Source organism: Biomphalaria glabrata, chromosome 11 (assembly GCF_947242115.1).
Source record: "Biomphalaria glabrata chromosome 11, xgBioGlab47.1, whole genome shotgun sequence".
In the NCBI taxonomy this organism is placed as follows: Eukaryota; Metazoa; Mollusca; class Gastropoda; family Planorbidae; genus Biomphalaria; species Biomphalaria glabrata.
In genome coordinates, this window is record NC_074721.1 from 20,770,191 (window position 1) to 20,894,045 (window position 123,855).

Consider the following 123,855-nt stretch of genomic DNA (forward strand, 5'->3'; position numbering starts at 1 on the left):
GTTGGTACCCAAGGAATATTCCTGCCTAGTTTTATCAAGATTGGTCAAGCGGTTTTAATGTCTATAAGTAACATACATACATACATACCCCTCACATTCTACTTTATAATATAGATATATATATATATATATATATATATATATATATATATATATATATATATATATATATATATATATATATATATATATATATATATATGTAGTGTATGCGTTTATGCATAGGGTTAGGGTTTAGTGGGCGTTAGGGTTAAGGTTTGGAAAAAAATTCCCCCCCCCCCACACGCACACATTCTAAAGTTCTGGATCCGCTAGCATTGAAGATAGCAGGAAGATCTCCTACTTTGTCTAGGCGTTCAATCAATCCAACATTAGTGATGACGAGAGAAGACATCGCTCTTACAAAACGTTATCAACTTGATAAATGAGGAGCTGTGTTTAAAAAAAAAACTTGTTTTTTAGGTTACTTGTTTTGAAGCATAAGATGATTTATAAGAAGCAAAGACCGAGGTAGAGTTGGGAAATGCAACAAAAACGCGTAGAAAACTATCTAGTTGACGATACCTTTTTGTCTTTGCAGATTTTATATTAGGCTAGCTCATTATAGAAATGTTAGTTCCCTCTGACTACGCAAAGGATTCTGTAATTTATAAGTTCTCAACTAGGCCGTATATATTTGGTCTTAATAACAAAACTGTCCATACAATGGCTATATAACAAGACTGTCCATATGTGAGCTTGCGCTCCCAGAGCTAGTTTTATATGCCATTTTAGCTATTTTTTAAATGTATTTTTATTGTATAGGTTAGAGCTATTTTTATATATTTTATTTTTATAGGTTAGTGTCAGATTTTATAATTGTACTTCCGCATATTTATATAGGTTAGTGCGGGATAGTATAAAAGTGATGTACTACATGCTGTCTTAAAACAGTTGAGTGTACATTTGACCAGTGGTCAGTACCATATCTGTCTGTGTGACAGCTGAAGATCTTTGTGGTCTGTCGTCTAATTATATTTTTATTCTGTACCTGGGACGGCCTGTAAGTTTGTAACTATTTATTTTTTTACTAGATCTATGTCACACTATGTGTAAGGTAGTTATATTTTTTTCTACTTGGACTATTTGTCATAATAGTTGGCAACATGCTGTATTAAAGATGGCGGCGTCCATCAGTCCTAATAGAATATAATATAGTTTTACATTTTTGTATTGCAGGCTATTGTTACTGCTTTTAGCTGCTGAATATTACTGCTTTTAGCTGCTGAATATTACTGCTTTTAGCTGCTGCAATTACTCTGCTGAAATAGCTGCTGCTTATAACTGCTATTGTAGATCTATTCTAATTCTAGGGAATCTAGTGTTATTTTGTTTCTGCTATTGATAGTTTTGTTATTGTTTCTGTAGATCTATTCAGACTATTCTAAATCTAATTCTAGGGAAGCTAGTGTTATTTTGTTTCTGTAGTGTTGCCTTATTAGTGGTTTAGTTATAAGTTATATTCTTAGTGAATACTATTAGTAAGAGTACTAAGGCTAATATGTTCTTGTTTTAGTTATGGGTTGGTTGTAGTAGTAGGATATTGTAGATCTAGACTAGTTTATTGTAGTTTGTTTGTCGATCTAGGTCTAGGGTAGTAGTTGTAGTGATTTAGTTAGATAGTTGGTTTGGTTAGTTTGTTAGTGTTTGTAGTGGTGTAGATTTAGAGGGTTTTAGTTAGTTGATGGGTTCAGTAGTAGTGATTAGTCAAGTTAGTGTATATATTATACTTTATTATTGATTTATTTTTGTATGTAAATAAAGTTTCTTTTTGTTTTATTTATCGTAAACTAAAGTTTGTTATCTTGTTTTCATTTAGTTAAGTTAGTATAGTTAGTTGTCTGGTTACTTAGGTGACTCTAGCCCCTTGGTCACCATACCGAGGTGCACAGATTGAGCCCACCCAGTAGCGCAAACATCTGCCTACTGTTGGTAAATTTTAATGTTTAGCAGAGAATAGGTCCTCCCACTCGCGCCTGCCTGACCTGCTCACACATACAATGGCTTTATAACAAGACTGTCTATACAATGGCTTTAATAAGACTGTCCATACAATGGTCTTACAACTACAATGCCTTATAATACATAAAAATACATAAGTTAAGTTTTTAAAAGGGAAAGAAGCACTCACTTACTTCCATTTCACCATACACAGCAATAGTTATTTCCCCGTGAAGATATAACAAAATTAATTAATGAATGACTACTATTCAATTAACTAATTGGTAATTTTTTTGATTGATTCATTTTTTGTGTGTTAGTAGCAATGAATGATTGTGCAAAGTTTCAACTTGATCCAAGAATGGGAAGTGTGTCAAAAACTTCTAAAGAATCCTGACAGGTAGATATATTTAATATAAGCATGTAAAAACAACACTTGTTGAAAGGAAATTACATGTACTTAATTAAAGAAACAAAAGAGAGAGAGAGAGTGAGTACAATTAGGCTATCTTAAAATAAAAAACTTGGATTCATCAAAAGATTGACTATGTAAATGTAATGATCACCTCGGATAACAATACAACAATGTTGATGTATGGAATCTAAGACAGAGGAAACAACAGAAGATCTATACGGCCCTAATAATAGTGAAAACTAATAAATAAACTACATCACTATTCTCGGCACTAGGAGACAAATCTATCATTTCTAGCTTTCTATTAAGTGGGAAACACAGAAGAAATTTAAAAAAAAAAAGAAAATTTTTAGAAAATTGAAAGCGTTCTAGAGCATGTATGTATTATGTGATGTATTATGTGATGTTTGATGTAGCAGCATAATACATCACGTTCATCAGTGCTAGATTTACGACAGGACCTCACCATTAAAGAATGACTCCTCATTTCAAAAGTGTGTTTTTTAACAAACTAGGAATATATATGGCTTCTTCTGTCTCGGAAGACAATGGATGCACCCAGATGAGTCACTGGTTTTGGTTTCATCTTGAGACGGGGCAGAATCTGGTGTTACTAATCAAGCCAATTCTGGAACGGCAGATTTTGCCACAGTTTCTGCATTTGTAGGCATCTATTTTAGGGCTAACTGATAGGACAGCTTTCTTTTTCTTTCTCTTGACTAAGGCCACTTCATTTCTTTTGCTCTCGGTGAAGATCGCACCAGCATGCACAGTCTGTCTCCATGCACTCCGGTCTGATATCTGTGGTTCTCATGTCTCGCTTGCAGACATCTATATAGGTTAATTTTGGGCGGCCCTTTGGATGACTCCCTCCACAAGGCACAAGCCCAGCATATATCTTTCGGGATTCTACCATACGGCATGTGGGTGACTTGTCGGCGTAGTCTTCTCTGTGTCAGGAGAGCTTCCTGATTGGAGACATGATCCCTCCAGGAGATGCACATTATGTGTCTAAGGCAGCCTAAGTGTAAGGCTTTTCTTGAATGAATGTGGTTCTTTGTATTATTACAATAATACCTCTTCTGGTATTATAAGAATATACATGGTGTATTAATTAAATGCCCTTCTTCACGGCGTACTTGTTGTTGCGTATGTCTACTAGATCTACTGAGTAATATGACCACAACATATAGACTCAAATAAACTACACACTAAGTAGCAGACGATATTTTAATTATGATAAATAAACGTTTCACACTATATTGGCCACTTCAACCATCACTAAATCACATAGTATATCTCATCACATGTAATCCAAATGAAATTCATCGAGTACATATCTAGCAATACTTTCAACTTAAAACATTACACCTTACACGTCTGTATTCTTCAATATCTCTAGGGTCTACTACTTGACCATGTGATTGACACCCCACAATTCAACTGTGGATTCTTGTCTCTCACGTGAAACACAAATACAGTGTTGACTTCGTGCTTCTCAACTAATGCATGTCACAATATCAAAACAGTGATGTGACACTAAGTGGAAACTATCTAATTGTGCTCTTGGTACATGTAGCCTATGTTGACCAGCTCTCACTACCATAAAAAAGAAAGCCCAGATACTTGCCCAGTGATCAGCGCCTACTGCCCAGCGTAAACTGCCCAGTTCCAGGCTCCAGCTGTCCGCTGCCCAATATCTATTGCCCACTACTTACGGCGCTGAGAATACCCTTCCCACCTCTCGCTACAGACGTACTCCTCTTCGACTCAAGCCTCATCCCTCTACAACAAGATTCAGCTCCGAGTCATTCCTGTATCTACCAGACGAGTCCAGCGGCCAACTGACCAGCAAAGAAAGATAAGAAATAAAAATAGAAACACTTATCCACTCCTTCATATGCAATCAATGATGAAATTAATCCATCAAAATCATTGTTAACCCACTACCCAAGCTAGTAGTTATATTGTTGTGCTTGTTAAATTAAATTGTTTTTATATTCAACGTAAAATCTGTTCATTTGTTCTAATTGTTGCTCGTATTGTGCCTGTTCAAAGTCTACTTATGTGAGCGGGGAAAACTCAAAATTACTTTCCCTAGAGCAGTGATGCCCAAACTACGGCCCGCGGGCCATATCCGGCCCGCGACGTGGTTCCGACTGGCCCTCCAAAAACATTGGTAAAAATGTAGAAAATAAATAAAAAAATATTTAATTATCTCTATGTTAGAACTCTCACTTTTTCGTTGATGGATTACATTGTAATCTATTGTCTTGTAATATTCATATATTTTTTTTTCGGCGACAAGAATTGACAGTTGTTTTAGAATCTTGGACGCTTCCGCGGCTGTCTTGATCTAGACGTGTCCTTGACATCTCATGCGTGTAACGCAGCGCATGTTTTCTGTACCATTTTGGTTCATGTTCTTCTGACATCAACATGATTGGTGCCGTACAATGCAACATTTCTACGTTAATGAAATAGAGTCAAATAAATGAAAATTGGATCTTGAAACTTCCAGGAAAAGTGCACAGATCTTTTTTTTTCTGGAATAAGCCAACATGTTTGATCTGTACAGAGAGTGTCTGTTGTAAAGAACATAACATAAAAAGGCATTCTCAAACAAACCATTACAAAAATATGGAGGCATTGTTGGTTTGAGCCGCTAAAATTAGAGTCGCTAAGTTACGTCTAGAGTTGAGCGATTTGAGAAAATATTTACCAAGAAAAATAATGAGTCGACTGCAATGGAGGCTACAGAGTTGCTCACATTTTAAGAAGAGAAATGAAGCACAAAAAAGTGCTTGATAGAAGTGATGAAATAAAATCGGCCTGAAAAAAATGCAGTTGAAGCTGTCAGCCTTTTCTGGCATAACAACTGCAAAACGAGTGGACGATATTTGTGAAAATCTCCATTCAAAACTAATTGAAGAGCAGCTGATTTCGAAATCATTTTTTCCCCGCTTCCCGCTTTCCCGCTGAGGAGTGACGTCATCTGGAATTGATTGACTTACAAAGGCAGACTTCCATGCTTGAGAAATTTCCAGCAATGCAGACAATAGATTTCGAGCAATGCAATCAATAGATTTCTAGCAAATGAGAGATAAGAATGGAGAAAAAGGGTTAACAGATCTTGTGTAGTGCCCCAACGGTCCCGCAGATCAAAGGATAGGTGAAAGTGAATGTACAGTTAGATGTGAACCTGGCCTAACTAGTTCCCCTTTCAGACCTCGTGGTCTATAGGGCAGATGATGTAAAGTTCATCTGTTTTTGTGGCCTACGGTTAACGGGGGTGTCATGTAGCCAGCACAACGACCAACCACCTTTACTTTTCCCCAACTAATGTCAGAGCTGAGTGTACTCAGAGGCGCCCAAAGTTCAAAATCCCAGTCTTCACCAGGATTCGAACCCGGGACCCCCGGTTCGGAAGCCAAGCGCTTTACCGCTCAGCCACCGCGCCTCCCCTGGCCTAACTGATTTCTTGAAATTAAAATTGATCTAATTGTTTTGAAAAGGCTCAATCTCTTATTCGAATCCTTAAAAAAAAAAAAAAAAAAAATATATTCTGGAAGTAGAGCAAAAGTTCAGGATAGTGAAGTTTATAAGGTTTTAAATTAGGTCCAACTAATTGCATACTAATTAGCTTTTTCTCTTTAAAAAACTGCTTGCATAACTGATTTTAAAAATTAGATTTTTCGCTTTCAGAAAAAAAAAGTAGCCGTTGCATCAGAACTTTGAATGGTCTAAAATATTGTGATGTCGGATTTTCAATACCTTTTGTAGTTTACGAGATCTAAACGGGACGGACGGACAGACGGACAGTTATTTCGCACAAAACTAATAGCGTCTTTTCCCCTTTCAGGGGCCGCTAAAAAACAACTCTTTTGTGTATTAAACACATTGGAATTGATGAATTACTTCCCTTGTATTATGACTTTCATTTGGGGAGGAAGGGGGACACAAAATAAATACAGATCGATTATTGGTGTAATAGAAGAAAGAACTAATCACACTACAGCTACTGTATTATATTGGCTCGTTATATTTTTTTTTTCAAGATATGAAATTAAATATTGGACAGTTTACTTCGTTTCTCTCTTCATATGTAGATCAAATCTAGATTTGATTGTCAATGTTATTCCATGGTTATTCAACAACCACCTTGTAGCTTGTACTTGTAAGCATGAAAGTAGATCTAGAATTTGCGACATTGAACTGACTAAGGGGCGGGTCCTTTTTGTATTTTAAACATTCGATTAAGAAATATGTTAACTTCCTCCACTTTTACAGTTGCAAATGCTTAAACAAGATAAACAAACAAGAGTAATTCTAGTGTTAAATTTAGGTAGTGCTTAAAAGTAGGCCAAAACAGTTGGTTGGCATCTCTTATCAAGCAGCTTTCATGTCATTATGTCTTTAAAGAGAGCATAATCTGACGTCATAAATTTGAAATTCAACATGGCGGAATACTATGATGCGATCGTAAGTACACAAAGTATTATTAATAATAATTGAAACTTAAAGGATAATTGCATTACCAAATGCATAATTTAACTCTAGATCTAGGTTTATCGATAATAGTCTAGCTAAAAAAACAGAATATTCTAGATCTAGATTTTAGACTGATTAGATTATCATTTATCAACTTCAAGATTGAAGATTAGTAGACCATTACTAATACTATTACTATTAGATTAGTGACTTAGTCTCATTACTTCATTATAAATACAAATGAAATAGTATTAGATCTAGATCTAGAGTTTAGACTCATTAATGACATTATCATTAGTCTTAGATTACTGAGTCAGTGACTGAGTGAGGCGTCTGATTGAGCCTCAATTGAGAATTGAGGATAATATAAATAATAATTTATAGAGTCTAGATTCTAGATCTAAATAATAATACTATAATTTGAGTATAATACTTTACTTGACTACTGTCTTCTACTCTTACTCTAGACTAGAATCATACTCAATTATCATAGTTAATAGTAGAATCTTCTCTACTCTCTAGACTTAGATGGTAGAGTCTACCTACTCTAGATTCTAGAGATATGCTAGATCTAGAATCTATTATAGATCTATCTATAAATAGATAGATCTATATTCTAGATCTACTCTAGCATCTAGAATCTAGATCTAGAGTAGTAAATCTAGATCTAATTCTTTATTCTAAGTCTAAGTTTCTCGTCTACTGTGACTACTGCCTGATCCTGATTGACTCACGACTGGTCTGATTCCGACTTCAAACTTAAATCAAAATGATACTAATGGTCTAATCTTAGACTTAGACTGTCACTTTAACTTTAACACTACTACCAGTACAAATACTATTACTAGGTTTGATCTAGATTTGTACTTTTACTCACTACTGAGCACTCTGTCAGTCCACTGTTTCTGACTCTCAAGTCTCACTACACTAGTGAGAGTAACAGAGCCATAATAATAAAATACCATAATTTAAAATGCCATATATATATAATTATAATCTACGTTACTTCTAACTAGAAGATGATTAGAAGTAACTAGAAGATGATTACAAGATGATTACACGTACGTCCTAAGCTTCATTCATCTCTAGAGATCTAGTTTCTAGTCATGCATGTTAACCAATGACTATGACTAGATGCCAGGATGATAGGATTAGAATTAGATCTATTCCAGATCTAGATCTAGTAGATGATCATCTATATAGATCTAGTCTAGATTATCTATTGATCTATCATCTACAATTAGATCTAGTTTTATAATCTAGTTTGTAGATTTACTATCATCTAAATCTAGATTCTAGATCTAGAAAATTTAGAGATTTTAGATTTAGATCTAGAAGTAAGAAAAATCTCTATCTAGATAAGTATAGATCATATTATTTCATTTATATTATAATTCTTTTCTTCGCTCAAGAGTTTGGACGAGAAGAAGAAGTATCACTCTTTTATTTCTGCGGATAGAACTATCCCACGAAATTTACGAGCCTTGCGTTTAGCGAAGTCATACAGTATGATATATATATCATATAAAAATTCTATATTTCATACATAGATCACGCTCAATAACAAGAATTAACAAATGTTTCAATCTATCTATGAGAGTTGTTTAACTAAAGTAATTCTTCATTAGCTTGAGGCGTGAGAAGCTTCTTTCACCAGATTTCAAAATTACGGGATAATGCTGTTTTTTTTTTATCGCGTGTAGGATTGGCATTTTCCTTATTGAATGGCACCCCAAAATGACAATTTTTGTCTATAAATTTCAGGCGATTCCTATGGGTTTTCTAATGATTTTAATAATTTCTGGATATTTCCAGAACTTTTTCGTATATTTTGCAATTTCATGAGATTATCAGGAGCTCCTGATAAATTGACAGGAGGCCACGGGAAATCTGTTAAAAGTTATACAATGGTTTAATTTAAAAATTTATACACCTAGAATTAGCGCGGGTCCTATGAAAGTGGGGGGCCAAATGCGATCGTATAAGTGCGGAGCCCACTGCGGTCACCTAAGGCGTCCCTTAAAAATAATGGCGTATGCTACGCCACCGGTCGACTAGTATAAAAATTTTAGAATTACCATGATCTAGACTAGCACTAGAGAAAGTGACTAGTAGATACTACGATTCTAGATCTAGCTAGATGTACTATCTAAATCTAGATATTGAGTCTAGATTATCTAGAATAATCTATGGTTAGATTTAGATCTCCTCGACATATACTAATATATATCTATATAGGATATTAATTATATAATCTATATTTTATATATCTTCTACATTATAGTTTACTTTATAAAACTATTAAATTTTATATATAATATATAGACTTAGACTTAGGTCCCCCAACACTATCAGGCTTAGGTTCTGAGTCAGAGCTAGAGAGAAAGTGTTTTCATTTATTCAATGTATTCTGAGTCTGGGTGTAGATGTCTTAATGCTCCCTTATTTATTTAGAAAACGCATGTAAAATTAGATTGATATAAAGTTTAAAAAAGAAGTAGGATGAGCTGAAGATTGCAAAAGAATTAGAAATTTGATGGTTCTGATACATGTAAGAAAGACATAAATATGGAAACACTTCTTCACAAGAACATTTTGAATCAATATTGTTGCTTCTTGCAAAAACCAAATAATGAAAGATCCTACTTAGTAGATTAGATGAAACACTGTCACTTAATATTTTAAACATTTGTTAAAATGAAGTATTTTTTTCCTTAATCAATACACATAGATTTATATTTTATAATTAAAATAATAATTAAAATCAAATCTCTACAAACAGAATATGTACATAAAACTGATGTTTTCACTACTTGAATATTTACATAAATGATGTTTTCATCCTTGAAAAAAAAAATTAACTAGGAAGTAGATTATCTTCAGCTCTGAAAGACATAGATTTGTTAAAAAACATTTTATTAACATTTTTCACAAACAAAGCTTCACCATGTAACCACCTGTTTCATTAACAAAACACCATTATTATATATTTATTTATATATATATATAGCACAGCACCTCTAGAATAAAAGTCAAGGGACAGATGATTATGACGATTCATATACATCTTCATTTTGATGGTTATGCAGATTTAATATTGTACACATACATGTCTTTTTTTTTTTTCACATTTCTCACATACTTAGGCTTGTTTTTCTCAATAGCCCACAATTCTACTTAAGGTCAAAGTGGACTAGTATTTTTGTTTAAGAGTTGAAGGAGGGTAGATAGAAGTGTGGTTTTTAATCCCTATGTGGCTTCATCTAAGCTAGACCCATTTAATAGTCTTGCTCCTGATCAATGTTGTTTTTATTTACATTGTAATTTTCATTTCTTTTTTTCTCTCCATTTCATACAAATGCAGAAATATTTGTTTTTGTGTGCACAAGTAACTTACTTGTCATTAGTTCAAATTGAAATAATTAAATTTCAGCCCTAGTTACAAGAAAAGAGCTTTCATTAAAGAACAAGATTTAACATATTTATTAATGACTAGACAATTGTACTCATTCAATTTCTCAATAGAAATAGGTACATATATCTAGGCCTAAGTTTGTTCACTACAGGTACATAGACAGTTCATTCCCCACAAACACATTAAAAAATGATCTATATATACATATGTACACAGAGCCTCCTCAGCTGTGGCTGGTCTTGTGTAGGATGTTATGTGCCCAAACTAGAGGAGCTAGCTGCATCTCTCCCTCTTTCCCTCTCTCAATTCACTTTCTCTGTGCTCTGGAGTGTTGATATAGATAGTTACAATGTCAATATTGTTAGCACTTCATTCAATAAGAAGTGCTGAAAAGGAAAAAAAATAAGGGATCATTTGTAAATGGGCATTTTTTTAAATTGTAATTTGTTTCCAAGGATAAAAAAACATTCTTCAATGGGATCTTTTTGTTATTAAATTCAATTTCTTGCTCTGTGCTTCATAAATGAACATTGTATGTTTTTGTGTGTACACAAGTAACTTATCTGTGACAAGAGGTAACAAATGTTTTTATAAGATTTACTTTAAGTGTAATCTTGTTTTATGATTAATGCTTATATTAGCTTTTGTACATTTCTTTATTATTATTTTTAATGCTGGGTGAGCTAGAACTAGAACTAAATGAATACTATTTGCATCTAGTGCATTACATTCCTTAAACACTGTCTAGCTGTAAATAGTTCACATGATGAAAACACATTTTTTTTTGGACAATTTCCAGAATTTGAAATTGAAGAAAGATTTATTATATATATCCAATATGCTAAAAAAAAAACAACAACTAATTAAGCATATATGTATTTATTCACAGCAGCCATTGTTGAAGTCAAATAATTATTTTGTGTGACTTTTTTTGAGAGAATGCTAAATAATAAAAAACTTCTGACTCTTGTCTTTGCTGTGCATATTTACATGTTAGTTTACTATTTGACTGGTGCATGTCTAGGCACTGTAGTTAACACATTAATATACTAATTACTGTAACATCCTAATAGCAACATAAAGTTTTACTTGCTGATTTAGGTCATCAAAACAAACAGTTGCTAAATACTTAGTCTATTTCTGTCTATACTATTTATTGTATATTTTCTTTTCTTTCAGAAAACCATAAAATGTTGGTCCTGAATGGGTTCATGAACAATTATTCCAATGTACTCATGAGTAGACTGAAGTTCTGCTAGGCTGAATGTGTTAGATAAAAAAACAAAACACATTATATTGGACATTATTCACTTAAAGAAATTTTTTTGTTCACTTGCATCCTGTTCTTGAGTTGGCAACAATTATAATGTCGAGTCTTGATGACTTCATTGATGGAGTGACATCTCAGGACACCAAGAAACGCCTCCAGACTCATGCTGACCTGATTCCCTTCCTTAGTGACCCACACAGCTCCCTAGAATGTCAGGATTTTAATGTTGACCAGCTGATAGAGGGACTAGCTGGCTGGGTCAAGAGCAGCAACTTTAAGGTGAGTCCTAACGTTTGTTTATTTGAAACCTTAGGCTGATAAGCTTCTATCCTGCTTCTTTCTTATAAGTCTCTTAGTTGCCAAGGTATACATTCATAGGTGATGATGAATAGAATTTGAAATACCCAAATCAAATTTAAAAATAAAATAAAATAATAATTGATATTAATCCATCATTTCAAAGTGTCATGACATGCTTCATCCATTGGTTCCCTGGAAATGGGGCTGTGTTTTCTGATGTGGAAGGTATATATGAGTGTGTAAGAAGTTTCTGTCAAGTGCTCATCCTATAGAACAACATGGGCACATGTATTGTTTGTGCACTATGCAGTAGAGTTTGCTAAGGAAAAGCTAGAGTTGATTATAGATTACTACTATTATATATATTTTTGTCCTGTCATAAGACATGCCATATATATATTAAAACAGCGATGCCCAACTCAATTCGATCTGCGGGCCATTTTAATTTCCAACTCTAGTGTCGCGGGCCACATGATAGAAAAGATACAAAAAAAGTAAAGAAATTAACTTGAAACTCCTTTATTTGAGATCCGAGGAACTAGTACTCACACTGAATTATTGGGATATATTTGAATTTTCTTTGTACGCTTCAGAAAATCGCATTAAGTTCTGTTTATGTTTTGTTGTTATTGGTCTTTAATACAGCCACACTTTATAAAACAAACATGTTGGCTAGCATGGTATGATGTTCTTCAAAGAGGTAAAGATCCGTTCACTTTTCCTAGTAGATTCTATATTCTGAGTCCTATTTCATGAACACACTAATGTTAAATACAGTTTCAACATTTTTTAGGGTGGGAAGGGGGGATTTTCTATATTTTGTGCCGACATTTCGGCGGGCCCGAAGGAAGCACGTCACGGGCCGGATCTGGCCCGCGGGCCGTATTTTGGGCATCACCGTAATTATAAGGTTAGAAAATGCAAATTTTTATTGACCCTTCAATTTATCTTTATATATGATGTAGTCTTCTGGGTCTAAATCTGAATTAAATCCTAATGTTTGTTTTAAAGTCAAAGTGTTTCTAAAAAAACATCAATTCAATGCATTGTGAGTCATGCAGAGGAGGCTGTAACCTCATTACAAAAAGAATGCTGTGACTAGAAGAGTGATCTCACAAGCCATTGTTGACATTGGGCTACTTGCATCCTTCTACTTCTTCCAAAGTGTGCCTGCGTGTAATGAAGGGGGCGGCTGTGGTGTCCCTCTTCGCCGTTCATCTGCCTTCACACAGGGAGATCAAACTAATCAATACATTGCTCTAGTGCGATGTGGTGAGGCCTGCTGAGTCCAGTCCTCCCTTCTGGCTATCGGGACTGTCCTCTCACCGGGGAAAGAAATGTGTTGGTTGTTTTCGTGTTCCTATGAACGGGATAAGACCGTGTGTGTGTGTGTTTCTTTGTGAGTTTAGCCTTCTCCTCTGTGTGTGTACGCTGTAAGGCTCAGGCAGTGAACATTGGAGGGGATTGTAGTGTTATGGCTGGGATGACTTTAGAAACCATTGATGCCAGTGTTACGTTTTGAATCATTAGTTTGTGCTTTTGAACATTCCAAGAGCTAGGTTTCTGAATGTTCACCTGAACCAAAAGGTCTATGAACCTGCTCTTGTACGTTTTGTAAGGGAAGACTGCCAATGTTTAGACTGTTTTTTTGTTTTTCTATTCATCGCTGATAGAATTGTTAATAAATGACTGAGTCGAATTTGTACATAATTTGTGTATCAACTCAACATTGTTTAACACGAGTTCAGTGCGACAGGGCGTATTTAATGTAGGCTGTGTGCAACTGTTCTTACTGCTGTGTAATATGTCGATTTTTTTATGGTCTTATTTCTCTCCTAGTAAACCTCACATCCCCCCTCCCTTGTATCTCTCTGTGATATAGATTTTATGACCGCTAAAACTGTGATAAGATAAAAATCCATCTGTGTTACACAGGTTTAAATGATGTGATCTATGACCCTGTTTATGTGTGTAATTGTTTCACGTGTTCTTTATAATAGTCTGAGTTGGATAGGATCTACAGCAGACATCTGGAATAGTTACTTGGGAATTCTGGAACAAATATATACTTGGCACGGGGACTTACGTTGATTCTAAATACAGCTTTGCATTTTTTTGGAATATCATTTCTTCAAATGTGTGAAGTCAGCGATTTATGTGTTTTTAAAATATATTCGTTTAAAATTTAGATGGAGATTTGTTCATGGTAGGTCTCTATTTGACTCGTTGGACTTCATTTTTATTATTGTATATATAATACAGTTTTTGGTAGGACGGGGCTGACTTCTAGAATTGTTTGTAATAAGTTTTGATTATTGTGTGTTGTAAGCTCACCAGTGTCTAGCTATATTGCTTTGAGCTAAATGATTTTGTCGACTTAGGTCTTTTTTAAAAATATTTTTATCTGAGCTTAAAAGCATCACTTTGTCAGATTGTACATTGTAGAACTTGTTAAATCTTAGCATTAGTTTGTGATAACGTCAGTATTGATCGCGTCCTTGGTTGGCGAGAGTTGTCGCCCATCGATGACCGATTTTACCATGGCTAACGTTAAGGCATCACACACTAAAACACAGGCTCTGTTCACAGGTGGTGTACGATTGTGGAAGACCTTCACATTATTTCTTGCTGAGCTAAGTTTGCACCAGTTGTACATCGCTAAGTAGTTTTTGGAAGCATTATTTTTAGTTACTTGACTCGCATGTTGTAAGCTCATCTTAGAACACTGATCTCTTGCTATTGGTGATTCCATGATTGCAGGTTTAGGTTCGATCATTAGGGCTCTACTCTGTGTCCTACTGGAAGTAAGCTAGAGCCAGAGTATTGCTGAGTTAGAGAATTGCTGAGACACTCTTGGTAACAATGACGTGCTTCTAAAACTCTCCCCTCCCGTCTTTTTTCCCCCTTTCAACTCATTTTGATGTCTTTTAAGGCTTTTAGGTCACAAACACTGTTAGAACCTCTATTTACAACTAGTGCAAGTACCTCTGTCAACATTGACAGAACTGGGTTAGAGTCATGACATCACTTCTGTTCAGGACAGTTTGACTGCTACATGGTCGACTTCATGTTTGGTTTTTACTTCACATGGCATTCTGTTCAGGACAGTTTGACTGCTTCATGGTCGACTTCATGTTTGGTTTTTACTTCACATGGCATTCTTGTTAGCTCACCTTGCTGACCTCATTTGTACAGTGTGGCTTTAATTAGATGTACCAGTACTACAGTGTAGGTCTACCATGCTATGCGCTTGAAGAACTCCCAGTTACATCTATTTTTTAACACTGCTCTGTCCAGTTACTTTAAACTACTAAATCGTTCATCACTTATAACGTTTTTCTTGTATGGTTCATAACCCATCAATCTCATTTTGCATAATGCTACGTACTCTGGCGCTATTCTGTTTGACAAAATTGTTTCAGCAGCTCATATGGCAGCAAATCACTTGGCAGCCGGAGTTTCGACCTGGATCTTATTAGGCTCGTCTTCTGCGTAAGTGGGGTTCTCTAAGTTTGTAATAATGGGGCCTCTGGCCATATACAAAAGTCTTTAACGTCCAAAAGTCCTTGTTTGCTTACATAATTACTCTTTCCAAAAATTAAAGTCCATTTAGTTTATCTTTTTCCATTTCTTACAGTATTATCACTACTAATATACGTGATATGGATAAGGTGCTTGAAAAGTTGACATTGCTTGGCTCTTTTCATCTGAAGATAACATTCTATTCATAGGTTGTTGTTGCTCAATAGATGAAATGCAACAATTCAACATAATTGTCTTACAAAAACACTGCAACTTTTACCAGACCTCACCCCTTTTTTTCTATACACACTTTATACAACTCTGCAACGCAAACACAATTGTTCTAACACACTTAATAAAAGAGGAAAGCGTTATTAATAATGCTGTACCCAAACCCAATTGATAACTATTTATTTCTGCTTAGGTATTCTTTTTAAAGTAGCAAGCTTCTAGAATAGTCTCTATGTAGTGAGTTTAAAAGCGTGTAAATATGAAATGAAGAGGCCCTCCCAAATGTCTTAGTACTTACCTTCTCCCCATGTCTTAGTACTTACCTTCTCCCCATGTCTTAGTACTTACCTTCTCCCCATGTCTTAGTACTTACCTTCTCCCCTGTTTGGGTCATCAAGGGCCGTTGAGTTTGTTTGTGGTTATCAGCAGAACACGCACTTGTCGAAGACTGCACTCTAGGAGAAACAGCCATCTAGACACTTTTGAAGAGTGTGCGGTGCTTCTCTGATTGCACCTTTCTGTTTTGTGTATATGAAAGTCTAGTGTCATTCAGAATGTCTCTAGAGAAGGCAGTTCTATGTCATTCACCGGAAAATGTGTGTGTGTTTACATACTTAGGCATACAACTGTATTCATCGCCGCTTGTACGAATCTAATCTAGTCATCAGCTTATGACTTGCTGTGGCCTCTGGTATTACATGTTCTATTATTGAATTCAATGTCTGTGTGTGTTTGCTAGTGGAAAAAAAAAGGATTACCGCCCCCGGTGACACTTTTTATTGAATGATTTTCGTAAAGATCTTGATTGTGTGTGTGGAGAGCTTATTCAATGTATATGGGGAAAGGTGTGTGTGTTGGCTTCTCTAGATTTACTAAGCTTGTCTATGCAGGGCGTGTTGTGGCAGTGTGTTATTCAAGATTTGCCATTCATTCACGTAGAACCGCCCTCTTTACATTCTGGATGAGTGAATGCTAATTGTGTGTTTTAGTGTTGTTCAGTGCTAATGACATTAAGTGAAGCTCAAACTAGAATAATCACACAGTAGTGGATAGATTTCATTCTCAACTATAAGCAGTTAAATACCGATGACCGCTTGATCAGTTCACTATTTCCGGAGTTCGATAGTTTGTGTCCATCTTTCTCTAGTTGTCTTGTGTTGAGTTGGGAGTAGGGGAATAGCTTGATTATACTACCAAGGTAACACTTTTTATACTGGACATTTTAGGAACTTACATTTATAAATGAACTTCTTTTAATTCGTTAATTTTTTCTTTGAAACTGGAGGTCACCAAGTAATGGCTGATCCTTTGATCTCCTCCTGTCGTGATGAAAACAAAAAAACAGCAGAAAAGAAGGTATGGCCTGAGGGGGAAGGTCGTTGATGTTTATAATCAAGTGTGACAGAATCAGGGTGACCTAGTAGTGGGCAGACTGCGTTCAAGGTACAATACCACTGCTACGTGTGCTCTTGTTTTAGTGACCAAGTGCAGCTCATGGGAGGACATGTTTCTATGTGCTCTAGTTAGTTTTTGCTGAGGTTCTGTGTTGTAAACAAACACCTTCGACAGACATTGTGTATGTGTCATGGTTTCTTTTAATAGACCGGAACTGATACGCATGACTTGCGTGTTGGATAGACTTGTAGCTCGTAGATTCGATCTCCGTGTAGCACTCGTGCGTGTACTTCAGTGACGGCTTTAGGGCTAGTTTTTAGCTGTGCGCTTTCAGTTGGTCTTCTAGTCTAGCAGGCATTCAGAACTACTCAAGTCATGCGCTTTCAGTTGGTCTTCTAGTCTAGCAGGCATTCAGAACTACTCAAGTCATGCGCTTTCACTCAGCTACGGTCAACAAACTTAATCGAATTTTTTGTGTGTATCTCAACAAAATGTCAAACACGCAGCAGACATGTATTTTTTTTTTTTGTACTGACGTCTTTTACCTGTTTCAATTTACACCGTCATTTCAAATAGTTTTGTTTTTTTAAACTGACTAATGACTTGCACTTATTTTTTTATTCGATAGAAGTGGGTGTGTTAACGCGATTGACTAATAAGATTATATAAAACACCTAGAGTTACAGCGTGTTAATGCCTTAAGCGAACCAGACTTGGTCAATAGGTGCTTGTCGTCTTCGCCATTTCTTGGTGTCCTCTCCACTAACAAGTCCTTCTGCTGTGTATTTACTGTTTCTCTTCCCCATCTGTTGGGATGGTCACGTGTATTGTTCATGCACGATCATCCAGAGAACCCCCCCCCCCCCCCCCAACTAGCGCAATCTTTGCTGAAGAATGAATTTGAAATCTGCTGTCTCTCCATTGATAGATGCAGCTGCTATTGGCTATGCTTTTCTATGGTATTGACTATCTTATACTTAGTAGTAACTGATCACTTCATTGATCTGATTAGTAGATAAGCACGACTTAACACAATTAGCGCCAATGTACCAAATGTGTAAAGCTGTCTTTTAATGCAAGATAAAAGTAAGGAGTCCCCCCCCCCCCCCCCCCAATATTTATCGTAAAACTTAGTTTTGAAGTGATTGTCCTAGTTTTTAGTGTTGCTTGATCACATACTTTAAAGATACTTTAAAACAACTAAATTGGCCAAGTTTTATGGTAATGCACTTTGGGCATACAACTATTTCCATCGCTGCCTGTGACTGATCAGGCACTCATAATGTTTATTTTTTTAAATAATAATAATCTTTATTATCCATGAGGAAATTTGTCTTACAATTTGTGCATTAAAATACATTATAACTATAGAAACCAAATCTACATTGACACTAGTTTCACTCCAATATAACATGTGATGGTTAGTTAACTAAGGGACAGGACGTTATTTCATTGTTAGTGTTTTTATCAACAAAAGGTCAAATGTTTAAAAACATATTTCTTTTACTAGATATTCGTCAATATATGTAACCTATTATAACCTCTTAGTAAGTGCTTTTTTACATTTGCGCCCCCCACCCCCGGCCCTTTTTTTTTCCATTTGGTTTGGTACTTTTAAAAGAATTGCATCTGAATCTGGGTCTTTTTTTTTTTTTTTTAAACTATTTGGTTTGAATCGCTAAGCCAGCTACTGTATGTGTATTTAAACAGCTTGAAGAGAATTGTTAAGAGTCTACTTCAAATATTGCCATCTGTCTTAACCAGGTTCATTTCTCTTCTCAGTATTGGCATTCCATTAGCACACATCTATATATAGATACATATTTGAACCCATTGTCTTAGAAAGTAAGAAGGTATCTCCACCACATGATGAGCGTGGGCGTTGTGACGTCACTACTGTTTCTTATGTTCACCGATCTCATTGTTTGAGTCTATGGAAGTGGTGCTATGCATTGACTCGTAGAGCGGTGAAGACATGTCAGAAAGTGGTGCTATGCATTGACTCGTAGAGCGGTGAAGACATGTCAGAAAGTGGTGCTATGCATTGACTCGTAGAGCGATGAAGACATGTCAGAAAGTGGTGCTATGCATTGACTCGTAGAGCGGTGAAGACATGTCAGAAAGTGGTGCTATGCATTGACTCGTAGAGCGGTGAAGACCTGTCAGAAAGAGAATGAAAATAAATGATGGAAAGTTAAATGATGCATAAAGAGATCTGCAGAGTAAAATGATGGATAAAGATCTTGCAAAGTAGAATGATGTGTAAAGAAGTAGCAAAGCAAAATGATGTGTAAAGATATTGCAAAGTAAAATGATGTGTAAAAATCTTGGAAAATTATGCAATGATCTTGCAATGTAAAAGGATGTCTAAAGATATTGCAAAGTAAAATGATACGTAAAGATCTTGCAGAGTAAAAAGATGTCTTAAGATCTTGCAAAGTAAAATGATGCATAAAGATCTTACAAAGTAAAAGGATGTGTAAAGAGCTTGCAAAGTAAAATGATGTGTAAAGATCTTACAAAGTAAAATTCTGTATTAAAAAAAAAAAAAAAAAAAAAAAAACTTACATCTTAGTGTGTAGTAACGTGTGCTCATGTTCTGGTATGGCTGAGTGGTGCACTGCGAGTCATGTGTGCTAAAAATAACGTAACTCGTCATTACCTTGCAGTATTATCTGTATTGACATGATGAGCCTTAAGGGAGATTATTACTAATGACAGGAATCGACTGGGGGGGGGGGCGATTTTTTGTGTGTAAATTTGTTACATAAAAATAATTAATTCAAATATAATTTTCCCTAATGTGGATGCATATTTTTTATATATAAAACAAGGGGACCTAGGATCATAGAAATTGTTTTCTATTGGCAAGTGTAGTCAGCACAACTATCAACAAACATCACATCACTTAAGACATCTTAGAATAGAATTTTCGGTGTAGTAGATTCCGCTTACTAAAAATACCTACTATATCTCAGGTGTACTATAGGCTCTTCAGAAGTGGTACATTTTTAAATTGAACTTGGGGAGAGGGGATGCCGTTTTGTTCAAATAGGGCATTGACTTGTTCATTCATCCATTATATTGGTATAAAGTGTTGCTTTTCATTCCGTGTTGCTCGTAGTTGTCCACCTAATTCTCTTCCATTGATAGTAATGGATGAGCAGAGCACGTCTCGGCCCGATGAACTACATGTGTGCGAGTGACCTGGGGGATATAGTCCCTTGACCTGCCCACATTGACCTACATTGATGCATCCTCACGTGTATGTTGTCTGCTGGTTGTAAACATGTGTAATTAGGTCACTGGGTAAATTCTTGGGCATCTTTCCTTAGAAATAAAGTAGAGGCTGCATTCTAGTCCGCCTGGACTTCTGTCTGTTGATGGTAGACTAACAGGAACACTGGTCACTAATATAGGAGTCTATATCTGTTCTCCTCGTAACTTTTGATCATTCTATTAGAGCCTAGTTCTAGTGTGTACTGTTTATTGTCTAACACTAAGCTAATGAAGTTGTGAATAACTCCAGAGGAAACAGCTGTTTACTTAGATCTATCATGTAACACTACTAGCATTAGATATGTGGCTAGTTCAAATAAACCTTCATGGTTTTGGAGATATGTTAGCATTCAAATGGGATGAATATAAATGATTGACATTGTGAACAGTGATACAATTGAGTCATTCTGGAATGTGTAATTCTACTATCAGTTAGTGCCATTGGTTGAGTTTGGGAACTACTACTGAGCTCTGTAGTGATGGCAGGTGGTTGGCCAAGTGTACATTACTGGTAACATTTAGCTGTTGTTAGTACTAAGGATAAAGTCAGCACATCCTAAATGATGGATACTATAAGAGAAGAGCTATACAAACAAACTACAGAGGTGCCTCTCACTCCTAAAGTACTGCAACACCTGACGGTAAGTCATTTACCAACAGTCATGAAATAATGGGATTTATTAAAGTACCTGTTCCCAATGTATTGATTCTAAACAAGTGCCAATGTCAAACACTTGACAAACATCTTAAGTAGATCTAAATCAATGAACATTTTATTCTAAGCATGTTTTTTTTAGTTTTCTACATATGACTTGTTTACATGTCTTCGTTAAGGAAACCTTGAGTTTAGATTCTGAAATATTTGGTCAAAAATTCATACACAATGAAAAACTTACCCACCGTAACCTTTAAATAGTTTTGCACATAGTAAAGAATAGATAATGGGGTTTCTTGGCAATGAAGTCTAACCTGTAATTTTTTGTTTTTAAATATTATTTTATGTAGATTGAGTAATTTTAGTTTTAATATGACTTATTGGTTACTTCCCTATGTTGCTTTAAATATGAATTTTGAAAATATTTTATAATTTACTAAGCGTATCTATATAGTGTTAACTTCAATTCTAGTTCAAAGTAGACAATTGACATATCTTTGAGTATTTCTTAAATAGCTTATTAATAAATGTGAGATACACTACTAGTTTCTATTGCAACATCAGTGCTGGCTAAAGTAAGTTGAAAAACCTTGATCAAATCATTGCAGTGACTAAGATTTTTTACTTAAATTATAAAAAACATTTTTTAGGATGTGCCTGTGTTCAACAAATGTGTACCTGACATTAGTTGGGTAAAGTAAAGACAGTTGGTCATTGTGATGGACACGTGACACCCTCATTAACCATCAACCATAGAAATAGATGGGCTTTACATAATTTGCCCCTTTCACTGTAAAGTGTAAAAAGGGATTTTTATTTTTAAAAATCCATGACTTCATTAGTGTCAGAGATGCATAAAAATAGACCTGATTGAGGAAAGTTCTTGAACTGGCTGCAGAAAATGATCATAAACTGTTGGTAAAGTGCACTTCACCTGCACCATATGACACTAGGTTTTGAAGGAAATCTTAACTCACACACAGAGAGTCAGGCATAGTTCTCTATTAAGATACAATGTCATGTTTTATTTGCAGGTGTCTCTCAATGGCCTTGAGGTGCTGTGTCTTATGGTGGATAGAATGGGTGAGAACTTCAAACCACATGTGACCACTGTCCTGCCTGCAGTCATAGACAGACTGGGGGACTCTAAGGACCAAGTCCGGGACATGGCTCAGCAGTTATTATTGAAACTAATGATGCCAGCCTCAACACCTCAGGTATTGAACTGCTTATCTTGTCATACAATGTTGGAAGTGAGAAGTCAAATAGTGTTTATAATGTGGCGCTTTTGATTGCATGGTGTAAAACTTGTATAAATTTAAATATCATTGCATTATTAAATCTACATACATGCATATATTCATTTTTGCTTACATAATCACAAATTCACATATATCACTCTTAAAATGTGTGTACACAAATTAAATACACCTTTTTATTATCAATTGAACAATTGTTTGTCTTTTCCCAGTATGTCTTTGATAGACTTGGGCCTGCATTTTCTCATAAATTATGGCATGTTAAAGAAGGAATATTACTTACACTACAGAATACTATCAACAGGTAAGTTGGAAAACTGACTACTGAACAATTTATTACACTTTTTTTACTATTCCTCTTATTAGCTTCCAAAATCTTCATGGGTTTAAAAAAAAACAAAAACCTGGGTGGGTAGACAGGGTTCGACAGTTATAATTTTTCAAATTATAAGCACTTTAAATTAAATTGTATTTTGAACAAGTACGTCCCAGTGGGTATTCCTACATGTATTTATCAAAGAGTTTTTTTTTTTTAAATAAATGTTCTGGAAAACTTTTCACACCATCTAATAGTATTCATTAGATGGAATGTTTGAATTAATTTATGACAGTAAGCTTATATTTAAAATACTTAACACAATTTATTAATACACATTATCAATACTATATCACTAACTAAATCCAGTATTCTAGTCTAGAAAATAGGTAGGCAAACTATGTACTACAGAACTATGTACTAAAGTGTTCAAACTACACTGAAATCTGGGAGCTTACGTTTTAATTCTTCATAATTGAATCTTTGAAAAGTACTTTTGGCCTCATGGTTTTGCTTAAAACCAAAAGGCAGCAAAAATTCTGGGTATGTCGACATAGCCCAGGATAGATCAGAATTTAGAAATGTTGTAAAGCAGGTCAGGGCCCTCCATGGGCTGGAGCGCCACTGGGATGCATGAATGGTTTTGCTTTTTGGTGGCTATAAATTTCATATTATTCATTTGGGTGGTGAGGAAAAGTTTGAGAATGAGTCTATTATTGACTGTGACATCATACTTCAAGTTACTATTTGTTTGATGTGCCCATAGTACACTTGGTTTGAAATTACTTGATAGTTTTGACATGCTTGCCATAATAACATTTCTGTTCTCTTTGACTTAAAATACTTTTCTAGATATGGTGCTAGATGTTTACTGTTGTCCAAGATTGTACCAGACATATGTAAATTATTGGATGATCCAAGCCCACAGGTATGTTAATACGACTTGGTAGCCAATTAAGCTACAGAAAACAAATAATATATTTCTTTGAGTGTACTTTTCATCTGTCACAAAGAGTAGAAATGAAGCCAGGTCAAAAGAGTCATAAAGGCCAAACATGTGTTTACACTTGATTAATTTCCATAAGCATTTAAATATATTGAAAAACAACATAAAATACTTTTTCTATTACTTGCTTGATAAAACTAAATTTTATTAACTCTCAGAAAGTACATTTAGACATTGAATAGCTTAATTTTCTCAAAAGTACTGTTGTTGAAAACAATTTTGTAACAAATCATATTTATAAATATTATAAAATAAGAAAGGTAGATTTCTAAGAATTATTTCATATGTGCAATATCCCCCCCCAAAAAAATAAATTGACTTAAGAACTCATCTTGGTGAAAGGCTGATATTTATATATATTTATATATATATATATATATATATATATTATTTAAAAACTTGCTTTAAAAAATTTAAGGATCTAATATTTGCTGAAGATTTTAGTTGATACATTTTACATTATATTTCAGTTATAGGAGATTCTGTTTTTTCTTTGCTTTTGAATTTCTTTTTATCTATATATACATAAATTAATAAATCAATACAATATTTAAATGCTGCACTAACTGAAGTGTTAAAAACTTATTTAAAAATTATTAGTAGTTTAAAAAATCATTGGGTTTCTATCTAAGAAAATTTGGCTGTATTTTTGTATGAAATTAATGAATGTTTGACACATGTTCAAATGTTGTTTTTTATTTATTTATCATTTCTTCAAGTTAGAGAGCTCTTTCATTTTCTTTTGGCAATCCTCCAACATAACTGCATACCTCACTTAGACATAGTTAATACAAACAGCATTTATTGTACAGGTGAGAGAGGCAGCAACAAATGCATTAGTTGAAATATATCGCCATGTCGGTGAGAAGGTCAGGCATGACTTGAAGAAAATAGGATTATCTCAACAAAGGTCAGTCTTTTGGAGTATTTGAGCTAAAAGATAATATTGAAAGTAGATATTTGTAGTTGAATTTTTTTTTTTTTCATTACAGTTGACTAACTAAAAGCAAAAACTTTAACCTGCAAGAATCTAAATCTAAATTTAGATCTACCAGTAAAAATGAATAACGGCAACTAATTAATATATGTTATTCACGTTAGAAAAATAACAGATTGCTCACAGAAATATGCATCTTAACTCTTTTCTCTATGTAATTATTTTGCAGGTTATGACGAGATTATTCATTTTCCCATTTGTAGTTCACTAAATTTTATGATAAAACTTCAATAACACCAAACTATTATTTATAAAATAAAAATTAATTTATTTTGGATTTTGAAAATTACAAATGAAAACTTACAAAACTGTGGATAAGTTGTATTGGATCTAGATCTAAACCAGATTAGGTAATATTTTGATTGAAATTCAATTCATATTAATATTATTAATATATTAATGATATTGATCTATATTTTCACCAAACTTCTTCGCTCAAAGAGTTTGGACGAGCAAGAAGTAAAGGAAAGATCACTCTCTAATTTCTGCAGATAGGTCACCCCACAAAAAATACAAGAAAAGGGGGGGGGGGAGAACAAATAATATTCACCCCTCTCTGGTCGTGCGGTTTGCAAGCTGGACTGTCGTTTGGATTTATCAAACCCTGCCCGCTCCCATCCCCCTTCACCATGCTGGAGGTTTGGACTAGGAAGTAAACTATCTTTAACTCTGAAGGAACATCCGAAACATGTAAAACATTTTACAAACACTAAGTAGCAGCGCTGGACTTAACCATTGTGACCAAGAAGTCATGGTAAGAGAACAAGTAATCTACTATGTATATTCACCCGTCACTAAATAGCAGGGCCAAACTTAACCATTGTGGGGCCTTATGCGAAACGGGTTTCGTGGGGCCAAGTATGGGTAGGGAAGCGGATAATAGGTGAAATTCGGACTGTCGTTTGGGTTTATCAAACCCTGCCCGCTCCCATCCCCCTTTGTCCTGTGGGAGGTTTGGACTAGGAAGTAAACTATCGTCAAAGTCATACAGTATATCATAATAATTCTGTTTCCTACATAGATCACGCTCAATAGCAAGAATTACCAAATGTTTCAATCTATCTTTGAGAATTGTTGACCTCATGTAATTCTTCAGTAGTTTGAGGTGCTGTGATAAGTTGGCGAAAGTGACGTGTGTTTGGCTGGTTTAATGTCTAGGGGATGATTATTTTTGAAGTTATCACACACCAACCCGTCAGCATATAAATCGGGAGCAGGCACGCAACGAGACAAGCAAAGAAAGACAGATACAAAAGTAAAAAATTGAAGAATATTTATTTACATAAATATTTACATAGAAGAATAAAAAAAGGGGAGGGTTTACATCTATCTCTAATCAATACTATATTTAATCATCACTCTTGCACTTAATAAGAGAGTATGTCACTTTGTCTTCTGAACTTAGCTGGTTGTCTTGTTGATGTCGCAGCTGGCTGTGATCCTGGCTTGAGGTTCTGCAGCTGGAGGTGGCGCTCTAGCGGGTAGAGGGACGCCTGTGATATAGTTCTTGTGGAGTCTCAATCCAAAGTTCTGATATCTGTAGTGGGCACAGTAGGGCGTGTACTGCGGGCAGAGCGGATCTGCCGTGGGCAGTGTAGTTAACAGGATAAGTCCAGTGGGTTACGAAGTTCAGGCGGAGCTATGACATCTTGCACAGCCTCTGGGTCTATAGGGACGTCGTGCCTAATGGGTTGACAAGTGGACTGTCAAATAGGCAGGCAAGTAGAGCCGATAGCACAGAGTAAATGATTGAGTAGATCCAAGTAGGCAGTAGATGATACTCAATAGCAAGTAGGCAGTAGTGCAATGCTGAATAGCACTAAGTACGAAGGCAATAGCGCAGTGCTGAATAGCGCCAAATGCATAGGCAATAGGCAGGTAAATAATGCCAAATAAATTGGCAGGTGATCCAAACAAATAGGTCAGATAAAAAGGCAGACACCTGAGGGAGGCTGCGGATAAATAAAGACAAGTTAGGACATGTTTCTCATGCATCTTATCGATGCCCTCGACTGAGGTGCATTCGTCAGATTGGTAAAATTGCCTTTGAGTACAGTGAGGAGATGATGGCAAATGGAATTTGGAAAATAGAGGGATGATAGTAGCAATATAAAAATGTACATAAAAGGGGAAATAATAATCTCAAATAAACAACACAAATTGGAAGAAAAAGGGGGGGGGGAGAAATGGGGCGGTGGTCAGCGACCATGAGGGTTTGTTTACATACGACCGTCGGTCAAGAACAATGGAGTGCTTGAATGGGAAGAGCGTCCGTTCAAGGGGCGCAACTCTCGTCAAAGTAGAATGACTACAGGGGAGTTAATTCATATCTCTTTTCTAAGCGCAGTATTAGAGTGCTAGTAAAATAATTCATATCTCTTTTCTAAGCGCAGTATTAGAGCGCTAGTAAAATTATCAAGGCAGTCAGCCGAGATAAAGGAAATAAAATAAATGTACAAATATATACATGGTTGCGTCAACGATCAATTGAGCAACGTGGCATTAATAGATTAATGCAATACATAAATATATATACATATGCCATGTTTATGTTTTCTACTTACGACAGTGAGAAATACACAATGCACTAATTAAATACAAATGAAATAATAAAATACACATGATAGTATCCAGTGAGAAATATACAGAGAGTAATTAAGATGGCTTACCACCAGGTATTCCTCTAAGAGTAAGAATAAATGAAATAGTCCAGACTCGATTGCCAGCGATAGAGAAATGAGCGGGTCTGGTTTGAATTAGTTTACCTTATAAAGGCCTGGGAGAGACAGGCGGAAACAGGAAATGTCCTAGGCTTAAGATTATCTCTCACGTGGGTGAATTTGACTCGAGATGGGAGTCGCACCTTGGAGTGTCATGATGCATGTTGACCCGAGTAATTTCTTTGATCAAAGAGAGACGGGGGAGAGAGAGGGGGGGGGGGAAGGAAGATTGACTTGCATTCCACCCAAGGTGGTGTCAACTGCGGCCGTCAGACATCAGGCGGGTAAGACCAAAGAGACTGTGTGTTTATCTTTCCCCGATCAAGGGGAGATAAGTGAAAGCCCCGGTCTAGATATCTCCAAGGTGGGGACTAAGTCTAGTGAGAGAAGGAAAAGGTGGGGTGGGTGATGAAATTGGGGATAGGATTGGGAAATAATTAAAATAAAATAAATAAATAATAAATTATAATAATTAATGCTGTGATAAAATTGAGTGACTCTGACAGCAAGCTTTTGACTTGTCATAGGTGCAAGAAGCTTCTTTCACCAGATTACACAATTACGGCTAATGCATAATGCCGTTTTTATTTAATAGGATTGGCATTTACCATATTGAATAACACCCCAAAATGACAATTTTTGTCTATATATTTCCGTATATTTTAAGGATTTTTTCGTATATTTTGCAATTTCGGGAGATTTCAAGGAGCTTTTGGTAAATGGACAAGAGGGCGCGGGAAATCTGTTATAAGTTATAAAATGGTTTAATAATTTATACACCTTGAATAAGCGCGGGTCCTATGAAAGTGCAGGCCCACTGGGGTCGCATAGGTTGCAGTGGCCTAAGGCCGGCCCTGCAAAATAACGGTGTATGCGGCGTATGCTGTCGACTAGTGTTAAATAATTGAAAAGATTAAATACATATTTGAGCTTTACAAAAATTATATCATTGAGATGGCTGGGTGTTTCATTAACTCTTTAGACTAAATTAAAATTTATTTCAATAATTAAATAAATGCTAAATATAGTTCCATAGTCTTAGGTGGAATTGTATTAATTAAGCCTTAGAAAGTTATCATTTAAAAAAAAAAAGTTAATGTTACTAAATCTAGATATAGATTATGAATAAGATAAGAATTATTTTTATAGTACATAAAGGTATGTAGTATAAACTAGAACTGGTCAATAACTAAAAAGTAATCTCTTTGGCCAATGGCCAAATATATTCTTTAATATTAACCTTCATGGCCTGAAATCTAAAATTCATACTTGATTAATGTGCCACAACCTCCTACTTTAATGTGGTATTTCTTTTCCTGTCTAAGACCTTTTGTCTGTGCTTGATAAGTTGTTTAAGATAATGCAGATTAGGTGTGCCTTTATTGAAAACAAAAATGGAATATGGCTGCCTCATGTTTCTGTATGGGAAGGTGACCACTACACACAGGCCTCTCCAACTTGCTTTTGACCTGGCCAGTAATAGTGGGAATAAAAAAGAATTGGCTTGTCCTAACTTGTCTCATTTTGGATATCTTGTTTGGCTTGCCCCTTGTAGCTGTATCATTGCTTTGCTATCCCTACAACTGTGTCAACCTGTAAAAAGTAGTGTGCATTGTAAGTTTTGGGCACATTTTATTTTTGAAAATATACAGTATATATACATATTATTCTTTTACAGTCTAATTAGTGACGTACATATAAGGCTCTGTGTGCAGTCTTTGCTGTTGTAAAGTTCCTCATTCAGACCTTGTGATCTATAGGGCAGATGATGTAAAGGTCATCTGTTTCTTTGGCCCACGGTTAACGAGGGTGTAATGTGACCAGCACAATGACCAACCGCCTTTACTTTCCCTAACTAATGTCAGGTACCCATTAGAGCTATGTGGATCTGAGATGCCCAAGGATCCTGAAATTAAAAATAAAATCCCAGTCTCCAGCAGGATTCAAAGCCAGGACTATGGTTTGGAAACCAAGCACTTTACTGTTCAGCCACAATGCCTCCAAGTATTAGTACTAGCTAATGTCTAAGTATAAATTAGCAGAATTTTCAAAATGATTATTTTTTTACTTTAAATATTGAAATTGAATATATTGCTATACTTTCTTACTATCTAAGTGACATAACAGTACACCTACAAAATTACTTACACATTTTATAGCTGCTTCCCCTTCACCTAACTCTAATCTGTTGGTGCACAATACATGGTCTGGACTCTACAGTCTCTGAAAACTACTCATTTTAGATAAGTGTTGTTGTCACTGGAAGATTTCATTTGTTTGTCAATGTAAAAAGTTCATGATGAAAATAACCTGCACTTCATGTTTTCCATTCAAGAATCTTTTGTTAGTGATACAGCCATGCTCTTTTCACCCTTAATCCCCATTGCTTAAGATAGCCATGCACCATACATCTACAGGGACTTTCTGTAGTTTTAAACTGCTACAGCTTTTAAAATACTTTACAAAGTTGGAATAAAAGTTAAGCTCTATGATTTAAATTATTCCTTGATTAGACTAAAAAATGTAATCTAAATGTAAAATGAACAAATATTTACTTGACTAATGTTTAGTATGCTGGTGAAGTAGATCTTAGCAGAGGGCACTGGTAAAAGAAGCTTTAGGTTGGCCAGTAAAAAAGTCTGAAATGTTTGTATTTATTGGATGAGCTAATTTTAAGGTACCAAATCTAGTTTGAGTATATATGACATTTCTATGTAGGTTAGAACCCAGGCACTGGCTTTACTTCATAGTTATCCCACCCTCTAGATTAATTTCTAAACTCTATTCATTGCTATTTTGAATGAATAAGTATAGCCTTAAATTAACAAAGCCTGCATTGGTATCTCATAATGTCATTGTTAAACTTCTTTGTAGCATCTTTTGGTTTTACTTTTATGTTTTGTTTTCTATTTAAAGGATGAATGTGTTAAATTCAAAGTTTGAAGAACTGAAATTGTCAGGGAATATGTTACCTACAGCAGATGTTGGTAAGTACAATCAACAAATTTATTCAAAAAAAATAAAATATTCAAGGGAAGTAAATCAGATCAAAACAGTTTATTAATATTCAAGAGTTATCTCTCTTGCTGTCGCCTGGACGTCATTGTGGCCTAGTTAGACTGTGTAAAAATTCTTATCATGACTGAAGATTTGATCTGAGTTGACATTTAACTTGTTCTGCTGAGCAAACACAACTGTCCTCAGTGTGAAATTTTAATGCTGGTCATGTCCAGTGGGCCAAGAGAACATAAGCCTTTCTGTTCTTATCTTTTGAAATTCTAGTTTGTATTTGACTTGCTAGTCAGTGAAATGTGTAGTTGCTAACAAGAAAATCTATATACCTTTGTTATTCTTTGTTGTAGTTGGCATTATTAGAACTCATGAATAGTTATATATTTCTGCTCTAATCAATTGTGAAAAATAGTTACATAGGAAACTTGTCAATTATATTTACATGTCATAGTTATTCATCATTTGATCCAAAAAGCCTAAAACTAGTCACTGTTCAGTTCTTTTTACAGAACAATATCAATTCATTTTAATTCCTGATGTGGTATTCTATTTATTTCTTAGTTTGGTCTGTCAACATAAAACTGGATAATTTCTAATGATATTTAGAATAAGTCTTCATTTACCATGTTTCTGATATCACCTAGTTTATTCTTGAAACAGATACTGATATAAAAATACTGTGTTGCCTTCTTTTCTTGGTTGACAAGGCTTTATGTTTGCCTGATTGTAATTGTTCTTCTTTAATTGCTTTGTGTGAAGGCTCCTATTTCACCTGAATCAAATATTGCTGACTTGTGCTAATCACTGATGTGTTGAAGCTATTATCTTGCTTTCTAAGTCTTACCTGTTTGGCCTGGGGGGGGGGGTCAGTTTTGATTGTACATAAAGAAGGAAAGGGAAAGGTGGTGGTATGACCACCTGGTCCAAGCCCCCTCCCCCCCCCTCCTCCCTAATTTGTGTGGTTCAGCATGACTAAGTTGATGTTATGTAGATATATTCAGAGATGACTTGATAACTCCTTGTATCATGGCTGAACATCTGGTAAAACACTTCAGTTGTATCCAATGGACCATCTACAAGAGTCTGTTATTCCTCTTGTTCAATTTCTTCTCTATATTTATGTTTACCACCATTGTAATAAGCTCAGCTTGCAGGTTTAGTTTCTCCTTTCCATGTCACTTTCTGTTTTCTCATTGAAAGATTCCTAACACTCTGTATGGGACAAGAATTGGATCTTCTTATTTCCCTCCAATCCCTGCAGTCTTCAATGTGCTCTATTTGGAACAGATTGTTTCTCCTTTTAGTTTACAGCTTTGAGTGTTTGACAAGTTTTTTTTTTTTTAAATTCCAGTCCCTAAAGAAATATATTTTATTCTTGAGTCAGTCTTAATTAAGTCTCAATACACATGTAGGCCCCATTTAAAGTCATCATGAAGTCATTTTGTAAGTCAGTTTTTACTTCATGGTGTGAATCTTTGTACTTGCAAAAAGATTGATAATTTGTGTAGATCATTGAAGACTAAACAGTGTAACATTTCTATCCCTTTTCCAGTTCAAGTTAAACTCAGTGTCCCCACTGAAAGAAATAGAATCTCTCAGGTCTATCATTTCTCTGATCTGTGGCTTCAGTGTCTAGTGTGAAGGTAAAATGAAACTCAGCATGTGTGAAGAAGGGCAAGGCTTAGGTTACACTGTGTGCCTGAACTCTGACCCCTCTCCCCCAGAACCTTTTTCTGTCTTTTTAGCAGGATATAAGTTTATGGTAGATAGTCTTGGAATGTTTAGGGTAGATAGGACCATTCAGAAATTGTTGTTGAATGAAAAGAAAAAGGACTACTATGTGGTTTATAGGTTGGTTTAGCGGGTTGACATTTAGAAGATCCCACCTGATGATTGATTGTGCAAAGAAATATTGGTAATGGTAATTCTTCTAAAATAGAAAAACAAACAAACTTTGTACTGCCTAATTCTATCTGAGGAAGAAGTACTTGGTAATAAAAGTGTAATTAAAAGTTACTTTTTGAGGGAAAAAAAGGGGGATGGTGAGAATTACCCCCCCCCCCCCCCCCACACACACACACACCACCACCAACACCAACACAGTTACCAGTGAAGACTGTCTTTAGAGGGAGAAGTAGTACCAAGGAAGTAGACTTTTGATTGTACCACACACTTTTCTCATATAGAAATACGTTTTTAATTGGGTGTTCTAGATCTCGTTGTGACTTTATCAAAATAACATGGAGATTCTGTTTGCTATTTTGATTGTGACAGCTTGTCCTGGTGATGAGTGACATACACCTTACTGGCATATGGTTATGATTGAATAGACCTGTTTGTTTGTTGCTTTTGATTGTAAGTGGACAAGATAATCATCATTGTTAGAAATACATTAATGCATTCTATTGGGATACTTTCCCCTCGAGATCGCAAGGCACATGTTCATTACCTAAGATTCTTTACAGATTAATTAATGAGTATGATGTGTGGTCAGCACAACCCCATCCATTGCTTTCTCGTGTACTTCACTGTAAATAAATCACATTTAGTGATCAGTTTTGGGATTGATGTTCTCTAGGTTTGTTTTGTTTGTTAAGCCTTCTCTCTCTCTCTCTCTTTTATCCATTCATTGGTTTATACATTGATTTAACAGTCTTGTCAGCATTGATAAATTGTATGTAGATACAGCTCTTGAATTGTCCCATCCACCACTTGTCAACTCATGTTTCAGTGATACTAATACTAGCATGATATATGGCTGGGTTTGGACAAGACAATGTAGAGATCAACTTACCTGATCTATGGAAGGAATTGATTCCATTCAAACTTATCCAAGCGTGGCTCAGTCGTCCTGGGTCAGGGAGTGGTTACAGTCACAGACAGTTGGACACGAGTTATTTACTTTGGATCAAATTGGTCTAAACCCTACCAGGAGAGTGGATCAAAGCCTTTTTTTTTCTTTCTCCCTATCCAGACAGATCGTGTGTTGGCAAAGCTCTACCAAAGTTCCTTTTGACCTCTTTCCATTTCTTCCCCTTTACTCTGGTTGATTGCCAAGCCATGTTCAAGTCTTAGCACTGTAGTACTGAATCGAGGTGTATATCACTATCTGATTGTTTCTGTACTTCTTCAGTTTGCATGGGCTCAATGGTACAGTGCTCACATGATCCTAGATTTTGTGAAGTGCTTTGATGTTTGTTGATGTATGGAGCCAAACGGTAACTTCTTGTTTCACTGTGTGCTAGAACCACACTGTTTAGAGGGTATCACTTGGAGGGAGACCATGTATTGTAATAAACAAACAATTGACTTATAAGTATGAGTATTTATGGGATTATGAGTATAATGTGTTTTTTTTTCAATTGTAACTATTGTAAACATGTCATGACCTAGATCAGTGAAGTGACAGCATTATTGAGCAGCCCATTGTGTTTTACTTGGTTCTCTTGCCCTCATGACCATGTCCTAGTTACAGACTGAAGTTAGCGTGTACACATCCAATGTGAAACATTTATTTCCTCCACTGTTTCAAACTCATCTGAACTGGTCTGTAATAGGAATTTTCAGAACAACTTTAGAATTCCAAAACTTGGTCAGAAGAAACCAGTATTGTTAAAAGATTTCACTTCTAACAAACTGTACTTAGTATCTTTCTGAACCTTTTTATCTTTTGCTTGTGATTCTGGATTAAAAAGACAATTAAAACTATATCTCTTACATTGTCCCTTACACTGAATGTGAAAGATCAAGACAACCTGGAGAATTCAAACAACGGGGACACTTTGTAGTTCTGTACTTCTGAGAAATGATTGCTTTAAAAAAAAAAACAACATATTTGGTCTGTTTGGTACAACGAGGTCTGGTGCAGTTTTCAAATATCTCATGAGAATTATACAAGTTGGCGATTTCGACTTTCCAATCCCCACCAACCCAACTCGTCAGTAGAAGTAAATGATGTGTGTACGTGTGCTGAATAGTTAAGATTTAGATCTACCTGTGCAACTTAACTGAATCTAGAAATAAAAAAAAATACATGTTTTTTTTTTTGTTACAATCTTCCAAAAAAAAAAGCCCTATGTAATTATGGTTCAATTTTAAATTTAAATGGGAGAAATACAGAAGTATCAAGTTTTCAACACAAAAACACAGTTATTTCATTTCAGTTATTTTATTGACATTCGTGTGTGCTTAGGTCTTTATGATGCGCTCACTACAGCGACCTGAGTAGAGGACATCTGTTTCTCTCACACACTTTATTGGGCGAGCACCACGGCAATGTACAGGTGGTGAACTAGTCCTCCATCAGTAGTCAGTCTTGACAAGTACACCTCAGAGTAAACAAGTGTACCTACATTTGACTAAGTCAAGTTTTGTCTTTTAAACTTCAATTTGAAACTAATTGAGATAAAATGTGTTTGCTAGCATTTTTAATTTGGTGATGAATCAATATTAGCCCTGTAATCAGGGCGAGGTCTGTCATTCCTTTTTATTTCAGATAATGATGCTGATAACCTAAGCATACATGTTCTATACACGTAGTATTAGGACAGAGGGAACTAACAAGAACTGAGCTACTTCATGTGTGACGTTATAGGGTTTGCTTTAGTTTGTAACACACACTATAGAGATATATTGATCCACTTAAAGCAGTCTCACTGGTGCCCGTGGTGAGTGCAATGAAAGACGAATGACTATTAACAAGTCATTGATATTGCTCATAGTAAAACACAATGACGTGTCTTAAGTCTCTATTTGCCGGTGGGTTTAGTCTCTTGCATGTCTTTCAGTGTTCGGAGACTAATGTCTTGTCACTGCCACGCCTTATCAAACTTTGTTTCCATTTTTCTTGTAGGATGGATTCTAATTTCTCTCTTAGATACACTTCACTGTCTACTACGCAGCAACATTTTTTTTTTTTGGTCAAACAGCAATACACTATTTAAAAAATTGTATCTTAACTTGGCATCTAAAACAACAGATTGTGAATACTTGAATGTATTGAAATAATGTTCAAGTGAATACTGAAATAGATTGAAATAATGTTCAAGTGAATACTGGAATAGATTGAAATAATGTTCAAGTGAATACTGGAATAGATTGAAATGATGTTCAAGTGAATACTGGAATAGATTGAAATGATGTTCAAGTGAATACTGGAATAGATTGAAATAATGTTCAAGTGAATACTGGAATAGATTGAAATGATGTTCAAGTGAATACTGGAATAGATTGAAATGATGTTCAAGTGAATACTGGAATAGATTGAAATGATGTTCAAGTGAATACTGGAATAGATTGAAATGATGTTCAAGTGAATACTGGAATAGATTGAAATAATGTTCAAGTGAATACTGAAATAGATTGAAATAATGTTCAAGTGAATACTGGAATAGATTGAAATAATGTTCAAGTGAATACTGGAATAGATTGAAATAATGTTCAAGTGAATACTGGAATAGATTGAAATAATGTTCAAGTGAATACTGGAATAGATTGAAATGATGTTCAAGTGAATACTGGAATAGATTGAAATGATGTTCAAGTGAATACTGGAATAGATTGAAATGATGTTCAAGTGAATACTGGAATAGATTGAAATAATGTTCAAGTGAATACTGGAATAGATTGAAATAATGTTCAAGTGAATACTGGAATAGATTGAAATAATGTTCAAGTGAATACTGGAATAGATTGAAATAATGTTCAAGTGAATACTGGAATAGATTGAAATGATGTTCAAGTGAATACTGGAATAGATTGAAATAATGTTCAAGTGAATACTGGAATAGATTGAAATAATGTTCAAGTGAATACTGGAATAGATTGAAATAATGTTCAAGTGAATACTGGAATAGATTGAAATGATGTTCAAGTGAATACTGGAATAGATTGAAATGATGTTCAAGTGAATACTGGAATAGATTGAAATGATGTTCAAGTGAATACTGGAATAGATTGAAATAATGTTCAAGTGAATACTGGAATAGATTGAAATAATGTTCAAGTGAATACTGGAATAGATTGAAATAATGTTCAAGTGAATACTGGAATAGATTGAAATAATGTTCAAGTGAATACTGGAATAGATTGAAATAATGTTCAAGTGAATACTGGAATAGATTGAAATAATGTTCAAGTGAATACTGGAATAGATTGAAATAATGTTCAAGTGAATACTGGAATAGATTGAAATAATGTTCAAGTGAATACTGGAATAGATTGAAATAATGTTCAAGTGAATACTGGAATAGATTGAAATGATGTTCAAGTGAATACTGGAATAGATTGAAATAATGTTCAAGTGAATACTGGAATAGATTGAAATAATGTTCAAGTGAATACTGGAATAGATTGAAATAATGTTCAAGTGAATACTGGAATAGATTGAAATAATGTTCAAGTGAATACTGGAATAGATTGAAATAATGTTCAAGTGAATACTGGAATAGATTGAAATGATGTTCAAGTGAATACTGGAATAGATTGAAATAATGTTCAAGTGAATACTGGAATAGATTGAAATAATGTTCAAGTGAATACTGGAATAGATTGAAATAATGTTCAAGTGAATACTGGAATAGATTGAAATGATGTTCAAGTGAATACTGGAATAGATTGAAATGATGTTCAAGTGAATACTGGAATAGATTGAAATGATGTTCAAGTGAATACTGGAATAGATTGAAATGATGTTCAAGTGAATACTGGAATAGATTGAAATAATGTTCAAGTGAATACTGGAATAGATTGAAATGATGTTCAAGTGAATACTGGAATAGATTGAAATGATGTTCAAGTGAATACTGGAATAGATTGAAATGATGTTCAAGTGAATACTGGAATAGATTGAAATGATGTTCAAGTGAATACTGGAATAGATTGAAATGATGTTCAAGTGAATACTGGAATAGATTGAAATAATGTTCAAGTGAATACTGGAATAGATTGAAATGATGTTCAAGTGAATACTGAAATAGATTGAAATGATGTTCAAGTGAATACTGAAATAGATTGAAATAATGTTCAAGTGAATACTGAAATAGATTGAAATAATGTTCAAGTGAATACTGGAATAGATTGAAATGATGTTCAAGTGAATACTGGAATAGATTGAAATGATGTTCAAGTGAATACTGGAATAGATTGAAATAATGTTCAAGTGAATACTGGAATAGATTGAAATAATGTTCAAGTGAATACTGGAATAGATTGAAATAATGTTCAAGTGAATACTGGAATAGATTGAAATAATGTTCAAGTGAATACTGGAATAGATTGAAATGATGTTCAAGTGAATACTGGAATAGATTGAAATAATGTTCAAGTGAATACTGGAATAGATTGAAATAATGTTCAAGTGAATACTGGAATAGATTGAAATGATGTTCAAGTGAATACTGGAATAGATTGAAATGATGTTCAAGTGAATACTGGAATAGATTGAAATGATGTTCAAGTGAATACTGGAATAGATTGAAATGATGTTCAAGTGAATACTGGAATAGATTGAAATGATGTTCAAGTGAATACTGGAATAGATTGAAATGATGTTCAAGTGAATACTGGAATAGATTGAAATAATGTTCAAGTGAATACTGGAATAGATTGAAATGATGTTCAAGTGAATACTGAAATAGATTGAAATGATGTTCAAGTGAATACTGAAATAGATTGAAATAATGTTCAAGTGAATACTGGAATAGATTGAAATGATGTTCAAGTGAATACTGGAATAGATTGAAATGATGTTCAAGTGAATACTGCAATAGATTGAAATAATGTTCAAGTGAATACTGGAATAGATTGAAATAATGTTCAAGTGAATACTGGAATAGATTGAAATAATGTTCAAGTGAATACTGGAATAGATTGAAATAATGTTCAAGTGAATACTGGAATAGATTGAAATGATGTTCCTCCCTTGTTTTCCAGTGGTCACATGCATATAGTCAAGTCTCTTGTCTTCAGTCGTATGCCAGTGATTCATCCCACAAGTGCAGTTTCTCTGTCCTCCTTGTAACACTGGCGGCATGTTGCTCTGGTTTCCATCCAGTGCTGTAGACACGGAAATCAGGTTTGGAGCCAGACCTCGGGTTTCCGATCTAGATCTTAGTTCTAGCTTGCTTCTTTTCTGATGCTTAGTATTTCTGTAGAGGAAAATGTTTTCTAAAAGATGACTCGTAACCATTCGTGGACTCGAGGTTTGTTTTCTTGATCTAGTACTTGGATTTCTAGTAGTAATGTATGGTGTATTTGATTTCTTTGGTTTTGTTACAGCATTCTGATCATTTGAAGGAGTAACTTTCTCCTGCACATGACAAAACTAGGTTATCATTCGATGCATTGAGCAGTCCGTTATTAAGCGAAACCAAACCCCTAACCACGCTCTCTAAGGAAACCAACTCGTGTGTTTGAAGGTATTGAACGAGAAGTTCACAGTGAACTGGAACATGAACGACATTGTTCAAACAAAGTGCTATCTAGATGTAGATTGCAGGGCCGGCCTTACCAATTGCGGGCCCAATTAGATGGATGCTTGAAAGGCCCCTATTCTATTTTTTTTTTAACAACTATTACTATTAATTAAATTCAGTGTTTCCCAAACTTTTTCTGTAACGAATACTTTGCAAATTCTGAGTAATTAGCGGAATAATTTTTTTTTTTTTTTTAGAGAGGTTAATTCACCTGGTTGGCCTACTAGTTATTTATTCCGGGAGTTCGTGGTGCACCTATTCAGCGGAACACTAGGTTTCCACAGAACACAATTTGGGTCTTTGGGAAACATTGACTTATATCCAAATACGTGCAAAGGAAGCTACTCAAAAGCAATAGTGGCTTAATTGAAGTTACGCCAATCCTTTGATACTCTATATATGTTAACCTTTAAAGTCCTACATCTTTAAAAGTCTGTGACAAGAGCCATGACTGATAGTCATATGCTGAATGTAAATAGCGGGGCCCCAGAAAGGCGCGGGGCCCAATCGGTCTATGGCCGGTCTTGTTTCCTTGTGTAATGTTAATACCAGATTTCTGTCTCCTTTATTTCCCTTGATTCAAGTGATTCCCTAGTAATTACCTGTCCACCAAAACATTCCGCACCCCTTCTGTTCCTTCCAGTCATTAGACAGTGCGTCTTCTGTCACCTCGTTGTTGTAGACAGCACGCGACAGAGTTGGTCGCTTTTCTAGCTTGGTGGAACCCAGTCACGTGACCAGGGCCAAGTCATTCACCACTAATGAGACATTAGTACAAACGTGGAGGTACGGCCCTCTACAACCCACACAGCGGTGTTGTGTTTCATTCGGGAGATAATCGCTATTTGTGTCGACTTCACCTACAAACACACATTGGTTGCGCATGTTGATGGTTTGTTGTTGTTTTTTAAGTGAACGCACATGCCTGACAGTAGAATCTTGTTTGGATTCGTGGAGAAATTCCTGGGACGCAACTGTTTATTTCACTGTGGATAGGCTAGACGTTCTGTTTTAGTGGACCGAATGTTTTGTTCACTTATTGACAGGTAGACTATTGGTCAGACGTTGTCTGTTTGTTAAATGTGACTAAGTCAGTGTAGCTGTGGAGGTGGTGCTAGTGGTCAGAGCATTAGTTCTATTTACCATTATACAATTGTGTAGACATTGGAAGTGCTTACGCTTATCTTGTCTGACATGTCAGTCTGGGATTCTAGTGTTGTTTAGGCGAACCCTCACGTTTTATTAGACTTTGAAGTCTCTAACAGAACCAATAGGTGACAAATCTAGCACACGAATAATCAAGTGTTTGGATTGAATGTCTTCGACACAATACTTCAACTACGTTCATTGTAGTCATTGTCAATTGTTTGTACTTGTTGTCTAATTCAAATTGCACCAGGACCTCACTGAAAGCAGATGTTAGCAGCTGTAATGGTAACAGTTGTACTTGAATCTGACTGACATCCCAGGTCTGTGGGACGTGAAGCATGCCCGTGACAATATGTGCAGTTTATAGTTAGATAGTAGGGCTGGAAGGTTCAAACACATTCTTCTGTTTATTATGAAGGAAATGTCAAGTCTATGAATGAAGAAAGCCTAAATGAAGGGTACTGTAAAGCAAGCGAAACTTTTTGATAAAGTACACTAACTGTGTTAGCATGGGCACCACATGTTTGTGTGACTCATACCCTTGGGGCAACTGAGCGAGGGCCTTAAACTGCATCGATGACTTAGTGATGAACAATTAAGATTCGATGTAGATCACATTCCTAGCACACTTTGGGCTTCTTTCATCTCTTTCTTTCTTTATTATCCTGTGTAGCGAGCTCTCTTTGTATGGATGTGTGTTTTTTGGCATTCTGGCAAACAATGTTTATGAGTAGAAATTCTGATCTCTGGTGAGGAGTGTTTGTAATATGAGCTATGACAATTTAGGATTACTTGTAGGACTTGTAGTGTTTTAATATTATTCAATTAACTACCTATTGGTAATAGTGATATAGTATTGTCTAATTAGTTTCTTTTAGTAATAGTCATAGGCCTACATTCCTACATTTTTTTATTGGGGTCATGTTTGATATCCTCTTCTATGTTAGCTCCTAGATCCACTTGATTGTGTCCTCTTCTATGTTAGCTCCTAGATCCACTTGATTGTGTCCTCTTCTATGTTAGCTCCTAGATCCATTTGATTGTGTCCTCTTCTATGTTAGCTCCTAGATCCATTTGATTGTGTCGTCTTCTATGTTAGCTCCTAGATCCACTTGATTATGTCCTCTTCTATGTTAGCTCCTAGATCCATTTGATTGTGTCCTCTTCTATGTTAGCGCCTAGATCCACTTGATTATGTCCTCTTCTATGTTAGCTCCTAGATCAGCTTGATTGTGTCCTCTTCTATGTTAGCTCCTAGATCCACTTGATTGTGTCCTCTTCTATGTTAGCGCCTAGATCCAATTGATTGTGTCCTCTTCTATGTTAGCTCCTAGATCCACTTGTGTCTGTGTACATGACTTTGTATTGCCTAGATCCACTTGTGTCTGTGTACATGACTTTGTATTGCCTAGATCCACTTGTGTCTGTGTACATGACTTTGTATTGCCTAGATCCACTTGTGTCTGTGTACATGACTTTATATTGCCTAGATCCACTTGTGTCTGTGTACATGACTTTGTATTGCCTAGATCCACTTGTGTCTGTGTACATGACTCTGTTGTATTGCCTAGATCCACTTGTGTCTGTGTACATGACTCTGTTGTATTGCCTAGATCCACTTGTGTCTGTGTACATGACTTTGTATTGCCTAGATCCACTTATGTCTGTGTACATGACTTTGTATTGCCTAGATCCACTTGTGTCTGTGTACATGACATGTTTCACCCCGTCTCCCTCTAATCGAGTGGCCTGGAAGTCTTGGTTCAACCTTAGTTGTACAGATTTCTGTAGTGATTATTTGTTGTATGGCCTTGTTGTGATTGATGGGTTTACTGAACCTGTTGGGGCTTTAGAATTGCGCTTCCAGCATAGTGTCAATAGTCAAAAGAAAAGATTTGAACTGGATCATAATATGCTCGGTGCATTGGTTTGAGTGTGAAGTTTTATTTATATTTTATACCTAACAATGGGTCTTGCTGCGTGTCTTTATAGATTTTAATCCTCTCTTTTTGCACAATTCCAGGTTAAAGTTCTTCCTCTTTCTCTCTCTCTCTCTCTCTCTCTTTTTCCAGAACTTTCATTAAACGTGAATTTGTAAGGTAACTACTTCATTCTTAATCCACACATCGTGTTTATAATGTTTAGTATTACCTTGTATAGAAAATGGTCACTCTTTATCTGACCGAATAAGGTGCATACTTAGGTTCCATTCTAAAGTGCATTCAAATTGTTAGCTTACTCCCATTTTTTAAATTCAGATTAAAAAAAAAATTAAAACTTGTTTTTCATGAAACTCCCATATATTTAAGTTTGACGTGACAATGATCAAAAGGGTCGCTGGATGTTTATTTATATATTTATATGCGTCGCACTTTATAATTTTTTGTTTCAACTCACTCTGTCTGGATGGAATCTTGTACACGTTTTTCCTCCCACTTCCCATTCTCGGATCAAGTTAAAACTTTGCACAATTATTTATTGTTGATGACAACACACGAATACATCTAAACATTAACAAATTATTTCATCAATTAGTCGTAATTAATTCATTTTGTTTTATTATATAAAGAAATGCTCTAAGCTAAAGGGAGAGAATAAGTTCACTAAATAACTTTTGACTTATAAGACTATAAAACCTTTTATTTTTATAAGTATTTCCATAGCTCAGTGGTTAACGCGTCGACCTTTACATCATGGAGTCGAGACCCCGAGTTCGAATTCAGACTCGAGCAATTTTATTTGAAAAAAATAACTAGTTTTTGTTAAATCATCATGAAAACCTCACAGAATTCTCATACACACTCAAACACACTCTGTCTCTCCAACTGGTCAGCCAAAGTGATACAATGTTTAGCGTGTCTCTCCAACTGGTCAGCCAAAGTGATACAATGTTTAGCGTGTCTCTCCAACTGGTCAGCCAAAGTGATACAATGTTTAGCGTGTCTCTCCAACAGGTCAGCCAAAGTGATACAATGTTTAGCGTGTCTCTCCAACTGGTCAGCCAAAGTGATACAATGTTTAGCGTGTCTCTCCAACTGGTCAGCTAAAGTGATACAATGTTTAGCGTGTCTCTCCAACAGGTCAGCCAAAGTGATACAATGTTTAGCGTGTCTCTCCAACTGGTCAGCCAAAGTGATACAATGTTTAGCGTGTCTCTCCAACTGGTCAGCCAAAGTGATACAATGTTTAGCGTGTCTCTCCAACTGGTCAGCCAAAGTGATACAATGTTTAGCGTGTCTCTCCAACTGGTCAGCCAAAGTGATACAATGTTTAGCGAGCTGTTTTATTCCCTTGACTTACTCTTTGATCACTGTATAATGTTTAGCATGCTGTTTCATACCTCTGTTGTTTATTTTTCTTTACTAATGTAAACATTTGATCCTTTTTTTATGTCCTTTAACAAAAATGGCAGTATTGAATTGTGTGTGTGTGTGTTTGCGCCTGGAGTACTTGTTATGCAAAGCGAATGTGTTTTCTTTGAATATCTAGACGCAATAGTCCTGTTCCTGGGTAAAGTTGTAGTTAGGTTGACCTCTGTCTAACTGTTGTGTGACACTCCATGGTTAGCTGGTCTCTCCCTTGGTAGCTGAGTACATTGCCTCTTCGCTTACTTGCCACTTCTCGAGTTACTACGTTATTACCTGTTCATTTGTATGGACTCTCAAGGTGTGCATTTTATTCGTTAGTTCTATGGTTTAGGTCAGGGGCACGTTGGTGCACGTCAATCTTTGTATGCAGGCATCTTGAACATTGTTTAAATGTGAATCTTAAATCACAGTCGTTATAGTTTGATTACTGTCATAGATTCCCTGGAAATGTATATCTTAGGCCTGAATAATCGTAGTAGGAATAGAACAGAAATGTTGAGTCCCGAGAAGTGTCGAAAGCTACCTTGAATAATACTGATTACACATTGTTGGATGGCGTCATTTGCGTTATTAAACCGGACTGTTATCAGGTACATAATCTCGTTACTTCACTTCTCAGCGCGAGAGATTAGCTTGGTTTGTTTTGAGCCTAAGACTAGCGATCTCTTCAAATATGTGTCACTATGATCGTTAGGACGTGACGTTGATTGAAACTGTGTCAATCATTGCTTGGCTTTCTCTGTCCAGACCAAAGACCTGGATCTATTTAGTCCCGGTGTCCAACTCTTTGTGTGCGGGTTTTGTGTGGAGAAATGATTTGTATTTATGCAGGTAACACGCGCCAACTTACACGCTCGCCTAAACAGCTCATTGGGATTCCAACCATTGCAGCTTTGTTATTTCTTCATGCGTTTATTTTCTTGAAAAGCACATACTTCTATTTGTATTCCATTTTTTTTTCTGTTTAGAATCTAATAGTGAGTAGCTTATGACTCGCCACAGACTTTGAAATCATTCTATAGTTAACTGAACTGAAACTTTGTGTTTCTCGTGTTTGTATTCAGTGTAGTCTGTTGGTCGTGACCAGCCCGTTACTGTGTGTGTCGTGTTTTATTGGAATAAAGCCTTTATATATATATATGGATATACGGTTTTGAGTTGATACAGTGTATTTCGAAATATTTATTTCAAAAACGAAATATGTTGGCAGATTTAATGAACTACGCTTATGAGATTAATAATGTTAAAAGTCAATAAGTTTAAAGGCTTATATTTAGTTTCTCTTCTTATGAAGATCAAGAAGAATTCAATATTGCGATAAATCAAACTGTAGCCCTTACAATGTACAATTTAATTTTTTAAAAAAAGCTGGTTGGGATTGACCCTGCTATGACTACGGTAGTATAGGGACTTGATTGCTTAATTAAGACTTGTGATTTATGTGTGTTGGTGTTGTATTCTCTTCCTTATTGTGTCAGCTGTAATAGTGGTCGTCTGCTGCTCACACAACGCTGTGTACTAAATAAGCACATCCTGGTGGGGTGAAAGTATCAATGAGAAACTCGAAATACTAGATCTATGCGCTCAATCATTAAAGAAAGCAAAATGTTCCAGAGGCTGTGTCGTTATTTTGTTTTGGCCCTCCGCCACACGTTGCTTCCACGTGTTCCACCTCCCCAAGTTACCTGGGCTCTAACCTTCACATTCCTGCATTTACTAGTAGGCGTTTACGGGCACTTGCGGTATTCTTGTCTTTGAAGCCAAAAGACAAGACAGTCTTCTGAACGTAGCCACTCTGAAGCCAGTCTTGCATACACTTCGTCACTTTCTCCTACTTACGCCCCAACAGATGTTTAGCTGATCCGATGAATGGTAACCACACACCAATGTGGAATAACTGGCTCGGGAGGCCGTGACAGTCACACATTTCTTTCACCTTGTCTTTTGTTCCCCCCCCCCCCCCTTTTTTTTTTCCCAAAGACTTTGTAACTTTATGGGTTTGGGTCTGGTAGTTACGTCTTGAACTGTATTGGGTTTAGCGTGTGCACATCTCTATCTTTGGTCTAGCCGATCGTAAGAGAGTGCAGTAGATTAGCCCAGTTCTTTGAACTGACTGACAAGTGAACAGTAAGGACGCTCCCTTTAGTCAACGAACATTTAAGAACTGGTTTTCATTTAAAAGTTTGTCCCAGGGTTAAGAGGGCCTCTATTCCGTTCTAACTATTCCGAGTTGAACACCAATGAAGCTCTATAGTTGAACCAGGACAACAACAACAAAAAAAATGGTTAGGCACGCAGAATAACAGTTTAAAATGTATCGATACTTGGTTTATAATGAATGTGAATACATGATTGCAGTCAAAGGCTTCGAGTACTATCATAGATTCAATGGGTTTGAAATCATTTGAAATAATGTGTACAGAAAAATAACGTCTGTTTATTTGAACATAAAAAATACACAATCTATAATCTATTGATGCAATGTTTATGTACATGTCTTTAATTGCAGTATTAGTCGAATTGTAACCCTCTCTCCAATACCACATGCATCCCCCATCCCCAGTAAAACAATATAGACAACAAAAAGTCAATGAGAAGTGATTAGAATTTAGTTGCATTAGGGGATGGGCTGAAACTTGAATGATAAAACTTGGATCTTGGGAATGAATCGGAAGTAGTTTATAGAACTCGGTGTGTGTGTGTGTGCGCGCGTCTTGTTTGCATATTGAAGTCACACATATATTGACATTTGCAGCTATAATGTCTCTGCTTGGTCTAACCTTTCATTTCAGTTACCCATCATTCCCCTCCCCAACATTGTTCACTGTCTTGTTTTAAAAAGAAATGTGTTTGCTTTACACTTGACCTCGGGACTCTCGAGATTAAGGAAGATCTAATCCTACCTTTAGGTCGCGCGTGTATGTGTGTGTTGTCATTGATTTAACACTCGCACAATCACGTAGTTATTAGAGCGTTCTTTCATTGATTTTGTTTGTTTCTTCTGAACAACGGTCCTATTGGACTAGACACTCAATTCTGGGAGATAGTCAAGTCACTAACATTCCAATTCAAGTGTTGATCTTCAAGTGTATTTGTGTGTAACGTTGTGTTCGTCAGTATTTCTAACGGACGGACCTTGGAGTATTGCCATGGCCATTGTCTCATTGGATGGACACTGGTTGGTGTTAGTGACAAGCCTCTAGTGGGCAGAGTGACCCTATACATGAAATTAAGGGCGTTGCCTGGTTTTGAATGTGGCGGAGATGCTAGAGCATGGGGTGGCGGGTTAGCTTTTCTCTGCATAATGTGGGCCATGCGACAGACATGTAGGCACAAAGTGTAGTCACAGCTCCAGCTAAGAAAGTACCTCAAATGGAAGAGGTGGATGAGGTGTTTGAAACTATAGACGACATTGTGGAAGAGCTGTGGTCGTCTCCCTTGATGAATCATAAGTCACCGTTCGACGACTACAAAGATTTGTATGAAGATTACGAAAGGAACACACGGATACCTAGTTTACAACCTACACCTGGGACATCAGCACGTGAGTACCTAAGTAGTTAAAGCATCTAGTCACATTCTACTTTGCGATTATTTACTGTGGTCTTAATAGCATACCTTGTGAGTACTTGGTCTTAATAGCATACCTTGTGAGTACTTGGTCTTAATAGCATACCTTGTGAGTACTTGGATCGTAATCGCATACCTTGTGAGTACTTGGTCTTAATAGCATACCTTGTGAGTACTTGGTCTTAACAGCATACCTTGTGAGTACTTGGTCTTAACAGCATACCTTGTGAGTACTTGGTCTTAATAGCATACCTTGTGAGTACTTGGTCTTAATAGCATACCTTGTGAGTACGCGGTCTTAATAGCATACCTTGTGAGTACTTGGTCTTAATAGCATACCTTGTGAGTACGTGATCTTAACAGCATACCTTGTGAGTACTTGGTCTTAACAGCATACCTTATGAAATAGGTCTTAACAGCATACCTTGTGAGTACTTGGTCTTAATAGCATACCTTGTGAGTACTTGGTCTTAATAGCATACCTTGTGAGTACGTGATCTTAACAGCATACCTTGTGAGTACTTGGTCTTAACAGCATACCTTATGAAATTGGTCTTAACAGCATACCTTGTGAGTACTTGGTCTTAATAGCATACCTTGTGAGTACTTGAAGCTTTTGTTTTCTCCTGTCTGGTTATTTAGTCCTGACAGCCTTGTGTTTGGTGACGTGAACAAGAGCATGTCAATGTAGACTAGATTGGGAGGTTTAGGTTCCACGAGACACACGTGTAGACATATCTCACTACCAGTGGGTTCGGTTCCACGGGACACACGTGTAGACATATCTCACTACCAGTGGGTTAGGTTCCACGGGACACACGTGTAGACATATCTCACTACCAGTGGGTTAGGTTCCACGGGACACACGTGTAGACATATCTCACTACCAGTGGGTTAGGTTCCACGGGACACACGTGTAGACATATCTCACTACCAGTGGGTTAGGTTCCACGGGACACACGTGTAGATATATCTCACTACCAGTTGGTTAGGTTCCACGGGACACACGTGTAGACATATCTCACTACCAGTGGGTTAGGTTCCACGGGACACACGTGTAGACATATCTCACTACCAGTGGGTTAGGTTCCACGGGACACACGTGTAGACATATCTCACTACCAGTGGGTTAGGTTCCACGGGACACACGTGTAGACATATCTCACTACCAGTGGGTTAGGTTCCACGAGACACACGTGTAGACATATCTCACTACCAGTGGGTTAGGTTCCACGGGACACACGTGTAGACATATCTCACTACCAGTGGGTTAGGTTCCACGGGACACACGTGTAGACATATCTCACTACCAGTGGGTTAGGTTCCACGGGACACACGTGTAGACATATCTCACTACCAGTGGGTTAGGTTCCACGGGACACACGTGTAGACATATCTCACTACCAGTGGGTTAGGTTCCACGGGACACACGTGTAGACATATCTCACTACCAGTGGGTTAGGTTCCACGGGACACACGTGTAGACATATCTCACTACCAGTGGGTTAGGTTCCACGAGACACACGTGTAGACATATCTCACTACCAGTGGGTTAGGTTCCACGGGACACACGTGTAGACATATCTCACTACCAGTGGGTTAGGTTCCACGGGACACACGTGTAGACATATCTCACTACCAATGGGTTAGGACTGCATGTGTCTGCATGCATTACCTCTTCCACCCCACCCTGGTCACACTTACATTTTACCGTAAACATTTTTTAATGTATTAATTCAGGCACATAGTGTCTGGCTTAATTTAGCACACGACCTACTTTTACATCTGACCTAATTTCCACTTATCCACCTACAACTTTGAAGAGATAAAAAAATAATAATTGACCAAAACGTACTAAAAATAAAAAAAAATAACATGCTAAAGCTGAGCACTACACTATACGGAAGGATTTGGTTTAGCTTTATTTGAAACTCCTCCCCCCCACCCCCCAATATTTCACAAGAGTCACAAGCATTGAACTTTGGTTCTTGTCTTGAAGAATCACAAGCATTGAACTTAGGATCTTTTCTTGAAGAGTCGCAAGCATTGAACTTTGGTTCTTGTCTTGAAGAGTCACAAGCGTTGAAATTTGGTACTTTTCTTGAAAAGTCACAAGCATTGAACTTTGGTTCTTGTCTTGAAGAATCACAAGCATTGAACTAACTTTGGTTCTTTTCTTGAAGAGTCACGAGCATTGAAATTTGGTACTTTTCTTGAAAAGTCACAATGTTCTTATGACATTAATCTTTTTTTTTTCTATTGAAATATGTTTTTTTTAAAATTTGATAACAACTCTCTCAAAAACATTTTGCGCTAATGTGTCATGTTTTGATAGAAAACATGTGTAACGGCCTCTGCTTGGCTACTACTTTGTCATTAATACACTCTTTTATGTCAAGGTACTCTTGTGTGTCGCTGTATTTCTAGTACATCTCGACACATACAGTCCAGCTCATTCCATTCCATTCAAAACAGAAAGATTTAAAAACTTTATCCCACTTTCGGTCAGTGTGTTACAAGGTCATCTGTCGTCATCGAGAAGTACATAGAAGTCTAAGTCACAAAGCGCTGGTTGTGAGTGTGTATACGTTTCTTGTGTGAATGTTGTTCTGATTTGCATCTGTATAGTTATTGTTACAGTAGTTACACTGAGGTGGTCAATTGTAGTCAAACTGAATTTCCATTTGATTGGACCAATAAAAATGATCTTATCTTAGCAATACTGGTTCATTACAAAGAGATTCCTTTTAATCAATAAAGACTCTTTGTTTTTGAATATAGTCACGTAATGCTAAATTCTGTTTTGTTAGAAACAATGTGATATCTTATTAGCAACTTGTTAAAGATGTCCTTACCTTTTTATTTTCCCTTGATTTCAATGATAGCCATGTCTTCACTGTCATTTTTTTTTTTATTTTTGAAAATCTGGTTACAATTTTTTTTCAAAGCATAATAATGCATTTCCTTCATAGGTCTCCTGATTTTTTTGGGAATACCATATTTATAATGGTACCTTCTATTCAATAGCTTTCACAAAATAATGTGAATGATTATCTAAGGGAAATAATCCTAATAGATAATACTATTTTAGTTTAGCATGAAATATTTCTGTTTTCGAGGTTAACTCCCTTCGTGAAAGTCTTTGAGCGGGTCTATGTTCTCACATTTTGATTTCATCTCTACCATGGTTAGCAATACTCGACCTACTTTTATATCTATGTAATTCCATTGGTTCAGAACTTTATTAATATTGCTATTATATCTTAGAGGAAAACCTTTATAACTAACATCTCAAATGAACATATTTCCTATTTGCTATTGTTAGCTTGTCTAGGATTGATTCTCTATGCGTTTAGAATATTTTTGATAATCTAGTAGTTAAATAAAAAACTAGCATATTATAACTTCAGCAATTACAGCGTGATTTGATAGTTTTGTACATCACCCCCCCCCCCCCCAAAAAAAAAAAAAAAAAAAAAAAAAGTCTCTTTTTCTAATTCCTTCTAAAGCGTCAGCATAATCTGTTTTAGATAAGTCTGAAGACTGTGTCTTCACGGTGCCATCATTAGTTGACAGGCAAAGTTGTCTCATTGACTGAACGACGTGAAGGGAAATCAAACCATGGAGGTTAAGGTGGGTAGAGGGGAAACTGGGGGAGACAAGACGATAGAAAATATGTGAGGGTTCTTCTTCTTCGATCTCATATTTTTCATGTCGGAGGGTTCAGATCAGTAATCCTATACCTGAAATGAACTGCGCAGTGGTTTCCAGATCAGGCAGTTCTCCGTATAGTTTTTGTTCTATAGGAAGGTTTTGGGGCCAGAGTCTTTTTCGGGTATCTTGCAGCTTTGAAGGACATGGTCAGCATTCTCTATTGATGCTCTACAAGGGCAGGTTTCGCTAGTCCCGACTTTAAGCTTCATAAACATATGTTGTCTCATTCTGTTGTGTCCGGTACTGAGTCGAAAAATTATGCGCTGGTCATGTCTATGTGAGCATGATATAGGAATGCTTTGGTGGTGTGAATGTGCCACTGCTAGATCTCGAGTCAATCTGCAGAATGCACTTTATGGTGCGCATGCTCCAGTTTGAGAACCGCTTACCAGAGGCTTCCTTCCTCAACTGTTGGACAAACCTTTCACCTGTGTTCTAACCTACTTTCATCTCACCGCACATCTTTCCTTCCCCCCCCCCCTCCTCCAAAGTATGCTTCCTGTCACTGGTCGGTCCTGGACAGTTCTGTTGTAGACGTCAGCTGACTTACGTGAGATACACACAGAAGCTGGTTTAGTCCCTCCTCCTCCCCCCCCCAAAAAAAAAAAAACAACAAAAAACTTGCACCTTGGCTTATGCTTCTTGTTAGAGCCTGGGTTTACCGATGACGTCATCATCTAGGACATCTAGCTGCCATTCAAACTCATTCTATTCACTCACGAGAATACAATAAATAATGAAACCTCCGGAAGGGTCGCCCAGTTGTGAGAATCAAATCAGGAACATTTTGTCTGGCGCAATGGAACCGCTGCTGTACGTACTGTAAATGTTCATTGAATGACCAAATAGAACTATACAACACAAGGCAACAAGTTGTACATTCTGCCTTTGTAGACTTGACTCTTTAGATAGGAGGTAACTAGGAGAATGATGTCAGTTTTTATTACCGGTGTTATGTAGGTCGATGACTAACCCTGAAACGGGGAAGCTCCTGTCAGCTGTTTCCTTTTTGTTCATGTGTACATAATTTATTGCAGTCCTTTATTGAAATGAGCATATTGTTGGCTGTGTCAAGACAGAAATACAGTAGATGAAGACGTCACAAAGAAGTTATTTCCATCATGTTATTACTTGAACAGAAATTAAAACGTTTTTATTTTAAAGGCAGATTTACCCTTTCGGAATACAGACAAATTTTGATCCCCCCCCCCCCCCAAACAAGGTTTATATACAACATTGCACCACCACTGTTTCTTAATAACGCATCAGACAGTAAATAAATGTATGGAAGTTGTATAGTGCATATCACGTAGATACACACACAGACACAACTTGTGTGTGATTCCCGTGAACCATGAAACAGTCAGACAGTCAGAGAGAAAAAGAAAGAAAAAAAGATCTCTGAAATGAAGGTAGCGTGGAGAAGAAACCGGCCGGCGTTTTCCTTTGTGTATGAACGTGAGTGTGCTGGGTTCCACCTGGCCTACACTACTGGAGTGTGAGCCTGAGGTTGACTTTCCGTTTGGAAACCAATGGTCTAGAGGAGACTGCACTTCTTTCTTGCCTCTCGAACTCTTGTGTTCACACCATGTGTTGTCGCTTGTGTTTGATGCGTGTACATTAGGTGATATTGAAGGCTAGATGAGTTTTTAGGGTTCATGTAAGTAGTACATACCGTGATTTCTTGGTTTTAATGGTGGCACTGAGTGGGTATTGGATTGTTGTCCTACTTGATGAGTACACTTTTCTGATGCTGTCCTGGAGTAGACATACATCTCTTTCTAACCCTACCGTTTTGTTTTAAAAATATATCGATCTTCGTCTTTGTGTAACTTCTTTAGAATGAAATGTCTGTCTGGTCAATGCTGGAAGATGAGCTGTTCAATTTGACCTACTTAGCCGGGAGCTATTTATAACACCTTTCACGTGAAGCTTTTCACCCTCGATAATCCAGTTTCGCCCCCCCCCCCCCAATTTTCCATTTTCCAACGTCTCTGTCCAGTGCTTGAGATGTCAGTTTGACTTTTTTTACCTAAATGGATACTGCAAATCTCTTTAACATTGGGGGGCAGGGAGTTCTTAGACTAATTTTGTGCTCCTATGTTGAACAGTGAAATATTTGAAGCAACAGTTTTTCTGCAGTCTGTCCAACTAGCTAATGAGTAGAGACATCCTGTAGGTATTAGAATCTAATTCTTTGTTTATAAAGTGGAAATCAGCAGCCTAGTTGGCAGCTACTAAACGCTACAGGGTGCAAGAAACTTTGCCAAGAAGTAGGCGTAACTTCTATTTATATCTTTATGTTTACATTTTAGTCACACGTGTGCTATTAAGGGCATAATGAATCTTGAATGACATCCAGTGCTGTGTCTGTTCACGTGTGAGGCCTATCATTGGACGGTCAGTGCTCCCACGCCATCAAAGATCGAATGCTTCGTCCCCTGTGTGATGATCTATTTCACTAAGACGATGGATTATCTTGTTGTGTTATGTTTGATCCTGTAAGATCACTGGTGCCGTAAAACAAACAAAACAAACCTAGGATTTATTGGGTTCCAAACGATGCTGTTCTGAACACGTCATCATGGGTTCTATCAAAGAGAGAATCTTTCAAAAGTGTCGTTCATTGTTTCCATCTCGCAGCTCCTCTAATGGTATGTGTTACACTTACAACTCAGGCATGGCGCCGCGCTACACGTTGTTTGTTTGTGTCTGCTTGACAGCTCAATGGCAATGACGTGATTGCTTTAGTTTGTGTTTTGTTTCCATGTGCATGTTTTATTGTTAACCACAAGTTGTCTACATTTGTCTAAACTCGTGCAACTTCACGCTCAGACTTACACAAGGAGCGTTGAAGTTGAGTGATGGAAAACATTTCTAAATAAACTTTCTAGATGACACAATGTTAGAAGCTTCAATAGTTTATTGGGTCTTTCGCGCTCATAATAAATGTGTTACTTTAGCTGTGCTCTGTTGGATGTGTTACTTTAGCTGTGCTCTGTTGGATGTGTTACTTTAGCTGTGCTGTGTTGGATGTGTTACTTTAGCTGTGCTCTGTTGGATGTGTTACTTTAGCTGTGCTCTGTTGGATGTGTTACTTTAGCTGTGCTCTATTGGATGTGTTACTTTAGCTGTGCTCTGTTGGATGTGTTACTTTAGCTGTGCTCTGTTGGTTGTGTTACTTTAGATGTGCTGTGTTGGATGTGTTACTTTAGCTGTGCTCTGTTGGATGTTGTATGTTTGATTTTCAATTCTTTGAATATCTTCACTTTAAGCTCTAATGTTTTTTGAAGCAAGACTGAAACTGAAACGTTAATTGTAGTGTACACACAGCTGACGAATTCTTGATTGACCAACATTGTTCTTCTATATGTGCTTGTTTTATAATAGTAGGACGTGTTCTACTAGATGTGTTTGTTTGTATGTGTACGTGTTCAACTAGATGTGTTTGTTTCTATGTGTATGTGTTCTACTAGATGTGTTTCTATGTGTACGCGTTCTACTAGATGTGTTTCTATGTGTACGTGTTCTACTAGATGTGTTTCTATGTGTACGTGTTCTACTAGATGTGTTTCTATGTGTACGTGTTCAACTAGATGTGTTTCTATGTGTACGTGTTCTACTAGATGTGTTTCTATGTGTACGTGTTCTACTAGATGTGTTTCTATGTGTACGTGTTCTACTAGATGTGTTTCTATGTGTACGTGTTCTACTAGATGTGTTTCTATGTGTACGTGTTCTACTAGATGTGTTTCTATGTGTACGTGTTCTACTAGATGTGTTTCTATGTGTACGTGTTCTACTAGATGTGTTTCTATGTGTACGTGTTCAACTAGATGTGTTTGTTTCTATGTGTACGTGTTCTACTAGATGTGTTTCTATGTGTACGTGTTCAACTAGATGTGTTTCTATGTGTACGTGTTCAACTAGATGTGTTTGTTTCTATGTGTACGTGTTCTAGTAGATGTGTTTCTATGTGTACGTGTTCTACTAGATGTGTTTCTATGTGTACGTGTTCTACTAGATGTGTTTCTATGGGCACATGCTAGTTTCCTGGAGGAGATGCTCTTGTATCATTTGTGCATGCTACTTGACCTACTTTCTTTGATAGCTCTATAGGGGATATAGTGGGCAACTAAGCAAGTTAGCAATAGCCTAATATCTTTCCAGTGTACATATTCTGTTGAACGTTTATCACACCATTACCCCCCCCCTCCCCAAATCTTTTTGTCCCTTTTCCCCTCATCTTTAACATCTTGTCTTCGAAGGTATTTTTTTTTTAAATCTCCGAGATGTTTCACGTGTACCCACACAGAGTTTACTGCCTCGCCAAGACCAGCACGTGAACACATCCATTAGCAGGGTCTGGCCCACTAGGCTCGCGTGCTGCTGCCACTTTCCTACACGTGCGTATTTCATTTGACTACGGTCACTACACATCAGCTCACTGAACCAGATATCTTTTTTTTTATGTGTCCACAAAGACACACAGCGTAAAATGTTAATTGCTTAATGGACCTCATTCACCAATCGTAAACAAACAACATTTAGTCACGTGATCTTATTGATAAAACAATGGAAAAAACTGTCACGTGACAACCATCATGAATTAAACATGAGATCGTAAATTATATAGAAGATATAGAGCGCCATGTGGCTAAATGTTGTTTGTTTACGATTGGTGAATGAGGTCCATTCTAGAACACTTCTCTTAGAAGTATCACCGATGTCCCTTCACTAGAACATCCCTATCTGGGACCAACTTGTACACCACGACTCCTTCCTGTTGAACATGGTGCACAACAAAACTATCTTGCAAACACTCAAACCGGGTGTACAATGGTAGACATTAGACACTTTCAACATGACTTTTTGTTTTGAAATCATTTGAAATTATCGAAACAAAAATGTATTAAAAAAAACCCCACTTCAGTCAGTATGTAAATAGTTTACGAAGTACTCTAAAAGGTTTAGATTTTAGATTAATATACACACTAATTAACTAATTAAGTTCGTCTAACACACAAACTCGCTGGCGACCTCTGCGACACGGTTATGTCGAAATGGCATTCGTAAAAAAGGATCTTGACTCAATGAACCTATTATTATCATTAACAGATTTGTAAAAGAAAAAATCAGCTATTTCTTTTTCCCTCGCTTATATCAACTCCCCGGCCTCCGCCAGTCTGGTCAAAAACTTGAACTTGTTCATTCTCCCACTGCCCATTTTCAGATGAAGTCCAAACTTTGCACAAACTATTCATTGTCGGTGACAACTTAGGAATCAATTTTAATTTTGTTTTTAAATCAATTAGTTGTATTTAATTAGTTTTGTTTTATGTGGAAAATGTACTAAGCTAATGGGAGATAAGCCTTGCTTTGATGAGAGATGGCAGCACTTGAACGGCGCTCTCCCCCCCAATTCGGAAATAGGACTCGTTTACATTCAAGCGTAAAAGTCGCAAGACCAGGAGAGTAACTTACGTAATTGTGTACAGTTAGAATTGATTCAAAATAATCAATGCCATTTCACTCAATATATGCCAAGTTTAAAAAAAAAGTATTTTTAGCGGCCCCCGAAAGGGGAAAAGACGCTATTAGTTTTGTGTGGAATGTCCGTCCGTCCGTCCTGTTTAGATTGAATCGCTCTTGAAGTAGGAAAATGATGAATGGTTCAGTCAGTGAGATTTCCTCGGGACTTGTTTACTTAGTGAGAAACTGCATACATTAGAAGTGGTATATCATTTTTTACATGATCTGTCTCTGCGATGTTTGTTTTATAGCGCATAGTTCAGGAATCTAGCATGCTCAAAGTGTTGTGGTCCAGTCTCTTCTGTGGACCGGGGGGGGGGGGAGCGAGACGCTTTCCTTTAAACGCTCAGCAAAAACTCAAGAGTCGGGTTTCGAACACGAGCCCCTTTCATAGGCCAAGCGGTTAAAGCCCCACAGCCAAACATCCCCAACACAAGCTCCGTCAGTAGAAATTCCTAACCAAAAGTATGCCATACGATTACCTGTCTGACCAGAGCCACCCTACTTTTGTATAGACTGTTAACCTGGGAGTTCTAGATAGACTTGTCAGCCTTACAAAGTCGTAATTAGCTATCTTGTGTTCACCCGGTATTAAGTCCAGTTTTGGCTGCCAGTCAAGTCACGTAGTCAGAACGTCAGCTCAGCATTATGTTCTAGGGCCCGAGAGACGCAGTCACTTAACACTATGATATAGAAGCCTATTAATTTTCCAATGTAATTAATCAACTAATAACCATGACCTATATAGCATGTGATTGACACATATACACGTATATAGACCAATCAATGTTTCAACCATGGAAAACCATAGAGCAAAGCATAATTTTAATTACCTATGATACATGTGATACATTCAGTGCAAGGTGTGAATTGAATGAAGTTTTTATTGTCTCTTTAACGTTCCATACTTCATCTACATCCATCCATTATCTATCTATCTATCTATCTATCTATCTATCTATCTATCTATCTATCTATCTATCTATCTATCTAGATGTGTTTCTATGTGTATGTGTTCTACTAGATGTGTTTCTATGTGTACGTGTTCTACTAGATGTGTTTCTATGTGTACGTGTTCTACTAGATGTGTTTCTATGTGTATGTGTTCTACTAGATGTGTTTCTATGTGTATGTGTTCTACTAGATGTGTTTCTATGTGTACGTGTTCTACTAGATGTGTTTCTATGTGTACGTGTTCTACTAGATGTGTTTCTATGTGTATGTGTTCTACTAGATGTGTTTCTATGTGTATGTGTTCTACTAGATGTGTTTCTATGTGTATGTGTTCTACTAGATGTGTTTCTATGTGTACGTGTTCTACTAGATGTGTTTCTATGTGTACGTGTTCTACTAGATGTGTTTCTATGTGTATGTGTTCTACTAGATGTGTTTCTATGTGTATGTGTTCTACTAGATGTGTTTCTATGTGTATGTGTTCTACTAGATGTGTTTCTATGTGTACGTGTTCTACTAGATGTGTTTCTATGTGTACGTGTTCTACTAGATGTGTTTCTATGTGTACGTGTTCTACTAGATGTGTTTCTATGTGTATGTGTTCTACTAGATGTGTTTCTATGTGTACGTGTTCTACTAGATGTGTTTCTATGTGTACGTGTTCTACTAGATGTGTTTCTATGTGTACGTGTTCTACTAGATGTGTTTCTATGTGTACGTGTTCTACTAGATGTGTTTCTATGTGTACGTGTTCTACTAGATGTGTTTCTATGTGTATGTGTTCTACTAGATGTGTTTCTATGTGTACGTGTTCTACTAGATGTGTTTCTATGTGTACGTGTTCTACTAGATGTCTATCTATCTATCTAATCTATCTATCTATCTATCTATCTATCTATCTATCTATCTATCTATCTGTCTGTCTGTCTGTCTGTCTGTCTGTCTGTCTGTCTGTCTGTCTATCTATCTATCTATCTATCTATCTATCTATCTATCTATCTATCTATCTATCTATCTATCTATCTATCTATCTATCTATCTATCTATCTATCTATCTATCTATCTATCTATCTGGCTGTCTTACTGTCTATCTATCTATCTATCTATCTATCTATCTATCTATCTATCTGTCTGTCTGTCTGTCTGTCTGTCTGTCTATCTATCTATCTATCTATCTATCTATCTATCTATCTATCTATCTATCTATCTATCTATCTATCTATCTATCTATCTATCTATCTATCTAATCTGGCTGTCTTACTGTCTATCTATCTATCTATCTATCTATCTATCTATCTATCTATCTATCTATCTATCTATCTATCTATCTATCAGGCTGTCTTACTGTCTATCTATCTATCTATCTATCTATCTATCTATCTATCTATCTATCTATCTATCTAATCTGGCTGTCTTACTGTATATCTCCCCCTCCCTCTTAATATAGAACTTTTTTTTTTTACTTTGTTTGTGGTTGAATCGTTACCGGTGTTGGGCGGGGCGGGGGGGTTAAAAAAAAAGGAGGGGGGGGGGGCAAGAGTGTAGCAAAGCTTGTGATGACTTTCCCTCCCCTCTCAGAGGTAAACTCCTCTGTGTCTCCAGCTCCTTGTAACGTCAGGTACGAAGTCACTTTTTTTTTTATTTGTTCCCTGCCAGTCCATCTAAATGTAAACTATCTCGAGCTGGTCTACACAAAACTAGTTTCAACAGGGAGGAGGGAGAGAGGTTCATCTAGAAGGGGAGAGTCCACAGAGATAAGACGAAAGGGAAAAACAACATGGATGCTGAACTTGAATATCAAACCACAGCCGCACACTTTCTACTGCCTGCTGAGTCGATTTAGACATGAAAGAAAAACTTCTCCATTGAAAACAAGAAATAAGAAATCTATAAATAAATAGGAAGAAGAAGGTTGTTCATTCCATTTGTTGATTATAAATTCATAGACTAGACTCTAGTACCTAGAGTTTTATAAGTTACAAAGTGCAAAGCTTGCCTTTCAAAACAAAATCTTTGTCTAATAGTAATTGTTTGCCTGAAACTTTGAGTCTTTAGACATCGAATCGTTATTTTTTTTTTAAATTAAGTAGCCACTGTTCGCATTCATGGTGATTATTAATAAACATGGTGTTACAAAAAAAAAGGCAGATCGCGTTATGTGATATTAAATCTCTAGATTACTAAAAACTCCAAAAGAAAAATAAATATCAACAAGGTTACAAAGACTGTGTGGAAACACAAACTCAAAATCGGCCCCGAAGTGTTCCACCCAGGCAGGTAAAAAGGCAGGTTTCAATATTTTCAGAAAGAGCATCAGAATGAAATTCTATCTAAGACAAATGAAAGAGAAAAATGGAGAAAGAAGATTGACAGATCTTGTGTGGTGCTTCAGCGGTCCAGCAGACCAAAGGATAGGTGAAAGTGAATGCGAAGTTAAATGTGAACCTGGCCTAACTGATGTCTTATAATGAATATCTAATTGATCTCATTGTTTTGTAAAGTGTCAATCTTTTTTTTTAATCCTCAAAAAAAAAAAAAAAATTCCTTTAGTTGAGTGTTCTATATGTGGATGGCAGAGCTTCAGTTCATGAAATAATATAAACAACTACTTATTAATTGTTCTTTAAAATTATGTCCAACCTATACTAAATAGATTTTCCAACTTGTATGTATACTAAATAGATTTTTTCTCTTTAAAAAAAAAAGGTAAACCTTTTCTTTGTGTAAATGTTGCGATTAAGTATGACAGAATTTACTTAACTTATAAATACAAATGTAAAAAAAAAATAAAATATTTTGACAAAAAAATCTAAAACCATTTGCTGTTACAAATATGGTAAAATGATATCTCCCCTACTAAAGAGCATGCGGTATTTGTTACTATTAATAATCAATAGTTATAAAAGTGGTGTATTTTTATGAAAAAAAAAACTGCTATCATAAATGATTTTAAAAATTTGATTTTTCGCTTACAGAAAAGAAAAAAGTAGCCGTTGCATCAGAACTTTGAATGTTCTAAAATATTACGGTGTCATATATTCACTATCTTTTCTAGTTTACGAGATCTAAACGGGACGGACAGACAAACATTCCACACAAAACTAATAGCGTCTTTTCCCCTTTCGGGGGCCGCTAAAAAACAAACCCTGAAAGCACGCTGATTGGAAATGACTTTGGTGGCTTTCGATCCAAACTATAAACAGCTGCAGGATTGCATCTGTTTTGTGTGACTTCAGTTGTTACAATTGTTAATGGCAAATTAAAGACTTCAAGCAGTCTCTCTGGCTGGGTACGCGACGTTTTGGCATTCATTTATAACAGCACAAAACTTGTTCAAATAAACATTGTCTTTGTTCACTATACTCTATAGCAGTGATGCCCAAACTACGGCCCGCGGGCCAGATCCGGCCCGCGACGTGGTTCTAACCGGCCTCTCCAAAACAGCACAAAAAGAAGAAAATGAAAAAAATATATATTAAAAAAAGGTTGAAAAATGTATTTTCTCTATGTTAGGTCTCTCACGTTTTCTTGGATGTATTTCATACTATAATCTATTGTCTTGTTAGTTATTTATGTAAATTTTTTATTCTATAAGAACACAGGTTGTAGGTTTTTTTGGCGACAAGAATCGACAGTTATTTTAGAGTCTTGGACGAGTCTTGAGCTAGCCGTGTCCTTGACATCTCATGTGCGTAATGCAGCGCATCTTTTCTTCATTTTGGTTCAGGTACTTCTGACATCAACATGATTGGTGCCATTCCATGTAACATTTGTGCGTTAATGACATGGGAATGTCGAAGAATTGGATGTTAAAACTTAAAACAAGTGGACAAATCTTTATTAAATCTAAATTAACAAGACAACATGTTTGATTTTTACAGAGAGTGTGGCTGTTTTAAAGAACATAACATAAAAAGACATCCTAAAACAAACCATTACAAAAATATGGTGGCATTGTTGGCTTGAGCCGCTAAGAAAAAAAGAGTCGCTAAGTTAAGTCTAGAGTTGACCGATTGACACTAATATTTACAAGGAAATAAAGAAAATGAGTCGGCTGTAATGGAGGCTACCGAGTTGCTCACATTTTAAGAAGAGAATTGAAGCATTAAAAAGTGCTTGCTATCAGTGATGGAATAAAATCGGCCTGAAAGAAAAATGTAGAAGCTGTCAACCAGGCATGACAATTACAAAACTATTGGACGATGTTGGTGAAAATCTCCATTCAAAACTAAATGACATAACAAGAGATTTTGAAATCATTTCTATTGCCGCTTAGGATTGACACCAACTGGAACTGATTGACTTAGAACGCCAGACTTCCATGCAGACATTTCGAGCAATACAGACAATAGATTTCTACAACATGTTGTATACATAAACCTGCACATTTCCGAAAACAATTACTGAGTATGATCACTATGTTTAGAAGCACTTAATTTAGTAGAAAAACTTTTTTTCAGTTACAAGACGCCTATAACCCTTGTTACATAATTGACTTATGGCTGTAAGTAGGTTTTCTGCATCCACGGGATTGTGATAAGACTATTTAAAATGGTTTAGTCTCTATTTCATTTTTTTTTTATCTTTTCATTAATGTGGCCCGCGACACGAGTGTCGGAAATTAAAATGGCCCGCAGGCTGTATAAGGTTGGGCACCACTGCTCTATAGTATACATCCTCCTCCAACTGAAAAAAAAAAGTTTTAATAATTTTGACCATGGCAAAGCTGCCTAGTCGTAGGACGGTCTTCTCGATGGTCCCGGGTTCGAACTCTGACTGATGCGATCCCCCTCTATCTTGTGGAAGGTTTGGCTTGTAATAATCTTCTAAGGGAACATCCGAAACATGTCAAACATACTAACTATTAAAGTTCATATTTCTACCTGCTGAGACCATGATAGTATAAGGCAAGGTTGTACACAAACACACATATACACAACAGATATGTGGTTGTTTTTTTTTTAAAGACAGAAGACAATAAACATGCCACTAAAATATTTAGTGTCAAAAAGGCTTGCTTCGGTCTTTGGCCGTTCTCGTTCATTTTCCGAAAAGTTAAGGCTGTTGGTCGTTCTGCTGGCCACATGACACCCTCGTCAACCATAGGCCACAGAAATAGATGACCTTTATAACATCTGCCCTAGAGACCACAAGGTCTAAAAGGAGAAATTTACTTTTCACGATTCTAGAAAGCCCAAGTCAGTCTGGGCAGGTAGTGTTGTCTGATCCTCATCTGGCATTGAAGTCTCCTAGAAGGAAGACAGACATAAGTTTAATACGCATTTGAAACTATAGAAGATAGGGTGCCACAAAAAGAGGCTGAAATCTAATAAAAAATTCGTGTGTTGTTCAGACTTGAGTAGAAAAGCCATTAGGTTTTCGTTGTTGTCTCCCACCTAAACACTGAAGGCTGTTTGTGTTGTCCTTTAGAACTGAATGGCCTCACATTGAAGGCTGTTTGTGTTGTCCTTTAGAACTGAATGGCCTCACATTGAAGGCTGTATGTGTTGTCCTTTAGAACTGAATGGCCTCACATTGAAGGCTGTTTGTGTTGTCCTTTAGAACTGAATGGCCTCACATTGAAGGCTGTTTGTGTTGTCCTTTAGAACTGAATGGCCTCACATTGAAGGCTGTTTGTGTTGTCCTTTAGAACTGAATGGCCTCACATTGAAGGCTGTTTGTGTTGTCCTTTAGAACTGAATGGTCTCACATTGAAGGCTGTATGTGTTGTCCTTTAGAACTGAATGGTCTCACATTGAAGGCTGTATGTGTTGTCCTTTAGAACTGAATGGCCTCACATTGAAGGCTGTATGTGTTGTCCTTTAGAACTGAATGGCCTCACATTGAAGCCTAACACTTTCTCGTTATCTCTAATCCACAGCTCCATCCCGCAGCAGTTCACACAATGATGAACCAGAGTTTGACTTTATTAAACCCACTTCAGGGAAACCGGTGCAGAGAAAGCACAGTTCAGCGTCCAGCGGCGGGCCGAGGCGGATATCATCTTCCACATGTAAGTACATTCCATCATTGTTAGTATCTGGGACACAGCGAGTCACATTGAATTCTAGTACATGATCTTATAAAGCTAGTGCACTAAATGGAAAGGAAAGTTAATGGAAATAAAAAGGTTCTTACATTCTTAATTAAAGGTGGTGATGCCAGTAAACTGTAATTCAATTGGTTGTGGAGGATCTTGTACATGGTATTTCTCCCACTTCCCATTCTCGAATCAAATTGAAATGTGGCACAATTATTGATTGTCTAAGAACAATACAAGAATCAATAAACAAAAATTAACGATTAGTTCATTAATTAGTGGTAATTAATTTATTTTCTTCTATATACACAAAGGTAAATACATTTTACAGTATAGAGAGATGACAGTGATGTGGTGTGCGGTTCTTTCCCTTGTATGAGCTTTGTTTTTTTTAAGTTTTTTTTCTAGGACCAAGTTGAATCTTCCACAATTATTCGTTGTCCATGACAACACATAAATCAATCGAAAAATTGACAAATTATTTTATCAGTTTGTCGTAATTAATTAATTATGTGTTTTATAGAGAGCGTACTAAGCTAGGAGATACCTGTGTAGAAAATGAGGTCGTTGGCTAAAAATGTGAAACTAACAAAAGATAACCCTAAAACCTTCCATTTGTGTAAAGTTCAGTGCTAAGCACGTCGGCTACACCACGGAATGTCTCGAGACCTCAAGTTTGAATTCAGACTCGACGAACTTTTAAAACAAAACAAAAATAAAATTGCTTTTCAAAAGGCAGCACGGAAACATTCGCCCAAATACATGCACGCACGCACACACACACACAGAGACACACACACATATACACACACACACACAGAGAGAGACACACACACACATACACACATACATACATACATACATACATACATACACACATACATACATACACACACACATACATACATACATACACACATACATACATACATCGAAGAAAAAAGTGGTACACCAAAATTGCGCTAAACAAAAACATTACTATAAAAATATTTATAATCGCACACATTTACTATTGTTAGTGTAGTGTCAAAACGGCTTGCTTCGGTCTTTGGCTTTGATTGATAAAAAATAATTGATACGATTTCACTCAATATAAGCTTTTTTTTTTTCGGTCAAATCTTCGTTTCTAATCCCTATTATGTCGTGGTGGCAAGAAGTTTGAGAATAAAGCGGAACAACAGTCCACCCATTCTTACACAACATTCTTGAGCCCTCATTTCACTTGTCTGACAAGTTGAAAGCTTGTGACACGTTCTTGAGTTGACTAACAGATTGTCTACAGGCTTTTGATCTTCTCTCTGCCCTTTAAGGGTGTTCCCTTGGAAGAGCAGCTTAGATTGTCTTAACTCTTCGGTAGACTCGCTGGAAAGCTCATTATCAACATTGTTAGTCCTCGAGTCTAGATTAGGTTCTTTTGATTGGATTTTTAAGGAGCCATTTTGTCGTACACAATTCTGGAGCTGAATGTTTCTTTTCAGACCTGGAGACATTTTCATTGTCATTACCTTGAGATACAAGTTCTGGGTTTTGTATCTATTTAGTTCATTGACAAGTAGAAATATTGTTCAATTACTACGAGGTAGATGAATCAATAGCTTAGGTATTAGGTAGTCGAAAGTACTAAGACCTATCAGATAGTCGAAAGCACTTTGAGCGTAAGGCCTATCAGATAGTCGAAAGCATTAATCTATTGCTATAGTCTAAAGCACATTGACCTATCAAAATAGTCGGAAGCACAGGTGCCCATCCTATAGTCTAAAGTACATTGACCTATCAAAATAATCTAAAGAACTGACCTATCGCTTTAGCCATTAGAAGTCCATTACTTTGATCTATCGAGTTTCCCTTTCAGACCTTACGATCTATGGGGCAGATGATGTTAAGGTCATCTGTTTCTATGGCCAACGGTTAACGAGCAGGATGTCATGTGGCCAGCACAACGACCAACCGCCTTTACTCTCCCCAACTAAAGTCAGATACCCATTAGAGATGGGTGGACTCAGGGACGCCCTAAGAAATCCCGAGCTTAACCACTCAGCCACCGCTTTCCCCCCCCCCCCCCCCCCTAAGAAAGCACTGAGACCTATCGCTATAGTCTAAAGCACTGAGACCTTTTAAGTCTTAAGCACTGTGACATATCACTATGGACCTAAGCACTTTATTGTTCTAAAGTAGGGAGTATAGGAAGACACTTGTTGCATATAGTTTCGTGCTGTGGTCAATAGATTGCATGATTTAAAACATCATTTTGTCTTCTTCCTCTGTTAGTCTTTCTACATTTTTGTGGCAATCAAAACTCATGGTGGCTTATCCACATTTCCTGACAGTTTCTCGACATGTTTCTCTACTCCACGGTTGGACTTCATTGGATTATAAGGCTTAATTCTTATTATATATTATAAGGAATTATATTCTTTGTAAGCCTGACTGCATGTGTATAAATCATGACGTGAAGCCTTGGATTTTGGTCAGTGCATACTTTGTGGTATCATGTATGTAAACATTGCTGATGTCTAGTTGTGATTCTAACCTCGTGATAGTATTGTCTCTGTTCTGTGTTTTGGCCATAACGTTATTTTTCTTATGCTAATAAAATCATCTCTCTCTCGTTCTAACATTTGAGTGCCCTGATAGATGAACTTCTTTATGCAGCCTAATTTTGTTAAAATATTTTCATTTAGGAAATGGGCAAATTTAAAATCAACAAGAATAAGTAGCAATAAGGTTCTCAAAAATGTTTTGCTTTGTTTGGTTCGTACAGCTCTTCCATGACTATGCATTCCAACGTTTGGGGTCATACTGATATCACTTGGGAGATTGTTACTTAGTAATTGTGTGTAGCGATCCAGACGGTGTTCCCTTGTGAGTCACATATCGATCTGATAACATTGATTCCATGTTGGAGTGTGTTGGTGACTTCATTCACTTGTATGCACAGCGTTAGGCTCACAATGTGTGAACGTGTGTTGTTTTTCTTATGTGGAACTTGTCTCTCTGTTATTCTAACATTTGATTCTAACATTTGATTGCTTTGTGAAACGTGGATAGCAATTACTCTGGTATATGCTAGAAAATGTTGACTAGATACTACTGCTTCATGTTGTATTGGCTTCATCCTAGTATAATCTGAAGGCAGTGTATTGGAATTTCTTTTACTACGCGCCACTAGTTAGTTCATACTCGAGTTTGTTGGTAGGCTTTTCTCCTTGCACTAGTTAGTCCATACTCGAGTTTGTTGGTAGGCTTTTCTCCTTGCACTAGTTAGTCCATACTCGAGTTTGTTAGTAGGCTTTTCTCCTTGCACTAGTTAGTTCATACTCGAGTTTGTTAGTAGGCTTTTCTCCTTGCACTAGTTAGTTCATACTCGAGTTTGTTGGTAGGCTTTTCTCCTTGCACTAGTTAGTCCATACTCGAGTTTGTTAGTAGGCTTTTCTCCTTGCACTAGTTAGTTCATACTCGAGTTTGTTAGTAGGCTTTTCTCCTTGCACTAGTTAGTTCATACTCGAGTTTGTTGGTAGGCTTTTCTCCTTGCACTAGTTAGTTCATACTCGAGTTTGTTGGTAGGCTTTTCTCCTTGCACTAGTTAGTTCATACTCGAGTTTGTTGGTAGGCTTTTCTCCTTGCACTAGTTAGTTCATACTCGAGTTTGTTGGTAGGCTTTTCTCCTTGCACTAGTTAGTTCATACTCGAGTTTGTTAGTAGGCTTTTCTCCTTGCACTAGTTAGTTCATACTCGAGTTTGTTAGTAGGCTTTTCTCCTTGCACTAGTTAGTTCATACTCGAGTTTGTTGGTAGGCTTTTCTCCTTGCACTAGTTAGTTCATACTCGAGTTTGTTAGTAGGCTTTTCTCCTTGCACTAGTTAGTTCATACTCGAGTTTGTTAGTAGGCTTTTCTCCTTGCACTAGTTAGTCCATACGAGTTTGTTGGTAGGCTTTTCTCCTTGCACTAGTTAGTTCATACTCGAGTTTGTTAGTAGGCTTTTCTCCTTGCACTAGTTAGTCCATACTCGAGTTTGTTAGTAGGCTTTTCTCCTTGCACTAGTTAGTCCATACGAGTTTGTTGGTAGGCTTTTCTCCTTGCACTAGTTAGTTCATACTCGAGTTTGTTAGTAGGCTTTTCTCCTTGCACTAGTTAGTCCATACGAGTTTGTTAGTAGGCTTTTCTCCTTGCACTAGTTAGTTCATACTCGAGTTTGTTAGTAGGCTTTTCTCCTTGCACTAGTTAGTCCATACTCGAGTTTGTTAGTAGGCTTTTCTCCTTGCACTAGTTAGTTCATACTCGAGTTTGTTGGTAGGCTTTTCTCCTTGCACTAGTTAGTTCATACTCGAGTTTGTTAGTAGGCTTTTCTCCTTGCACTAGTTAGTTCATACGAGTTTGTTGGTAGGCTTTTCTCCTTGCACTAGTTAGTTCATACTCGAGTTTGTTAGTAGGCTTTTCTCCTTGCACTAGTTAGTCCATACTCGAGTTTGTTAGTAGGCTTTTCTCCTTGCACTAGTTAGTCCATACGAGTTTGTTGGTAGGCTTTTCTCCTTGCACTAGTTAGTTCATACTCGAGTTTGTTAGTAGGCTTTTCTCCTTGCACTAGTTAGTCCATACGAGTTTGTTAGTAGGCTTTTCTCCTTGCACTAGTTAGTTCATACTCGAGTTTGTTAGTAGGCTTTTCTCCTTGCACTAGTTAGTTCATACTCGAGTTTGTTAGTAGGCTTTTCTCCTTGCACTAGTTAGTTCATACTCGAGTTTGTTAGTAGGCTTTTCTCCTTGCACTAGTTAGTCCATACTCGAGTTTGTTAGTAGGCTTTTCTCCTTGCACTAGTTAGTTCATACTCGAGTTTGTTAGTAGGCTTTTCTCCTTGCACTAGTTAGTCCATACTCGAGTTTGTTAGTAGGCTTTTCTCCTTGCACTAGTTAGTCCATACACAAGGTAGCACTTTCAGGAACTAATCCCATTTATTTTGCCCGTTATTGAGTCTATACACAAGCTAGTCAGCGGCCGTACACACGTTCAGTGGAGTAGGTGCTAACATTGATATAGTCAATGACCTTGCAGTTCAGTGGAGTAGGTGCTAACATTGATATAGTCAATGACCTTGCAGTTCAGTGGAGTAGGTGCTAACATTGATATAGTCAATGACCTTGCAGTTCAGTGGAGTAGGTGCTAACATTGATATAGTCAATGACCTTGCAGTTCAGTGGAGTAGGTGCTAACATTGATATATTCAATGACCTTGCAGTTCAGTGGAGTAGGTGCTAACATTGATATAGTCAATGACCTTGCAGTTCAGTGGAGTAGGTGCTAACATTGATATAGTCAATGACCTTGCAGTTCAGTGGAGTAGGTGCTAACATTGATATAGTCAATGACCTTGCAGTTCAGTGGAGTAGGTGCTAACATTGATATAGTCAATGACCTTGCAGTTCAGTGGAGTAGGTGCTAACATTGATATAGTCAATGACCTTGCAGTTCAGTGGAGTAGGTGCTAACATTGATATAGTCAATGACCTTGCAGTTCAGTGGAGTAGGTGCTAACATTGATATAGTCAATGACCTTGCAGTTCAGTGGAGTAGGTGCTAACATTGATATAGTCAATGACCTTGCAGTTCAGTGGAGTAGGTGCTAACATTGATATAGTCAATGACCTTGCAGTTCAGTGGAGTAGGTGCTAACATTGATATAGTCAATGACCTTGCAGTTCAGTGGAGTAGGTGCTAACATTGATATAGTCAATGACCTTGCAGTTCAGTGGAGTAGGTGCTAACATTGATATAGTCAATGACCTTGCAGTTCAGTGGAGTAGGTGCTAACATTGATATATTCAATGACCTTGCAGTTCAGTGGAGTAGGTGCTAACATTGATATAGTCAATGACCTTGCAGTTCAGTGGAGTAGGTGCTAACATTGATATAGTCAATGACCTTGCAGTTCAGTGGAGTAGGTGCTAACATTGATATAGTCAATGACCTTGCAGTTCAGTGGAGTAGGTGCTAACATTGATATAGTCAATGACCTTGCAGTTCAGTGGAGTAGGTGCTAACATTGATATAGTCAATGACCTTGCAGTTCAGTGGAGTAGGTGCTAACATTGATATAGTCAATGACCTTGCAGTTCAGTGGAGTAGGTGCTAACATTGATATAGTCAATGACCTTGCAGTTCAGTGGATTTTGTATTAGTCTGTAGTCTTGGGTTTTAATGTTCACTTTACCAAATGTTTAATTTCCATTGGTTCCTCAGTCTCGCAATCAATGTCTATTTAACCTTTCATACTAAGTTGAAGTGAGAAAAAAAAAAAAATTTTTTGGGGGGGGGGGGGACTATTGCAGTTAAAATAGAGTTGTGGGTTAACATCAACCTAGAGAATGAAACTTGACAATGTATTGACACTGTGCTCCCCAACATATCAAGGAAAGGTGTCAACTCGTGGTATGACATCGGCACACAGGGCATTAGAGAAGAAGAGAGATGTTTTTACAGATATGTTCTGTGTGATCTCTTAGACAAGATGTGTATAAATAGACAAGCAAGACACTGGATCTAAATATAGATCATAAAACTAGCTAGTTGAATACAATGAGAACTGATAAGTCATTGAAGTGGTCTCTTTAGGCGCAGGCCAAGTTGTATGCTCCCAAAGTACAGTCACCATTTACATACAACGCGTATAGAAATGTGTCAGAGAATTAATCAATTGTAGCGAATTCATCAATTGTAACATCCATAGCAAACATTGGGAAGGAATCAAGATGGTCTTCCTCTATTTTAACAGGCAGAGCCCTGCTACGAAACTCCGAATGAATGGAAGATATTCCTTACAATCTACACAATTCAATACAATTTTTTTATTGATCGATAAATTGACTTGACAGCTTGTGTGTGTGTGTGTTGATAGGTTCACATTAGGTGTGTTTGTCTGAGTCATACAAGTTTTGTCTTTTGTCTATTGCTATCTATTAGAAATCCAAATAGCACCAGTCTTTTTAGTGTGTGTTTGTAGCTGTGACCTGTCAATGAGGAATCACTTTGTAGTCAGCAGATTTCATTGTCCTAGTGACGTGGATTATCATGGAACTTGACAAGCTACAGGGTGTCTTTCATTTAGTATCCAGATGCGGGTAGATCAGCACTCAGGATTACACATGTAGCAATGAATATATAGGTGTAGCACATTGACGTGATAAAAGGCAACTTCATAGATGTGTGTGTGTAGATAGTCTTGCAGTCTGTGGATAAATCAGACTTGTGGTGTACAAGCTGTTGACTCTAGGAGGGGGAGAAGTTTTTCTCTGTTTAATATATTCCTACATATTAAAGAGGAAAAAGAGGTGTGTACATTGTAGAGTGGACAGTTCAACCTGAGTGCTTGATTCAGAAGGGCAGAGAGGCTATGTAGTAATCATTGTCAGTGGATGTACTTGATACAATGATCAGTACAGGTAGGCTACAGCACAGTTTGCATTCACACTTATGTCATGTCTATGATGAAGTGCTATACACTAGTTCAGTGCCCTTCCATAGCTAAAAGACTTTGAATCAGATGTGTGTTTAGCCTGAGAGGATTTTTTGTTTTTCTCCCAATGTTAAAACCTACAAAGTAGAACTTGTCTAGACATTACAAACAATGAAACACTTAATCATGTGAAAGAAAATAAAAGGAAAGTTAATGTTGAGAATAAAATAAAAATATCTAAGGAAATTAAGTGTTTAAATTAATTAAGAATGTAATTTATTCATAGCTCATCCTTCTAAATGTAAATTGTAGCACTAGGTTAATAGTTTTATGATAGAGAATGGTGAATTAAATAAGCAGAAATTATGGACAGTCCTCTGTGTGTGTGTGTATGTGGTGGGGTGGGGGTCTGAGTGGGTCTTTGGACAGTTGACCACTATTTAGCAAAATATTCTTTATGGGGAATCTGGAAAGTTGTGGGGTTTGTTCACCTCGCCATGTGTTATTGTTAGGCAAAGCTTGGAGTGATTGATATTGTGGATAGTGTTTTGTACTTCTAATTTCACTTGATTTGATTCACCATTTTCGCTCATTTTAAAACTATTTCATTAAGTGCTTTCTTTATGCTATGTGCATTTTGGTCAAATTGGACCTTTTTTTTATATTGTATTCACCAAGTTGCTCAGTAGATGTGAAAGTGTTAAGTTCACCTGTTTCAAAAGGCCTCAACTTATGGATATGGAAAAGGGCAGTAGTGTCAGACACTAATATTATATTTAAATTTTTGCTCTTAATCTAGTAGAAAACATGGTCAGACTTAGGGGAGGTAACATGTCCGGAAAATATAAATAAATCTGTATGCAAATGATGCTTGTTTTTTTTTTTTTTTTGATTGTTTTGTTTGTGGGAAGGGGCGGGAGGTATAGGATCTTCTTTTGCTATTACCAATAATTTCTCAATACTAACTTGTTAATATATAATGGTGAGACTAATGATAGCCAGACAAGTTCCTCTGTAGAAGTTGTATTGTGGATATATTGGATATAACATACAAATGTATTGTCTGAAAAGTTTTGAACCCCCCACTGTTGCCTGTATCCTTCAGCAATAGAGAATGATTTTAAATCTTTATTTATCTCAATGGTGAAATTGTGTCCTTCAAAATAGTTTTATACAAGATGAGAGTTGTTTTCATGTCACTAAACTTCAGGCTTACTTGTATATACCTATATATATATATATATATATTTTTACATCTATTGCAACAGCTGAAACAAAAAGGAAAAGATCTGGTAATTTATTAATTATATTATATTATATATATATTTATATATTTTTTTTCCCTTTTGCTTTCTTGACATAGATGTGTGTAGTGGTAGTTCACAAAGATTTTTTCAAAATTTTATAAACTGCACATAGATCTAAATGCTGTGCACACACATCTAAATGTTGTGCACATACATCTAAATGTTGTGCTCATAGATCAAAATGTCATGCACATAGATCTAAATGTCATGCACACATCAATCTAAATGTTGTACACATAGATCTAAATATTGTACACATAGATCTGAATATTGTACACATTTATCTAAATATTGTACACAGATCTAAATGTGGTGCACATAGATCTAAATATTACATAGATCTAAATATTGTACACATAGATCTAAATATTGTACACATAGATCAAAATGTGGTGCACATAGATCTAAATGTTGTTGCAGGTTGATCTAAATATTATTGAGTGTTTTATTTTGTCTTTGTTTCCTACTCTCCTTGGCTCTAAGAAATACAGCATCTGGTAGTCATGACCAAAAGAAGTGTATACCAGCCAGAACAGATCAGCTTTTTTAAATAAGCTTATTTGTGTTGTGCAATGGATCAATTAAATTCTGATTCATAAGTTGTGTTGATGTTAACATGAGGTGTTGTTTTGCTTAGCTTTACCTTCTTTTGATAAAGCTTTCTGTTTAAGGTAGTTGTAGCACATATTGTGTTTGGTTGACTTGACACAGGCACTTCTTGTGTCTAGACATTCAGCCTGAGTGATTCATTCAGTTCTTGTGTCTGGACATTCAGTCTGAGTGATTCACTCAGTTCTTTTGTCTAGACATTCAGTCTGAGTAATTCACTCAGTTCTTGTGTCTAGACATTCAGTCTGAGTAATTCACTCAGTTCTTGTGTCTGGACATTCAGTCTGAGTGATTCACTTAGTTCTTGGGTCATATGAAACAGAAATATAACATTTTTCTTTCATGTCTTTGAATCAGATTCTAAACACAGATTAACATATAGTCTCTATTTTTTTTTCTATCTTATAATTTACATGTCTAGCAGTTCCATTCAATAAAAAAAGAGACTCAATTTGTTTTTAAACTTTGTTTTCATTGAGTGACTCCAATACATGGGTTATGACTGGATCACAAATGAATTGAATTTCATGGCTCTGTTTCTAAGTTCTTGTTCTCAAGATTGAGATTTCTGTACACTTTCTTAAGATCTCATGTGTGGCTTTCATTTTTTTATATAGTTCATAACTCATTAACAAAAGTAGTGAAACTCAAGTAATTCTTAAAATTATTATTATCAAACTAGTTCTTTCTAGTCAGTCTTGATATTTGTTATCTATAACAAATTAGTGTTTTATTTTTTTAAGCTTATCACTTTGAATATGTTTATTTCCCCTGAATTTTGTGATGTAGAGAGGATTAATTTGTGAAGCAAGCAATATGTTGTTTTATTTACTGTGCTTATTGTAAAGAGATTTTTTTTTCTTTGGGCAATGTCATATAATGTGTTGCTTTTTGATTACATAATTATGCAGAATAATTACATGTACTTTCTTTCTCTAATTAAACATGTATTATTAATTGTGACTTATTCTTTAATGTTTTTGTTTATCAGCATCAGCAGGCGGTTCAGGAGCTGTGGATGAGGAACTTTTCATTAAATCATTTGAAGATGTCTCTCCAGTTAAGGTATTGATTTGTTTGAGGTCACAGCCCTAGTATATGCTAGAGTAACCCTAGATACATTGGGGCAGAATGATATGCTTCAATCTTGTTTTTGTTTCTATAACTATTGAATGTTTTGTTGGAATCACTTGTATGCTATTACTTTCATTCTCCAGATATTTTCTTCAAGAGATGTCCAAGAACAGATGATGAAGATCAAAGATGCATTGAATGATGTCAACCTGACCTGGGAGAAAAGAATAGATCATGTGAGTAGGAAACAGTTTGTCACATTAACATGGGCACATTAATTTGTTCAGGAACATAATATTTCAATCTCAGGTTTGTTGATTTATGTGACTATCAATTCAGCATTGTTAATGCACTAGTTTCTTCTTTCTTGGTTTAAATTTACCAAAGAATGAATCACGAATGTCATTTGTACCTACAAATTATAAGTTCAAAAATATTGTTGATTTTAAAAAGTTTCAGCAATTTTAATTGTTGCTTCAGATATTACACTCAAGATGCATTTAAGAAGTTTGATGACATTTTTTTAAAAGTGGCTGTTATATAGAGAAACTAGAGATTAAACAAAAATGCTTTTAAGTAGCTAAGGAATAATATTTTAGACATAAGTTATATATTTTGTGGTTATTTATTTTGTTGTTTCTGTTGGTATTTTTTTTAAAGTAATATTTAAAAAGAAAAAAAAAAAGAACTGTGCATCCACAGAAAAAACTGAAATAGATTAATTTATGAAATGATCCTATAATAGATTAATTTATGAAATGATCCTATTTACTATAATTTGGGTACCAGTTAAAAGCTCAAAATATTATGGGGTTTAAAAACAGTATCTTTCTAATCCAATGTTGATGCATATTTATGTAAAATAGTTAGGTCATTACCCCATTTTTTTTCTTCATGTAAAGAAGAACACAATATTCAGATACTTTTACACCTGTTTGGTAGAAGTACAATTTAGTTTCCTTTTGTTTTATTTACTCTATTGACAAAATACCTTTACAATTCTTTTTTTTTTTTTTTTTTTACTTTGGCAATAAAGATAATTCAATTATAAGTTTATTTTTCCTCAAAATTTTATTTTCGTTTTGTTGAGTGGACTAAATGTACTTTTAGAAAGTAATATTGGATTATTTCTTCTCTTAGATCAAGTTGTTAAGATCTCTGTTGATGGCTGGGGCAGCAGACTATGATGATTTCTTCCAGTCATTGCGGACACTAGAGTCAGCTTTCATCCTTGTAGTCAAGGACTTAAGATCACAAGTTGTCAGAGAAGGGTGTGTCACAATTGCGTAAGTAGCTACACCAAATATTTAATGATGAAACATTGGACCTTTCAACATCTCTAGATAAAGTTATTATTAAGTTAGACAAATCTTTATTTCAACTATTTTGGTCTTGTTATGACATCTGTTATATAACTGAAATAATATCGTAATGATTTTGTTGTCAAGAACTTAAATAAATTTTACTTATATACATATTCAAACATTTCATTAAAAGAAATTCAGTAAAAATAAATTACATATTTAATTTTTTTTTTTTTTTTGCTTTGATGTGGACCAAGCTTCTTTCTTTTGCTATCTTATTGTCAAAAATATTTAGTTCTAAATTTTGTGAAATTGTGAAAAAGTTGAGTTTGTATCTTGATTTTGTTCACTGTACTTCACAGATACTTATCACAGCAACTAGGCACCAAGTTTGATCACTTTGCTGAATCTGTTTTGCCTTCACTCATGAACCTCATTCCCAACAGTGCCAAAGTTATGTCCACCTCTGGCATAGTCTGTATTAGATTTATTATGCAGGTAATATTGCTACATTGATGGAAGCTTAATTCTCTGGCATAGTCTGTATTAGATTTATTATGCAGGTAATATTTCTACATTGATGGAAGCTTGATTTAAACATTACACATTTCTATATCAAACAGAAGGAGGCACAGTGGCTGAGCGGTAAAGCGCTTGGCTTCCGAACCAGGGGTGCTTGGTTCAAATCCTGGTGAGTCCACCCAGCTCTAATGGGTACCTGACTTAAGTTAGGGAAAAATAAAGGCGGTTGGACATTGTGCTGGCCACATGACATCCTCCTTAACCGTGTACCCCATAGATCGCTAGATCTGAAAGAAGAACTTTACATTAAACAGAAAGTTTTCCACTTTTTCCCTGGAATGATATTTCTTTATGGACACTAATTGCTCTCTGTTGATTTAAACATTGATATGATTAGAGCATCCTATCAATGGTTTCAGTGATGAAGTATATCAACAGAAGGTTGTTATTCATTTATAAACATAGTAATGTTACGAGGTCAGCTAGGAAAATAACAGCTTAGTAGAGTTTAAGTCACTGATTAACATGAATGACTAGATTGACACATGGATACACATTGGCTGTAATTAAATTCTCTTTTGAAGTAACATCTATAATTTATAAGATAGATTTAGAAAGCAGTAACTAGTTCTGGCTGTCTACTAAATGCTGTAGTATGCATCAGAAGAGTGGTGTTGACTTTTTCTGTTTAAAATTTTTAAAGGTGTCACATTGTAAATACTAGTTAGCAGCCCTTGAAAGGGGAAAAGACACTATTAGTATTAGTTTTGTGTGGAATGTCTTCCATCCCATTTAGATCTCGTAAACTAGAAAAGATGGTGAAAATCCGAGATCATAATATTTTAGGCCATTCAAAGTTCTGATGCAACGGCTACTTTTTTTCTTTTCTAATTTTTTAAATCACTTATGCAAGCAGTTTTTTCATAAAAATACACCATTTTTACAACTATTCACTATTTATAGTAACAAACATGGAAGGCTCTTTAGTAGGTGAGATGACTATTTACTATATTTTTAACACATTTATGCAAATGGTTTTAGATTTTTTGTCAAAAAAATAATTTTTTTTACAGTTGTATTGCTAAGTTAAGTAGGCTCTGTCTTACTAACTACTACATTTACATTTACACACAAAAAATGTTTACTTTTTTTTAAAGAGAAAAAATCTGTTTAGTAGGCATACAAGTTGGACAAAATTTAAAACAACAATTACATAGTAGTTTTTCATATTATTGTGCGAACTGCAATGCAGCAGTAGCGCACTGAACCAAAGGAATTTTTTTTTTTTTTCTATTATGGAAATGTATTTTTGTTTGAGGAATCAGAGATTGACTCTTTACAAAACAATTAGATCAATTAGATATTCATTATAAGACATCAGTTAGGCCAGGTTCACATCTAACATTTAGTTTCACCTATCCTTTGGTCTGTTGGACCGCTGGGGGCATCACACAAGATCTGTCAAACCTTCTTTCTCCATTCTTCTCTGCCATTTTGTCTTTGATAGAATTTCATTCTGATGTTCTTTCTGAAAATATTGAAACCTGCCTTTTTACCTGCCAGGGTGGACCACTTCGGAGGCCGATTTTGAGTTTGTGTTTCCTCATAAACTGTCTTTGTAACCTTGTTTTTTAATGGCTTGGGTAATGTTAACTATTGTGTCAGCCATTTTTCTTTCATAGAGTCGGTCTCGCTCTCACTTAATCTGCAGTAAAACTTCTCCAACTATTTTAAATAAAACCAATGATAAAATCTTTTTCTATATTTCAGTTTGTCCACACAAGTCGACTCATTCCAATCATCACAAGCAATCTGACTTCTAAGTCTAATGTTATTAGAAGGTGAGTATTTGTACTGGAAGAGCTAAGAAGATGGTTTCATTATTGATTATAAAGTACCTCAACAGTAACCAAATTAGTTGTTCTTGTCTAGAAAATCTGGCCAGAAGTATCATATAGGCCAGGGGTGGGCAAATTACGGAACGCAGGCCACATGCGGCCCGCCGACACCTTAAGAAATCAGGTGTGCCCACACATTACACATTTAAAAATGCAAATACATTTAAATAAATAATTGTAAATATCTATAGATCTTGAAACATTTATACTTTTGATTCTTATCACTTATCATGAAGAGACGATTGAAACATTGTCTTTAAATGTAATTCTAAAAAGTTTAAAGTAAATGAAGATTATTCTTAATGGCAATATTTCGAAACACTCAGTCAAAGACAAACACAAGCCAGTATTTATTCAATTCTATGAAAAACTGTGTTAAAAGTGTCTGGTCGGCTTGTACAAGATGGCTAGTGTAATAACTAATGGATCCCATGCTTTGACTGTGGAAAACAGGATTTTTAATAAAATAAAGCATTGAATATCAAATGTATTGTTGGGATTGATATCTCAATGATCTTATTGGCACAGGTCAGCCTCAGACATAGACAAACTGCTTAGAGCCCCCAATTGGTGGGGGCCTTGCACTACATACTTTCTTTGCTAATGTTGAAAGTACAAGATTTATTTGGATTCCTAGATTGTGGAATTTGAAATCAGTTTTAAGACATCAAGAACTTGGAACTAGTTTTCAATACCATCTGCTCACCATTTAATGCAGAAGCTGATTCAGCTCCAAAAGACATACCTTCAAGCAAATTATGACTTGAAAGAAAAATTCCAGAGAGTTCTTCCACAGAAGTTTTATGACTGCCAGAAGCTGTATTCCCATTCATAAGAAAATTTTGCTGCGAAGCTTTCACATTATTTGGAACCTAATTCATCTGTGAACACGCTGTATTTCGTTTGCTAGATAATTATCAAGTGTTAGAGCAGGTCGATGCTCACTGACTGTAATTTGACAGCAGTCTCAAGAACAAAACAACTAGTAAACTAGTTCTACAGTTTGGGAACATTATGTACGGATCTAAACAGTTAAATGCTTCACATGAAGTACAATTGTACATTTGTGGTGAAATGTTGGGATTGTGACCAAATTTAAAAAATTATTCATAAAATTAGTTCAAGAAATTGATAACTCTTGTTGTAATTCCTCAATTGGGAGTAAAAAAAAAAATATGCGGCCCACCAGTCCCCAAATTTTTTTAATGCGGCCCTCGGTAGAAAAAGGTTGCCCACCCCTGATATAGGCTAAAAAAATTTGCTGTTAAATTCTTTACTGTCATTCGTTATCAGTGTAGTGAATTTCTTTTCATACATACATTAATAATAAACACAAGTTTTCCAAAATTATTTTAAAACAGTGTCTATATTTATAAAAAAATTGCCTTCATGTGTGTTGTATATTTGTGTATATATTTGTATTATAATTTTATTAATAATCTTTTTTTTTTCTTATTAACAAACAAAGGTTGAAGTTATGTTCCAACCATAACCTACTTTTTTTTTTAGGTATTCCCTAGAGTTTGTCAACCAAATTTTACACTCCTGGCCCACCCACTGCTTAGAGAAACATATAGCTTTACTTCAAGATGCTATCAAACGAGGCATCAATGATGCTGACTCCGAGGCTAGAGCTCACTCCAGAAAGTAAGTCAGAATGACAGATAGGCTGGCAGCACTTGTTATACTAAGTTCTACTGTGTTCCTTTGTAAGTTGTGGTTTTGTGTACAGTTTTGAAGGCTCAATGTTATTGTACAAGATAGGGTCTGTTTCACACATGAAAATCACTCTATTTAGTATTCTAATATTTGAACAGGACTAGGCAAGTGAACAATAAATTTAAAAAAAAAAAAAGATAGTTATTCAGATATATTTTTTTAAAATTTTAACATGTTATGTTATCTATTTAATAATAATTGAAACTTTGATTAACCTATTAAAGTTTGTAAGGATTTAGAAATGTTAATAGGCTAGAAATAATTGGCATCCATTCACAAAAATAGTTATTGACATTTTGTAATAGGGCCTGAATAGGACTAAACATGGGCACAAGTTTGTTCTGACTGTGATTGACATTAGCATCAAATGGCAATTAGCTGGAAGTGCTTCTGTCCATTTTTCATGAATGGGTTGACCTTGTATGACAGTTGTACACAATTTACCTCTGAGGCATTCAAGTTTTTAAATTTTAAGAACTAGAAATAATTCCTTCTTCACCCTATCATTCATTATCTAATGGGTCGATTGAAAACTATAATTCACTCTCTAAGCGATGTTAAAAAATTGTTTGTTAATGGAGGGTGGGTGTAAATACAATTGTTAGAATTCAGAAATTCAGAAATGTTTTAAAACATTGAAAACATCACAAGTTTACTTGTAAATAATAGTAATAAATTAAGTTCTTGGTGTCAGCTATTCACTGTCCCATGCTATGATCTGAAGATGTCTGATATTCAAGACAGTATAGAGATTTATAGGAGGGGAACATTAGGAAACAAGCCAAGGGTTATGATAATCTGAGTCATGGATAGATGAGATAATGGCGGATTAGTTTTTATTACTTTATGTTTAAGTCCTGTTAGAGAAGGTTCTTTTACTAGAAACTGTTATCAACATTAAGAAGGACAAGGCTGCAGAGTTCATGTAAAACATTGAATTCTTATATTTATATAATCAAGCTGATGTGTCAGTGATGCTATATAATTACCTCTAGTATCAAGTTCCATTAAAAGCCAGATTAAAAAAATAAGGTGACAGAAGAATCAACCATTACAGTATCTATGGACAATAAAAAATTATTCTTAACACAAACATTTTGTAAAGATTGATCAGCCCTAATGTTTGTGTCTCAGGGCATTCTGGGGTTTTGCTGATCACTTCAAATCTCAGGCTGATGCTCTGTTACTTTCACTGGATCCTTCCAAGCAAAAAATGTTGCAAGGGGAGGTAAGCAATTCATCTTCTAGCTCCAGCCTCAATGGGGATATCAAGCCAAGATCAAGGTCACGTGCAGCTAGTGAAGAGAGGTCAGGGTATGGTTATAGGTGAGTACAAACTTTCTTCACACTTGAAGTGTTTGGCCCTTAGCATAAGGAAACATCAGCTATTCATCAATTCTATTTATGAGCTTGTTTAAAACATGACACTAGTGAAATCAAGATTCATAGCTGAGAGTGTAAACTGAACAGATTGTCTGAGTCAGCCAGAAAAAACAATGACTTAGCATAGTTTAAGTCTCTACTGAACATGTATGACTAGATGAACACTCGATAGGCCTAGGATGTAATTATCTTCATTTTTGAAGTAATATCTGTAATTGATAAGAGATTCTCTTTAATACAAAGTCTGTTTTTTGGAGTATCAACTATTGTCTTTAAACCTATTTCAAGCTCAAAGGGAGAAAGGAACTTTTCAAACATGTCATTCTTTTCTTTCTATTTTAAACCTTGTTTTATCATTATCCATGGTTCAAAATGTTTGACATCACATTATAAACTGAAGTTTCCAATTTATTTTTATGACAGCTTCAGATCAAACCAAATTATTCATTTTTTGTATAAAAACACATTTTGTATGTGTGTGCATATATCTGAGGTTTCTAGTGGAGAAGTGATTTGCAGGAACACATTTCAAAATATTTTTGGCCCTATGAACACATTTATGTTTTAATAAAGTAATAAAACTCTCCGTGACCTGATTGCATAAAACATAAGAAATAAGTGTTGGCAAAGTAATTTTAATGTATTATCTGTTGTCTATTTTTAGAAGAAACATATAAAACATATCAAATTTTTTTTTTTTAATTCTGACATTGATTTCTCTATTGGATGACATTGAATATGATGTTTTGTCTTCAGCCCTGGAATAGCTATGGGTGTATCTGGCATGCCACAGAGGATTAGCTCATCCAAGAGTGATGCAGGAGGTATACACACTGTGTCTGTCTGTTTGAGATTAATATTGAGTATAGAACTGATAAATGTAGGAATTGATATACTATTCTTCAAGGCAGGGGCATTATGCCAACTTAAAGCAAGTCACAAAGAACACATTACTTAGCATGCTGTGTATGATGTTTCCTACACTTGTTGCTATGGCTACACTTTTGATGTTGGATGCCAATATTTCTCTTCATCACTTTTGTGGACATTTGTACCAAATATCTATCCATTAATCCTCCAACATCTGTGATAACAGTCTCATGCTATTCATGTATCTGAGCACTACTGTGTTGTATGTTGAAGTTGATATGGCCTATTAATATTTTATATAACTATTTGGTTCAAGGAAGCTAGAGCATCATTTGTGATAGGTAGTTGAGCAGTGAGACTTAAGCCTATGACTAACTTGACATGTCTTGCCCAATGCAGAGGTGAACCCGCTGATGACAATAAAGACTGAATATACTGGCCTTATTAATTCTTTGTTTGGTATGGCCTTCTTTCTTTGTTTCTGTGCATGAATTCATTAACAAAACCAAGATTTGTTACAACTAAAGAAACATTTCTTTAAAATCATGCCATAGCATTAGGCAGTAATAATATACAGTTCCTACTTCCTGACCAAGAGATTCAAAATCACTTTTTCATTCTTGTACCCTTTTGTTTCATTGGCTCTGATCTAATAAGTCAGGATTTAACTTAATAGTTGTTGTTTTTTTTTTTATTTATTTTGATATTAACCAGCTCACCAAACCTGTTTTATTTTTTTTAAAATCCTTTTCTGTTTCATGTTTTTTCCCCTTTTTTTTTGATAATCAATTTATTTCCAACACAGTTAAACCCATGTGAAACCTAGCAGTTGAATCTACTATGTGTGGTACATAAACTATGTTTCATGATGTATGCAGTTCCATCATTCATAGTTGTTTCATCTAAATGTTCATTTTGAACACTTTCCATTGTGTGTACTCTAGTTTAGTTCCAGGAACACCAAACATGTCTCATGTTCATTTATTTTCTTGTCTTTTCCTCTCCCCCCCCCCCCCCTCAACCTTGTATACATTAAAGATGCTGATGTGGATAGCGACATAGATCCTAAAACCCGCAAAGGTAAGCGGTCATCCTCCAAGGTCGTTCCAAGTTCTAATTAGTCGTGGTCACTAGCCATCAGTGGGCATAATCAAAACTTTACTTTTAACATAACTTTTGGTTTCCGCTGACTCCCAATTTACTGTACCTTATGTTTATTTTTTTTATTATTTTTTTTTTTTGTTAATTTTTGTCTTCTTTTTTGTTTCTGAACACTTGTTGCCTTCCAGCTGATCTAGTCTAGTTGAAGTAGTAGTAGGCTTCTTTCTGTAATGCTACATTGTTCATATCACATTAATCTACACAGCATAGTTCTATGTAGGCCTATAGATTCTATACAAAGAATAACAGTGTGTTTGTTTAGCTCACAGTAATTACTCACTAGTCAATCTTTCCCAGTTACATTTACTCTTGAATACATAATTATTTAACCATGTTGACACCACTCCTTATCCTCTAACCATTCAGTAGACTAGAAATCACTTGTATAATAGCTATCAACATCAACACCTATAATCACATCATATCCAGTTTTTAAAACGACATTCTGTTGACAGAAGTACAGCTTCATATATTTGTTACGTCATTGTTATTGTTGATTACTGAGCTCTCTGATTGACCACTGTCTTTTGGATGCACTGTTTTTCCCTTCACTTGTCTATGCATGCTGTATGTTTTTCTTCCTCCAATTGATATAATAGAAAAGATATTTTATTTCAGCACTAAAAGTGTTAAATTTCAGGAAAAAAAATAATCAATTTTCACCACAAAAAGAACTGATTTATAAAAAATGTTTTATAACTTTTTACGAACAACTGTTTTATTATACATGTAATATTTCAACAGTGAAATGTTTCTACTCAATGTAGCTGCAATAGTTTGTTGTGTTTGATCTACATCTTTTTGTTCAGCCATGTTTTAGATTGAAATCATTATTTTCACAGTTATATTTCTTTTTTTCTCTAGATTGAATATAATGACTTCTTAGTGTATACACTTATGAGCTTTGTGTAGTTTCCTCCCCTTGCTTCTGTTCCAGATAAACCTCAGTTTGTCCAGGCCATTAACTATTACCAATAGGTTCAATTAGCGCGCTCTCTTTGACAGCTATTTTTTTTTTGGTTCAAGCATGTTTGTGCTTACTTGTCAGCTATAATATGTTTTTACTGGTTAATTAGTTATTTGCTTCTTATTTTATGTTAATTTTTACCAATGTTTCCTTGATGTTATCATTTTAAATCACTGACAAAAACAAAAGCATTTATTAACTTAAGAATCTAACAATCATTTCAATAATAGGACAATTTATTTCAAAACAATCAAACCAGCATTTGTTTCTCATTTTAAAAAATGTTTTTTTTTTAAATCAATTTTGTTTTTATTCACTGAAAAAACTCTTTGGACTTTCAAGAAAAAAGCTGTTAAAAAATCTAAATCTTTTTATTTAGATAGTGTAATAAATAATAGAACTAGTCATCTGATGGTCTTTGGTTTAAAAATGACTTGTAATGAATGGACATCTGGTCACCTGTGTACTGTTGAGGTCTCTGGAACATAAGCAAGGCACCTGGCAGTCTCTACTTGAACTGCTTTGTCGTACATTCTACTGCAAGGCATTAACTCCCCTCTCCTCAGATGTAAACATCATTACGCCCCGCGCCCGTACGTATTCCAACACCAGCAATGGAAGTAGCGGCTATTATACCAATCACAACCAGTACTACAACACCATTGGCCACAATAGGCACAGGGTGGCCTCCTCTGCTGGGGTAACCTTGGGTACACCCACATCGGCAGGGCAGTCTGCTGCCCTTCTGCGTTCTTCCAGTGCCACAGATGTGAACAACATGAAGACACCCAAGCCAAGAGCCACGTTGCTGTCAGCAGCACGAATGGCCAAAGGATCCACCAACTCACTGCGTAAGGAAAAAATTGTCATCTGACTCTTAGATGTGATGGGCTTACAGACTTCACACATACTTTCCTAAAAACTATTGAGATAATGTCACTTTTGTGAAGACTTCATTACAATTTCTATCTAAAGCTCTAACAGTCTTGGGGAAGAGGGTCTTAATTTAATTAACTAATTGCCCAGAAAGAGCCTTGTAGATCTCTTGAGCATGGTCAGTTTATATACTGAGCACTGCACGCCAATATTTCTTAAATACTAGGGTTAGCTTCTAAATTTAATTTCTTTTTGCATGATTCCAAATTAGATATTTTCTGTTAAAGAATCTTTCTTATTAAAGACTATATAATGAACAACATTATTGCAAATTGTTCACAGAAATTGAAGCTATCATATGTAAATCTTGTTACAATTTCCAGAGTGAAATACTTAAAAGTGTGATTAATAGAATGTTGAGCTACTGTCTGAACATAATGAATAATTAATTAAAACCCGCAATCATAATATTAGTTTTCCATAATGTCATGTTAATGGCTACAGAGACAAAACAATTAGCTTAACTTAAGTGATGATTCATCATTTCTATATTACAAATTACTGTTAGACTTGATCATAAACTGGAACAAGTTGTGTGACATAACCCAGTGGCACAGGCTGAGATACCGAAAGGTTGATTGAGTTTATTATTACATTAACAAGGCAGTCATTTAATGTGTGTTCTGTTACAGTACTAATTAATAGACTCAGCAGAGTTTAACCTCTGCAGGTCTTTTCATTCATCACAATATTCCTTAGTAGTGGTTCTGCATTTTTGTTTCGGTTCAGTAACCATAAGGGCAGACATACAGTTGTTATTTTCTTAGGCAATAGAGTATCTTGACTTGTCTGTGTGTGGAGTATTACCTCTTGATTTTTACTCTACTTGACTATGTGTACACAAGAAATGAAGTTAACCAAATTCAGTTATGTGGAGAGAGTTAGCAGTAAATGTCTTGTCAGGTCTGTTGATGGTCATTCAAGCATGGATTGCATTCAAATGTGTTCCACTCTATTATTTTGTAACTACCAGATCTTCTTTTGTTGAGGGGAGATTTTCAGCTTAACACTTGTGAGAAGTTGAACAACAAATGTTGAAAGTAGACTGTTACCTTGATTTTTGTTTTTATTTTGTGGCATGATTCTTCATATAATTAAGACCAATGGAAAAAATTCTTTGTGTTATTAATAGTTTAGTTGTGAATACTGTGTTGACAGTTATGTTTTTATAAGACATTTCAGTGGGTTCTTTCTTTTTATTGGACTGAGAGGCATGCATTAAGAATCATTACAATATCATGTGCTTGTGGTTACAATTTGTTTATGTTGGAAGGTTAATTTTTTCAACTGGAGTATTTGTGACCTAGTTTGTCAAGTATGTCAACTAGATAGTGGATTATCTCTTAGCCTGTGCTTCTGAGAAAATGTCTAAATCAGACGTGGTCATTCCCACAAAAAAAACTGTGCATTTCTCCATTTTTCCTTATATCCAACATATACCAGGTAACAGCCCACATCTCAGATAGACCTAACCATTAACATGACACTATTGCTGAATTGAATTCATGTTGTTCCTTACTACTAAATGAATATTTGGTGCAGCTGATAAGAATTTTATCTCAATAACAACAATAGTTTCATAAATATACATTTATTGTGTGGCTTTTTAAAAATATTAACTTTTTACAATCAAAAGTGCTTTTTTGTTAGCTATTGTGCTTCCCCAATTATTGGTGTTATGTTCAAATTTGATTTGCTCAATATTATTTTCTATAGATATTAAAAAAATATGTTGTTTGTGCTTTTGATTTTGTTTGGTTTGTCTTATGTGGCAAGTTTTGGTTTTCCAGCGCGGCAAAAATCTAGCACCTCTTCAGTTAGCTCAGCCTATGACTTCCTTACACCTGAGCGCAGTCAGCCTAGCAAATCTCGGATAGGTGTCTCTCAATCACAGCGTGAGTAATTGCATAGACAAGCCAAAGGTTGAACCCTAAAGTCTTGTGCCTTTCATTAGACCTGCTTGATTGGTGCCTGGAATGATTTAGTGCCTTTTATTTTCCTTTTCACTGCAAATTTACAAATTTTAGATTAGACCATATGGAATGATTTTTTTTTCGTTTATTTTATTTATTTGATTTAAAGTTTTATGAATTACTTTTTGATCTGAATTGTAATAGGGGTGAAAAGAACATGTATTGGGTTTTAAAAAGAAGATTAAATTTTAGGGTTTGGAGGTTTGGGAAGAAACATTTATTTTATCACCTTGCTATCATAGCATGCTTAGTAATTTAATTAATTGGAAAGGCATTTGTAAGCAGCTACTGTGCTGCCTTTAGCTGCTTGAGAAATAGAACTCAGCTGGATTTAAAAAGTGTATTGAAGGTTCTCTACTTCCTTCTAGATTTTTTAAAGCTAGTGTTCTATAAATTTTTTCTCAGTTATGTAAAATAAAAGATTGGGTATTAATGAAATTCCAACATTGAGTTTTTAAGAATTTGAAAAATATGAAATACACATAATTATTGCTAAATCTAGATTTTGTAGTTAGGAAAGGTTTGGCTAATGGTTGGGTTTTAAGTCATTTTTTGGTGATGGTTAGTAGTAGTATGTTGGAATGGTAAAGGTTTAATTTAATTTCACTTATCCTTAAATCTATTTTTTTTTTGCCCATTGCCATCATGGTTGGTGGCTATTTCTTGAAATTAGCTTTTAACTTTGTTCTTTCCAAACTAGAGTTCAGCTTATCCAAGGTCTGTAGCCTACAGACTCTTGATGCCTGCTCTCTTTCCTCTAGCTAGCTTGACTATTTCAGGATTACATAATAACCCTCTTCCCATACTTCCTTTTGTTTTGTTCCAGGAAGATCCTCTTTTTCAGTGTCCTCATCATCTGATATTTTGTTGAGAGTTCAGTTTAATAGCAATGGTTGTTAGTTTGTATTTAGACAAAATGGTGTTGTCAACTTTTCATTGTACAGTCAAACCTTATTAGATCCTATATTGAGACCATTTTAACTTAATTGTTATGTGTAACTGATGAAGACATGTTTTCAAATATCTAGACAAATTGATTATAATGAGGTTTGACTGTATGCCTAATCTGACAAAAGATCTGCTAATGCCAGGAGTATCCAGGCTAGTCATAGGATTCTGGAAACTACTGCAGTTAAACTAAGTGACTGACTCTAAATGTTGCATGTTTAAACAAGAGACTAGCGTTCATAACTGACTTGTGGTGTCTAAGAGTGTACTGCACCTTAAGGATGTCTTCTGAGCTGTTTCTACAGACATGTTTGTTGTTTCTTCTGTCCATTGGATCTTAACATTTTGTTTGATGATTGAAACTAACTTTCAGTTTCTAACACAGTGCTTTACAAATAACAAATTGTATTTGCCTTCACTAACATTTATCTAACATCTTAGACATAGATATATTTTAATGTCACTCATTTATATAAAAAAAAATTTTGAGTGACATATTTTAATGTCTCTCATTTATATAAATATTTTTTTTTAAATATACCATAATTTGTTATATTAGAAGCAAATTTTAAAAAATCATATGCACTTAGCAATATTTATTTTAAAAAAATTTTTCTTAATGCCATAAAAAAAAACAAATTTTATACAGTATTGAAACAAACTTTAATTGAAATCTTTTACAGAACATTGACGTTTACATGAATTTTGTTACTATAATATAATTGTTATGACCTTCTATAGTGTGTAAAATTTTTTAATTTTATCATGATTTAAAATATTTTGATTATTGTGTATGAACAGCAAACAGTCGGTCAAATTCACCATCTTCAGCAAGACGACAGCTAGCCTACGCCAAGCAGACTCCTGCTAGAGTAGACACTGGCCTAGGTCCCAAAAGAACCAGAATTCCAGGATCACACAGTACAGGCACTAGCAGAGAGGCTAGTCCAGCCAGGAGTTTTAAAGGTAAGGAGTTCACCAAATCTTAAGTATGCTAGGAAAATGACTCAGCTTAGGCTAGTTGACTTAGAAATGACTTCTTACTAATCAACTTTTTTTGTCTTTGTTAGGTCAAGAGAGAAGGTTGAGTGGAAGCAGTAAACTCAGTAGCAGTGGAAGGAAAAGTAACTAGTTTTATTTACATTACTCACATGTGTTGAAGAATGCTTCGATCTTTAAATCTTAACTGGAACCTGACTAATCAGAACTTATCATGAGTCATAATTAACTCTTTCGCTCCATAATTATTTCCCATTTTTGCCTCTCTGCTTCTACCCTATGATGAAACTTCAAATTTTGTTTGTTTTCAGAAACTCTTCTATTTGGTATAGAATTCAAGGGAAATGCACACCCTTAGTAGATAAAACAAATTGATGTTTACAAAACCAAAATGGAATTTTATTAGGATAATGTATTTTAAAAATAAAACTGAGTGACTTGTGTACTAGTCTCTTTAAGATCTAGGCAATATTATTTGGCTCAAATTGAACTAACTTCCTCTGTTCACAAACCTGAATGTCTCCTCTATGCTTGTGAAAGTTAGACACGCCGCTGAGGCTGAAAGAAGAAACCAAGAGTCGATGCTACAGAAAAATGCTGGGTATCAGATACCATGAAAAGAAGACTATTGAGTTTTTACTTTTACAAGTTTACAGTCTGGCTGGCAAAAAGGAAGAACTCCTCAATACTGTGAAGAGACAAAAACTGATCTGGTTTGTTCACTATCGAAAGTCATTCTCCAAGGTTCAGTGGAGGGAGGACAAAGAAAGGGTCGTCCAAAGAAAAGCTGGTTGGATAAGATAAAAGAATGGACCGGTCTCTCTCTTGATATCCTGCTAAAAACAGCTGCTGACTGGGAAAAGTGGAGGGATTTGGTTATGTGAACTGTCACACTACCCCTAGGACAAAACTCAAGAGACAGAAGAGATGAGGCCAGATTAGATTTCTTCTTTATCTAATTTAAGATTATGCTAGAGTCTTTTTTTAGAAATAAATCTATAAGATAATATTCTTTTTATCTAGGCTCAAAGCCCAAGACTAGATTGTCTTTAGGCTAATAAATAAGCTAATTAACTAGATCTACAACTCTATTTAAAAAAAAACAACACATCTAGACTTGATTTAGTAAATACAATCTAAACTACTATTAGTTAGAAGATTCAACTTCAGCTTTCTAGTTCCACTCAGTTGGCCAATAAATATAGGTATATTAGATAATTTATTTGAAACAGAGCTAACTTTTAACATAATTACAACAAAATTTGATTTATAATTGAAATACTAAGTAAATGTAATACTTATTACTCTATTTAGGAACTTGTTAGGCTTGATGTATACAAATTCATTTAAGGATAGGCTTGCAGGCTCATTAGAATAGACCTAAAGAAATCATTTTGTCTTTTCTATTCAAAGTTGAATATTTCTGTTCTTCTTGTCACTTCTCTCAAAATGTCATGTGAATTAAGTCTATTTTCAATCAATCCATCATTCCACTATTCTTTGAATGCCAAATCTCATCTCTTTACAAAACCAAATGTAGTTATTTGAATTTTAATTAGATCTATTGTGACCTGGACTAGTTAGCTTTGATCTCTATGATGACTAGATGGATAAGAGTGAACATAGAGTGCATTGGACATATATATGAATGGCTAAAGGTTATATTTATATAAGTAGTAGCAATTCAAGTATTTATAGTTTTTTTTTTGGTATTGAAAGTCATTGGTTAATATGCATGACTAAATGCATGACGCGCAGGACGTAATCATCTTCTTTTTTGAAGTAACGTCTGTATTATATAAGATAAGATAAAGAAAATGCATAAATAGATATATAAAATGCATAAATAGATATATAGACATATATTATTTTTTATTACTGCAAAAATAGCGGTAAATGTATTATTTATGTCATGAAAGCATAAGTAGTATCATGCTTGTAGGTTGTTTTTATTTGGGGGGGGGGGGGGGGGGGGTGTCAACCCTCTTTGCAGTTAGAATGGGGCTCCATTGCTTGCATCCATGTGTATAAAAGATCTCACTAAATTCAAACATAGATGTCTTCAGCTCTTCTCCAATGTCACTAGGATGTGGACAATGAAGATAATAAAAAATTGAGCCTTTTGTTTAGCCTCCACTCTTTAAAAACATTGTTTTTGGTCAAAACACATTGAAAATGAACACAATCCGCATATTTTCCAAAGGGAAACTATTCAAGATTAAATTATGAGCAATTCAAAGCATTTAGGGAGAAAAGAAAACAACTTTTTAAGCATCAGTGATAATATTATTGATTGGGCTTTAAGAATCTGGTCAAATCAATGATGGTATCGTCCATAAGAAGAGAAAGAGCTAAACAATTCATTTCAACTAGTTCTAATTGAATCCTTCATTGTTTTGTTGTTTTTTTTATTTCTCCTATCACTAATGAAAACAGCTGATGTGAAATAACAACTTTCTAACCAAAGCCATATTTTTATGTTAGAAAATTAGGACAAACTTCTCAAAGTACCATTGAAACTTTGAAATATTTAAAATACTATTTTAGAAAGATAATTTTCACAATTCTCATGACAGTTTACCCTGTCTAACTTGACCAGAATGTTATTATCCCATCAGTGTGAAAGCCAATGTATTCCTATATTATTCAGTCCCACCTCAAGAATGTTCTATTTTACCTTGCAGCGCCAGTTTTATCCCAGAAAACTTTACGGCAAGGTCCTGAAATTGAGGATGCATTACAAGATGCTTTGGTGAGTTGTCCCCTGTGTTGCTATTTCTTCTAATCATATTGACAAAGTCATTTTGGCTTCTTTACAACTTATAATAAATAACTTCCTTACTACTTGAGTTACGAGAACAAATATTTGTAGTTTCCTAAATAAAAGTTGAAATAGCTTTGAGAATACACTGGACATTTCTTACCTTCTGTTTTGAACTTGTTCTTTAGGAGTAGGATTTGCTTCTTAATTACATATGTGTTACGAAATTCCACACATGCATTATTACTACATTTTTTCCCCGTTTAAGTCCAAATCTTCACGCAAGCGTTATGATCAGTACGACTCAGATGATGCAGCAAGTGAAACATCTAGCGTATGTTCAGAAAGATCCCACAGTTCTTATGGAGGCAGGACGTCAGAGGTGAGAAATGTTTGGTCAATCCTCTTTACTTTTCTTAGGCTGGGGATTTAAGAGGCCCTTACTCAATGGAACTTAAGCCTTTTTGGTCAGTAATTTTAGCTTGTGTTTCCAATATGCATGGTGTAGATTCAAGAATAGTGTTCAATGTTTGCAGCACAACTTTTAATGATGTATTTATAGCAATAATGTATACAAGTCCTGTTACAAAAATTAATTCCTAACTTATAATTGATTATATGTCATTGTATATAGCTTAGATGTCTACTAATAGTTCCATTTAATGACCCCCCCTCTCCCCTCATCTCTATGTATGTTAGCCTTCTACTAAGGAAAGGACTAACCAGAAGGTATTTAATGTGATGGCTAATTGACTCAACACATTCAGGGCTGGACACATTTATTTGTTAGAAATTCTTAGAACTTAAAAGAACATTTGGTCTCAGGATATTTTTGTTTCACCTTGTAGTCATCCACAATGATGTTTTTTGTTTTTCTCTAGTTCCTTTGTTCAAACACTAGAAATTCTTAAGTAATTGCTGAACTTTTAATGTGTTAATAGAGTCCTGTGTTGATTATTCAAGAAATACATGTCTGACTCTGAATGTGCTTCCGTGTTTTAAATGTTCTCTACATTATCTACAAGTGTAATGTAAGCTGTGCCATTCATTTACTTTCTTTAAAGTCACTCCAGCTTCTTCAAACCTTAGTCTCTAGGGACATATATGTTTATGTTTAGTATAGATTTTATGTTCCTAGAGTCAATGAACATCTTCAAACCTTAGTCTCTAGGGTCATAGAAGTATATGTTTAGTTAGAAAATTTTATGTTCCTAGAGTCACTGAACATCTTCAAACCTTAGTCTCTAGGGTCATAGAAGTTTTAAGTTTAGTATAGATTTTATGTTCCTAGAGTCACTGAACATCTTCAAACCTTAGTCTCTAGGGTCATAGAAGTTTTAAGTTTAGTATAGATTTTATGTTCCTAGAGTCACTGAACATCTTCAAACCTTAGTCTCTAGGGTCATAGAAGTTTTAAGTTTAGTATAGATTTTATGTTCCTTGAGTCACTGAACATCTTCAAACCTTAGTCTCTAGGGTCATAGAAGTTTTAAGTTTAGTATAGATTTTATGTTCCTTGAGTCACTGAACATCTTCAAACCTTTGAGTCTCTAGGGTCATAGAAGTATATGTTTAGTATAGATTTTATGTTCCTTGAGTCGCTGAACATCTTCAAACACTTGTCTCTAAGATCATAAAAGTATATTTCTAGTATAGATTTTATGTTCCCTGAGTCACTGAACATCTTATAAACACTAGTCTCTGGGAACATTGAAATATATTTAGAAGAGATTTTTTTTTTTATCTTATGTCACTCAAAACACCTTTTAACACAAGTGTCTAGGATAAATGAAAAATTTTAAGTGTAAATTTTATTTTCCTAGACGTTTTTGTTAGAACTTAATTTTTTTTTTTTTTTGTATCTATTGAGGCTTTTCATTTTATATGGTATGTGTTCCGTAAAAATTGGGATTTAATCTGAAACCATTTTTTTTAAAAATCTGTTATTAATTTTTTTTTAAGTTTTACCTGTATGCTAAACATAAAAAAAATAAAATAAAAGCTGCATGCAGATCATAGAGAGGCCAAGATTTTTCAGGGACATTTTGAGTTAATGGCAATAAAAATAGTATTGACCAGCAAACCAATCTGATTACCTTATAATAAGTAAGATACAGAATGAATGAATGCTATTGATAGAACATAGGATTGACTTCCAAGTCCATGCATTTTATTCATTTTCTTTGCATCTAATTCTCCAGCATGTTAGGAAACAAAATTACATCGACATTTTTCTTTTCAAATGTTTCTTTAGTTTGAATGCACTTCTTGTTTATTTTATCTGTAACACTGAAGATGTTAAGGCAACTCTTTAGATTGGTGTTAACATTGTCTTGACTTATTTGGATTATCTTCTCTTGCTAACATTTAGACAAGGGGGAGAACCAGGTCCTTTACTTCAGGCTATGGAGTCACAGAGGTGATTCATTTTCCTCTATTTGTCTTCTTATACATCATGTAGTCTTCCTCACCTCTGCATACAAACTATATCAATATATATATGTCTTGTGTTTGTGCTCCTCACTAGTAAAGATTGAAATTAGAGCAGTTATAAGTTGTTATCATTTGGAACAAATCTTTTATTATTTGAAAGAGTAAATTCAATTCATGTAAAATAATTGTTAAAAAATACATGAATGTATTGAACATCAAATAAAAAAAAATGGTAATGAATTAGTTAGTGTAATCTCTTGTTTTAGATGAATGGTTTGATTGTTACCTGCATGTTTTTTTATTTCTTAACACTAACATTTTTTTTAATGAATTCATTTTCTATCTATATATAGCTTATACAGTGTGCCATGTAAAAGAGTTTGTTACATCATATTAAGTTTGTTGTGTACACTTGAAATCTTTTTTTAAGGGCATGTTATAGTCAGCTGTATCTTTGAACATCAATATTTTGAGTACTGACTTCAAGTAATAAAAATAAAGCCATGCACTTTTGAATGTCATTATTTGAAACACTTTCACACAAATGTAACTAAAGATTAATGTAATTCTATAAGGTCTACCAGCACAGCTGGAACTGCAGAAAAAGATCAAATATATAACTGATCTGAGCATGTTGTTTTTTTTTAATTACACTTTTTCTTTACCTAAATGTCATTTATTATGAACATGTACATCAGTGGAAAATGTATGATATCTAGTCAAGTGTCCATAAATATTTGTGGATGTTTTAGATGTTTTTTGTTTTTTTTTGTTCCTCACTGAGAGACTGGGTGTTTTAATAGATGAGTTCATTGACATTCAAACTTGTCAATGTTTATTTTGTTTATTTGTCAAATGTTTGACATGTTTTGGGTGTTCCTTCAGATTTAAAGAAAATCTACATCCTAGCCCTAACCTTCCGCAGTACGACTGAACAACAGTCCAGTGCACATACCTCAGGGGCAGCCATCCTTCATTTCATCATCGCATTTAAGTTCTTATTCAACTGTTGATGTCTAGTTTAGGTTTTCTTCTTAAGTGGAGGTCATGGTAACTTAGAAGTCATCTCTGGATACAATTTTGTACTTGGTATCTGCAAGAACAAATAAAATTGCCTTGTCTTGACCTCACAATGTTTTGTAATTTAAAAAAAAGCCTGTATCCCAAGATGGCCTTGTTTCAACCTAAAACATTTTGATAGCTTGAATGACGTGTCTGGGTTGTTGATTAACAAAACGAGATTGTTTTAAGATTATTTTTTTAAATCTAAACTGCTAATGTTTTTGTTATTGTGTAGAAGTTATATAGTGTGTTTCTTTGTATATATATATATATATATATGTTTGTGTGAATTTCATCAATTTTATTGTCTATCCTATTTGTATGAAGTTATCTCTGGTGTGATTTTCTTTTTTATTCATCAAATTGTTAAATATAATTTACTAGAAATAAAAATATATTTTCTAGTATTGGCCTGTAAGCAAATTTAAAAAAGATATTACTTATAACTAAGTTAAGTTTTGCATCAATGTAGTACTACTAAAATAGTAAAATGTATTGGCTCAGAATATAATAATCATTTGAAAAGATTTCCTGTAATTTGTAAGATAAATATTCTTAGCAAGCATAAAAAATGAAACTACAATTACTTTATTGTTTGTCACAAATTTTACATTTGCTATAGAAAGGGAAATGCATGTTTTTTTTTTAATTTATTGAAAACCAAAGAGATATTTTACTTTTGATAATGAAAAAATATGAAAATTCACTGACTGTAGACAGGATCTCTAGGTCTAGACTAGATCTAGGAAATACTTTGTGATCCAAATTGAATTAAAAAAAAAACTTTTTTTTTAATGATATTTATCCGTAGAGCACAAGATATCTTATGTACAGAGAATATTTATCCGTAGAGCACAAGATATCTTATGTACAGAGAATATTTATCTGTAGAGCACAAGATATCTTATGTACAGAGAATATTTATCTTAATGGACCTTTTTTTTTCTTCTTTTATTTAGGATATGCACTCCATCCTAGCACAATTGGGCAGCTCATCGCATTTAGACAGAAAAGATGGTCTTTTATCATTACAGCATTTATTACGTAGCAATAGAAGTCTTAGGTGAGTTTTTCTTGGCATCCTCTCAAATTTGTGATCAGTTTGTACATCTCCAATGGCTTTAACTTTCATAAATATTTAACTGTTAGAATCTGTAAAGGTCAAGTAATAGAATGCTTACATAATAACCTAAAAGCATTGCATTACAGTCCAGTTGAAACTGGTTTTTCCATTAAATATGTATTAGGGGTTTGAATGAATATGAATTATTTTTTATATTCTTACAGGATTATTCACTGTGCTCATTTGTAGTGCACACTCATGTTACAATTAATTTTAATGACTTGTATTGTTTGTTATAAAATGCTAAATTTGCTTTAGAATTAAAGGGAACCTTTTTAAATTTATTTAAAACATAAGAGATATTTTATTTTTGATAATGAAAAGATATGAAAATTCACAGACTGTGAAAAGGACCTCTAGACTAGATCTAGGAAATACTTTATGATTTTAATTGAGCAAAAAATTATTTTGTTTTATGATATTTATCTTTTGTGCACAAGACATAATAAATAACTGTTATGGCTGATTAGGAATTAGTTATTTATTTCATAGAAAAAGAAAGTTTTGGCATAGTGACAATGACATGACTAGTAAAAACAATACTAGGTTTTGAGGAAGAATAGGGTATGTAAACAGACTACTTTTGATGGCTTTATAGTTATTCATTATTTGATAAATATCTCCATTTGACTTATCAGCATAAGATACAGTGTGGAAGCACCTAATATAACACATGTAAAAACCCATAAAAACAGTGTGGAAGCGCTTAACATATAGGGAGCATCTCTTAGGAGAAAAAGAGTAAATGAAATGATATCAGATATGATATGAAATTATGAAAAGTTAAGTGTGAACTTCTAACCACTACCTTTTTGCTTAGTATTTTTTTTTAAAATAAAATGCTAAATCAATTACTTACATCTCTATCAGTTATCTTTTTAGTAGCCACACATATTTTCCCCCTCTTTTTATCGGTTATTAGTTGAAAATAAACTCAAAGTAGGAAGTAGCAAAGATTTTGTTGTTATTTGAATTGATGAATTATTTGTAGAATAAAGAAAATGTTGCAATCAAAATGTGTTTTCAATGATCTTCACTCTGAATGTTTCAGTCGTGTTGAACTGAAGAAAGTCTCTGAAATGTTCACACGAATGTTCCATGACCCACATAGTAAGGTGAGTTCATTAGTTGGTTATTTGTAAGTTTTTAATTTCCTTACAAAGAAATATTTGAGAACTGAGAACTATGCAAAAACTAGCCTTTATCCACCAGCTTGCCAATGTATTCTAATCCAAATGTATCATTAAAATATGAAAGAAATTCATTTAGAGATGTGATAGTGTTGTGATTACGCTTCTAGCTCTGTCTCACACCAAGACAGGATTTTGAGATTTCTAGGTGAAATAAAAACAATAACATCATCTTCCGAAACATCAACGTCAGCATTTCACTTGGCTGTAATTAGATCTATGTTAAATCTAGTTTAGCTAAACATTCTCTAATCCAGGGATTCCCAAAGTGGTCTAAATAGACACCCAGGGGTCAATGAAGATTTCCAAGGGGTCTACGAAAGTGAAAAAATAAATTGGGGTCTAGGAGATTCCACAGTGTCTACGATAATAAATTTAACTTAAGCAGGTCATGACTTATTTTCACATTTCATCAATGTAATTTATTTCATACACTAATATATGATTTGTACCTTCATTAATCCTTTAAATATTTATCCTGCTATTCAAACGAAAAATTGTTGTATTCAATTTCAATACTAATTTAAATAGCTTTATTTTGTCTACATGTAACTAATGTTTAAAAAAAAAGAAATCTAGACTGAACAGCGTTGATTATTTAAAATTCCTTCCTTTTCAAACAAGTAGTTACCTAAGTGCCTTTTTCGGACAATATGGAACCAATTACGCTGGAGAATCATCTGAGACAATACCACCCTGTTAAAAATAGAACTTTCAAACGCTCAAAGATAAAGTTCAGAATAGACCCACAAAATCTCTCTTCCACATCATATAGAGAGGATGATAAGCAGCGTAACTGGTCTGACAAGGTATAGCTCTGTGTGCTACAAACTGCCTAATGGTCGCCATCTCATTATTTTACCTCAAGGCTTGATCAACAAAACCTTTCCCATGTTTGGGTATAGCTGCAAGGCAGCAGAGGTTTGAATTAAGTTTTCGTTCTGCTAGGTGGGTAGCAAGCCAAGGCTAATATTATGAGCCCTTCCTGCTCGAAGCTTACTGGTTTAGGCTCCAGTTACTCCCCTTCGCCCCTTCTCTTGTTAATGAAAACAGTTCCACAGATTCAATATTTGAGCCAGACTGAATGATCAAGAAATACACGAAAAACTGCTCTTTGCGAAACCTTTTACAATGATACTAAGACTAAGGCACATTAATTAATTAAGTAATTAATATTTAATGTTGGAAAGACTACTACATAGAACAACAAATTCCTATATTAAACATAATATCAGTAGCAACCGATGATAAACCTGCAACAAAAACAACAAATATTTCCAGTGTGTTTGGTGAATCCAGCAATTGTTATTTTAATTGGTTTAAATTTTAAAAAGATCTCTATAATGCAATGTGTAGTTTTAAATTACTTTTTCACTCAACTCACTACAGTTAGAAATTTGTTTTAAAAAAAAATGTTGATGAATTTGCAAAAAACAGGAAACATGACAAGGGGTCTATGAGACTAAAAAGTCTGGGAACCACTGCTCTAAACTGTTTAGAAATAAAAACAACTTTGGATTAAAAAAAAAAAAGGGGGGGGGGGCAGTCCATGTCTTAACTCTTTGACTCCGGAACTACTCCGGAATTATTTTCCACCTTTGGACGAAATTAAATTTTCCGCCATTTCAGAGTGCGCTACTCTGCTTCGATATAACTTGTATAACTTTTTTATTTATTAATGGACAATAATAAATTTGATATAGAATTAAAGAGAAATGGATGCTCTTTCCATTTCTTATGTTTTCTAGTTTGCAAATCATGTTGTAATTTTGGGTTTTGAATATAAAAATTAAAAATTAAAAACTCAACAACTGACATTGAAAATATCCATCCAAGTGCATGTTATAAGAAATTTATTGTTCAAATTTAATCCAAAGAGTTTTTTTTCTAATTTTTATCCTTTTGTTTACAGAACACCATAGAAGAAACAGCAATAGATGCAAAAAATATTAAACTGGAACTAATAATCCAATGTCACTACTTTAACGAAAAAGCCCATAAAAAAAGCAACACTCTTGGAACAAAAAACTTTTACCCTAAAACTAGTCCAACTGTACAGCATATGTATATTTATAGTATTTCCTTCTAAAGTTCTTCATGTACTTAGTATATAAATATTCCTTCTAGTTAAGATATTCATGGAAGCAGTCAATATTAATGTGTAGGTTCGACTCCCATCCAGTGCAAACATAAACCGTTCTCCCTGACCTACAGTGTTTACATACTCTGTCTTTCTTTATAGTTATAGGTCTCCATTCTCTGAAAATGGATCTTATTCTAGCAGGGGTGTTCAATTTAATCCCAATCAACAATGTCATTGTCAAATCTTGGTGGAACAAATCTGAAATTGTTCTGTTTCAGTGCCTAGATGATAGATCTAGAGATCTACCTCTATCTGATTAGATTTAGATCTAGATGATGTAGAGAAAGCTAAACTAGTTCTAGATCTACATTGAACATTAGCTGGGGGTGGAGCTGCTTCATCAGCTGATAAACTTCATCATTACTAGACCTAGTCCTAGGTCTAGATCTATAAATTAATTTACTAGATCTATATAATTAGATATTTATCAATATTAGTATTACCATCAGGCCATCAGATGAAACAAAATCACTGTCATCTGAATTATTATACTTCCTCATCAAAGAAATATTTAGATCTACAAAGTTTATATGGCCTTGGTTGAAGCTCCATGTTAAAAAAACACGCACACAGAAAAAATAAATGTAATCTCTTTACAAACTTTGTACAAAATAAAAACATGTTAAATGAAGGAAATTCTGGATGTTTAGCAAAGGGAAACTATTCTAGATTAAAAATTAAGCAATAAAAAACATGAATTGGAGAAATAGAAACAAAAAAATAAATTTTAAATAGCCGATGCCCTCAGCGTTTGTCCGACTTTTTTCCCTTTTTAAAATCAACGTCCTGTACGTTGTTCCGGAGCCAAAGAGTTAAGGAAATTTATCTTTTTTTTTTCTTTTAGGATAGTAAATTTGGAATTTAAACAATTAAAAGAACTTCTTTCCACACTTAAAGCCTACACTAAACAAAAAATTATCTGACTACAAAGTTCCTTTAATTGTAAAAAAAATGGACTGAATTCTTTGATTGTTTGTTCTGTTTGAAGAAGTTTCAATTTCCTTGTCCACAGGTGTTCTCAGTGTTTTTGGACACATTGATAGAACTTGTCTACCTCCAGAGTGGAGAGCTGGGGGACTGGTTGCACATTTTGTTACCTCGGTTACTGACCAAAGCTGGCGGAGAGATGTTGGGCTCAGTGGCCAACAAAGTACAAAAAGCTTTAGATGTCATTAGGTAGGTAGGGACTTGCATCTTATTGGTAGTATAGACAGGTATGGCGGACACAAATACTGGTGGTCATCATGCAATTCTTGTACCTTAATGTTAATCACACAAAGAAACTCTTAAGGAGTGGTGCCAACTATAGAATGCAAAGTGGCTGTAACAACTTTTTTTATTCCTACCTTTAAGTCACTATATATTCTATTAAATCAATCATTGTTTTGCGTTTATTTACCATGCCGTAGGAAATAATGAGTTATTTGTCAGTTTCCCAACTAGTTTGAGCTCCAAGACTTACTTTTTTTCTTGATGTTTTTTTTTTTTCATTAACCGAAATTAACAGAAAAATTAAATTGATTTTTATTATATCTATCTTTATATTGGTTTTTAATTTCAGAGATTGTTTCCCATTTGATCACCAATTTAATACATTGTCCAAGTTTATTATTGACCAGTCACAAGGACCAAATTTAAAGGTGAGGGTTAACTATGTATGTAGTGTTACATTAATCCAATGACACTGTCCAATAGACATCAAGTTACATATCATTGTGTATGTCACATTCAAGTGTGCAAACCAGAAGAGAAAGAGCGGCTGCTAGTTAGTTACATGTATGGGTATAATCTCACTCTGGGTAACATACTAGGACACAATGACGCAAATTGTGCCATGAGGTCTTCAGGATTCAGCCTAAGAATTGGAAGAAGGCTGAACATACATTCTAATGTTGCCAATGGTGCTGTTTAACAAGTATGTGTTGCATAGGGGGATTTAGAATGGTCAGTAATTCCTTGTTCCAGTCAATTTATTTTTGTAGAAAGTCTCTGTAATGAATCAGGGGTGGATATGGTTGTTGTTTTGTTGGCTTGTCACTGGTTTAATTGATCTCATGTTGTATGACTGATATTTTGCATGGAACAACAGCGATTATTAAATAGTCCTGAAGTATTTCTGATAATTATTTTTTTTCTCTTTTAGATGACAAATTATCCAATTTTATATTTTTCCAAGATTCTGTATGTGTTGATATTATTAGAGTTGGCAGTTTAAGTTCTTGAGTATCCTTTAATTCCTTTTCTTGAAGAACAGTCATATATATTACATTGTCCTGTAGCTTTTTATTGTTTTGTGTATCTTCATTATATCTATGCAGCATTGTTGTTGTTTCATTGTCTGCGTCTTTAATTTTCTTGGTAACTGTAAATGGCCCATGCCATTGAATTAATAGCTTATTCTTTCTATCTTGCAATGATAATCTGACTTTATCTCCAGGTTGTAATTTTCATAATTTGTCTATTCTTCTTTGTGTAGTTTTGTTGGCTTTGACTGTTTCTGTTTAGCTTTTTGGCATACCTGTATGATGGTGTTTCATGTGTTGATGTAGAAATGCTGTTTTTGTCTCTCAAGTGTTCTGTTTCAGTGCTAATAATGATTCTTTTAGTGCAGCCACAGGACCTGATTTGCACCGTAGAGCATTTCAAATGAAGAAAAGCCTTTGGTATTTGTTGATTTCCCGTAAGGTAATTTTTGAAGTATATTTGTTATTGAGTTGAAGAGTATCAGAGTGGTTTTTGTATGAACTGGGCATCCAGCTGCATTTTGTTTCAATGTAGATTTCATTGCTTCACTAGGAGATGGGCCAATAATGTCTATGGTAACTTTCTGGCATGGTCTATTTGTCAACTCTACTGTTTGATATAGTTTTTGTCTTCCCTTATGACCTTTCATTTGGCAGCCATGACTTGTACTGATGTATTCCTTCACATCTTTTATAATGCTTTAACCCACTGGTTTCCATCCAAACCTGGGTAAAATCCTAAACCTTTCAACTTTTGGACTATAGTCATCATTGTGTGTTCAGATTTGGTTTTCTGTGTTATAGATTTTGTTTTGGTTTCTGTGTTCTGACTTCTTTAGATTGTGGTTGGTATCAGATAACAGTAATTGCATTCAGTTTCTATTGTCTAGCACTCATAGAAATCATGAATTGGCAGTAACTGCACTCATTATTTCTGGTAGGACATTGGGGTGTATGTTGTCCTTTGAAGTTGCAGTTCATATATATCAGTACGTTTTCCATTCTTGAGAATCATAATGTTCTAGTTTCTTTGAAATAACAGACACAATTTTCTTCTACACAATGTTTAGTTAGCTTGTTGAGATATGCTGCTCTATATTGCCTGATTATTTAAGTCTGAATGTCATTTGGATTCCTTTCAATTATGAATGATTGAATATCCTCTCAGTATACATGGTTGATGGCATCAATAATGACTTGTTCTCTCAGATCTTGATATGATTCATTTAGGATCTGTCAAACCACATGGTCATGTTTGAAATGAATATTTGTAGATCATCTTCTTGTCAAGGCCTATCATTATAGAACTCTTTCTGTATGCCTCTTGCGTAGTACCATATTGACTCAGGAGTGCTTCTTTTATGTTAGTTTATAGTTTGATTGATGTTCCACTTTAACTCTGTTGAATTCTACTCCCAGGTGAGAGTGTCAGTACTGAACTACCTACACAGTCTCATTATCAGCATGGACCCTTCAGACTTTGTCAATACAATGGATGCTAGACTAGCTGTGTCTAAAGTCATCAGTTGGACCATGGAACCAAGAAATGCTGATGTCAGGAAGGTAGCTCAATGAAAATAGTTTTTTACATAAAGCATTCATCATATTTTCATTGTTCCCTAAAACAATATTTATAAAGGCATAATTGTCATGTATAGTATTTAATGCAGCACAATAAAGACATAATTGTATAGACAGTTCATTCAAGTCTTAATATTTCCTCCCACTTTCTTCATGTAAAATATGTCTGTCCTTTGTACTTCAGTGACTATTTATTGCAGTACTAAATCACTCAACTACTTACCCAGACCAGTGTTTATTAACATCTAAGTAAATATGTGTGATATCAGTTCAAGCAAACCCTTGGCACACTACTTTCTACTGCCACTTCAATGTAGACATATTTACTGTGTATTTAGTTTTATTTACTGTGTATTTAGTTTTATACTTTTAAATGCTTTTTTTATTTCCAGGCTTCCCAATCTGTACTGATAGCATTATTTAACCTGAACCCAGCAGAGTTTTCTCTCTTATTGTCAGAACTTCCCAAAACATTCCAGGTGGGGATCTGTTTTCAGTTTGTATTGTAATTACTTGATAGTTTTTCGTTTTTTCATTACTAGCTATGACTGTTCTCATGTGTGTACTCTATGTTGTGTGACAGGATGGAGCCACCAGAATACTTCATAGTCACATCAGGGCTGCCAATGAGAGCACTAGTGATGTTCTTTCTCCACGCAATGTGGCCAGTCCTCAGGGTCAAAACAGGTCAAGGCCACCCTCAAGGTTAGTTCAGAAAACATGGTTGTTTTCAAAACCTCTATTTTTCATAAGATTGTCATTATTACAATTTTTCATTGTTGATAAGCTAATATTTTAATATATACAGTTGTGTTCATATATTTCAACTTTGTCATCTTGCTTTATGCAAGTAATTCCTTTTACATCAAAAAATTACTCTATTAACATAAATACTATCTACATTGAAACTTATCTTAACAACTAAGACACTACTATAATAATACTGTATATGTGTAATGTATAATAATAATTAATTTAACAAATGATTGAATATATATGTTGAAGTACTTATTGAAAATACACTCTGAAGTCATAAACAATTGTAAATAATCATTAATTAATATAATATAGTAATATAACTAATATGGGCGTAATTGACATAAACCTAGTAATCAGTCACCAAATGCTTAGACACGGACATTGCCTCTATACACACTCACTTAGGCCCAGTGTCTCAGGGTGCACTAGAGCTCAACATCTGCTGTCTGTCGTCTGCTTCTGACCTATGTGACTCATCATCTATGTGCTCACATATCTAAATCTGCTGTCTATGGTGTATTCAACTAATTAGTTCACCACTAATCTGACTGTAACCATCACCTCACATAGTCTCTGTCACTCTCTCCCAGAATTACCTTTTAAATTTCTGAGCTAAGATACATGCCCCTCATATGTTGATACTAATGTCACTGGAGTATGACCATATTCAAGTAAATCTTAAGTAAACCTTTTGACCAGGAACATTGTTAAAGGGTTTCTCTATTACTATAAAAGTACACATTTAATCTCCAGTAGGGCTATCAAATTACACATAAACCTATTCTATGATAATATAAATTGAACCAATGTGCCTAATGAATCAGAAGGTATTCTCTTTTGTATGTTTTCTCCTATTTGTTTGTTTTCGGTAGATTACTTCTAATAAAGTAAGAACTTGTTTAATAACCTATTCTTAATCCTAGGCCACTAGCACTCATTGCTCAGCTAAATTGTATTGGAGAGCTTGTCTATTGATGCTGAATGGGTTTCTCATTCTATCGAGATGTTTATTTAGCACCCCTCATTCTCTAGTACACTGATGTAGCTCTTTGTTTGAACACCTTCAATGTTTGTTAGACTAAGTGACTTTCAGTGACTATAAATAGTTCGTAATTGTTGGCATATGCTTATGACCCACTTAATTTTGTTGATTTTTCAATGAATTTTTAGAACAAGTCAAGGTCATCCTGATGACTTTGAAACAGAGAACCTCAATCCTGAAGACATCTTTAACTCCATTAAAAAGACTTCTGCAGACATTCAGAGTTTAAGTATAAACAGTAAACTAGAACCCTATGATGATGTGAAGAAAGAATTTACATCCCAAGATTCTGGGATTCAAGATCTTCGAATGGACAGTCCAGATGGATTGGACCACAAAAGGGCTTTCTTTAATTATTCTCAGGTTTGTCCTGCATCAATACAAAACTTTTCCATTCATTATACACTTCTTAGAGCAGAGATTTTTATTATCACATAGCTTGCTTGTCCTTTTTAAGATAAGACATTCAAATATGTACTTTCCAGATTTTATATTTATTCATCATCTTATGACAATACTTACACTATGTATTGATCTAGATCTATTTATGTACCTACAGAAATCAGCTGGTGTCATTGGTAGTGCTACAACAACATTACCTGGAGGTTTTTATAACAAACATGAAGCAGACATGTCTAGAGAAGAAGTGGGGAAAATTTTATGTGATATTCGAGAGGAATTAGCCAATCAGAATGAAAGGTTTGTGCCAAATGTAGATTTACCAGGTCAAATAAATGTTTGCGTAAATAGGTGTAAATACATAATTTTGTTTGATGAAATAGTTAAAGACTTAATGTGAAATTCACTTTTATGCAGGGAAACTTAGTGGCATTGTTAAGTTTAAGTAATTTGTGTGTGTGTGTTTGTTCTAGAGTGGAGCAACGGAAGAATGCCATGTTGTGTCTCCAGAACTTGGTTGACAAAGGCTGTGTCACTAAAGATCTCCTGGAAGAACACTTCAAATCTCTCTTGTCACTCCTCTTAGAGACATTAGGAGATCAGAATGTAAGTCCTTCTTGGAGTCACATGGGGAACTCAAACATAAGGAGTGGAAAATCCAAAGATTTCCTTGATTCTATGTAATAAAACAATGAACAATGCTTACAAGTTGACTAATATACTGTGTCATTGCTTTTGGTAGCTGAAGAAAACAGCGCCCCCCAATAATGTCTTCAAGGATAAATTACACTTCACACAGAACAAACATAGATTATATATAAAAAAAAAGGACAACAAAGACTTCAAATAAATGTCCTTTTTTAGTGTTAGCCAAAAATATATTGTTTTATCTTGCTCACATTTGTAATATTTTAAACTTCAACATTGCTAATTTTGTCAATCTGACAATTAAAAAATTAACTTTAAAAAATTGTCAATGCTCTTCGTAAGAAAGCTAAAAAGATTTAAAACACAAAGAATCATCCTTTAAATCAGTATTTTAACATTTTACCTCACAGAAGATATTCAAGATACAGATTACAAAAACATACAGACATTTGAACACTAGTGCCCTTGGCAATTAAATCATTGAATGCAATCTGACTTTCTGATGTAAATTTCACATGTAATGTTAGAGTGTAATGTCTTGATATGTTTAATGCTAAAATTGGAAGACAAATTTCCTCATGGTTAATAAAGAATTATTATTATTTATAGTGTAATTTATTTATATTATTTGGCAATATATCATAATTGAATGATATGTAAATCATCCAAAATTACATATTATTGAAATATGTATCTTGTATGAAAATGAAGATCATAATAATATTTAACCAAATACAGCATATGTAGGATTTAAAAAAATATTATTTTTTTTTTTTAATTTTTTTTTTTTGCCTAGCAAGAGGGAGATAACTCTATAGAATAGATATTTGTTATTGAAAAAAATCTACATTTATATATTACAAAAAAAAAAAATCAATAAACAACTTTGAAAAATATGTCTATTTTCAAAACATATATATTTTTAATACCTTTAAAATAAAAGCAAGGTTAAAAAAATCTTATTTCCAGAGTAGGGGCCTATACAATAGTCACTTGAACACATTCTATTAATAAAGTTTAAAAATAGCCCTAAAAATTTATTATTCTTTATAAACAAGACATTATGAGCACTTCTTATAGTTTAGTTCCGAGTCAATCACAGTAGGAATGCAGTGTAATACTAAATACAAGTTGACTTTTATTTGTTTCTTCAGGGTGATGTTAAAGTTCTGGCTTTGAAATGCCTGCAGAAAATGTTACAACAGTTCCCCAAGTACTTTGAAAGTTTTGCTGAGCTGACTATACTGCGAGTATTGGAACTACATAAAGATGATACTTACAGAGATGTAAGTATCTCACTCTCTCTTTCACATTCAAGCTAGACTTGATCAAATCAGTCAGAGCGTCCCATTGATTTCTTAAAATGCCTTGACACTCTCATTTTAAATTTCCCTTTCATTTTTTTTATGTTTTTTAATGCTTTATTTTATTTTGTTTTTGTTTTTATTAATACTATCAATATTATTCTTCAAAACTTTTAAATTTCCCTTTTAGTTTTTTTTTCTTTTCTTTTTATTATTTTATTTTGATTTTGTTTTTAATTATATTATACATATTATTTTCACAACTTCCCCAATTATTTGTTTTTGTTTTGTTTTGTTTTTTGTTATAATTTGCCTTTTAATTTTTTTTTATAACCATTGGTTATAAAAACCTATTGCTTTAGATCATATCTAGTTGTCACTCACTGTCTGTTTTATTCTTCAACAACTGTGTCTGAACATAAATAGAAATACATTTAGAATATAGGTTCTGTTTATTTTGGATTCTACAATCTAATGACAATGAAGTGTACATTTCAAATTTGGTTGTTGAAGATTACTTTATATTATGTAAATGTTACAGATTTTCTTTTGCATTTTATTTCTATGATTATGGCCTACCATAAGACTAGTATTATATTATTCACCTGCAGTGACCTCTATCTCAATGGTTATGAACTTATCTAGTCTTGTGACTCTCTTCCTACTTCCTAATGCTTTACTAATAGCTTGTAGACTTTGGATCAGCCCTCTACTTGCATCCAACACATCAGACCTTTCTCTAATAGTGGGAGAAATAAATCAACTCTTAAAATGTCTCAAGTTCTTACAAGAAAAAAAAAATGGGCATGGGTTTGTGTGTGTGTGGGGGGGTGGGGGTTAAAAGTCAATAATCATTGAATATTTTATGATCTCATTAGAGAGACAGTGTCTCGATGTGTCTGTCTGATGTTTGTGTATTAGTTTGTAGGCCACATCTGAGACACTTTAAAAAAAAACCACTTGTCTGTTTCCTGAATGCCAACCCCCTCTCCCCAGCCCTTCTCTTAATATCAAACTGAGCTTTTGTGTATCCTCTATCTCTGTCACAGCAGCCATGGCTAAGCATTGCCGTAAGCAAAAACCTACAATCAAATGGCTCATTTCATCTGGTCTTTTGTACCATATTTACACCTACAGTTCATATTTATTTCATTTTTTGTTCTTAGTTCTTTTTTATATATATACTTTTTTTTTTATTTGAGTCCATGACTTTGATAGCTATTTGTCACTTTGAGGCAGGCTGTATCAACCCAAGTGTGTACACCATATTGTCTGCTTAGAACTTTCTTAGTCTGCCTCAAACTATGGCAATGAACACTTATTCAGATATCCTTCAATTCTCTGAACATGAATAGCTTCCCTTTTTTTTTCCCCCCCCAAATCTTGTATAAGTGTTCAAATAATGTTTTTTTTTAAACCTTGAATATTCTATCTTAAATATGGTCATACTCTTTTTTTTTGTTTTGTCACGTCACTGTTTGCCTCAGAAGCGCAAGAAGAAGGTAACACAACAAATCTTCTTTTACCGTCTTTCTGCCAGGGCCAAAAATAAAGCCACAATATTTAATATCTATTTTATTCTGAACATCTGATTTCTTTTCGGACAATTTTTTTTGTTTTGGTTTCATTTTAGAAAGATTTTATAACAGTGTTCATTGTCAGCAACCTTTTTTTTTTTTACAACAATAAACTTTGCAAGCCAAATTTTACTGCAGCCTTGAAAGTCCCTCCCTCCCAAACATTTGATACAGCTGGCACATTTTGGTGTTGAATGTTGTGTATGGAGCAGAGATAAGTGATACTGTAGTGCTTAGATTTTTTTCAAACATTTTGGATCACATCTTGTGTTAAACATAAGGTCAATGATTGGTTGTCTTTAATAAAGAACAGAAAAAAAAAAAAGATTCCTGTTTAAAAAATAAATTATGCAGATAAAACAATTCCTTATCTGTGCTTCTGAGAACTGTGTGTGCTGTAGCTGTGACATTCTAGTAAATGGAGCACTAGTTTTTTTTGTTTTCATGGGATAGGATTCACATTTGTTTAGTATATTATGGGACTTCATTGTGTGCTTGTCAATATCTTGCAGACCTTATTGGATTTATCACTAAAATCTTCACAATCTACACTGTGTCATGGCTTTATGTCACTAACAGTTTTTTGTACTGTTCCATTTGTGTGTGTTTATAGAACTTTTTCATTATTGACATAGCCAACACCTTTTCTTTTTTTTTTTTAATGTTTTTCCATGGTCAGCACATTCAACTTTGTGGAACATTAGGTTTGAAAGTATCACATATTATAAACACATGTAATAATCATTTTAATTTGAAAATGTGTTTAATGGTCTAAATTTTAATTAAGATAGTGAACTAATATCTACAAACTTTAATAGATATGTCCAAAGTTCTTACTCTGTTTATTCCAAAACTCAATGCATGGAAAGCTGATGGTAGAATGATCCTTGAACTTGTTCTTCTATCTTTCTCTACCAACTCTATATCCCATAAACAGTTTTTGTTGATTGTAATTTCAGTACACTGTAAGGACTGACATCAAAGTAAATACAAGACATTGTTTCAAATAATAGAGAGCTAATGGAACTTTCCTTTTTTCTTTTTTTTAGAAATCATGGTTGAGGGGTTCTTTTTTTTTTTTTTTTTTTTTAATATCTAATTATTTCTTTTTCCTGGATTGTGGGTTCCTTCATTGTTAGGATGTGATCAAATCAAAGCTACATCTATTTTGTTAAGTTTATCCAATGTCAACATGAACTTTCCTGTGCCAGACAATTACTCTGTCAGACAACAGTATCTTTTAACATCTATCCACCTCCACCAGGCACGCCCCACCCCAGGAGTCTGGTCTCCCTGCTGGATGTATTTACATAACAGCCCCCTTGAGGCATGGAGTCTCCCATCCTTTTTTTTTTCTTTCTGGGACTCCACTTCCTGCTGCAAACCTAGCAGCATCTTCTTTTTTTTAACTCTGGGCAAAAAGAACAAAAAGGGGAAATAAATGTATTTAAAAAAAAAGGGGAAAATCAAAAAGATGTCTTTTGAAAGTGGGAAATAAAAATCAAAGAACTGTAATAGAGACAACTCTGTGTGAAGTAGTAGGAAGTAAAGACAATAAGAAGAAATGTAGAATATTTTCTTGAAGTCATATTTCACTCACTTAGAGATACAAATATTAATTGGTCTGGGTTGGACTTATGCCTTTCACATTCATTTCTCCATTAAATCAGTTTATTAACAGGATGATTTGAAAGTTCCTTTACAATTATTCTATGGCCTCAAAACATTGTAGATTTTGCTTTATGGTAGTTTGATACAAATTTGAGGTTCTTGAGTTATTATGCTGGGATACTATGTTGCCTCTAGATCCACCCAGGTATAATGATAATATTTGTTGGGGAACAGTAGCTGGCCATTGTACTTACCAATAGGCATCTTTGTTAACCATTGTCTGTCCAATTTGATGAGTTTTACATAATATCTGAACTGTGTCAAGTTTTTAATTTGCTATCAATATTTGTGTTTTTATTTAGAGATGATGTGTAGAATAGATTTTTTTTGTTCATTGAGTTCCAACTTTAAAAACTTCATTTTTGTCCTCCCCTTTGATTGCTTTCTCTATGTGTACTAGCTTTATATTCCACCCCCACCTGGTTTTCTATATCTTCATGTTACATGTCTGTGTTTTTACTACTGTTTCAACTTTTTACCTTTATATCTACCTTTCATTGTAAATTCACCTATACATACTTTTAATAGTACAGGTCATAATTTAAAAAAAAATGTTTTTCTTATAAGTTTTTTATAACTTAAGTGCCAATTCTTCTTTTTTTTAGAATATCTAGTTCATTCTAATCATTCAGACATTTTTAAGAAAACTATTTGTTGATGTTTGTAAACTTTAATGGAACTTACTATAGGACCTAAAATAGTGTCCCCTAGGATGTGGTTCATTGTTAAACTCTCTCTTAATAGGTCCCCTATGCTGCCTCAGAAGTAGAGGACACTCTAGTGCAAGCCTTACCTCCTGAGCAGAATTTTAGGATCCTAACTCCCATAATACAGAAGATGGAGTATCATATGGCTTGTGGGGCCATACAGATGATGACCAAGGTAAATGTGTGCATTTTGTTTGTGAGTTGACATGTAAGTCACTGATAATGAAATCCTGAGTGTTAAGTGTTTCAGTTGGGGAGAGGGTGGAACAGAGAACAAGACAAAATGTATAAAGAATTGTATGGAGAGTATAGGCCTACAAATCTCAACCCCTTCAATTTTGTTCCCTTCAATTCCTCATCACTGCAGTAACTTACCTTGGTACTGAGTAGCCTCAGAGCAAGCAATGATGTTTACTATAACTAAATGTATGTAGAGATTTACATATTTGTATTTAAGTTAATAACACAGTGAAACAATATGTATATTTTTTTCAGGTTGTTGAGAAAATGCCTAAAGATGTTTTAGAAGCTTCCCTACCCCATTTAATCCCAGGTTTATTTAAGGTGAGACTAAGAATAGAACTATATGATACTTAGATTTGATTTGATTTGAATACTTGTACTAATGTGATTGATTTGATTTGAATACTTGAACTAATTTCTAGTTATTTTGAATGAGCTATTTCTTGTTTCTTTCAATGAAATCTATGTTCTTTTGTTTTCTCTTAATTTAGAACTTTGAACACAAGGAATCCCCAGTCAGGAAAGCTAGTTGCTTCTGTCTGGTGGCTATATACCTGAGGGTGGAGGAAGCCATGAGACCATTTATGGAAACCTTAAATAGTCATAGGGTAACCTTTTTTTTTTTTTTTCAAATTTAACAGAAGCATAAACCAAGAAAGCATTTTATTATTTCTTTATTTCAATGTATGTCATCTGTCTGGATCAGAAACTAGACTAGAACTAAACCTGCGTCTTTAGACATGAACATTGGCAACTTGTACATTCACATTAGTCAAATCCCATGGTTAAGAATGAATGTTTCAAGTTTTTACTTACAAATAAAAAACTTGCTTAGTCATGTAGGTAGAGGCAGTTTGGCAGACTAGCAAATATTTTTGAAGTGCCATTACATTTATTGAGCCCAACATCTCTCCACGCCACCCATTTTTCTTTTCCTATATGTATTCAGCTGTTTGAAATGTAAACTATTTGGAAAACCAATTGGACTTCATTCTAGTTTGTATTTTTATTTTTGGGTTGGTGAAGATAATGTAGAGTTCACTGCATTTGATAGGGCATGGTGTCTTGAGATAATGTAGAGTTCACTACATTTGATAGGGCATGGTGTCTTGAGATAATGTAGAGTTCACTACATTTGATAGAGCATGGTGTCTTCAGCTCAAATTTCAATTAGGGCTGGGATTTTTAATTTTGGTATTTTTAGGACGCAGCTTAGTCCAGCCGACTCTAATGGGTATCCGACATTAGTTGTGGAAAGTAAAGACAGTTGCTGGTTGTGGTACTTAAATTTTTTTTTTTGTTCAAAGCTTATATCATCTCACTCTGTACAAATTATTTTTCCCACACCCAATCTTGGATCAACCTGAAGTTTTGCACAATTAGTTCTTTTACCTGACAACACTAGAACCAATTTAAAAATTTAACCAATTAGTTAATTAACTATTGGTAATTATTTATTTTGTTTGGTATCTTGAACAAGAGAAAGAAATTGTACTTGACTGAAGTGGTGGTATAAGCTGAATTAGTCTCCTTTACAGGTTGTCGCTCTAAATTGAAATTTTTAAAAATATATATAACTATAAAATCACAAGTTCGAGTTTAGGCGCTTCCTTTTTTTTTTTTTTTTTTTTTTTTTTTTTTGAAGGCTTTTAAAAATCCAATTCTGGTAAAATCCACCCAGAAATCTCACTCTTCCCCCCCCCCCCTTCCCCCATTTTCCCTGATCCAGATAAGTGATAGGGTCATAGCTAAAAGCAACAAAAATTGGTAAACAATATTATTAATCACACAGATTTGTTGTTGTTGGACTAGATCCATTACAAATTTAAACTTGGTATAAGCTTTGTTTTGTTTTTTTTAATTATTTTTCATGTTTTTCTTGTTAACTTCATTAGATAAAAACATTACATGAACTACATTGTATGTAGAACTTGTATTATCAGAGCCATTATGTTAACAGTTTGTATTCACTGACAATATTTTTCTGTTTTGTTTACAGATGAAACTCTTAAATTTATATATCAAGAAACGCAAGCAAGAAGAAGGGAAATAGCATTAGATCTAGAGACTTAGTTTTTTTAAATTGTAAACCAAGATCAACTTTGTGCAAACAACATCAAATATTTGGATTAACATTTTGTTTAGAAAGCAATTGAAACTCTAGTGGGGCATGTGTTCCAAGTGTCTGTGAGTTGGATGCAAACAACAAAACTATTTGTATGTGTTATAGTACACAGTACATGTGTAGTAGATGTGCTGTAGTACTACACAGGCAGACTATTACTAGTTAATGTTATCTATTTTATCAACTGTGTTACATAAATACTGTGAGTGTGACATCTATACCCAAACACTGTAGCTAGACACGTGGCTGCTAGAACCTGAGATCTGATGAGCCTCATCTGAGTTATTTGAAACAACCCTGGAAACATTTAGCTTTACCTCCACTGTAAATGTGTTTTTTATTTTGACACCAAGATGCAGATTTAACTTGCTTGAAATGGACTGAGCGCTATATCATTATGGTCAAGTAGTAACTGGTCTACATTAGAACTTAATTGTGGATTGGGTTACTTAGTAGGTACTTTTAAATAATAATAGGTACAGTTTTTGTTTTCATTATTTAGAAATATTTATTATAATAGGACAATATGTCTAGTTAGTATTACAAATAAATGAATAGTTAGATAATGATTTAATTAGTGAAGTTTGAAGTTGCTTTTACTTTTTACTGACATCCTCCCCTACACCTCTGCCAAGATCATTTCAAATTGTTTTCATATTTAAATGATCTGCTCTCTCTCTCTTCCTTTATCCTCACCAATAGGATTCATTCACTATTTTACAAGTAGTACAGAGCTGTAGGATAAGACGTCCCCCAGCACAATAGTTTTTTATATTTATTTCAATAATATATATTTCTAGTAGACCACTGTATCATTTTTATACAATCTTACTTTATCATAGTCATGTTCCATCATTGTTAAGTGATCAGAGAGAGGGGTGATCTAAACCAGTCAAGGGATTTTCTGGATGCTTCTAGTTGTTACTTTAATGATGTCACACAATCAGGTTTTTCCTGAGTTTAGCTTTAAATGATCCATATTGAACTCTTTGATGCAAGGTTTCTAGTCTGTGTGGCTTTGATACAAAATGTATGATTAATTGTTTGACTCAGATATTACATGTATGCTAGTTGATTTGGAGATTATTCCATCTTTGGTGCTTTGTGTGGTTGAAGGACTATTTGTGCTATTGTATGCTTGTTATATATTTGAAAAACAACAATCTTCTCATAGCTACTTGAACTAATGAACAAATTGGTTTAGGAACACCAGAACATTATCAATGTATGTGTCATTTTGTTCAAGGGTAAAACAATCCAGTCTGAACTCATTTTGTTTGTGTTCCATTGACTCGCAATGTATAAAGTACTAAATAAGTTTGGTCCTGACACTATGTTATAGACGTACCAGCTGATCCTTGCCCGATTGGCTTATTGCTGTTGTAGTTGGCCAAAGTGTTTAGCTGCAAACATTATTTGGCTTTAGTTCTCCACCTTGTAAAAACATTGTTTGGCTTCAGTCCTCCAGTTTGTCATATCCTACTTTCTGGTCCTACTTATTTGTCCCATCTGTATTTTGTTTGTTTTATGTTGCCCAGTGCCTCATGAAATGTTTATTTCTTTCAACTGGTTTATAGACTATCTGGTTCTTTGTATTTGTAGCAACATTCATGAACCAGTTTATGTACATGTGTGTGTGTGATTATAGATGCATATAGAAATAGGGAGAAGTGAGACTCAATGGCAGGGCTGAGGTGACTCCAACCACATTTTAGGGTGCCAGGTCTAACAGTTAGCTCCTATGATACACAGTAGATGAGTTACACACTGCACGCTAAAGTGTCCATACAACTGGAGTGGTTAATGGACACCTAGAAGGATCTAATTGATCTATAAAAACATGTGTTTCCAAATTGTTTTTATTTTAAAATGTTTCAAACAAAATGAACATTTTTTAACAAAATATAAAATTCAAGTCAAACAATGGACTAACTATTGTATTAATAGAACTTTTTTTTTAGTTCATTGCACAACACAAGAATATATGCATAGTTGTATATTTTGTGGTATGGTTTTATTTGGTATTACTTTGAAATAATCAAGCTAGTCTTGTAGACACTGTGTGACTGGACTTGTGTGTGGACCTGACTGAGAGAGTGGACAACATTTTATTGCTTTGTGTCTTTATGTTTTCTTAACCTGGCGCTAACATGTGTGTCTTTTCTTGTGCATGAAATAAAACATTTTGTAAATAGTTCAATTAAAACTTGTACAAATTGACAATGTCTTGTGTTTTCTAAAGTGTTGTTTGAACAAATTTAATCAGTTCCGTTTGCTAGTAATTAAAAACAAATAAACTTGATCAATGTGTAGAAAAGCAATACACAGTCAGAGTAATGGGAAATTAATCATTGTTTGATGACTTGGCTTGGTTGAAAGTAAACAATGACAAATTAGACCCTGATGAGAATTCGATCCTATGTAGATCTCACAAACTTACTGAAGCTTGACCTTATCATGGTGATAATGATTGCATAGACAATATTGGCAACAATTGGAATGGCCATCTCGTCTATTTTGTTGACAACTTAACCTACCTAGGCAGCACAGTGTCCAAAAATACGTCACTGTCCAGAGAAATACAAAGCCGTATTGCAATGGCCAATTTGGTCTGAAAGTATGGCGGAATAGGTCTCTTCACCTAGCAACAAAAAATCAATGTTTATAAAGCAGTGGTTCTCACTACACTCTTGTATGGCCCTGAGACCTGAGTGCTCTATGGAAGGTATTTAAGGTTCCTCGAACACTTCCATCAAAGGTGCTTTCGCCTCATGATGGGCATACGCTGGCAAGACTACATCACAAATAATTATGTTTTGCTGCAGGCCGGTGTGGACAGTATAGAAGCACTAATAACCATTCGACAGCTGCGCTGGGTCGGACACTTATCTCTCATGGGGAGACGACTGCATGCCAATGGCGAGCTTAAAGGAGGATGGCTAACAGAGGTGCCTTCCGAAAGCGCTATAAAGATCAACTCAGGCGCCATTGGCATCACTAGTGGATTCAGAACTTTGGACGGGGGGGGGGGGGGCGATTTTTTTCCAAACCTAACGCCCAGTAAACCCTAACCCTATGCATAAACGTGCGTACAGCATATCTATGGCCTCCTTCAGTCGCGAAGCGACTATGGATCATCTTGGTGAGATGAATGCCTGGGCATTAGCTGTGGTCGGAACGATGTCGCCCACACATCAGTTCCCCCCTCTCCACGCAGCTGATGTATCCAAAGGAACGATATATGCTGCCTGGTCGTGCGGTTTGTGCGCTGGACTGTCGTTCGGATTCATCGACGGTCGAGGGTTCCAACCCTGCCCGCTCCCATCCCCCATCGTCCTGCGGGAGGTTTGGACTAGGAAGTAAACTATCTTCAACTCTGAAGGAACATCCGAATTATGTAAAACAAACAAACAAATATATATGAGAATTTAAAAAAGCAATGTTTCTCAACCTTCGCGAAAAAAAAACCCAGTCATGTTGAGGCCTTCCTCTTGCAAGCTTGAGGGTCTAGGGGAGCGCTTAACTATAATACAAAAAGAAAAAGTATTGGTTTGTCGGATAGGGGGAAAGGCGATTACATGTATCACCACTCCCACCTGGTACAACCCTTTTTCATTTTATATTTACTAATCATAAAATTTGAGATTTGAGTGTGGTGCGACATAATATACAAATGGGTTCACATTTAGCTTATATTATATGGATATTCAACTAATTTTGTTCACAAACTATGATTTCTCCGTAAAAATAGAACCGCCCCCCCCCCACTCAGAGGGCTAGAGTGGGGAGGGCAGTAAATGCAATTGCCCCCACCCCTACCCCACCGAATCGGCCAAGATACCAGAAGGGGATCGACATAATATAAAATTTATATATTAATTCATTACTTGTGTTCACAAACTATGATTTCTCTATAAAAGTAGGACCGCCCCCCTCAAAGTGTTAAGGTGGGAAGGGCAGTAGATGTATTCGCCCCCCCCCCCCCCAACCCAATCGGCCAACAGGGGAACGACATAATATAAAGATTGGTTAAAATATCAATAGCAAGTTTTAATCATATAGTTATTTAATTGATTATGATATCAAGCTGTGATTTCTACAAATAAATTGGACCCCCCCACTCGAAAGTTAAAAGGGGGAGGGTCGGGATTGATGTCATCGCTCCCTCTCGACCCCACCAAATCGTCCAACATACTAGAGGGGAGGGGCGAAATGATCTATAATCTAAAAAATAGGTTGAAATATAAATAATTAGCATATATAAGTACTAAATTCGTATACAAATTGTGTGAATTCTATACTAAAATTCGTTCCGCCCCCCCCTACCCCCGTAGGGGGTATGGGGGCGGGGCGGGCGAGAAGAGGGGAAGGGGCGATCGCCCCTACCGCCCCCCCTGGATCCGCAAATGACTGGCATAGAGGATAGTATCTGGCAGCAAAGGGTCTCGGAAAGAGACAGTTGGAGGCTGCGGCCTGCGGGGCAAACATTCGAGACTCAAAGAAAAAATCCCTTATTGAGGACAAAGAGCAGACGGAAAGAAAAATTAAATCGACCGCCAGCTTGGTCTGCACGTAATGTATTAGTGGCAACGAGTGGTATTTAAAACAAACATTTCCAATAAAGTCTGATACAAATGTCTAGAAATATTGATACCAGTTACAGAAATGTGTTGACTGCATTTAGAAATAAAATCATAATCTCAATTGTATTGCTATAGATCTTGAAAGTTGGTTGAAGGATTCTCTTGTAAATTCATTTTCACCAGAAGAAAACTTTTATCTTCGGTTTTATCAACCTAGTAGCATCAACATAGTCTTATACTTCTTACAACATAGATTTATACTTCTTACAACATAGATTTATACTTCTTACAACATAGATTTATACTTCTTACAACATAGATTTATACTTCTTACAACATAGATTTATACTTCTTACAACATAGATTTATACTTCTTACAACATAGATTTATACTTCTTACAACATAGATTTATACTTCTTACAACATAGATTTATACTTCTTACAACATAGATTTATACTTCTTACAACATAGCCTTATACTTCTTACAACATAGATTTATACTTCTTACAACATAGATTTATACTTCTTACAACATAGATTTATACTTCTTACAACATAGCCTTATACTTCTTACAACATAGATTTATACTTCTTACAACATAGCCTTATACTTCTTACAACATAGATTTATACTTCTTACAACATAGCCTTATACTTCTTACAACATAGATTTATACTTCTTACAACATAGCCTTATACTTCTTACAATATAGATTTATACTTCTTACAACATAATTTTATACTTCATACAACATAGTCGTATACTTCTTACAACATAGATTTATACTTCTTACAACATAGCCTTATACTTCTTACAACATAGATTTATACTTCATACAACATAGTCTTATTCTTCTTACAACATAGATTTATACTTCTTACAACATAGCCTTATGCTTCTTACAACATAGTCTTATACTTTTTATAACATAGATTTATACTTCTTACAACATAGATTTATACTTCTTACAACATAGCCTTATACTTCTTACAATATAGATTTATACTTCTTACAACATAATTTTATACTTCATACAACATAGTCGTATACTTCTTACAACATAGATTTATACTTCTTACAACATAGCCTTATACTTCTTACAACATAGATTTATACTTCATACAACATAGTCTTATTCTTCTTACAACATAGATTTATACTTCTTACAACATAGCCTTATGCTTCTTACAACATAGTCTTATACTTTTTATAACATAGATTTATACTTCTTACAACATAGCCTTATACTTCTTACAACATAGATTTATACTTCTTACAACATAGCCTTATACTTCTTACAATATAGATTTATACTTCTTACAACATAGATTTATACTTCTTACAACATAGTTTTATACTTCATACAACATTGTCGTATACTTCTTACAACATAGATTTATACTTCTTACAACATAGCCTTATACTTCTTACAACATAGATTTATACTTCATACAACATAGTCTTATTCTTCTTACAACATAGCCTTATACTTCTTACAACATAGTTTTATTCTTCTTACAACATAGATTTATACTTCTTACAACATAGATTTATACTTCTTACAACATAGCCTTATACTTCTTACAACATAGATTTATACTTCTTACAACATAGCCTTATGCTTCTTACAACATAGTCTTATACTTTTTATAACATAGATTTATACTTCTTACAACATAGCCTTATACTTCTTACAACATAGATTTATACTTCTTACAACATAGCCTTATACTTCTTACAACATAGATTTATACTTCTTACAACATAGCCTTATACTTCTTACAACATAGATTTATACTTCTTACAACATAGCCTTATACTTCTTACAACATAGATTTATACTTCTTACAACATAGCCTTATACTTCTTACAATATAGATTTATACTTCTTACAACATAATTTTATACTTCATACAACATAGTCGTATACTTCTTACAACATAGATTTATACTTCTTACAACATAGCCTTATACTTCTTACAACATAGATTTATACTTCATACAACATAGTCTTATTCTTCTTACAACATAGATTTATACTTCTTACAACATAGCCTTATGCTTCTTACAACATAGTCTTATACTTTTTATAACATAGATTTATACTTCTTACAACATAGATTTATACTTCTTACAACATAGCCTTATACTTCTTACAATATAGATTTATACTTCTTACAACATAATTTTATACTTCATACAACATAGTCGTATACTTCTTACAACATAGATTTATACTTCTTACAACATAGCCTTATACTTCTTACAACATAGATTTATACTTCATACAACATAGTCTTATTCTTCTTACAACATAGATTTATACTTCTTACAACATAGCCTTATGCTTCTTACAACATAGTCTTATACTTTTTATAACATAGATTTATACTTCTTACAACATAGCCTTATACTTCTTACAACATAGATTTATACTTCTTACAACATAGCCTTATACTTCTTACAATATAGATTTATACTTCTTACAACATAGATTTATACTTCTTACAACATAGCCTTATACTTCTTACAACATAGATTTATACTTCTTACAACATAGTTTTATACTTCATACAACATTGTCGTATACTTCTTACAACATAGATTTATACTTCTTACAACATAGCCTTATACTTCTTACAACATAGATTTATACTTCATACAACATAGTCTTATTCTTCTTACAACATAGCCTTATACTTCTTACAACATAGTTTTATTCTTCTTACAACATAGATTTATACTTCTTACAACATAGATTTATACTTCTTACAACATAGCCTTATACTTCTTACAACATAGATTTATACTTCTTACAACATAGCCTTATGCTTCTTACAACATAGTCTTATACTTTTTATAACATAGATTTATACTTCTTACAACATAGCCTTATACTTCTTACAACATAGATTTATACTTCTTACAACATAGCCTTATACTTCTTACAACATAGATTTATACTTCTTACAACATAGATTTATACTTCTTACAACATAGCCTTATACTTCTTACAACATAGATTTATACTTCTTACAACATAGCCTTATACTTCTTACAACATAGATTTATACTTCTTACAACATAGCCTTATGCTTCTTACAACATAGTCTTATACTTTTTATAACATAGATTTATACTTCTTACAACATAGCCTTATACTTCTTACAACATAGATTTATACTTCTTACAACATAGCCTTATACTTCTTACAACATAGATTTATACTTCTTACAACATAGATTTATACTTCTTACAACATAGCCTTATACTTCTTACAACATAGATTTATACTTCTTACAACATAGTTTTATACTTCATACAACATAGTCGTATACTTCTTACAACATAGATTTATACTTCTTACAACATAGCCTTATACTTCTTACAACATAGATTTATACTTCATACAACATAGTCTTATTCTTCTTACAACATAGATTTATACTTCATACAACATAGTTTTATACTTCATACAACATAGTCGTATACTTCTTACAACATAGCCTTATACTTCTTACAACATAGATTTATACTTCTTACAACATAGATTTATACTTCTTACAACATAGCCTTATACTTCTTACAACATAGATTTATACTTCTTACAACATAGTTTTATACTTCATACAACATAGTCGTATACTTCTTACAACATAGATTTATGCTTCTTACAACATAGTCTTATACTTTTTATGACATAGATTTATACTTCTTACAACATAGCCTTATACTTCTTACAACATAGATTTATACTTCTTACAACATAGATTTATACTTCTTACAACATAGTCTCATTCTTCCTACATTGTCCCTTCGAACATTCAAAAGAAAAAATTGCCTTGCCCTCACTGTCCTGCCCACCTGTCTTTCCCTCCCTTGCTGTTCCATCTATTTATTTCTGTGACACTTGACTATACAAAATAAAATTTAAAAAAAAAATGATTGTGAAGGGCTAATGAATTAGTGCAAGAGAGACAAGACACCTAAGGGAAGCAACCAAGCGATTCAGTCGATTTGTCGTTCTTGAGTAGCTCCCCGAATGGCCCAGCAGGTCTTCCTGTTAGACGACGTCCTGCTATCTGTCAGTATCTCCAACTTGGGTTTCTCTCTGTCTCACGGTAACCGATTCTTGAACAATAGCAACTTGCGAAGATAATGAGGCAAGCAGAGGCCGACTTGGCCACACACTGAATGACATTCTAGTTTAAATAGAACTGACTAGACCGATAGCCGAGATGTTCAACTCATTGGAAAACAAAATAAATACTAGTTTGTATTTCAAGTGGCAGTTCAAGAGACAAGAGTTCAGAAAATATACGTTTATTAGCGTATGTCTAATTATGAACATGAATAAGACTATCTAAATAAATTAGCCTACCTAAGTTTAAAAAGCCGACTTTGTATAATCCTATTTCTAGGCTATATATGATCACAGATCTAGTTTGTCCAATGTCCTGATCGAGATGCTAGAATTGCCTTCTAAAAGACAATCGCAATCATTTTGTTCTTCATGTTCCTTCAGAATGGAAGATGTTTACATCCTAGCCCAAGTCTCCTGCAGGACGACTGGGGATGGCAGAGGGCAGGGTTCAAACCCGGGATCAACAAATTGGTGGTCCAGAGCGCATATCACACTACCCAGATGCCATTCTGCAGTTGAGTGAAAGAGCAGAGAGAGACAGAGAGAGAGACGTCTTAAGAATATTTGAACAAAAATGCGCCGATCAAGTAACAAACTTATTTATAATTCCTCCACATAAACAAAAATTGCTGTAAATATACCGATAACCATTTTAAAATGTACACCTAATTACTAGCATACAGGGCCGGCCTTAGGTAATTGAAGGCCCTAGGCAAAGTGAATAGGTTGGCCCTAAATGAAATAGAAGAGCAAAAAATTAAGACCGAAAAATAGGCAATGAATTATAAACAGTCTTTAACTATATCTACATCAACAAATGAGTTCCTATAACGCCGCTAGCACTAATATGTTTCATGGATGACACTCTGCCACCGGACTAGAAATAACGTTTCGACATTTCACAAAAAGAAAAAAAAACAATGGTCTTCTAACATCTGTAGTCTAACAAGAAGATCTAAACATTGGTCTTCTAGCATATGTAGTCTAGCAAGTAGATCTTTACCTAAAATCATAGTACCAGTAAGACTAAGACTGCTTTATTGATCCTTATGGAAATTTGTTGTGATTACAAGGACTCGTTTCTCAGATACAGACAACACAACAGAAACATACACATACAGTAGAGACTTAGAGAGAGACACAGAGCTAGGCTAGTAGACACAGAGCTAGGCTAGTAGACACAGAGCTAGGCTAGTAGACACAGAGCAAGCCTAGTAGACACAGAGCTAGGCTAGTAGACACAGAGCTAGGCTAGTAGACACAGAGCAAGCCTAGTAGACACAGAGCTAGGCTAGTAGACACAGAGCTAGGCTAGTAGACACAGAGCTAGGCTAGTAGACACAGAGCTGGGCTAGTAGACACAGAGCTAGCCTAGGCTACTAGACACAGAGCTAGGCTAGTAGACACAGAGCTAGGCTAGTAGACACAGAGCTAGGCTAGTCGACACAGAGCCATAAGGTTCTGCTATGTTTGAGTTTTGATCCATGTGAAATTTGTTTGCTCTACAAAAATGTTTGTGGACCTGTGCGAGGGGGAGGCCCGAGGTGGTTGCCTGGTCTGGTCCTGCTAGCAATCAACATGAATTACTAATCCTACCCGTAATGGATACAATTACTTACCCTAGCAAATGCCACTCAATGTAAATAGATAAGAAAAATAAGAATTACATTTAGTTTAAATTTATTTTATTTACATCTCTCTCTCTCTCTCTCTCTCTCTTTCTCTTTTTCTTTCCATAGATTTTTGAGATAAAATCCCGTGGGATTCTAGTTATCCTCTAGTAGAAAGAATGTATCCTCACCCCAGGGAGTTTTACTTGTAACTTTTAGAAAATTGACAGAGGTAGTAGACATGTTGCCAAGACCGTCAATCATTGACCTGTGGACAGAAATGAATTACTGAAACTAACTAGTGAAAACGAAGAACATGTTTTGA

General features: G+C 34.9%; 1 protein-coding gene across 8 annotated transcripts; it reads left to right on the plus strand.

The window, feature by feature from the left end:
- The first annotated feature begins 6,722 nt into the window (after window positions 1-6,722).
- LOC106074348 (CLIP-associating protein 1-like) lies at window positions 6,723-115,413 on the plus strand. 8 transcript variants are annotated; one of them, XM_056004595.1, is made up of 43 exons: window positions 10,673-10,876; window positions 11,481-11,850; window positions 21,988-22,170; window positions 22,425-22,516; window positions 23,381-23,456; window positions 24,347-24,444; window positions 30,168-30,238; window positions 62,906-63,037; window positions 71,778-71,801; window positions 73,417-73,490; window positions 73,643-73,735; window positions 74,640-74,785; window positions 75,166-75,301; window positions 77,096-77,166; window positions 78,733-78,870; window positions 80,077-80,268; window positions 81,082-81,149; window positions 82,234-82,275; window positions 83,890-84,174; window positions 86,050-86,154; window positions 87,059-87,124; window positions 87,982-88,146; window positions 88,251-88,304; window positions 90,864-90,931; window positions 91,209-91,322; window positions 91,640-91,669; window positions 93,312-93,359; window positions 95,395-95,498; window positions 96,610-96,673; window positions 99,904-100,067; window positions 100,453-100,531; window positions 102,554-102,697; window positions 103,108-103,194; window positions 103,299-103,420; window positions 104,645-104,879; window positions 105,076-105,215; window positions 105,389-105,521; window positions 106,718-106,849; window positions 109,404-109,427; window positions 110,860-110,997; window positions 111,318-111,386; window positions 111,557-111,673; window positions 113,065-115,413. In XM_056004595.1, exons 2-43 carry the CDS (start codon window positions 11,668-11,670, stop codon window positions 113,116-113,118), a joined length of 4,560 nt encoding a protein of 1,519 aa, XP_055860570.1. In that variant the 5' UTR covers window positions 10,673-10,876; window positions 11,481-11,667; the 3' UTR covers window positions 113,119-115,413. The 8 variants fall into 8 exon arrangements, with proteins under 8 accessions (XP_055860572.1, XP_055860571.1, XP_055860573.1 ...); XM_056004597.1 differs by lacking the exons at window positions 10,673-10,876; window positions 86,050-86,154; window positions 87,059-87,124 and adding exons at window positions 6,723-6,877; window positions 84,542-84,559; XM_056004596.1 differs by lacking the exons at window positions 10,673-10,876; window positions 87,059-87,124 and adding an exon at window positions 6,723-6,877.
- Window positions 115,414-123,855: the final 8,442 nt, after the last annotated feature.

Coding starts and splice junctions, on each gene's coding strand:
- LOC106074348 (XM_056004595.1), top strand. CDS start 11,668: ATGTCGAGTCTTGATGACTTCATTGATGGAGTGACATCTCAGGACACC. Junction 24,445..30,167: donor ATAGGATTATCTCAACAAAG/GTCAGTCTTTTG, acceptor TTCTATTTAAAG/GATGAATGTGTTAAATTCAA. Junction 82,276..83,889: donor AGATCCTAAAACCCGCAAAG/GTAAGCGGTCAT, acceptor CCCTCTCCTCAG/ATGTAAACATCATTACGCCC.